General features: G+C 37.0%; 16 protein-coding genes and 2 long non-coding RNA genes across 30 annotated transcripts; 6 read left to right on the forward strand and 12 right to left on the reverse strand.

Annotated features, from left to right (window-relative positions):
* Positions 1-3,924: 3,924 nt before the first annotated feature.
* Positions 3,925-10,926, reverse strand: LOC145213506 (large ribosomal subunit protein eL34-like). 4 transcript variants are annotated; one of them, XM_080081810.1, is made up of 9 exons: positions 10,775-10,926; positions 8,717-9,806; positions 8,269-8,329; positions 7,754-7,914; positions 7,477-7,546; positions 7,173-7,321; positions 5,947-6,442; positions 5,592-5,829; positions 3,925-5,406 (listed from the first exon to the last, which is right to left on the reverse strand). In XM_080081810.1, the coding sequence occupies exons 1-2, from the start codon at positions 10,851-10,853 to the stop codon at positions 9,550-9,552; spliced, it is 336 nt and encodes a 111-aa protein (XP_079937936.1). In that variant the 5' UTR covers positions 10,854-10,926; the 3' UTR covers positions 3,925-5,406; positions 5,592-5,829; positions 5,947-6,442; positions 7,173-7,321; positions 7,477-7,546; positions 7,754-7,914; positions 8,269-8,329; positions 8,717-9,549. The 4 variants fall into 4 exon arrangements, with proteins under 4 accessions (XP_079937936.1, XP_079937935.1, XP_079937934.1 ...); XM_080081809.1 differs by having other exon boundaries at positions 5,947-6,554; XM_080081808.1 differs by having other exon boundaries at positions 5,947-7,321.
* An 883-nt stretch (positions 10,927-11,809) lies between these two features.
* Positions 11,810-20,147, forward strand: LOC145213687 (clathrin heavy chain linker domain-containing protein 1-like). The gene is made up of 12 exons (XM_080082048.1): positions 11,810-12,075; positions 12,279-12,482; positions 13,060-13,205; positions 13,647-13,774; positions 14,470-14,623; positions 15,106-15,188; positions 15,681-15,847; positions 16,457-16,585; positions 16,874-16,975; positions 17,217-17,374; positions 18,526-18,640; positions 19,696-20,147. Exons 1-12 carry the CDS (start codon positions 11,867-11,869, stop codon positions 20,042-20,044), a joined length of 1,944 nt encoding a protein of 647 aa, XP_079938174.1. The 5' UTR covers positions 11,810-11,866; the 3' UTR covers positions 20,045-20,147.
* A 398-nt stretch (positions 20,148-20,545) lies between these two features.
* Positions 20,546-27,683, reverse strand: LOC145213686 (WD repeat-containing protein 43-like). Its single transcript, XM_080082047.1, has 16 exons — positions 27,613-27,683; positions 27,150-27,371; positions 26,802-26,936; positions 26,463-26,584; positions 25,928-26,048; positions 25,226-25,371; positions 24,729-24,896; positions 24,367-24,532; positions 24,128-24,217; positions 23,404-23,529; positions 22,952-23,092; positions 22,474-22,592; positions 22,193-22,256; positions 21,728-21,911; positions 21,508-21,566; positions 20,546-20,922 (listed from the first exon to the last, which is right to left on the reverse strand). Exons 2-16 carry the CDS (start codon positions 27,333-27,335, stop codon positions 20,830-20,832), a joined length of 1,920 nt encoding a protein of 639 aa, XP_079938173.1. The 5' UTR covers positions 27,336-27,371; positions 27,613-27,683; the 3' UTR covers positions 20,546-20,829.
* A 487-nt stretch (positions 27,684-28,170) lies between these two features.
* On the forward strand, positions 28,171-29,754 carry LOC145214562 (mitochondrial import receptor subunit TOM20 homolog). The gene is made up of 4 exons (XM_080083115.1): positions 28,171-28,399; positions 28,751-28,800; positions 28,868-29,092; positions 29,422-29,754. The coding sequence occupies exons 1-4, from the start codon at positions 28,270-28,272 to the stop codon at positions 29,509-29,511; spliced, it is 495 nt and encodes a 164-aa protein (XP_079939241.1). The 5' UTR covers positions 28,171-28,269; the 3' UTR covers positions 29,512-29,754.
* A 29-nt stretch (positions 29,755-29,783) lies between these two features.
* Positions 29,784-32,230, reverse strand: LOC145214559 (endoplasmic reticulum membrane protein complex subunit 7-like). The gene is made up of 3 exons (XM_080083113.1): positions 32,026-32,230; positions 30,984-31,242; positions 29,784-30,308 (listed from the first exon to the last, which is right to left on the reverse strand). The coding sequence occupies exons 1-3, from the start codon at positions 32,175-32,177 to the stop codon at positions 30,081-30,083; spliced, it is 639 nt and encodes a 212-aa protein (XP_079939239.1). The 5' UTR covers positions 32,178-32,230; the 3' UTR covers positions 29,784-30,080.
* A 67-nt stretch (positions 32,231-32,297) lies between these two features.
* LOC145214561 (uncharacterized) lies at positions 32,298-34,649 on the reverse strand. The gene is made up of 4 exons (XM_080083114.1): positions 34,463-34,649; positions 33,447-33,557; positions 32,719-32,775; positions 32,298-32,655 (listed from the first exon to the last, which is right to left on the reverse strand). The coding sequence occupies exons 1-4, from the start codon at positions 34,543-34,545 to the stop codon at positions 32,376-32,378; spliced, it is 531 nt and encodes a 176-aa protein (XP_079939240.1). The 5' UTR covers positions 34,546-34,649; the 3' UTR covers positions 32,298-32,375.
* Positions 34,650-36,156: 1,507 nt separating this feature from the next.
* Positions 36,157-40,303, reverse strand: LOC145214377 (unconventional prefoldin RPB5 interactor 1-like). The gene is made up of 10 exons (XM_080082891.1): positions 40,185-40,303; positions 40,046-40,121; positions 39,835-39,913; positions 39,421-39,525; positions 39,029-39,184; positions 38,227-38,343; positions 37,889-37,959; positions 37,707-37,818; positions 36,543-36,629; positions 36,157-36,476 (listed from the first exon to the last, which is right to left on the reverse strand). Exons 2-10 carry the CDS (start codon positions 40,111-40,113, stop codon positions 36,360-36,362), a joined length of 912 nt encoding a protein of 303 aa, XP_079939017.1. The 5' UTR covers positions 40,114-40,121; positions 40,185-40,303; the 3' UTR covers positions 36,157-36,359.
* A 54-nt stretch (positions 40,304-40,357) lies between these two features.
* LOC145214374 (uncharacterized) lies at positions 40,358-44,477 on the forward strand. 2 transcript variants are annotated; one of them, XM_080082886.1, is made up of 7 exons: positions 40,358-40,482; positions 40,754-40,865; positions 41,246-41,316; positions 41,638-41,725; positions 42,068-42,157; positions 42,579-42,652; positions 43,210-44,477. In XM_080082886.1, the coding sequence occupies exons 2-7, from the start codon at positions 40,766-40,768 to the stop codon at positions 44,077-44,079; spliced, it is 1,293 nt and encodes a 430-aa protein (XP_079939012.1). In that variant the 5' UTR covers positions 40,358-40,482; positions 40,754-40,765; the 3' UTR covers positions 44,080-44,477. The 2 variants fall into 2 exon arrangements, with proteins under 2 accessions (XP_079939012.1, XP_079939014.1); XM_080082888.1 differs by having other exon boundaries at positions 40,766-40,865.
* Positions 44,478-44,870: 393 nt separating this feature from the next.
* Positions 44,871-46,444, reverse strand: LOC145214375 (28S rRNA (uridine-N(3))-methyltransferase-like). Its single transcript, XM_080082889.1, has 2 exons — positions 46,164-46,444; positions 44,871-45,899 (listed from the first exon to the last, which is right to left on the reverse strand). The coding sequence occupies exons 1-2, from the start codon at positions 46,422-46,424 to the stop codon at positions 45,099-45,101; spliced, it is 1,062 nt and encodes a 353-aa protein (XP_079939015.1). The 5' UTR covers positions 46,425-46,444; the 3' UTR covers positions 44,871-45,098.
* A 42-nt stretch (positions 46,445-46,486) lies between these two features.
* On the reverse strand, positions 46,487-48,892 carry LOC145214378 (uncharacterized). The gene is made up of 6 exons (XM_080082892.1): positions 48,760-48,892; positions 48,196-48,405; positions 47,735-47,920; positions 47,573-47,673; positions 47,172-47,306; positions 46,487-46,709 (listed from the first exon to the last, which is right to left on the reverse strand). The coding sequence occupies exons 2-6, from the start codon at positions 48,260-48,262 to the stop codon at positions 46,533-46,535; spliced, it is 666 nt and encodes a 221-aa protein (XP_079939018.1). The 5' UTR covers positions 48,263-48,405; positions 48,760-48,892; the 3' UTR covers positions 46,487-46,532.
* Positions 48,893-53,620: 4,728 nt separating this feature from the next.
* On the forward strand, positions 53,621-101,079 carry LOC145214381 (uncharacterized). 2 transcript variants are annotated; one of them, XR_013857040.1, is made up of 6 exons: positions 53,621-60,116; positions 60,350-60,501; positions 98,200-98,332; positions 99,721-99,853; positions 100,017-100,234; positions 100,458-101,077. It is a non-coding gene; the product is annotated as an uncharacterized LOC145214381 (long non-coding RNA). The 2 variants fall into 2 exon arrangements; XR_013857041.1 differs by lacking the exons at positions 53,621-60,116; positions 60,350-60,501 and adding an exon at positions 97,805-97,953 and having other exon boundaries at positions 100,458-101,079.
* LOC145215367 (uncharacterized) lies at positions 61,835-67,642 on the reverse strand (the record flags this gene model as incomplete). Its single annotated transcript, XM_080084055.1, has 7 exons — positions 61,835-62,853; positions 64,323-64,427; positions 65,028-65,117; positions 66,937-67,008; positions 67,068-67,247; positions 67,320-67,430; positions 67,516-67,642. Coding segments are annotated over 7 exons (1,446 nt in total), but the record flags the coding sequence as incomplete, so codon positions are not given.
* On the reverse strand, positions 67,685-68,814 carry LOC145215374 (ankyrin repeat and protein kinase domain-containing protein 1-like). Its single transcript, XM_080084071.1, has 2 exons — positions 68,629-68,814; positions 67,685-68,564 (listed from the first exon to the last, which is right to left on the reverse strand). Coding segments are annotated over exons 1-2 (882 nt in total). The 5' UTR covers positions 68,631-68,814.
* On the forward strand, positions 74,977-79,257 carry LOC145214379 (uncharacterized). 8 transcript variants are annotated; one of them, XR_013857039.1, is made up of 8 exons: positions 74,979-75,339; positions 75,495-75,627; positions 75,839-75,970; positions 76,474-76,941; positions 77,076-77,274; positions 77,992-78,127; positions 78,297-78,369; positions 78,739-79,257. It is a non-coding gene; the product is annotated as an uncharacterized LOC145214379 (long non-coding RNA). The 8 variants fall into 8 exon arrangements; XR_013857036.1 differs by having other exon boundaries at positions 74,980-75,339; positions 78,297-78,515; XR_013857034.1 differs by lacking the exon at positions 78,739-79,257 and having other exon boundaries at positions 74,981-75,339; positions 76,474-76,645; positions 76,805-76,941; positions 78,297-78,714.
* LOC145214376 (uncharacterized) lies at positions 79,843-84,220 on the reverse strand. The gene is made up of 7 exons (XM_080082890.1): positions 83,964-84,220; positions 83,741-83,890; positions 83,271-83,420; positions 83,041-83,141; positions 82,778-82,969; positions 82,224-82,456; positions 79,843-80,769 (listed from the first exon to the last, which is right to left on the reverse strand). Exons 1-7 carry the CDS (start codon positions 84,105-84,107, stop codon positions 80,708-80,710), a joined length of 1,032 nt encoding a protein of 343 aa, XP_079939016.1. The 5' UTR covers positions 84,108-84,220; the 3' UTR covers positions 79,843-80,707.
* Positions 84,276-90,095, reverse strand: LOC145214373 (uncharacterized). Its single transcript, XM_080082885.1, has 9 exons — positions 90,020-90,095; positions 89,727-89,805; positions 89,523-89,633; positions 89,330-89,422; positions 89,113-89,184; positions 88,800-88,874; positions 88,058-88,147; positions 87,644-87,682; positions 84,276-86,566 (listed from the first exon to the last, which is right to left on the reverse strand). Exons 1-9 carry the CDS (start codon positions 90,035-90,037, stop codon positions 85,743-85,745), a joined length of 1,401 nt encoding a protein of 466 aa, XP_079939011.1. The 5' UTR covers positions 90,038-90,095; the 3' UTR covers positions 84,276-85,742.
* On the forward strand, positions 91,516-94,180 carry LOC145215376 (uncharacterized). The gene is made up of 3 exons (XM_080084072.1): positions 91,516-91,621; positions 91,883-92,080; positions 92,235-94,180. Exons 1-3 carry the CDS (start codon positions 91,516-91,518, stop codon positions 93,995-93,997), a joined length of 2,067 nt encoding a protein of 688 aa, XP_079940198.1. The 3' UTR covers positions 93,998-94,180.
* A 29,252-nt stretch (positions 101,080-130,331) lies between the features above and the next one.
* Positions 130,332-133,858, reverse strand: LOC145215543 (receptor-interacting serine/threonine-protein kinase 1-like). Its single transcript, XM_080084246.1, has 5 exons — positions 133,721-133,858; positions 132,312-132,484; positions 130,583-131,448; positions 130,397-130,522; positions 130,332-130,342 (listed from the first exon to the last, which is right to left on the reverse strand). Exons 1-5 carry the CDS (start codon positions 133,856-133,858, stop codon positions 130,332-130,334), a joined length of 1,314 nt encoding a protein of 437 aa, XP_079940372.1.
* Between the last annotated feature and the right edge of the window lie 6,422 nt (positions 133,859-140,280).

The following is a 140,280-nucleotide window of genomic DNA, read 5'->3' on the forward strand; positions in this document are numbered from 1 at the left end:
AACATCTGCTACTCCAATGTCACGCAGGAATAAGCAACAACAAGACATACTTAGTTTTAGTTCCTAATGCTACCAAACAATAATTAAATTTGTGACTGTGAAGTTAAATGCCTTACTGAAATTCAGGCAATATCAAATGCAGAACAAACAACTGCAAGCAACAGGAATTTTGAAATGAAGACAAAAAAAGAGTGAAGACAATTTAAAGTGTGGATTTCTTAACACACCATATGGACAATATTTGCAACCAAGTGCAATCATGTGTATTGATATAATGGACATGTACTGTTTGTCTAAACAGTAGCTGCTAAATTGCTTCACACGAATGATTATTCTACAGACAAGATAGTAGTGACACCAAGCACATCCTATTGTTGACAAAGAACAGCTAGCTACTCAAAATGTTTCTGTAGATCTGATGTTCATGATGACTTTGAAAATAATTAATCTAGAGATGATGTTTTTACAAGTTAAACTACTAGGATGAAAAATCCTTTTTGCTGTTTCCATGATTCCTTCAAAGGCAAAACAGTTATTTTTAACACTGACAAAGATGCCAGTTTTGCTGAAGAACACCAATATATCCAAAAGACTTGCAGTGCTAGTACTAAATAGAAAAACAGTTTCTTAGTTATCATTTGGGATTAAGGAAGAAGCTATCAATTATCATGCCCAAACTATAACTTCATGATTCATTTTGGTTGGAAAAAGGAAGCACCAGATTTAATAGTATGGTTTAAATTTAAGTGGGAGTGTTGTAAATTTTAAAGCTTGAAGGCGGTTTGAACTTAAAAAAGGAATTAAAAGCTATTTGCCAGCAAGCAGCAATTATTGCAGTTAAGAAACTAAAATACAATTAAGAGTCTGTACACAAAAATTCAAGAAAGATGTTTAAATGAACAAGTTCTGAAACCAGTGTAATGTGGTTGTTAAATTTGTTACTTATGATACCAATAAAAAGCTGTATGGCTAGTTTTTTGTGTGTGACAATAATCTGTGAAGTGTCATTGAATATGCTGAAAACGCTGACTGTGACTAAATTTACTTAAATGAAACATGACAATTTTTGTTGTCGAACTGAAATTCCTGTTGTGTTTTACCGTATTTACAACCGCTTCGTTTCGAAGCTGTGCCAGGTATGTTTTTGTTTTTCACATTATTACTGAACGTTATTGTGTTTAGCCCGTCGCTGAGCAAGTAAACAAAATACACAAATGATGCCGTCTGCTGTTTACAATCGTGTACATTATTGCGTCACAATAAAATTACGTCACAATGGGCAGCACCCCCACAAATTTTAGGCACGAGCCGCCACTGGGTATCATAACTGACAAATTTAACAACCACTTTACATTTGTGTCAGAACTTGTTTATTTTAACATCTTTTTTTGAATTTTTGTGTACAGACTATTATTTGTCTTTCAGATTTTTAACTGCTATAATTGCTGCTTTATTTGCTGGCAAATAGCTTATAATTGCTTTTTTAAGTGCAAAACTCCTTGAAGCTTTAAAATTTACAACACTCTCACTTAAATTTAAACCATATTATTAAACCTTGTGCTTCCTTTTTACAACCAAAATGAATCATAAAGTTATAGTTTGGGCATGATAATTGATAGCTTCTTCCTTGATTCCAAATGACAACTGAGAAACTGTTTTTCTATTTAGTAGTACTAGCAATGCAGGTGCAAGTCTTTTGGAAATAATGGTGTTCCTAACAAAGGTTTGCATCCAAACTGTTTTGCCTTTGAAAGACTCATGGAAACAGCAAAAAGGATTTTTCATCCTAGTAATTTCACTTGTCAAAACATCATCTAGATTATTTTCAAAGTAATCATGAACATCAGATCTACAGAAACATTTTCATTTCAGTAACTAGTATTTCTTTGTCAACAATAGGATGTGCTTGGTGGTCACTACTATCTTGTCTGTAGAATGTTCATTCTTAAGACACACTTCCTGTGAAGCAATTTAGCAGCTACTGTTTAGACAAACAGTACATGTCCATTATATCAATACTCATCTTTTTCATCATGTCCACGTAAGGGAGTTTCAAAGTTTCCACAGAACAAAATGCAGTCTATTATTTTGGACAAAATTTCACGATTTTTTTCCACTTTTTTGTTGTGTTCAATAATTGAAATTCCATATACGCCTCACTAAGTTTTTCCTTAATATTTACAGTTCCCAAAAGTGAAAGTGAAACATCATTGTCCACATGCTTCTTTGACTTCTCATGTTTTTCTGCTTTCTCACCTATTTTGGCTACATTTGTAAAACCATCTTTTGTCCAGCATTTTTCATCACCTCCAAACAGCAAACATGGAAAACAGAACAGTGCATTTTTAACTTCACAACCACGAAGCCATTTTTTCTTTTGATACCATTCAGAATTAAAACTGCGTATATATTTCTTGTTGTGGCTCATTCCTGGCTGACAAAGTTGAATATCAGGCGTTGGACGCCCTTTTTTCTTTATACTTACCTTTTCAGCACTTGATAACTGCGAAATCTTAAGTTGCTGAACCTCACTTACAGTCACCGAATTAGAATCTTGAAAAGCCATGATTAACCTTTCAATAAAAAACTGTAAAAATGATTAAAAAAGAATAACTGTCGTACTGTACTCATTGTCGAACCTAATGGTACAGGTGATTTGCTTTGGCACACAATAAACGCGGAACAGACAACTACTTCCGGGTGCCCAGGTCATACGTGATTGGTGGAGCTGCGCGAGCCGCAGCACCCTGGCTCCTATTTCGAGGCGGGGTTGTGACAATTCAGTGACAGGCTGTCACCTATCGCCTGTCAATGACACCCTGTCACAGATTTACTGACACCCTGTCACAAATTTACTGACACCCTGTCACAAATTTACTGACACCCTGTCACAGATTTACTGACACCCTGTCACTGATTCACTGACGCCCTGTCACTGATTCACTGACGCCCTGTCACTGATTCACTGACGCCCTGTCACTGATTTATATTTTTTGAAAAAAAAGAGTATTTTTCCTTAGTCGTTTGAAGAGCCAGTTTGCAGAAAGGGGTTTGAAATAAAGATTGAAAGCAGATTTGATGCACTGTTGGAAAATAATGCTCAAGAATTAACATCTGAGTTCTCTAAAATCATGAATGCGACTGTGATGAAAACTTTGGAAAAGGCTGGAACCAGAAAGCAGCCTTGCTGGATAACACAGGAGATCTTGAATACATATGAGATAAGTGTGGCCCACGTGGACACAATCTTTGATAGTCATGATACCAAAAAAGGTAAACTAATACCTCAAATCAAGAGTGTCTTATCTGAAGAACAAACAAGGGAAGGACATGATGGTACAGTCTACAGTCTTGTGAACCACTGGTCTAACAGATTGAATACTAGGTGAAAAAAAGAGACCACCATCAAGAACTTGGTCACAGAGGCCCTGTGGAGCACCATGAAGAAACATGGTATCAGTCTCTTCCTGATCAAATCACTGTATAATATAAAGGTCATCAATGCTGTGTTAACCAATGGAAGTGCACTAAAATAGTTTAAGACTTTGGAGTATTTCAAGAGTGCATACTGTCGCCAATCTTGTTTAACATAGCTTTAATGGGTTAGCCATGTAACATGTCGCCATAGAACTCTTACATCACCATCATGCACAGGACCGACGAGGGAATAAGAAGACAAGGCAGGCCCAGAACGAACTGGCTTTGGCAATGTTCAGGGGTGGACAGGAAAATAGATCATGGAATACAACAGACTAGTAAAGAATCAAGATAGATGGGAGAAATTGCCCCAGGGGTCCCCGGACTACAGCAGTGACTTACTGTGTTAAATGACTCAAGTTTGTTTTAACTAGCTTTTGTTTTGAGTTTTCCAAAAATATTGGTGTTGGTACAAAAACTTTTACAGTAATTCTAAAGCATGACAAACTATTTCAGACAGCTTTTATTACTGAACAAAAAACAACGAATTTATGAATGCTTAAAGTGAAGACAAGGTGTGATAAAGAACTTAAAAAGCTAAGCAAGCACACGATATTCTCTAGCTTTCAGTATATAGATTAATACTCTCCTGTAACAATGCAATTGACACTTAAAATTCAAAAAAAAATACCCATCTTAGGGGGGATGCTACGTGCAAAATAATAAAAAATCAAACCACAATCACCCAATCAACACTTTTAAATTGTAACGCTGATAGGCGATTGTTTCCGGTGGTACTAAATACCGCATGTGACCGCATGGTACGCATGTTATAACATGGCAGGAAGTTGTAAAGGACTTGAATATGCCTTTACAAAAATATAGTTTTGCGAACTTTTGAAAGCGCTAACGGTTAGAGCTATTCTGGTTGGGTGAAGGTTTGTAATTAAAACAATGCTATAATCTGGTCTAATTTTCCCTTGTTGGGGCTTGTATTCTCACATTTCACATACCATGCAGTATTTTAAGCAGAATAACATACGGTAACATGCAGTATTTAGTACCACCCATTGTTTTAGGCTGTCAAAACTGCCAAAGCAACCAGCCCGGAGTGTGTCGGATTATAAGAAAGGTTTATAACTTGGGCTGCCAGTGGGTTAAATACTGGAGCTGTTATGGCACATTTACATGACCATATCTACCATCTGGCGTGGACAGACTTCAGTTAAGAAAACAACAAATAGAATAAACCAATACACACATCCATAACATCACAATTTATAAGCAAACAGGACATTGCCAAGACTAGAAAATATTTAATGGTCTTACCAATACATTTTCATACCAAATGAAACAAAGCTTTGCATTTATAAGAGCCATGGCATTTTAGCAGGCTAGTCTACAGCCATATTGAGAAGTTATATGTCAGGGATATCGCCATGAGGCGCTTTGTCCATGAAGCACAGTGTGAGGTACACTACCAACACGAGTGAGGCTATAAGTAAAATCTTAATAGTCTGTGTGGAATTGAACTAAAACTGGTAAAGTTTAGTGCCTTGTTTACATAAAACGATTTAAACTTGCCTTAATTATATTGTATATCTTATACTCAGGGTCGCCATCCTATTCTTATTTCGAAGACTTGACCTTATTTTGAAAGGCAAGGTCTTTAAAAAGTTTATTTTCCTTATTTCCAAGAAATGTCATTGATTTAGACTTGAGTCCTCAAGTCAAATCCCTACTACAAGTAAACCTGAGTTGTCCTGAATTTTCTGTATACAAACAGTTGCTCGAATAGATTGTTTCTGGCAAAAGACTAGCCTGCTAAAATGCCATGGCTCTTATTTCTATGGTGGACCTTCTTCCAGCGACTCATAACTTGCTTGATGGCGAAACTTGTGGATCTTCGTAGCACCCAGTGGTTTCATCCATTTCGATGTCACGAACGGCAAGTAAACATCGGCAGAACTTTTGCAAATGACCGAGCACCTAAAAAAATGAAATGTGGTATTCAATTTGGATAGAGTAAATACAGAACAGTCTGGAGATGGTGTTTTACTGAAATAAGACACCAGTATTGATTTTTTCCACATAATCAGACCTTGCACTGCCACACAACAGATAATGCTGGTAAAACACCTTAAACAGGATCAAGTGTAATTTCCCTTATTAACCTTGTATCAATCCCCTTCCTTTCTGTGTTTAATGGAAAATCAGCATTAACTTGTTGCAGATCTTTAATTCTGACAAGGTTTCAAGGTGGTCATCGAGTTTTCCAATGAAGTCTTCTTGTAGTTCTGTGTTTCACTGTAGTGTGACTGTAGCACATGGTTGTTCGTCATCACTCTGACAGTGTTGGTCCTTGTTACGAACATAGTTCTGCCAGTTTCTGTTTTTCTTTGTCGAACAAACCTACATAGTAAAGACAAAAAAAATAAAAATTATGTAATCTTATGAAAATTGGCAAATTTGGGCATCGAATTTTTGGAGTAACACAATTTTGTGCACTTTTACTGTGTGAAAAAGTACCTTGAATGCCAAATGGCAGTGAAAAGTCTATCATCTCTATCAAGTTGTTGCTGCTGTAATCTTCTCCTCATTTGAACATCTTCATCTGCACTTATTGTGGCTGTCCTCAGTGTGTGTCCACTACGAGTTGTGCCAGTAAAGTTTTGGTATCTAATTGCCTGGAGAAATGTTAAGAATTTCTGATTGAAGTTTTAATATTTACTATGGCACACAATACATAAACTGTTCAAATTTTACCTACTGCACAAAAGCAGCCTAAATTGTTTAACTTAATATTATTGAAATTTTACAAACAGAATTTATGAGCTAATACTTTTTGTCACATGATACAACATAAATTATTTTCCAGGCAATTTCCGACCAAGAAACCATGCCACAGAATTGTTTGGACTGACACAACTACAATTTAAAAAAGATAATAACGCAAATTTGCCTAACTGTAAAGTTTCACGTAGCACCTTGATGTTCCCCGATTTGTTGTCATTGAGAACATATTCTTCACAAGCATAGCAATATACATAGAGTTCATTGACATCAATCACTAATGGATGACCAGATTCCAAATAATGGTTTAATGCAGTGGTTCTTAACCGGTGGGAAATTTCCCACTAGTGGGAAATTTAATGTTTTTAGAGGGAAATTATGTGAGTTAGAAGTCACCAAACTTGGGCTTTTTTTATTAAATTAACCGTTGAAAGTTAATTTAATACAATATTTTCCGCAACAACATGTAAGATTAACTTCACCTAGTTTTGCAAGGCGCATAAAAATCCAACAATCGTTTGTTACGTCACAGACATTACTAAAAGTATCAATGACTTTGTTATTGTTCACGAATAAATGCATTTGGTCTGTTGATTGTGATGCGATAAATGACTATTGCAAGCACATGACATATAAATAAGATTGCAGTATACCTTTAAGGTCCCAACAAAATCACTTCACAAAATTTTTTTGATTAAAGAATAATTTTTTGTTAATGTTGGGCACAAAACATTATTATAAAAATAACAGAGGGGGAAATTCGAACTTGGTGATTTACTTTAATGGGAAACCACACCAAAAAGGTTAAGAACCACTGGTTTAATGCATGTTCATGGATATATCTGTAGGTTATATACCATTTTATAAATACTCAAATGGTCATCCACAACAGTCCACACATTATTTATTCATTTTTATAGACTGTAGAACATTTTGTTTTGTGTTTTGACCATGGTTCCTACCTTCCACAAGCAACATTAGGGTAGCTTAGACATGTCCAAACAGACTCAGTTGTAAGGCAAGTGTTGCAGAGCCATCTTTGTGGGTTGACAACTGAATGACGTTCACCAATAGTCATGCGCAGTATGTGCTTGCAATTGCAAATGCTTAACTAAAACAAAATTTGCACAACCCATTAGTGCATGCTTATAGTTAAATTTAGGATTTTGATAAAACTCATCACATGACAATATTTTACAGCAGAGCTAGTAAAACCATTGAAAAATGGACTTTAAATTTACTGAACCATTTAAACCTTCAACACACCTCATACTCTGTGGAGAGTCTAAAACACGTGCATCTTGTAAGATATTGACTTGCTTGCTGATACACCATCCTGAAATAACACATTTGGTAACAAATCACTGTGTGTAATAAAAACGTTTTTGTAGAATGAACAAAAAGAGCATTTTCTGACTCGGACTTGAAAATATTTCAACAAATAAGAGATTTTAAAGTAAAATACTGTTATACACAAGAATTATTGAATCAATAATACATTATTCACTACAGAACTACAATTATTGATTGCTCGAACACATACATGTGAAAGATCAGTAGAGCGTTTCTGCTTCTGGTCAGCTTTCATCAAAGCTTCTGGACTCTTCCTGCCCATGTTTCCAAATGAAATTTGCGAACTCAATGAATTTGATTGTTTACCAGGTAACAAGCTATTTAAATTACAGAACCTATGGAATTCCTAACCTAACAAACACATAAAACATCCATACCAATTTAAACACACTTAGAAATTTATCGCACAGAGCGAATATAATTGGCTAAGTTGGCCACAAAATAACTTTAAAATAATGAACCATATTAAACTTAATTTTGTTTTTTTAGCCATTTAACCCCTTTTAACAAACTCGAAACATGGTGATTCATTTGCAGTTGTTTTTTTCTTTATTTTGTCGAAACACAGTATTTTTTAAAATCTCTGGTTATATAATGTATAAAGTTAAATCTCCAAGTAGACATTGACAATTACAAATATGTGCACACAATTCAAAGGTGCAATTAAATACAACACCACAAACACCAATAACAACAACCAAATACTTGTGTTAATCTTGGTTATCTTTAAATCTTGGGTTTCCAATCGTTAAATGTTTGTGGCTGTCTGCAAAAAAAAATAAAACAAAAAACATCAACAATTTTTTGTGTAAATATGGCAGAATCAGTTTAAATGGGTAAAAAACATTACCACTCGTAACATTGTCCTGATCTAGGAAATTCTAGATGCACTATTTTTTTGAGCAGCTTTAAACGTGTTGGTCTTCATGTGTACAAAACATTTTTTTGTTTGGAAACTCAGATAATCTCCTCTTTTTGCACATAACATTACATATTGTTAAATATTCAGATATGACAATGTGGCACAAAACAGAGGTTAGACATGTTTACATAATAAAAAAAAACTACTTAAAACAAATTGATTGACCTTTTTCGCCCTGTTAGAGCTCATCAGACTGCCTGGCAGGCAATGAAAGTTCAAAAACACACTTACCTTTGCTGCTTGCAGAATTTAAAGATTTTACCAAAAAGTCATGAGGTACATTTTTGCACGAAATTTAGATTTAAAACCTTTGCTGCTTGCAATTTTTAAAGAAAACCCTTACAAGCAAAGACCTAATAAATTCGCTTGTGTTCATACTATCGCAAGCAAGAACGCAAGAACGCCCTGTCACCGATTTTGCCCTGTCACTGATTTTGCCCTGTCACTGATTTAATGGCGCCCTGTCACTGATTTAGTGACACCCCAGCCCTGTCATTGACGCCTGTCACTAACAGTGACAAGTGTCACGAAAAAGTCACAACCCCTGTTGCCTATTTCGCCCAGCATGAAGCTTTTCAAAGTGCGCATGCGCAGAACCGCAAAACGTCATGAAACGTCACGAAACGTCAGAAAACTGGAGCTGCAGTTCCAGCATAGATATACATTAGTGTTTCCAAAAAAAAATTTTTTTAATGAAAAAAAAGGTGATTAGGGCGGAAATTATGCTTATTATATATTGATAAGGAATAAAAAAATAAAAATAATGAAAGTTATTGGTAATATTATGGTAGGTTTATTAAGTAAAAATATCTAGGGGGTGCTGCAGCTCCGCAGCACCCTAGCACGAGCCGCCCCTGTTTAGGAATGACAAGCCACCAATGCACAACCTTTAAAAGCACTGGCATTTGACTGTAGTTCTGGTGCCACTGAAATTTGTTTCAAAAAGGCTTTGTACACTGCTGTTTTTTCTGACCATTTCAACTGAATACCACTACCCTGCAAATCCTGATTAATCAGATTCACAAATATCACACACATATCTTATGTATGTAAGGGCAACTCATTTATTTCTTGGACTGGGCTTTGAGTACTTTCACCACAATCTTCTGCTCTTCGACGAGGAACGCTCGGATGATTCTGCTCCTCACAGCTCCGGAGGAGAGGCATCCTCCATAAGCTCGAGTAACTCGCTTCTGTCGTTTCGACATTGACATCAGCTCCTTGGGTCGGGCCGGTTTAATTCCAAACAGCTTTTTTTTGGTGTCGCCACATTTTGGGATTGACCCAATCTTCTTGGTGTGAAGGTAAACAAGTCGCCCACCTGAAATATAGAAACAATAGAGAATGAATCATTTTGTACAGGATAAAATGAAAAAGTTGAATGTTTGTTTTAATATAAACAGGTTTAAGTTTAACGTAATACTTCCAGCCGCAAATGCTAAAATTGCAATCGACATGTCAGGTTTAAAGTTGTGGTGTTAAGATTTTTACTGTTGCTATTACTGAAAACATCAACATGGGTTTTAATTATGATGACACAAAAGTGAACGTAATTACATCCAGAAAATTATCAAATTGCCCCTTTGGAGGTAACTAACCATAGCTAAGGAACCACAGGCTAAAATAAGTTTGAATCTTTAAAAATCATGTAAGTTGCGTAAAACTAAAACTTGTTTAAAATGTTTTCATCTACAAACTTAATCTTTTAAAGGTATGACCATGAATAAACTACACAAATCATAATTACAACATGCCAAAAACCTAAAAATACAGAAACATATTGATAATTTAGTTAACCGTATTTTTTGATTTAAATTACATCTCATAAGCAAATATGGTTACAACCTAAAAAAAACAATAACACTTTAATAATGAACAGAATTCCAGAATGAAGCTGTAATATTTATAAACTGGTACTTATTTTTTATGTCATTTTTGCACCAAGCGAATAAACTATTAGCTAATTTACAGGTTGTATAACAAGCACAAGTATTGTAAAACAAAACAATTAGAAGTAAACACCGCTGACAACTGCAAGATAAAATATTTCATAAAAGAGTGTGAAGTTGTAGGACATATAACATCAATATAAAACAGGCGTTTGAGATAAAACAAGCGTTTGGATTTAAGTTTAGTATCAAATTAATTAGTGCCCTTACACAGTTTAAAAATAGTAAGATTAATATAAAAAGTGTGTGTTTTTTTGGAAAAATTAACACGGCAAATAGAAGCTTTTCGGAACAGGTTTTTGGCTTAAAACTTTAGCAAAGGTATAATTCGGAAACCTACCTGGAGTTTTTGAAATCCTTCGCCTGTTTGAAGGCGTGTTGTAGGACAAACTGCGTCTGTAAGTTAAACGTTGAACCATCGTGCTACTTCAACAACTCGCCGCAACGAAAAGGAATGGCCGATACAAAACTGGATGAGACGTAGAAAAGCCGTGGTGTTTTTTTTTCAAGAAAAGTATTTTTTAAAGTAAATTTCATCTATAGTGCTCAATTCCTAATCCTAATTTTAAAATGTTGTTTTTACAAGAATGTAATACATTATTTACAGAAAAATTTGCAAAGTAAAGACAAAACTACAAACGGGTAAAGCAGAATAATACCTGAAGATTTCGGTAATATAAAGAAATATATCATCTAAAAGTAGTTTCAGTATAAATTTTAAACATAAATTCAAAAGATTTTTATTACATGAGGCTTAATTAAATTCTTTCATAGACATCAAATTAAAATATTCATATTTTAGTCTGCGCATGCACAATAGGTGGCAGTGTTGAGCAGAGTAGCTTAGCAACATTTAAAGCTGTGGAAAATTTTTTCACAAAAATGAAAATACTTCAGAATTAATCTAAAATGAAACAAGTCCATTACGAAACAAAACGTCCACTAATAGTGCCTAATGCGAAGATAGCAGTGAATGATTTTCTTTGCATTTTAGGCTTTTAACATTCGTTGGCATTGTGAGAGAAATTAATTAATGGCCATTAGTTTTGCAAATTTTGTCGTAACATCTTGAATATTTACAAGTTGTGTATTAAATGTTTGCATTAATTGATAAAATTGCTGTTGTAGAAGTCGATGATGCTCTTTTAAAGATGTTTTTAGCGGTATATAAGCTATTGCTGCCAGGCATAGTATCAAGTTTAAAGAGCTTCTTCTTGCCAGAGATTCTTCTTGTCTTCTTCTTCTTCTTTTTGATGTTTTTAGCAGTTCAATAAACTTTGTTGAAAAATGAATATTTATGTCAATAACTTAATTATTTACAAAATTTGTGGTGTAAGTATTATTTTAAATCATATAAATTGCTGATGTAAAAGTTGACTTTGACAATGTTTGTTTAAGATGTTTTTAACAGTGCTATACACTTTGTTATAAAATGGATGAGTCGACTGAGAGTTTGTTGGAAAAAATTACTCCCGAAGCTTTGGCAAGTCGGGCTTTTACAACTAGAAGAAAACTTCCCCCAATTCTCTCTGAAAAAGATAAAGTTGTGCTTCAAGAAGTTCGACAATTAATCGACGGCGAAAAGAAGAAAATAGGCAGCAGCGATTATGAAGTTTCTTCACAAAAATTTGCCATCTACAGGTTGGTCCATTAAAATTTTTTTTTCACCAAAGCGAAGTTTTTTGAAGTACTTTTTGCTCTTTTTTTAATGAGTTGAGATGATTGAGTTGTTTATTTTGCTTGGTCAAACAGTAATAGTGTTAGTTTCATAAAGTTTATTTATTTTACACAATGTTTTAAGTTGTTACAAATTAATGTAATTATAACAAAGGTGTTTCACACAGGGAAGCATTTGATCTGATAATAAATCATGTGACTGTCTACAAAGACATCATGTCCGACATAAAGCGTGAATACGAGGATTGCATGACAGCAATTACAAATGGTCATAATGAGTCGGCGTTTCTACAAAGCAAGATTAAATCATTATCGTGCCTCCCAGTGACTATTGCTGGATACAGGAAGCGAAAGGAGGAGCTTGAACACAAGTAAGAAAAGAATCTAATTTATCCGGAGTAAAACATGTGGTGTTGTTTTACTTTTGTGCCAACAGCGCATCTCTTGTTAATACAATCAATTTTACTGGAGTAAAATAGGTGTTGATTTGTTTTGCCAAGTCTTGAGCATCTCTTGTTATTTTTTGGGGCCCAGTCCATATACCATCACAAATTTATTATGTAACATTAATTTTTTATTTAAATCATTCAATGTAGAAAAAATGTGACATTTGCACGTACAAATATCCAAGTATTCTCAGGCAACCAAACACAGTTTTTATAATAATGGGTTTTGTTTTTGTTAACAATAGTTAAATAAGTTTCACAACCCTCGTGCAGTTAAATAGAATATGTGATTACTGGTATGCAACCAACCAGATTCATCAGTGTGGGCTTAAAAATTATAATGAACTGATTTTATATCACTTAGTAAAACAACCAATAATGCTGCTTTTGACCAAAAGAAATAGTTGAGTAAAAATGACATGTTTTACAAAAGTCCTCAACCATAAGAAGGCATTGAAAATGACATGTTTTGTATAAATTCCTTTACAACTGTGTTTAATAGGTTGGAAATTTTAACTGATGAGAACAAAACTTTAGAAGAAAAACTTGCAAAGTTAAAAAAAATTAAAGAGGAAAATGATGAAAATGAAGAAAGTTCACAAAAACTGGAAAGTCCAATACATGTTGAAGAAAAACGCCCAATACCTGGTAAGTAAGGGGGAAAATGTGGTAAATATACACATGATATATGTTCCGTATAACTTCTGTATATGCATTGCTTCTGTATATACGCTGGTTTTCTGTGCTAAGAATAACCTAGTGGTATTTGAAGGCCTGTAAGGTGGTACAAAAACTTAGCTAACTAGAGTCAAATCAAAGTAATATAAATAGCATTCACCTGCGATTGTGTATCATGTATTCATGTATCATAATTACCTTAGGTTGCCACCATTGATTGCAACCGATAAAATGTAGCCGTATTCTTGATACAAGTGCAAACGGAGCCTGTACAGTATATCCAAGTTGTACATTAGTAGAAAAGTTTTGAAATCACTGGTATCACTGGTAAATGTGCATGAATGAGACAACTTGAGCTGGATTTGGTAAAGTTTTATGAAGCATCACTAACCTTTCATTGTTGTTTTGCAGGATTGTCTGTTGAACAATGGACTGACGAAAAAATATTAAAACAAGCTGTTTCCCAACTCAATAAAGGGATTCAAGAATTTCTTCATCAACAAAAAACTTCTTATGTTCCAATCAGTAAAAAAATTGAGGCAAGTAATACAAATGTATTTGTAAAACTAATCTCCAAGCTGTATAATAGATTAATAGTCCATGATAAGTTGATGTATTTTATACTCAAGTGGTCCCACATTCGGAAAAGATTATGTCATTTAATTTTGGGGGTAATGGAACTTTTTGCTCATAAAGCCTCCCAACATTTCATTGCCCCTCACAGACATGCATTGACTATGCTGCTGCATCATGCTATGGCTGGGCTTGGGCATTGAGCACAAAAATATGCATTTACATTTAAACAATTTACATTTGTTGACTAAAACCCCACATGTCTTGTTTATATGTAAACTGAAACAGTTTGTTTTAGGTAAGAAATACTGTTATAACCACCATAATCTGTTTTAGCTGACATGCTTTAGCAAACTGAACACAAGAATATGCCATTATAGTTGCTGTTCAAAGAGGGAGGGATCATGTATTGTTTGTAAGCTACAGTGTGTTCAACCATGATCCACCAATTGTGCCCTTCACTATTTTGCAATCCATATTGTTTAAAGTTGCACAGCTATTTCCAGCTTGGTGATTGTTTTAGTGCAATTCTGTCGCTATGTTTTCTTTCACCAAGCGAAATAAACTCAACTCATTTTTTTCTTAGTTTTCTATCTAATACTGGTTTGATCCTATGCTATAGTCATGAAAAAATGGTTTAAACTTTTCCAAACTCTTTCAGACAGAGAAACTGTTAGAAGAAAGGATGCTTGCGAAACAACTTGCGACAGAGGAGGGAAAGATGTTGAGACGTAAAAACCTTAGACTTCGACTCGCTATTGATGCACTGAACACATACAAGAAAAAATGCAGAGATGATCCAGAATTCAACCAGGGTCAGTTGCACGCTTTGCTTGGTTTGACTAAATCCGCAATTTATTTCCATCTTTCTGGAAGTGTTTTACCACTGATGACTTTATTTGTGTAGTATTTTGTTGTTTCCATGAGTTTTTTGCCTTTTTCGAACTTGTAGTTTGTTTAATTGACATCACAACAATGGTTTTGATGCCAAGCTCCCTACCACAATGCAGTTATGTTAAATTCTTTCGAAGTTTTATAGAAAACTATTGACACTTAATTGGGATTCGAACCCACAACCTTGTGAACTTGAGGCAGCGACACTAACCACTCAACCATCTGGGTAACAAATGTTAACAAAAACACGGTAAATAACTGTCAGGTTTTAACTGTCAAGCTATAACCATTACCATTAAATCATGTCAAAATTTAATTCAAAAAACTAATTCATGTGCAAATCATGACAAAATAACAGAGAATATTGAACATTTAGTAAGGTTTCAATGTGATGTACTTTCAGATATCAAGGAATTTATGAGACAGGCATTCGAGAGAAACAATTCTTTGCAACGACAAGTTTCGTTGTTAAGTGAAAGTGGTCAGGTAGGAAATCTGGTGAAAATGTTGTTCTATTCCAGTTCCCAAATGCGCTGCATAAAAAGTTTGATAACCACCAGTATTTAGTGCATGCTTCAAGATGTGCTTTGTGCATAATTACTTAATACTGCAATCGATCTGTATTTATTAGTACAATTGTAATTTCTTAAAAACCTGCGTCTATTTATATGTTTTTAGAAAAGTAACGTATTACCAAAGTTGTGTTCTATGTTATCAGCGAATAGACCAGAAAAGAAACGTTTTACATTTGTGTTAAATGGAGCTATTTGGTCACGTCTAGAAAAAATAAAAAAATGTGTTAACCATATTATTTAATAGTCATGTTTTTATTAATTTGTGTTTATAATGTTGCAAAACATAGATGGCTGTATAAAATTTCTGCATATCATGGTAAAGAAAATAAACGCAAAGCCTTAAACCCTGGTGTTCTGAATTGTGACAGAACTCCAAATATTTCTGTTACAATTTCAATTTTAGTTTTCAGCCGAAGAGGACGACCCTTCGAAAGAAAAAGAGGCGGAGATGATTCTAGAATACATGGACAAGTTCAACGAACTCTTCACTGACCGGGAATATTCGAAAGCCGCGATTCACGCCGCAAACAGTCCAAGAGGAGTTCTGAGAAACCACGAGACGCTGAACAGGTTCCTGTTTGTTTAAATCTAAATTTTATTCATAAATTCTTAAACTGTGTCCTGCGAAATATTGGGTACAACTCTGTTTAAGATTTGATAAAGAAAGGCATTTCTGTTTTCTGGTACGCCAGGTTATTTGAAGGCGTTATAGCGAATCAAGCCGGTTTCCCAAGCATTCCTATGTAGCAAAGCGTAGGCTAGAAAAATCTAGCCTGCGGTGGGATTCGAACCCACGACATTCGGGACTCGCGCTCTACCAACTGAGCCTTGCCACATTGTGAATGCTTGGTGACCGACTTATTTCGCTATCACGCCTTTAATAGGCCTGGCGTGCTAAGATCTATGAATGAATATGCCGTGATCGCTGGTCTGCATCGACGCTTCAGGGCTGATCCCAGTTATGCATCATGAATAAATTTATCATAGTATTTTATTTTATTATCGCTTTGACAAGTTGTGAGTTCCTGGCGCGATTGGAATCCACAACCTTGTGAGTTGTTTAATTCCGAGAATGAAAGGTTTTGACCAAAACACCCCGAAAAAATGTCACGATTTGAAAAAACTTTGGACCAAAATCCGTTTCTTTGTATTTGGTGAAATTTTCTTGAACTTGTTCAGATTCAAAGAAGTTTCTGACGATTACTCCGGAACACCGAGTCCACTTCTCATGTATTCCGAAGCTCTTATGCATTCCTCTAACGCTCAGGATAATGTTATAGACGGGGAAACTTCTGTGATTTGTTGCAGGTACAAAAACATGACAGTTAAACTCCCGTCGTTTAATCTACACAAGTTGTGAGTATGTTAATTTAATTATTTACCTGTGGCTTCTGTTTTTAAAAAATATTCAAATTTGTTAATTGAGTTCTTTGTCGAAAACGCTTACATTATGTATTTGTGTTTTATGTAAATCTAGAAGATTCTATTTAAATAGGACAGAAACCGACAATATTTTCTAATTGGGCGAAAGTTAAAAAAGATTTGTCTGTCGCGCTGCTCGAAAGGTTTCGATCAAATTAATATTTTTGTTTTCAGGTGCGCTTTAAATGAAAACCGACCCGATCTTGTGGAGCACTGGGTTTCTAAGGATTGTTTGACGTCATCTGAGGAAATTGGAGACGTGCTTGTTATGTACAGGTACATGTGGTTCTGTTACACGCTCGGTACATGTGGTTCTGTTTCACGTTAGGTACATGTGGTTCTGTTACATGCTCGGTACATGTGGTTCTGTTTCACGTTAGGTACATGTGGTTCTGTTACATGCTCGTATCAGATACAGTAATTGACATTATGTAATCTGTCGAGTGTAAAGAATTGGCAGCGGTGGGATTCGAACCCATGCCATCGAAATGATATTATGATTACATTTGTTTTGCAGCAAGAAGAATCCTCAGCACCGATCATTGTGCCTCTCTATCGCCCTCAAGTTGTACACCGACCTCTCCTGCCATCTAGCGGTCTGCACAACTTACTTCAAACTCAACCACTTGGGGTCGCTCGTGGAATACGCCAAAAACACTGCCAAGTTTATCAAAAGTATGTGAGCGGAAGGAATTTAGATTTATATACCGGGGTGTAAACTTCGTGCAGTAGTGCAAGGGAAAATATTCTAAATTTGCGCTATGGTTGACTGCACGAAGCTCGTTAGGAAACCCGCTTTAAGCTTGAAAAGTCGTGCATGTAACAAGCGCTGTGGTTGACTGCACGAAGCTCGTTTGGAAACCCGCTTAAAGCTTGCAAAGTCATGCATGTAACAAGCGGTGTGGTTGACTGCACGAAGCTCGTTAGGAAACCTGCTTTGAGCTTGCAAAGTCGTTCATGTAACAAGCGCTATGGTTGACTGCACGAAGCTCGTTAGGAAACCTGCTTTAGGCGTGCAAAGTCGTGCATGCAACAAGCGCTATGGTTGACTGCACGAAGCTCGTTAGGAAACCCGCTTAAAGCTTGCAAAGTCATGCATGTAACAAGCGGTGTGGTTGACTGCACGAAGCTCGTTAGGAAACCTGCTTTGAGCTTGCAAAGTCGTGCATGCAACAAGCGCTGTGGTTGACTGCACGAAGCTCGTTTGGAAACCCGCTTAAAGCTTGCAAAGTCATGCATGTAACAAGCGGTGTGGTTGACTGCACGAAGCTCGTTAGGAAACCTGCTTTGAGCTTGCAAAGTCGTTCATGTAACAAGCGCTATGGTTGACTGCACGAAGCTCGTTAGGAAACCTGCTTTAGGCGTGCAAAGTCGTGCATGCAACAAGCGCTATGGTTGACTGCACGAAGCTCGTTAGGAAACCTGCTTTAGGCGTGCAAAGTCGTGCATGCAACAAGCGCTATGGTTGACTGCACGAAGCTCGTTAGGAAACCTGCTTTAGGCGTGCAAAGTCGTGCATGCAACAAGCGCTATGGTTGACTGCACGAAGCTCGTTAGGAAACCTGCTTTAGGCGTGCAAAGTCGTGCATGCAACAAGCGCTATGGTTGACTGCACGAAGCTCGTTAGGAAACCTGCTTTAGGCGTGCAAAGTCGTGCATGCAACAAGCGCTATGGTTGACTGCACGAAGCTCGTTAGGAAACCTGCTTTAGGCGTGCAAAGTCGTGCATGCAACAAGCGCTATGGTTGACTGCACGAAGCTCGTTGGGAATCCCGCTTTAAGCGTGCATGTAACAAGCGACGTGACAAACTTTTTATTTCTTTCAGACGATTACATCTGGCTTCTGTCAACTTGTCCCGACCCAAGCCTGGTTTGGAGTTTGTGTCGTCAAATATCCAATGAGCAGGAGCACGAATATACGAACCAACCACTTCCTCTCAGGTTAAATCTGAAATATATATATTGTTTGAAATCTCTAGTCATTTTAAAATTTAAAGCAATGTCCGAATTCATTACCTGTTAGTTAAAAAACATTTGTTTGGATCTCAATTCTCCTGATAGCACGATGATCCGCAATAAGCTGCTAAGTTTTTTAAATCAATTATAACAAGCAATCCGCTAGCTTAAATAAACTACTTCTTATCGTTGTAATTTGACGGTGTTGTAAACAGAAGTGGAAATATTTCAAGCTATATGTCACACAACTATTTTCTAAAATCTAAATCGACTCCGTGGTACTAAACCAGCGGTTCCCAAACTTTTCCAAAAATTTTGCCTGGTGGACCCTTTGCAATTATTTTGATATTTCGCGGCCCTATAAAAATCAAAACATGCTATAGGAAAAATGAACCATTGTTTCTTATAGTACACTAGTGCAGTCACGATTCTTTTTAATGTAACAACTTTCTAACTTAGTGGTTTTGAAACTTTTTCATTGTTTTTTTCAAAACGGTCACTTTGCCATTATATCGAGGACTCGCGGACCTTAAGCCTGAAGGTGTATTTTAGCAATACGAAAGTTGATTTACAGAATTTTAGCTTATTAGGTATGCAAAATTACACATAACAACCATCCAAAGACGGTTTGTGACATCACAGACAAGACAGAAAACATTACGATAGTGCGCAAACAATTGCATTCTTGATAGTTGTATAAAGGCTATCTATTGTATAGTAATGGAGGCAGTGGATCTCTAATTGTACTTTGATTTAAACCTATTCAGTGACACAAATTGACGCCAAATAAGATTATAGAGGCACGTCAACCTTTTCGCGGACCCCGCAAAATTGCTTCACGGACCCCTAAAGGTCCGCGGACCCCAGTTTGGGAACCGCTGTACTAAACTATCAAAACCTCTGTTCAAAACTTTAATACAAGCTGCATAATTTTGGTTAAGTAATTTAGTCATAAAGTTTATAAGGTGTTGGTGAGATTCGAACCAACGACTTCTCGACTGTCTTTTTCAAAATTAAACCTTTTATGTTAATCACATTAGATTTGACGAAGCTATCATGGCCATGCTCTCAAACGAGAAAGGTCAACGAGTCGCCCATGACCTTCTTGATGACCTCTACGCGGGAAGTTTGGTGGTCGATGAGGACGAGGTCGTTTCAAGGTCAAACTCTGAGGATTCGTTGCACTACATCGTCTACCACGAGGCGGATGGCGCGCAAAGTCACGAGGATGACTGTGATTGGTCGAGGATCGCCGAGTTCTGCGCCAATCACAATCTCGGAGATGTTGCCATAGAAATCAAGGCAGCAATCGTTGTGAAAATGTCGGTGACGCGAGCTCTGGACTTGATCGCTCAACATGAGAAGGAACAATTCGATTATTACACCTAGCATTGCAGTGAATCGGTTGTTTTATTATTTTTACCTAAATACAAAATGTTTCGTTAATTTAAACGTTATTTGTTCGCGAATACAAAAACACTTTTACACTGAACTTGACCTGTGAGGTTTGGCTGCCCTTTGTACATACAGAAGCCCAAGAAATCAACAGCTGTGGTTTGCTACACTTCACCCAGCTCTTAACCTTCCAGTGTATTTCCTTAATATACAACGCTCAACCATTTTTTATGAATATAACCACTGGACTTTCTAAGCCAGTGATTTTCAACCGGGGATCCGCGGAACATCAATACTCAGGTGTTCCGCAAGATTATTTAATGCATGAAGTGTTCGGCTCCAAAAAGGTTGAAAAATACTGTTCTTCTCGGCCCAACTCAGCTGGCATATACTTGCACCTTGGTACCGCTCCAAGCTGGTAAAATGGCAACAATGCGAGCGGCTGGTTTCACCAAATCCCACTTTTTTGCCAAATATAAAAAATTGAAGCAATAATTTCCGGCACCTCGAGTTGTTTTATTCCAGCGTCACAAGATAGAGCTAGAGAGTTAAAGATCACATGATGTAAACGTGAAAGTGACGTCACATACGAGCATAAACCCACACTATGACGTCACCATCACGTGACCGAAAAATAGCAACGAATCCGATGAGAGGAAAGCAAAACACCCGACGCGGAGTGACTCGGGACCGGGAAAATATTAAATCCGGTAAAAAACGCGCGCGCACAGTGGCGGGCTTCCCCCCACAAAACGCGAAAGTTCTCAGCGGCGATGACGTCATCCGTCCTCGTCCATTAAAATTTGAAAATCGTCATCGGTGTTGTCATGGTGACCCGGCTTCCTCTCGTCATCGCTAAATTCCTCCCAATCCTGAAACGAGTCGAAAGTGGATGAGAAACGTGAGGAAGATCAAATTGTTGTTGCACAAATGCCACAAATTAACTGCAACACCGGCCAACTTGTTTGCAAAATTTCAAATGACAAGGACTTTAACCAGTGGTGGGATTCGGTCGGTTTGCACCGGTTCTATAGAACAGTCTCATGAAATTTTATGAGATCAGGCAACCGGTTAGCATTACTGGTTACAGTCAAAAGACGTTTTGTAACAGAACCGGCTGAAAAATAGGACTTTTGTGATAGAACTGGCTGACAAAAAATTAGAATCCCACCACTGGTTTAAAGCCGCCAGGCTGCGATTCAATGTGAGAGTTAAACGGAATTTTCAAGCAACGGGTGTAAAGTTTAAATTCTCACTTTTTTGCAAATTGAACAAGTTTTTCAGCGAAATTTTACGCCTCACAAACAAAAAAAACAAATATTTTGTCCAATATTAAGCTTAACTATTTAACTTTTTTTTGTTAAATATGCTATGAGGTGTAAGCGAAGCGGATCCGATGAAACAGCAACGTAACGCACAGGATAAATCCGACAACATTTGTTGTAAGATAAACTCACGTCTAGATCGCTTTCGATCATTCCTTCCATCATATTCTCATCCTGCTCATCTGAAGAATCTACAAACAATACGTCAATATATTGTTTGTATATATTACATCTGTTAGTTGTTGTTAAATTATGAAAGGCAACAATATAAAGTCAATCAGAAATTGCAAAACAACGTTTGGTAAACACTGCCTCATAGAAATAATTGCAATCATCCAGAAAAACAACGCACCTTCTTCCAACACATAAAGTGCTTTTTCATCTGAACTGGAGGTGACTTGCTCGCTTTTCCTGGAGACAACTTGACTCATAATAAGGTCAAGTTTACCTTCAAGTTTCGACAAACGACCTTGAGTTTGAGTTCTAACACGCATGAGTTGGTGAAGCTCGTTGAGTAAAGATGAGATGCCAGGTAACTGGAATAAGTGAAAAATTTAAATGTTGTTCAATTATTTTAAGAAACGGTCCAATTCTAAAGTTGTACCCCATGCAGATGCTGCGCATGTAGCAAGATAATTTAAATAAAAAGTGACATTGTCTTATTGCCTTGGTTCTCAACCAGGGCATTTAAGTAAAATCATGTGAGTGGTGAAAAACTTAAAGAAAAAAATATTAGATTACAGTTGTGAAAAACAAGTCTCTCTTAAAAATTTTAAACCTTTAAAAAGTCTTTAAGCCAGCAAAGTTTGCCACTTACTGTCATAAGATACGAGGCATGGTGACTTAATGCTGTTCGCAACCATTTGATGAAAATCAAACATCTGTAAATGATAAAAAATACAAGATGAAAAGTCTTGCATGCCAAAAATTGAAGTGCCGCAATGTGGCTTCACAAGCTAATTTCGGCCAGTCTCTTGTCACCGGTTGCATTGATGAGGCATTATGAGTTGAAAACATAGTACGCTGTCTGCAGCTTACTTGGTATTGTAATGCATTTTACAAAAACACTTTTTACTTAATTTAAACAATTTAACCTACTTGTCCGGGCTTCCATGAAGACGCTCTGTTAGTTCATTGAGCAGAGGAATTATGTACGAAATTGGCAGTTGTTCGATTGTGTTTTTGATCAATGAATCACTGTTATGCTGAAGGACTTGCTGAAATACAACAACAAAGTGAAGATTGCTGGTCGGCTTTAGGACCGATCCCAGCAATGAATATGTGTAAATCACAGCCTTTTTGATTTTGGCTAGATAACAGCATACTCTAAAATTACATAAAACTAGTCAAATAAACAAACAATTTATCAAACAAAAATCTTTGGAAGAAGTGTTTAATTCAATTTAACACCACTCACAGACCTAACAGAATTATGAAATATTTCCATGATTTAAACCTGCAAGTTTTGTTTCAATTAAACCATGTTTATTTTCCCACTGACAAAAGTTTTCCCTTTGAAACAATACATAGAAACAATACAATCATAGTGCTCAACATCATTCAACATACAACTTACATTAATGACGTCGCGGTCATTACTCTGCAGACCTTGTGACAACAAAACAGCAAACGAATCAGCACATGGTGTCGCTGTGGAGTCATCTGCATTTTCTGATTTGTCCATGCTTAATGCATTCATTCTCTCCTCCATTGTAAGCTAAAATTTAGTGGGTTTATATTCGTGTTTTCAACTTTATCAGGTCTCAAACGTGTTTTTATGTAAGTACGAGCATTTCTGAATCTTGTAAACTGGTGCAAGTTTTAAAAAATCTTTGCAGGTCACAACATTTAATAGGATTAAACTTCTAGTTTTGCTCTGAGAGCATAATTTTTCATATCTATGTCATGATTATGAATTATCATTTATTTATCATTAATAATATTTTTTATTGTAATATATTAATTATCTTTTTACAAAAACTCAAGTTTTCCATTTCCAGACTGAGAAGGAAATTCAGTGAAACAAACCTGGGATTCCCCGATGGAAAGTTGCTTTTTCCTCTTTCGTTTCTGATCTTTGTTTGTACCAATATGGTCTGCTGCTCCGGGAACAATTGATGACACATCTTCTTTCCTTCGTGATGGAACTTTCAACTGAAACATCAAACTGAGGTTGAAAAAAAATAACAAAATTTAATCTGCACATGCTCCAGAAGTGCACGTTTTTCTGGCATCTAATCCAGGGGTCACCAAACTTTTTTCACTGCTGGCCAGATAAGTTTAATTATGAATCGCGCGGGCCACATAGTTTTCATGCCCCAGTGCCGTCTTTCCAAACTTAGCCTGCTGGGCCATTTTTACAGAGGGGATTCTACTATTGATTCTACATATCGCGGCAGGAAAACTTTCGTAAGGAGTAGATTAACTTTATAATTTTACAAAGTTATCAACACGATTTGGCAATGCTAAAAATGTGGCCGTGGGCCTGATGAAATAACCGCGAGGGCCGGATCCAGGGCGCGCGCCATAGTTTGGTGACCCCTGATCTAACGCATTTAAAAACATGGTCATTTTTGTTCTTGGCTACTATTCAGAATACTAGTTACATATGTTAGCAGGGCATGAATTTGCAAATTAAAAACAGCGATGCTCGGTACCAAGTATTTAAGTTCTGGCTCGGCCCATTCCTGCTTTAGGTCAGAAATCATGGGTTCAATATTAATTGAAAGAATTTGCAGTTTTACAAGTTTACCTTTAATTTGTCTTCTTCCACAGAAATTACAATCTTTGTCGGGTCTTTTCTTATGAGGACAATGTCTGATGTGGAATGTTCCGATAATTTCTGCAAAACATTGAATATTGTAAAACACAAACAGTTTTGGGCCAAAAAACCGAACAAATATTGTTGATTAAAGTTTTTCTTCACAAACATAACAAAATATTCTCTGGTTTACTAATAGCACCTTAACAGCCTTTTTATGCAAGTCTTACAATTTTTTCGAAAGCCAGTTTTAATGTTGATCCGTAGGCGACGTTCACGACCAATCCATTGTTATGTGAAGTTTCGTCAAACGATGCACTGATGACATCTAGTGGTTCAGCTTCTTCCGTACAGACTCGAATCGTGGCATTTGCTTGCAATGGTTTTTCGATGGGTCTAATACAAAAAATATTTAACATTGCAAGATGTCACTTGAAATTTTACAGTTATTCCACAATTTTCTTAGCTCAAATCCACATTGTGGATCTTTTGCACTTTTTAGTTTTATGACTTAATTTAAATCATTGGAATTTGAAATACAAATGCGTTAAGAAAACGCCCTAACACGAGTCGTACAGATTTCGCTGCTCACCCATTCAGGAGATGTGAAAATATGGCAACCGTTCTTTCCTGGGTGACTGATAGAACATGAACGGGGTCGTTTGCTGATTTCGGGGATAAAACAGCAACTGAGGTTGGCTCAGAGCCCAGGTAGAATGAACACAGAGAAGTTTTCTTGTGTTTACTTTTTCTAATTTGCCTAAATATAAAAATTTTGCGTTGTTGTGTTGATCAACTTTAATCTGGGGTAATAATCTTGAAACTTCCTTATAGGCTGTAAGAAAACTTTTACATAATTCTTGGGGCCGCACTGCAGAAACTTTTTATCTTGTGATAACATGACAACGAAATTACTGCATAATGGACTTCTAAATGGAGTATTCAGTTTATGTTAGTAACTACATAAAAATGAGTTAAAAATAACCCACTAACAAAAACAAAAAAGCAAATGAAAAAGATAGCTATGGCAAGTAAGTATGTTATAGTGACAAACCTAAACTGCAATAACATATATTAACAATTTCTTACCAAGCACTTAGTGAACGATCGTCCAATCCTGCTGAAATAAAATAAAGCCCATCAGCTCCATCAAGCGGTGAATCTGTGCTAGCGACTTCTTTGTACTGATCAACGAATGCAAGCGATATAACTGGGCTTGCATGGCCAGAAAATTTCTGAGCAAAAATAAAAGAAAGGTTTGTTTTTTTATCAGAAAGAATCTTTGGACTTTTGTATGGTTTTGCACGGTAACATAAAACTGGTGCTATATAAAAGCTTTGTTTGTTTTCCTATTAAAAGGCACTAGATCAGTGGTTCTCAAACCAGTGCACCCAAAAAAGGTAGCCCAGTTTAACCAAAGATAACACGTAAGTTAATCTACGCCAGGGGTTCCCAACCTTTTTACGATCTCGTACCACTTGGATGCTCTGTACTGCCACGCGTCCCCATTCTTGCAGAACAACTAATTTGAAAGAATCATCTTTTATTCAGATGAATAACATTGGCCTACTGAAATAACACTAAAGCACCACAAGTTGTGAATCCACGCGTACCACAGGTTGGGAACCTCTGATCTACGCAATCATTAATAAACTGTAATTTCTATTATTTTTAAACTTCATATTCAGGCACTCAAACATTTTGGTAATTTTTAATGGTGCCGCTTGAAAAAAACCTTTCTCAATACTATAACATATTCAAACTGCAGGACAGGCAACATAATCTCCCTACCCTTATAAGTTCTTTTTTGTTTAAATCCCACAGCTTAATCAATCTTCCAGCTGACAGAAGAGTTTGTGAGTTTGATCCGATCGCGACACTGAAAACCTCCTGCTTGTCTGCTTTCCATTTTCTGGTGAATAAAGTTAAATAAAGTTAACAATGGAATCCCATACAACACCATCACAGTGACATTTTTTGCAATGAAACATCTTTGCCAGATTTATTTATTTCAATAGCCGAATTTTATTTACACATTGGCATTTTAACAAGTTGTCTCTGTGATACTTCTTGAAGTTTGATGTCTTTAATGCAAGATTGTATGTCAGTGAAATCTGATAAAATTGTGGCACTATTTATCAGGTTTTTCCAAACTTCACTTAGCAATTCGAAACTATAATCTTTGCCAGATTTGTTGATTTCAACAGCCTAACTTATTTTACTCCTTTTTTACATTTTAATAATCTGATAATATTGTGTTATTATCTGCAGTCTTTTTCGCAGATGTCCCAGCCTTCACTTTGCAAGCATTGAAACTACAACTCACGATTTATGCTGGGGAGATGAGAGATCCCATTCCACAATATGTTGGTCGTTGGAACAACTATAAATTATCGAACCGTCTCCGCTCCAACAAACGTCATTGACCCGATCCACGTGGCCACCACTCTGACACAGAAATTTTAGAGTTATATACACCACATGGAAACAAAACAACTTATAGCAGATTGGTAAACTGTAATTGCGGAAGATCTATTTCGACAGTATTTACAATTTTAGAAAGATGCATGAGTTTATTTTAGTCGAATTTTTTTTACAAAACTATCAGATTCATTCGGGACCAAGTTTATCTGGTCAATGAGACAAAAAAAATTAGAAGTTTTACTTTTTTTGCTGTTATTTCTCCAGAAATGCTGTTGAACACTAAAACATCTCCAACTGCGGTTCCAAGGGCGACATATTCAAACGGACGAACTTCTGACAATGTTTTTAATTTCTTCCTCTTTCTTTTTTCTTCATTCTGTTGAAATTTAATGTCATTGTTTAATCACAAAACCAACAAAGGCCTTGCAAATATCAATGGGTTTTTTATGTTACGATTGATTCTGCCACCACAAAAATCCGTCTTCTATGCTGGTATTTATGTTAAACTAAGGTGGACAAAGGGTTGTTTCCGGAAGTCCAAATAAAGTTAAAAGCACATCACAAATTTTTTAGAGTTAAAAATTTAAACCTGTTTTTGATGCTGTCGTATTTTCCACGACAAACAAGTGAAGGTTGCTGTCAGGTGACTTGCAGGGGTAAATTGTTGCTTCTCGATGCCTTCCTTTGAATCCCAAACATGAAGGACGCCATCCGGTGAGCAAAGAGCAAGTTTATCATTCGAAGAAAATGAGACACAATTCCTTTCGGTTGTCATTCTTTACATTGTGAATAAAACTTTCATCAAAAAGATCTGGAACGCATAAACAGGGTTCAAGACAAACTTATTTACTTACAACTTGCCTGTTAAGTTTAGGTAAACGAAGAAGTTGTTTGTTTGGTGTTGCCTCTAAACTTAAAAGCTGAACTTATTTTCATTTTTATAGAACACAAAAGCACTAGAACAGCCAGTTTCATAGTTGTACGAAATAATAAACCAAGCTTATACTAGACAACCACACATAAACATGTGTGAAGCGATATTTTTAACAAACCTTTCAATCGCTGCTTTTAGTGCAAAAACTCTCTGGAAACTCTCTCATCTAAATGCACGTGTATTGAAATTGAGAAGAATGCAATATTTCCCAAGCGCCAGGGTGATTTAAGCTTTTCGTAAATTTGTCTAAATTAAAATCTTTTTTAAGTCGACTATTTGAAAATTTTTGCTAAATACTACTTGAAATGATATATTTCAATTTATAAAAATTGAAGTTCTTACAAGAATTGAACTTTTGTGCCTAAAGTCAACCAGTCGATTGAAAAATTAATTTATAAACAAACAGTCAAATTATGAATGTCATAATATTCCATTCTGTTGATTTATCAACTGCTTGTTGTGCCTTTAAAAAATGGGAACATAAAATAGATTTTGTGACATTGTAAAAAAAATGGAAACTTCACTGCCGCCCACTAGCGGATCCAAATAAGCCATGTGATGTTGTTTTTTGTTGCTTGTTCATGATATTAATTAATTTCATTTTGTCTTGTACTGCTGTAAAATATTGTTCTTTAGAGAATGGTGATATGTTTTAAACTTGGGTATGAAAATGCAGATAAGTTGAATAAACCTTGCAACGTTAGATAAATAGGGTTTTCACATAATATCCTTATAAGGATAGTTGTGCATTGTACTTTGCAGCAGCCCTGTAACAATGATAGACATGAATAAAAACACAGTATTAGCGATTGCCGGTGTATGCGGGACAGCATTTGTTGGATATTGTATTTATTTCGATCGAAAAAGACGAAGTGATCCAGATTTCAGAAGAAAACTCAAAGAAAGTGAGTAATTATTATTTGTTTCTCTTACTGCGTTGTTCTTATTTGCTTCCATAAACATTTAGTATTGTTGAGGCCGTACATCATTTTAAGCATTATAAACTTGCTACAACCATCACAAACTTAACTGACACTCTATCACTAATGATGGCATGAGCAGTTGAATAATAAAACATGCTGCTTTTAAGTCTATTTGGGCTGTCATTTTTTTAAAGTTTTTAAACAAATCTGTGTATAGTGTTCCAAACTTGTTTGGTTCCGCGAACATTCACATTAAAGTTGTACTAATATAATTTGATTTATTTGTTAAAATTTTCCAAAACATTTTTTGGTGTTAAACATCTTTTTTCATAGGAAGACAAAAGCAACAGAAAACAAACACGTCGTCTGGAGCAAGTGCACCAGTGAGTATTTCAAAGCTTTCAAAAATTTAGTTTTACCTAGTTTTCATGACCCTTAAACTTTTTTCAGCTTCCCGATCTGCGAGATGTGGAAGCTGTCCAAAAGTTTTTCATCGAAGAAGTTCAAAAAGGAGAAGAATTACTGGGTCAGGGAAATTACCAGGAAGCCGTGGAACACTTAACCAACGCCGTGGCAGTTTGTGGTCAACCTCAGCAATTGCTTCAAATTCTTCAGCAAACTTTGCCACAACCTGTGTTCGCGATGCTACTTGAAAGATTACCTTCCATAAGCCAGGTTGGTTTGATGGTGTTTGTGTTTATATTGGTTCCTAGTGTTTGACATTGCCTATTTGTAATAGCAGTTTCATGTAGAAAGTGGTAATATCAGAAACATTAATACTTTTAAAATAAACAAGTTGCTCTCTGCTGCTCTGCTCGTTAGTTGCTAAGGTTATAGTGTGTAAGTAAGATCTGTACACATTCCTTCTCTAATTAATTGCACACTGAATTGCAATGATATTAAAAGGTTATGACCTGAATCAACTATACTGCACAAAAACTGTACGGTATATATAGCAAATGTTAAGTATGGAAATCCTAGAATGTTTAATATTTCTATTTTAGAGGCTTTCCGGTGCAAACCCAGCAGCTCAAGCAAAGAAGGACGAAGCACCAAGTGGCGCCACAATAACAGATGTTGATGATCTTGAATGAACACTTTTTATTTTTTCTGTACATCTGTTTTATCCGACTGCAAAGTGCAAGTCAATTGACATTAGCTTCAGGACAAAGAGAACATAATAGCTCATTGCAAAACATTTGCAACAGACATTTTTTCACTCAAATTGTTATTTTACATTTATGAGTCTCCTTTGAAAAGACATACACTTTGTAAATTTGAACAAAATTTTGCGTGTTCATTCAATGGCTTTAATAAATAAGAATTCCATTGTTTCATATCTGCAGCTTAATGTCCAACACAAAAACACCGTTTACTATTTATTTCAAATCAAAAACGAAAATATTAACAACATTGTGGTTAAAGTTTGAGCGGCAATGTATTTTTTGATCTGAGAATTGCGAGAAGTTATGATTTCCATTCAAATAAAACAGTTACCTAAAAAAGTTGGGAAATGGGACAAAAAATGCAGAAACAGAAGCAAGGTTCGAAGCATCTGTGAAATAAATAATATTAGTGGTAAATGTTGCAGACCCCATCAGAAATCACGTTCAACAAAAAACACTTTGGTTTATTTTTATTGTTCGAGGAAGCCGACACCAAACTATTTCTGTTTCTTGGACTTTATTGATTTAGTGGAACTGGCTGATTTTTTTGATGGTCCACTTTTGAAAAAGTTAGTGACAGCTTCAGACAAGTCCGGCATCTGGCTTTGACCAGGGTTGAACATTTTCATTGATTCTTCCATCTCCTTTCTCACTTCTGGATCAGAAGTGTTCATCATTTTGGGAAGAACAACCAGAATCAGCATCGGCAAGACCATCATTAAAACCTGGACACAAATTTAATGTAATCAATAGGCATCCAAGAGATATTATAGATGCGAGCTTCTTTATAGAAGGTTAAGATCAGTGATTCTCACCCACGGCTCCCAACCACTTATTTTGCGGCCCTTACCAGATCTTAGAAAATCAATGCAGCCTATTTAAACAATATTCAACCCAATCAATCTATTACCGAGAAATGTTATGCACAAAGGTAATTGTTAATTGTAATGTGTCTCATAAGTCAGAATCAGTGAGATTTCTGCAGCTATTCTGATTCTTGTTGTTTGGTATAAATCCTGCATTCTTTTTTGCATCTCCTTGTCGACTTGAAAAACTACCTTTTGGCCCTGACCATGAAAAAGTTTGAGAATACTGGTTTACTCAATATATAATTGGAATGCTTTTGTGGAGCCATTTTTTAAACAATGAGAGTGGGAAGAGGGCTTTTAGGGTCAACACGTTTTTACTTTATTGTAGCTGAATAACAGTAGATTTTCTAATCCCCCCAAAAACAAAATAGGCATTTAACCAGCATTATATCATCCAAAAAAACCTAACCCTTGGTAAAATTTGTTTAATGTTTCTAAAGGTTTTTACAGTAAAAGTTTATGATTGGTCTGGTATTAGACATGATATATAACAGTTGAATTAAATTATTATAACAGTTATAACATCGTTACCATTGGGTTTTTCAGCATGTCAAAAATACTGAATTTCTCCCGTTCCTGGAAGTATTTGGTTAAACCAATCGGCTTTAAATCCACCGGATATTTCAGCAACGAAACTGCGCTTGGTTTCACGAGGTTCAATTTTCTGGCACGAACATTTCCCTTTGTTGACAATTCAACCCGGATTGGTTCGAAGAAGTAAACTGGTGAAACAACTTCGAGAACATATGACCCAGATGGGATGTTGTGTACAACAAATGAGCCATCATTTCTGTGAAATACAATACACTGGATAAAAAATTTGTTGAGAACTTAAAAAAAAACAGCCCAATAGCAATAGGTTCTAATTTTGTTGACAAACTCTCACCCCAAAAGGACTAGACTTTCTTTACATCTACAGTTGGTACACTATTTAGGGCATAAGGCAGGGGTTCTTAACCTGGGGTACGTGTACCCTTTGGGGGTATGAAGCACCAAAGCAGGGGGTACGACATGCAGGGTGAAATGATATGCTATTTAGGCATACTTGTGAAGAATGTGTAACAAGTTACTTTGTTATGAACCGTATCCAGAACGGTTTAGTTTTGTAGTACTTACAATATTGTTTTCATGCATGCATTTAACACCCAAGTTATACATACACTGAGTTTAATTGTTACAATTTTATTTACTTCCGTTGGCCATTTTAGACAGGGGTTACTGGAAAATGTTAGCTCAAAAGGTTGAGAAACACTGCCATAAGGCATAAAGTATATATTCTGTAGAACTTTAAATAATTTATAAACCACAGTTTAGAGTTCGCCAACATGTATACATATATGCTCATATGTGCTTGTGACAAACAAGATAAACTTTTGATTGCAACATACTGTATCGTGAGATTGATTTAGGTAACAAAAAAAGTCAAAATCTGGTTTTAGCTTTATCACACACACTCGAGTTTGTGATTGCATTTGCAGTTTGTTCAAACATTTATTTAGTGGAACAGGTGTCAATATGTCACAAAATTTTATAGCGTAACAGTGCTTGAAAAACACTGGTGTAGTTAACTTACTTAATAAAGCCTCTATACGTCCCGTCATCTACCAAAACTCTTGTCTCCTCCAGCGCTTTTCCACTTGGTATAGAAACCTTTCCTTCTATTTTAAATGCGGTACATAAAGACACGCACAACAACAATAACAAACAATCAATTCTTCTGTACATTTTTGTTGTTCTTATTTCGTCAAATAATTTTTCCTTCAGTGTTCACTGAGGCGTGTTAACACTTTGCCACTCGGAGCGCAAAAGAGCAAGTTTTCAAGCCTTTCATAGAAATATAATTTATTTGCAAAAAAGTATCAGAAGATATGTAATGTGTTGAAAAATAATACACAAATGCATATTTCAGATAAAGACTATTCTTCAGTTTGAGGTTAAGCTGTAATTTTCGAGTTTTTGTTTAGCTTCGTCCGATAAAACTACGTCATTATTTCCGTTGTTTCCCCTAAAGTTAATTGTTTGCGTTCCAACAACAGACGCTTCTGTTTCGTAACAATCAGTTTCGAGCTGTGAACGATCGTCGTTTTCGAACCACTCATGGTCGTTGGCGCCAAAAAAGGCCACGTGTATTTTGAAGGTCGTTGAGGTCACGTCGCTTGTCGCAAATCCGGCCAGCAGTGGTTGCGGGTATTTTAGGGGTCGACTGCAAAAACGCGTAGGTTCAATTAAGGTTTGTGACGTCACAATACGAGTACGACGTATTTACCTTTGTTTTAGGTCACTTGCAGTCAACAGAGGTTGAATCAAGTCGTTCTCTAATTGTCTGTTCAAGAAAGAACAAAATATGTCCAGTTTGTGTTTTTATACTCAGTAGCCGCAACAACACTAATATATGCAAATTTTTGCGACATGTCTTTGCGCGTCACACTGAATAACAACCGATTAAAATGTTTGTTGCATTTTCTCGTATTTGCAATGAAGCGTTATTTGCAATTTTTAGCGTGGTTAAAAAATATTTTTCATATTTCCTGCTGTGTTATGTTTTTTTTTCATAAAACACACTGAATTTTTCTGTAAAATTACCAAAACAATGCTTAAAAACTTGACTTAGGTTGCACAAAGACTTTTTCCAATAGTAAAATAACTAAAATCAATTGCATTTCATAACTTGTTACAAAAGTTTGCAAGAACTGCTAAATTAAACAAGTCGAGCTATAGAATAAAGTCATATTTGTGTTTCAAAAGTATTTCTTCTGAACGTGCTATTATCTCGAAATATTCGATTGTGCGAGTTCAAACACAATGCGGACCAGAGTTGCAAGTCGGGCCGGGCTTTTTGGGCCGGGTTCGGGTTCGTGCGGGGTTCGGGCTTACACTTTCGGGTTCGGGCCGGGTTCGGGCTCAAATTTCGGGCCCGCTTGCAACTCTAATGCGGACAAACTAAAATTTGTCTAGAGAAATAATATACTATTTGGAGGCACATGTAAGCCTTACTTTGGTAAAATGCGCTGAGTAAAGGTGGTCATGCAGTTGTACAAGACAGTGTCCTTCACGTGACCTTGAAGGTCGTTGTCACGCCAACGCAGTTGCACTGGAGTAAACCGCCTATAGAAATTAACAAAAAGTTTAAATAACTAGACACAGGTTTCAGCGATTCACCCTATATGTACAATTGCTAATTTTTTGGTGTTTTTAAATCGTCACTTCAAATACCTACCACAGTATGCCAAGCCTATTGACGGCGTTATACCGAAACTGCTGGTCACCAAACATTCACCACCATATGGCAAGGCGTAGGCTAGAAAAATCTGGCCTGCGGTGGGATTCGAACCCACGACAGGAGTCTTTCTGGGACTCGCGCTTTTTTAACTGAGCTACACAAGCTCATTGGTGAAAGTAGCGACATGTTAATTTAAATAGCCATGTTTGTCAAGCTTGGCGCTTTGTATGTAATTTTTTTTCATATTTTGGTTCCAATTTACGGTAGAAAAAAGGCAATGAAAAATGACCAGAATTTGTCCTCGCGAAGGGGTTCGAAGCGGGAAAAAAGAAACTAAAAATCGAATAATAATCTCTCAGATAAAAACGAAAAAAGAATTGGCTTTAGCTCAAATACTTGGGCTGATCTGTTTCTTATTATGGCACGATTTGGTTGCAGCGATTAAAATAACTACTTGACTAATAAGCCAATATATGTGAGTGAAACGTAGCGATTTTAGTAAACATAGTATAATTATACGCTTAAGCGTCTTGTATGGGATGTCGAAACATCGATTAATTATTTATAATTCAAACTGGTGGAAGAGCAATACTCGTTTATACATTATATTGCAATAAGCAAAATCTTACTTATAATGGTTTTAACTATATTTTGTTTATCTAGTTAAGTTTGCTGTAAACTAAATAACGATTAAAACCTCAAATAAGTTTAAAGAAGGGTCGTTGTATTTTGCCGAATACTTAGACTTGTTTATCATAGATTAAAATAATTTTATGTGATACCAACCCACCTGTAGCTACATCTTTGCCAATACGCGTCAGTTGACTTAAATCTTCTTGCAAGTTGAAACCACGAAGCAGTTTTCACGTTCATCTCAGCAGCAAATCAATACAATCCTTCAGCTCAAATGTAACAAGTGTTCGTTTTGTACAATTCGCGCATTATGTACGCGTAGTTCGCATAACGGTTACGTCAAAGTTGCTGCGTAGGCCGGTAGTTCGTATTAATAACACATATTTAGCATTATGACTGATGCGTCACCACATACGTAATCGGCAAAGTGAAAAAGACCGCGTCACTTGTGGGTTAAAGGTGTCATTGGTGCATTAGTTGTTCGCAGGTCAGTCTGCCCCAATTTTGGTGGTTTCACTTAATTTAGAGCTACCATATGTGAGTGGAACAATTTGAGGACAACTTTTTGTTTCACTCGAACCCAGGACACTCCCGGGGACGAATCCCGATCAAGTTTTTTTTTGATATCTGTACATGGGTCAGGCGCGCAAGGCCATTTGGCCTTTGTTATTTTGTCACCAAATACATTTCTCTAAACCACACTGGCGCCATATTTCATTTCATGAAACCGTGTATCAAAAACCGCACCCTGTTCGCCGAAATAAGGAAAAATCGTACAAATTGCTTTCAATCATTACTTTTTTCAAACTGCTCGTCTGACGAATCTACCCCCAGCACGTAAAGTGCTTTCTCGTCTGAACTGGAGGTGACTTGTCCGCTTTTCCTGGAGACGACTTGACTCATAATAAGGTGAAGTTTACCCTCAAGTTTCGACAAACGACCTTGAGTCTGAGATCGAACACTCATAAGTTGGTAAACACTGCCTCATAGAAATCATTGCAAACATCCCGAAAAACAACAAACCTTCTTCCAACACATAAAGTGCTTTCTCGTCTGAACTGGATGTGACTTGCTCGCTTTTCCTGGAGACGACTTGACTCATAATAAGGTGCAAGTTTCGACAAACGACCTTGAGTTTGAGCACTCATCAGTTGGTGAAGTTCGTTGAGTAAAGAAAATATGTCAGGTAATGATAAAAGGTGCGATGTTACCTGGACATATTCGTCTACTATTTTGTTTGCAGGCAAGCTTTAACGTATGCAAGTCATACTCCGGTTTATTGTTAGTGTTGCAAGTCGTATTATAACTGTTTTGTAGTGGTTGTTGTCAGATCAATTCCTATCTTCCTGTTCTTGTGCATTTGCGACTTGTGTTAATACGTTTTCATTCACCATGCGATATCAACTGGAATCAACCCTTGCGTGGACTAGCAGCCGTACCGTGATCGTTATCAAACACAGTTAATACGGTGAAAATGATTGTAGTTTTTAAAATGTTTTGTTGTCAGCACAGAGTTGTAAACGGACCCGAATCCTGGTCCGAACCCGAAACGTTTTTTCAAAGCCAGTTTTGACCCGAAAGTTTGATTGACAGGCCTATAATAAAGAAGACATGCATAATGGACAATGGCTTGAACAAGTCGGTTTAAGGCTGTTGCACGTTATAGGTAAAGTCCAGCAAGTAGCTACATAGCTAGGTAATCCATATTTAAAAAAATTGCATAAATAAAGTCAGGCCCCGAATCAATCCAGTTTGTTAAAAATCCAAAGCCCGAATCCGGCAGACTTACCCTGTATTAAACTGAATGATTCGGGGTACATTACTCAACAGTGGCTACATGTCACAAAAATATACATTTATTCATTTATTTTCCGTCATATGTGCATTTCAGTTTGCTGTAAACAAATATGAAAATGATTCAGTGATCACATTCACACGAATGGCGCTAACCCGGTCAAAGAGTCACTTGCACGTTTAAAACAATAAACACAAACATCACATCTATTGTGATATGTGACGTAATAACCTGTTGGTTATGACGTCACATTCGCGGGTCATCTGGTTCGGTCCGATTTAAACTTGGACATTTTTCGGGGTTTATCTCTAGTGTTGCTCTGTTTCGCTATCCAGGACGGTTTGTGTTCAACAACCACTTGTGACAATGGAGTGTTCTGAAACCATAATCACCATTGTTCATGTTAAACTCGGCCTAATTTAATTAAAAATCAACACCTTACCTTAGCTTCAGTAGCTGATATTGAGCTTTCTTTGTTATTTTGTTGGCTTTTTCCTATATCTCCAGGAGTCATTTCGTTCGAGTTGCACTAAATATTAGAAATTTGCTTTAAAGGCAAACAATAACTAGAAGGGTGGCTTAGCACATATTGCCCTTGCACATACACTATAGCATATTTTGAAACATTAATATATTTCCTACACTTATTTATATTGGGTCCTATATTAGCCATCGTCTTTTATAACCTTGGTTGTTTCTGCAAGCAAAAACTCATGGGTCCCCACGCATGCAAAGTTGTTGATAATGCATTTCAATAGATAAAAATGAGTAAGTAGGATAACTAATTGAGGTTCAATACACACAAACTTAAAAGAAGGAAACCACAATGACTCAATCAATAGTACTGCAAAATTTCAGTCCAATCTGCCAACGTTTAAAATTTCAACCACTAGAGGTGTTTTGATCAACAACTGTTAATGTTTCTGACGTCAAAGGGCTGTTTACAACCCCCGAACTGCAATGGCGCAATGGCGCAATAACGATAATTGGCATACTTTACAAGCTATCCAAATTTTAGTCAATTCTGACATTGTTTACAAACTCACCCCTTTTAGGGGGCTAGTGGGGAAATACTAGGGTTATCCGGACAAACAAAGTGGGATGCACATCTACATAACTACATCTACCGTCTGTGTAAATTTCAGCTAAATCCATCAAACATTTGATAGAAAAACGAGTCGGACAAACTTCGGGGGGAAATACCCATTTTAGGAGGCTAGCGGGGTAAATACTGGAGTTATCAACAAAAACAAAGTGGGATGCACATCTACATAACTACATCTACCATCTGTGTAAATTTCAGCCAAATCCATCAAACATTTAATGGAAAAACGAGTAGAACAAACTTTGGGGAGAAGAAAAATGAAAGAAAAAAAAGAAAAAAACAAAAAACATTTTGAGTAAAATCAATATGTGTCCCCTTCAGGGAAGGGGACCCATAAATATCCTTAAACTACCCTTACAAGAGCTTGGTTACAAAAATTAAAAGTGAAAAAAGCTTTTTTTCACCAGCAATCAGAAGTAAATCAAAACAAATAAGGCCCGTTTCCTGCTTTGAGCAGCAACTAAATATAACTTATGTAAAACTTAACATTAACCTTCCTACCTGATCGGAAACAGGTGAATGTTTAAATCTGATATTCAAGGGAGTTCCGCTGCTTATTTCTTCTGACCATGAAACATTCTTGTCTTTTGTTGATTTTGAGACTGTGGTCGTCCTGTTCAAAAAGTAATTTTGCCTTAGGAAATATCGATTTTCGTTATTTGGCTTTAACATGAAAAATCTACTTGAAATCTGTTTCATCTCCTTCCAGTTTTTCCAGTTCTTCTAATCTTTTCATTAAATCTTCATTTCGCCGCTAAAAATAAAAACAAGGCACTGATAGTAGTTTAAAAAACTCTGACTATTTTTTATGAATATCATAAAATTGGTTTCATAATGTTGTGATGCCCGATTTAAAATAGTTCAGTATAGAAAATACATTGAGCTCTGCATGCATATTTTGTGTTGTCAATAAAAGAAGTTGTTTAATTTTATCAACTGCTAAAGATTATTGTTGTGCAATGACATTATTGATGGTCTGCCAACTATAAACCTGTGAGTGTTACATAACATGAAGGTTCACCTCTAGGAGTTTTGGGGTTTCCGTAACAACAGTAGTTTTCACATTCCTCTGTTCGCCTTCCTTTACTCTGCTGACTCTTTTACGTCGACTTGGGTGAAGATAATCTGCAGGAACTTTCTGTTGAGATTGTAAAATTTAGACACCCCAAGGCAAAAGAAAATGAATCTTTTTAAATCAGAAATTTTCTTATTTGCAACACATCAGAGAATTAGTTTTTCATGAAAGAACATTTTTTTCCAGTACCACCAAGTGAGTCAATATCCATTTATGGGGCTGTTATAAGCTGAGTAATGGCATAAGTCACTTAGGCACTGATAATGCCTAATTTTCCAGGTAGACTCTGTTGACAGACTATAAAGAGGCTGACTCTATTTCAGTTAACATGGGCAATATTTGTGCTGACGGAGAGGTCAACTAAGTGACAGCTATTAGATTGGCGGGCAGGGAAAAGGCCGAGAGTGGGATAAACTCTCAGATGGCACAACTGGTCAGTGATTGGCAAGAAAAGCACTTGCTTTGCATCTGCTTGACATCAGATCTAATTGTGACCAAATGATTTTAATGCCACTAGTGCAATTTTTAAACTATAACAACCCCTGGGTTGACAAGCTTTCAAACCTTATGCACCAGCTTAGTTGTTGTGTCAAAATGATAATGGCTTTGCATGCCAACATTACTTTGTGCATAATTTGTGCCAGGTGATTTTAATATTTAGAAAGCAGACATACTAATATTTGTAATCAGGGTTTGCCAACCCCTGATCTACAGCTTCTCTGTGTAAGGTTTAATTTCAAAATATTACCTCTTTAATTTCAACCACATTTTGTGAACCTTGTTTTCCGTCCGACAAAACTTCATGGGAGAATTCCGTCTTCTTTTCCAGGTTTGATAAAGTTTTACCGAGATCTTCAATATTTTTGTTGATCGCTTGCATTCGATGGTTGATAATCTTTTGGCCCTAAAATATTTTTAATATAATCAAAAAAACCGCTGGGTCTCTAGGTTTTAGAAATTGGTTTCACACTGCTTTGTAAATACTTAGTAAAAGTTTTTAATGCAACAAGAAGCACCCGCTATATTTAAATAGCATTTAAGCTTAGGAAATTAGTTCCTTAATTTTGCAAACAATCTTGATATAATGCATATGGACACAATCATTGTACAATATTTTATCACCTAATAATGTTATTATACCTGACTGCAAGTTACATCAGCAAACCATGAATCCCCGAGATGAACCAGAAGCTCATTAGTGTGAACTAACTGCCCTGGAATAAATGCAAGAGGACCAAATGGAACCTAACAAAGATTTGTTTTTAATCAATACATGGTTTGTTTCTTTGACATGAACAGTCTACAGAAAACTTTTACATAAACAACAGTGGAAAAAGAAATTAAATCTTTGATTAGCAAATAAATTTGTCACTATCACAGGTTAGAGACCTATCAGTTAGAAATAAAGTATTAAACAATTAATTATCACTGTTTTGTGGTAAATATACTCAAAAAAGGATTATAAATTTTTTTAACTAGAAAACACAAACAATTGCTGAACATTTTTAAATTTGGTTGAGTGTTCTAAACAAAAAAAAACACTCCAGAATATACCATAATTTTGTGGGTCATTTTGTCGGGCAGAGTTTTCAATCGATCACTCAGAGTTTTGTAATCATTTTCAACCTTTCTCCTTCAAAAAATCACACATATTGATTAATAAACAGACACAGAAACTTTGCAAACATTATATGCTATGATTAATTTCTAAATGCAATCTTTCATTGCAACAAATAATCTAAATCTACATAAAATGTTTACAAACCAGTGATGAATTTGATGTTTCACTTCATTTTGAGCTTGGGCGTTAGCTGCGTTCAAACGATCCACCATTTCAGAAACTGTTTTTTAAATCGCAATAAATTACTTGTATAATTACTTATTTACTTGCATGAAGAAATAACCTGTCAAATTGTTTGTGAAACAAGCATTTCACTAATTCTTTTCTTACACGCACTTATAACAGATCCTTCATTACAGTTTTATTTGAATTTGCCTCACAAAAAACGTCCAACAAAAAGATCCAAAAAACATGTGTCCCGTAAAAAATCTCTGAGGGAAATCCCCTACTTTTGTGATAGAATGTACAAATCACTCAAGCGTGTCGATGCTCGCGCGATTATTTAAGTTTCTATTGTTAGGTCGCAATATCTTTTTGTTGTTTTTGGACGCGATGCAACAAAGAGGCACGCATTTTTGAAGGTAAGTTACATTTTTGCCTTGACTTTATTTAGCCTCAATGCAATGGCTGGTGTTATCTTGACAATGTTAAGTCTCAAACTCATTGCATTTTGACACCTGCAGGTGAATCACATGTGATTTAGGATAAACAGTAAAAAAAAGTCAGCTACTGTACATATATTTCCTCATATTTCTGTGTTTTATAACCTTAAGATTTTAATACTTTTTTAGGCTAAAACAATAATTTTCCACATAAATCATTAATTGCATTTTCGATCAATTGTGGTATAAGGCTTGGCTTTAGATGCACACGATGGATGACGTTTCATCTCAGTCGATGTCCGAAGCTGAAGTTTACTGGAATTGTGATTCACCGACTCCAACTGCTTGGAGGCGGCACCAAGGTTAGTTAGAGTTGAGCCAAAATTTAAAAGTCAAGCCAATGTTTTATTTGCATTGTCACTTTATCCAATTGTCATTGATAAACAGTTTCATAAAAACAACATATACACCGAAAAAACCCATTGGTTATCAAGTCAAGTGTCCCATTATTTGAATGATGCTTGTAGTATTCTGCAGTAGGATCGCAAGAGCGGCATTTTAACCCGTATGTTAAAAAACTTGACTGCGTAATAGAGCACATTTTTGTCGGCTTTTAAAAGTCAGACAACAACCAATGTAAAGGAAATTTTAAAAATAAGGATGTGAAACTTATTTTTGGTAGTTTGTAATTGCCCTGGTTTAATGTTCTCAGATTTTCTTTATTTTTATCTGTTTTTTCTAGCACCATGCTCCAACGAGCCTCATAGGCGAGGTATTTCACAAGATGTTAAACATATTCAGCATGTGAACAAGGTACACAAATTTTTTACTGTTTTAATTAATCTTTAAATGACTTGTGGTGTTTTGTTTACGATGACATTTTTACTACAGCAAAGAATAAGCTAAAGGTTGCAAATCAAACAATGAGGATTGAATAAAACAAAACAATTAATTTGTTGGTAATTAATTTTTGTTCCACAGAGAAAATAGGGCAAGTTTGAAACATTGTTGGATAAAGAACTTGCTTGTTTGTTAAATAGTAAACCTTTCATTTGCGTTGGAAAACACCATCACGTACATATGCGAGGCAGAACTAGCAAGCACAGTTAATAAGTTTGCTTAAATTTGTTGCAGAAAGTAAAAACAAGTTTGTTTGAAGTTGACAAGAAAAGTTTCGACATTGCAAGAAAGTTGATAAATGAACTCGGAAAACAAAACAATGGTATTTATTTTCTATTTATGAAATTGCTGATTCTAGCAATGTTTTTTTTGTAAACTGTGCTGTACAATAAAATGTGACTTGTTCACAAAATTACCTGCATAATCTATGTTACACTTAAAAGCGGCAAGTAAAGTATTGTGCTTTAATTCTTCGTATCATGGACATGGACAGTTTATCTGTTGTTCTGATTGTGAAGTGTTGGCTTCAGACAAAGCAAAAGTAACATAAAATTTGGTAAATGGTAAATAATTAGGCATATTCAATAACTTCCAGACCCTAGTGGTGGTAGGAAATATTGAACATTACCATTACTTGAATGTATTAAAACAGGTTTTATTTCAGAAATAGACAGTTCACTTGATTCGATATTTGAGAGATCGGGGAACGGTGAACAACTTGGGTCTACAGCAAGCAATGATGTCAAACAAACAGGTATGTGACAGTTTTGGATGTAAATCAGTTTGGCAGACCAACACAGTGAGACGGCCCATCCAGTTTAAGTTGCCTTTGAATTCATTTTCAAATGTTGGCCATGATTATCCGAAGCTGTTTTACTTTTCAATAAGATGACACAGTTTAAAATTTTATCGTATTGATGGCGAATATAATGGCTCAAGTATGGGGAAAAAGCGACACACTCTTTAATTCTAACACTTTGGCAAAGCTATTGTATCATTTTATTAAACGCGCCATAACGAATCAGCCGGTCACGAAGCATTCACCACCATTTGGCAAAACACAGGCTAGAAAAATCTAGCCTAAGGAGAGATTCGAACTTATGACAGGAGTCTTTTCAGGACTTGCGTTCTACAAAAATGAGAGCCAATAATGTTCATAAGTTTGTTATTTTTAGGTGAAGAAGACATTTGGGCAGATGAATTTATGACCGACGAATGTTTGATGCAAAAACTATACGAAATTCAAAAGGTGGGTTTCATTTTTATTCTAAACTTTTTTAAAACTAATTTAAGGGTATGGTGCTTGATTGTTTACATTAGTGCGTGTTTTTGTAAAAGTTACAAATCCATGTTTAGGTTAAGACATATTTTAATTAAGCATGGGAGCTTAATAGTATTCCAATATTTATACAATATTATAATAATGTACAAGTTTCAATGAAAGCCTTTCATACACTTTAGCAGAGGTATTATGTTTACCAACTAAACAAAACTGTGCATTCTGGGTATGGTCCCATAGAAATCACTTATAAAAAACTCCAGACGAAATAAGTTTGACATCATCACTTTGGTTTCCTTCGAGTTTAGTCCAACAACTTAATTCACTTGTTTCTCAATCTTAATCCTCATTTTTTTTGTAGTTTCGGATTCTTTTACAGAAAAGTATTTCTTTGTAGAGATACAAACAGTTCTCTAACATTTTTGATGTTGTATAAATTGGTAAATTGCATTTGAGGTCATAATAAATCTTGTTCTCTCCCAAAACTTTTGTTTTAATGTCTTATATTTTTTACCCTAATTTTTTAGGCTGTTCCATCTGTTTCAACGAGCACCCCACTTCGCCCTACAACAGCGGACAAACAGAAAATAATATCGAGCAATGGAAACTTCAGCACACCGGATGATTGCCTCGAGTTCTTCATGTCAGCAGAAATGAAGGGTGAAAAATCGAAAACAGCTTCACCCGTCTTGAAAAGCAAAATGCAAAAGAAACACAGCGAAATCGCAAATTTCAGCATTACTGATGACATTTTATCACAACTTATAATGGACGACAGCTGGGTGGAATCTTGCAGCAAAACAAAAACTACGACACAAGCGAAGAACAACTCAAATGGAAAAACAGAAAAATCTAATTTTAGAAGTGAAAAATTTTCAGCAAAACAGGATGAAAATAAAAGAACCCAAAATATGGTGAAAGCTGGAACACATACAATGTCGAAAACTGTTGCAAATCAGAACAAACCATCGGGAAAGACTTTTTCAAACAAAGGAGCAACATTGCATTCTAACAAGAGTGGAGCTATGCGTCCAAACCATTCAACCAATATTTACACAGCGAATGTCCTTAAAAACATAAACTCCAAACAAATACCTCAGAAAATAATCCCTCAAAAACCCAACCAGTTTCAGAGCAGAAATTCAATGGTGAAAAACAAAAAGATTGAATCAACCACAAACTCAGCGATTGTAAAAAGAAATGAAACATTAGAAAATCTTTTTGGTGACGACGATGAAGATTTACTTTTACAAGCCGTTGTTTTGTCAGAATCACAAAAATCTTCAGACAAACAAATTTCACCGACAGCTGTTAAACCAAAGAAATGTTCGGCTGATGAAATTGAAAGGAAAAAACAAGAAGCCATTAAACGTCGGCTACAACGAACTCGAAAGTGAATACTTACTCCCTTCTTTAAAAAAAATACCAACCCTTAGTAACACCTAGTGCAAAAGTTTACTCCAATCAAGTCTTTTACAAGCAAATTTCTTTGTCTTTTCTAGTTATTCTCAAATTTGGTTTTATCAGCTAAGAAATTTTTCTGGTCAATAGCAAATTCTAGAATTTATCACACGAAAAAGTTGGATAAAATATTAACCTGAATTATTTTGTGACAAAAGATTTAAAATTTATTAGAAAGATTGGAAACTTTTCACGATTTGTGAGGATGCTTTATTTGTGCATTTTCTGTCTTTTTCTTCCTTTAGCAGTTTCCTTTTTTATTCCTTATTATTGAGGTGAGCTTTATCACCTCTAGTGGCAGGTGCACCAGGATTAAATTCAAAATTCCAATGTTTGTATCTGCTGGGTTCAGGTGGCTTTAATTATCACTGGTGATTTGGTACAAAGTTGAAAAATGCTGGGCACAACTGGTGTGCATGGTCAAATTAGTTTAGAATGAAGTTTAAAAAAACAAACTTTTTAAAAATGTAGATTCCACAACAAGCTTTAATGTAGCATTTCTAAACAGCAATCTTGCAATAACCTTGCTTCTGTAAATGCAGCATCTGTAAAGAGCTAAAAAATTGGTTCTACCCAAACAAGTTTTTGTGAGACTCTCTTTGTATTGTTAAGTTTAACATAATTGTGTCGAGCCAGTGGTCTAGTGGGGTTTTAAACCCTTTTAGCACAGCAGGAACTGCATTGATGCAGTTTCATGTCTAACAAGAAAGGAAAATATACAACATGGTCCTAAACCGCAGTTTATTACACTTGGTGAAACAAAATGTAGCAGCTGATTTGCGCTAAAATATTCATCTTTAGGGTAAGGTTGTCATACTGAGACTAGGGGAAATTTATGGGTAACTTTTCACATCAATATGCGCCCTAAATTTTGGTTATTTTAGTTGCAACCTGGGGGAAAATGAAACACTCTGTTTAACTTATTTCATCAACAAACTCATTATTTTGCATGTGTTTATTTGAACACGACTGGTCGAAGTGCGGACAATGACACAAGTATCGCTTCCTCGGTTCGAATCGTCCTGCTTCCCTGAATAGGGCAAGTGTTGAGGTAATAATCAAACAAATGGCGAGGTTCGCTGATCCCGATAAGCTCCTCATCATTATCGAGGCCAGCTTCAAGGCCTTTTACTCCACCAAAGACTATCAACAAATGTTTGAAGCCCTCCAACTGAAAATCATCCACAGGATCCCCCTTTTCTGAAGTCCCTATTGTGACATCATACTTGCCAGAGTCTCTGAAAGGACATTGTGTGAGCACGTGACTTAAACTGCTTGCAAGTCTGATTGTGTAGCCCCAGTATAAAGCCCCGTGGGTCCGTGGCGTTTCAGGGGGTACAACTCGCCCCTCAAAGTATTTTTTATGCTTTTCTGTCTCGGGCAGCATCTTAACAGTCACCCTCACATTCGGTTGCAACACTTTGTCGATTTGGACAAGTTTCACCGTCCCACAATTCACAAACGATCCCTTCCCTGATTTGATTGGTCGGTCGAGGACAACGCCCTCTCTGTATGGCGAATCAGCATCCTCCCTCATATGATGGGGGCAGTCCAGGGGATTAAGTATCCCAGCATACTGAAGGTCTGGATGTTTTGGGAAGAAGGATTTTCTGAGATATTGTGGACATTCCAGGTATTGCAGGATTCGTGCAAGTTGGATATTTGGATTTCCCTTCTTTCCGACCCCGGAAAATTCTCCCTCTGTGGTTTTGTCGGAATTGTTTGCTGACTCATCAAAAATAACAATCTCATCAACCTGAAATAGGAAAGTTATTTATTTTCTTTCAATGAGATATTAAAGTAGGTTTACATATATATGATATAGTGTAGTTGTATCCAGTGGTGGGATTCAGCTGGTTTGCATTGGTTCTATAGAACCGTCTCAAGAAATTTTATGTGATCAGCGAACCGGTTAGCATTACTGGTTACTGCCAATGGACTTTTTGTAACAGAACCGGCTGGAAACTATGACTTTTGTGATAGAACCAGCTGACATAAAACAGTCTTTTCGCTTACTTACCTGAAATATGACGCAGGCTCTTGCAATTTGTCCAGCAAGGTAAGTTCTAAGCTCCGGGGATTGAGCGTTATCCAAAATTGATCCTGGTAAAGCGACACTGATTGTGAAATTTCTCCCCTCTGTTGACTTTTCATTCACAGCAGGTTCTACTTTCTTTTTTCCAACGACAGATTTTTCAAGTTTTTTAATTTTCCTTTTGTCCTTTAAAAGTTTTTTTTCAGCTTTTCGTTTCAAATGTTCAGTCTTTTTACTTTTCTCCATTATTTGTTATTCACAAATTTATCATCTGTACTTTATGCAATTCCTAAACAACCTACTTAAAGTCTGGAAAAAACAAAACAAAAATAGAATTATTCAAAACAACAACAATCAATCTTTGACATCAGTAACATAAAATCTTTTGGGCAGAATCGAGTATTTAAATGTTGACCACAATGCTTCCCCAGCTTTTTCTTGCACAACTTTGTCGGATATAACACTTCCCTGTTCTGTTATCATCTCCGAAGCTAAAACATCTCGAAAAAATTCAGAGATCAACTTCTGCACCTAAATAAACAAATCAAATATCATGTTTTGGCACCAGTACAGACAAATCAAAAGTCTACGGAATTTATACAAATTCATGGGAAAAAATCACAAAATAATTTTGCTATTAGATCACAAAGATGGCCGAGTGGTTAGCACAACTCCCTTTTGTTCACAAGGTTGTGAGTTCTAATCCCATCTTGGTCACTTGTGTTTCTCTGAGCAGAAAACTTGCTTCAGATTTCGTTAAACCAATTGAAGACACCAACTTCATTAATAAAAAAAACGACACAATAGATTTGTAAGCATGACACATTAAGGCGCTGCCCACCCACCAAGAAGAGAAAAGAAACAAACAAAAAAATATACAAAAGTGTTTTTCAATTAGCCAAACAACGCAGTTACCTGGGACATTTTCCAAACTTGCAACATTTTTAATTCAGTATGTGATAACACTGTATTACTGTAGCAATTTTGTCTTACTTCTGGGGTGTGAGTGATGTCTTTAATCAACAGTTGTAGCGAAGATTTAACACTTTCGTCATGAAGCAGTTTTTCAACCTGACCTTCAACAATGTTTCTTGTGTCATCAGCTTTCAAAATTGTGAGGAGTATTTCCTTCACAAAATACAGTTTATTTTCTCAAGCTTAAATTTTCTGGCGTTTTTAATACTGTTCTTCACTAGAAGCATACAATTATGGGAAATAATTTCCTTCACAAAAAATACACAGTGAAGTTATTTGTTTAAGGCTAATAATTTCTTGCATATTTAATGTTGTAATTTACTGGAAGCATACAATTATTTAAAAATTTTAAGATTTGCAGTTCACAAGTATTTGAGCTTTTGGAAATTATTTTTAAATCAAAAATTGTTTCAACAAACTTTTAATCTGCTTGAAACTTCATTTATAACGTTTTTATCCAGAATGACACCGAGCAACAAATTTGTAGCAGCTTGTTTGGTTTCATCGCTCGATAAAACATCTGCACAAAAAAAAAAAACTTTTAAATGTTTAACAAAAATTTCTAATATTTGCAAATTTACCCAAAACAAACTCGCTTGATTGTTTGCGTAAAATTGGGTCATGGAGCAAATTGTGGACAAGATCCTTTGAAAGTTGTTCGGTTTTGCTTAAAAGATGTTCATTTTCTAAAGATCGCTTAGCAACTGTTGAAACTTCTTCAGCCATGATGTCACGCATTTCATCTTTGAAGAAATAAGCATACCCACCTGTACAATAGGTTTTTTTGAGTTTAACTGTTTATATGTTGTTTCTCTTTGATGGTTTTAGGATAAATAACATTGTCTTATGCTGTTGTTGTTCTTATATTGGTCACAAAGTGAGATATGTAGTAAATTAGTAGCATGAAAACATAAAAATGATTTTCACATTACAAATTAGGGATATAATTCACAACTCCCTAAATTTGAAAGATTTGTCGAATCGGAATAAAACATGGGTATCCCTTTAATAAAAGTTTCATTCTCACTAGGAAGTAGTTTACCTGCCATGATAACAAAACCGAATGATGCAAACAATAATTTCCCTCTCCAAGTATACATTCGCCTCATCTCATCCAGTTTTCTCAAAGCAGAATCAAAAATCTTGTTTTGCTCGACAACTTTTTGCTGTTTTGAATCTGGGGACTTTGCGTTGTTTGAAGAAAATCTTGTTTGTTGCAAGTTAAATCGCGAAGGAAAATTGATTTTCTTCGCTGAAATCACAAGGAAAACATGTTTTACTGATTCAAACATTGTGCAGAAATGTTTCTATTTGTAATAGACTCTGCTTTAACAAAAATACAGTTTGCAGTTATGTTGAAATTGAGTTTCCGAGAAAAGTTTGATGACAAAGTGCATAGACTTGCAGGAAGATCAAATTTAAAACTTTTTCATGAAACATGAACATTATTTCTGTTTTTTAACAAGATATGTTATTATTTGACTTAATCCAACTGGCGTCGGTTTAACAATCTTACGAACCAAACTTTTCCCAAGCTTTCATATCTTTTGTGAAATCATAAAAATTACTTCTAATATAAATGATTTTGAAGAAATTACAAAATTACTTTGCACTTCTACATTTCCAGCTCTAATGCACGTTGCTTGCTGGGGATTTCCCGCAATGACCACTGATAAACTTCAAGCCGTAGAAAACATATCATCTACTGGAAGATAGAGTTTATTTCGTTTCGTGAATACAATTCCACAAAAACAATCATCGAGCCGGAAATAGCTGCGCAACATGGGTGTACTTTCGGCCCAAATTTTTTTTAATTATGTGGCAAAAATTTTTTTTTGTTTTTTCCTGTCCATATTTTGTCCAGGACTGTTTCTCTGTCTGGTTTGTCAGGTGTGTATGTTTACCAAGTTGTTGGAATTGCCGCAATAAGGCACTGGTAGTTTGCATGGTTTTGATTGTTGTTTATCAATTGGTAATTTTCGCAAACGCTTTCGAAGCTGCGATAGTCTAAATTGTTGTCTATAATTTGTTGGTACTTTAGCATACAAGCGTTTATAAAACTTTCAAAGGCGATGGGTTTTCGTTTGAATATTACTTTGTTGTTTAACCAGATACCGTAGTTATAAACTGTGTTCTGCTTCCAAAATTGGGTTACACATTCTTTCCATAGATCAATCGATGACCAGAATGTCGAGAGGGGAGTTAGTTTAGTGACCTCTTTGTGCGAGAGTTTTAAATTGGTGGCTGCAATGCAGATCATGGCGTTTAGTGAAGTAATACTAGTTTCAATTGTTTTCCAATAAGAATCATAGTCAGCATCAAACAGTTTCCGTATCCAGGAGAAACGAAGTGATTTTGCATAGGCTTCTAGGTCTATCATTTCCACGCCACCGTCCTCTATTCTACAATACAATATTTTCCTGCCGACTCTCTCCCAGTTGGAGCCCCAAAGAAAAGTAAAAAGTTTTCGTTTAATTTCTTTCAGAAATTTTTGCGGTATACTAATGGGCAAAACGCTCAGTTTGTACAGCAGTTTGGGTATCGCAAGGGTTTTGATAATGATCACTCGTCCTAATAACGAGAGTGATCTTGCTAGCCATGGTTTTGTTACAGCTTCAATTTCCTTTCCTATAGATTCAAAGTTGAGTGAAAACAGATTGGTTTTGTTTCTAATCACTGGAATTTTTACGCCTAGATATTTTATGAACGTATTTGGCCATGAAAGACCTTCCGAAGAAAGGTGGTGATTGGCGTTAGGTTGTCTTTCGCCTATATACATGGCGCATGATTTCGCAAGATTAATGTTACAGCCAGTGTGTTTGCCAAATTCCTTTGCTTCTGCAAAAGCTGCACGAAAGCTTTTTTCTGAACCGTCTAGAAAGAGTAAGCTATGACAAACAACGAAGGGGACAGCGGATCCCCTTGTCGAACGCCTCTTTCTATCCTAAAAGGGGTAGACATGTGGTTGTTATTAATGATCAAGCATTGTGAGTTAACATAGAATGTTTTAATCCATCTGCACATATCTTTTCCAAATCCAAATTTGGAACAAGATATGTTAACAAAGTTCCAATCCACTGAATCAAAGGCTTTACATATGTCTAAAAACAGTAGGGCCCCATGCAATCCTTGCTCAGAAATATGATCCCAAATGTTGAAAAGCGTTCTTATATTATCTCCTATGTATCTACCTTTTACAAACCCCGACTGTTCAGGTGCTATAATCGTGGGTAGTACTTTTTTTAAGCGACTGTTGATGGCTTTAGAAGCTATTTAATAATCTGCGTTCAATAGGGTAATAGGACGATAGTTTTCGGCGTATAAAAGGTCTTTTTCTGGTTTGGGGATTAAAGTTACGACCCCCCAAGTCATTTGCCCAGAAAAGGCACCTGTTTCAAACGCATGGTTAAATGCATTAACCAACGGACATTTTATATCTTTCCAAAATACTTTGTAAAACTCCGCCGGAAAGCCGTCTAGTCCCGGGGATTTGTTGTTTTTCATTGTCTTCAATGCTTCATAGCATTGCTCAACAGTCAGTTTCCCTTCACACGCGTTCGCGTTTTCCTTGTCTAATCTTGGACACCCTACACTGTTTACGTAGTCGTTCATTTCATCATTTTTAGTGCGGCACGGGTTTTTACTTGCCCTATACAGCGTTTCAAAATGGTCTTTTAGAACTTGTAGAATAGTCTTTTGGTCTGTTTCTATTTTGGAGTTTGAGTTTAATCTAGTAATGGCCTTTTTCTCCATTCTTCGTTTCTCCAGATTTAGGAAGTGTGAGTTGTTTTTGCCACCATATTCTGCCCACCGCGCCCTACTTCTTATATTGCGCTTTTGCGGTATCTTTCAATAATATTGTCGTATTGTTGTTGGGTTATTGCGATTTCGCTCGTCGTGCGTTCGTCATGGGGTTGGGGTGATTTTTGCATTTCTGAAAGTTTATTTTCTAGCTCTGTTTGTTGGGCTTTCAATTTTTTTCCCATTTCGCAAGCGTATTTGATAATAGATCCCCTTAGGTTGCATTTTAGTGTTTCCCAGAGGACTTGGGGAGATACAGACCCATTATCGTTATTTTTCATAAATTCGGCGATCCATGTTTTAGTTATTATGGGTCCCCTTCCCTGAAGGGGACACATATTGTTTTTGTCTATATTTTTTTTTCTTTTTTTCTTTTTTCTTTTTTCTTTTTTCTTTTTTCTTTTTTTCTTTCTAACGCAGATTTGTTCCCACGTTTTGGTCACGAAAGAATGGTTCAAACTTTTTCAAATTTACACACATTACAGATATTGGTCTAAAGATGGTCCATGTAAATTTTGACCCCGTTTGATCCCTTGGTTCACCCACAGCCCCCCAAAACGTGAAATTTTTAGCGCGGCTATTGTTCCCACGTTTTGGTCAAGAAAGAATGGTTCAAACTTTTTCAAATTTACACACATTACAGATATTGGTCTACAGATGGTCCATGTAAATTTTGACCCCGTATGACCCAGAGGTTCACCCACAGGCCCCCGAAACATAAATGTGTCTAACGCTCGTTTGGTCAAGAAAGACACTGTAGGCAGAAGTACCAAGAGAGTAACTCACTGGTTTACGATAGCGGGAGGGCTCAGCTTGACGTCGGACAGACGTTTTACGAGACGTCGTTTCAGTGATTAGAAATCAGCTGTTTTGCACAGCAATGTTATGTCATTTTATTAAGTTATCACTCACATTTTTAGTTTTGGCGAAGGTTTCACACCTATGACGTGATTTAAGCCTAATAAGCGTACTTCGGTTTTGTATATGTCAAGAAAAACTTTGTTAATAAAAGTTAAGATGAAAAAATTAACTTGACTTTTTTGCCAAATAAGTTTTTTTTTAAAATGCTCGCTGTCAGGTTGGCCGCCGCATGATCACGGGTTACTTAAGGTCAACTAGTCGGTATTACAAACACAGCACAAAACTTTCTTCATAACGTAGCGTTTTTTTGACAATCAATTAAGGAGTCAATACTCAAGGCATGTATAAATTAGGCTTAACAGTATTGTTAAACACGAATGACGGCGTGCTATTGAAAACGGTGTCAAAGGTCAAACAGTCGTTTGGCGTGTGCACCATGAGAGGTTACTACTGGTCAATGGTACTCGTTTTGCGAAACAAAGTTAAATGAAAAACGATTTGTTATGTATACACTTGTAGCAAATTGCTTTTTAATTTAAAGTGTCTGTAACACAACTGTTACAGCTTTCTAAAAAAAATTGTGTTCAAAACCCGACCTTGGAGGACTATATCTGGGTCAAAGCAAGAGATTAAATTAAAGTATTTGTTACGTTTTTTTTTAATTTTGTAATTACATGATAATAATAGTGCAAAAAGAATACGAAGAATTTTTTTTATTGTTGGGTTAATGCTTTCTAAAAATTTGTCCTTAAGAATGTAAAAATCACCGCAACATTTGTTTACCGTAAATCCGCACAAACGCGCGTGTGGGGACCCATCAGTTTTTGTTTACAAAAACAATCCTATGTGTAGATCAAATGATGTGTATAGTTAATTGGTAAATATCGTATAGAATATATAAAATGGAAGTATATCAGAAAGCCACTCTTCTAGTTATGGGTCCCCTTCCCTGAAGGGGACACATATTGTTTTTGTCTATATATTTTTTTTCTTTTTTTCTTTTTTCTTTTTTTCTTTCTAACGCGGATTTGTTCCCACGTTTTGGTCAAGAAAGAATGGTTCAAACTTTTTCAAATTTACACACGTCACAGATATTGGTGTAAAGATGGTCCATGTGAATTTTGACCCCATTTGATCCCTCGGTTCACCCACAGCCCCCCAAAACGTAAAAATTTTAACGCGGATTTGTTCCCACGGTTTGATCAAGAAAGAATGGTTTAAACTTTTTCATATTTACACTTATTATAGATATTGGTCTAAAGATGGTCCATGTGAATTTTGACCCCATTTGATCCCTCAGTTCACCCACAGCCCCCCAAAACGTGAATTTTTTAACGCAGATTTGTTCCCACGTTTTGGTCAAGAAAGAATGGTTCAAACTTTTTCAAATTTACACTTATTATAGATATTGTTCAAAAGATGGTCCATGTGAATTTTGACCCCGTTTGACCCCTCGGTTCACCCACAGCCCCCCAAAACGTGAAATTTTTAAAACGGCTATACTTGCTATAGCAGATGATTCTGGAGTTTCATACTTTTTGATTGGTACATTGCAGCGTATTTTAAACTATTTTGTAACTCGAAGTTGTATATATCCATTTTCACCCCTTTACCCCCAAATATTTGTTTGTTTGTTCACATGTTATTGAGGCCAGAAATACAAGACTTAACCTGCTGAAATTTTTAACAGCTGTGGATAGGGTGCTCCTTGTTGGCTGGTAAAAATTTCAGTGCTATCGGCTCAGTAATAGTAAAAATATGTTTTACATGTTGTCTTCTGTCATATTTGTGCTCGCTCATTGCACAGCTGACGCAATGAGAGTGATTGACGATAGTGGCACATGGAAAAATGCCTCTGCTTCACGCATGAACGCAGTCGTCACTTGACCATTTTCTCACTGGTTGGAATTAAGATGATACGGTGTTAGTGATATTGCGCTGTAAACGTTAACGCTGCGGGGTCACAGCAGGGACAAGCGATGCGTATGACGTCATGACCGTATTTGCCTGTCGCTCAGTGCACAGCTGACGCTATGGGAGTGATTGACCATAGTGGCGCATAGAAAAAAAATGCCCCTGCTTCACGCATGAACGCAGTCGCTACGTGACCATTTTCTCAGTCAGACAGAAGTCTCAACTCTCAAGGGAGTAATTCACTTGTTTACGATTAAGGCGGGTGAATGCAGCAGGAGTGCTCAGCTTGACGTCCGGACCGACGTTTTATGAGGCAGTCGTGTCGGTGATTAGAAATCAGCTGTTTTTGCGCAGCTATGCTACGTTGTTTTATTAAGTTATCAAGCACATTTTAAGTTTTGGAAAATTGTGTTTAAAAACTGACCTTGAACGACAATATCAAGGTCAAAGCATGAGAATAAATTGAAACTATTTTTCCTGTTCCTATTTACTGTTTTTTTTGTAATTATATCATAATAATGATGCAAAAACATTACAGACAAAACTTTTTGGGTTAAGGCTAAAGTTGGTTAAGCTTGTCCTTAAGAATCTAAAAATAACCAGGATGTTTGTTTACCATAAATCCGCACAAACGCGCGTGTGGGGACCCATTCGTTTTTGCTTGCAAAAACAATCATATGTGTAGATCAAATGATGTGTATGGTAAATTGGTAAATATCTAACAGTGATTGTGCCCTATTTTTACTGTTACCAAATCGCGTATGCATATGTGTGGGGACCCATTAGATTATGCTTGCAGAAACAATTAGGTTATAAACTGCCAGGAAAAAGATAGGGACCCAATGAAATGTAGTTGCCAAATATATATCCAGTATAAATATAGTAAATGAAATATGTGATACATCATTAAATATGATGTAGTATATATAACCCGGCAATATATAGGAAAACCACTATTCTAGTTATGGGTCCCCTTCCCTGAAGGGGACACATATTGTTTTTGTCCGTATTTTTTTTTTCTTTTTTCTTTTTTTCTTTTTTTCCGTCTAACGCGGATTTGTTCCCACGTTTTGGTCAAGAAAGAATGGTTCAAACTTTTTCAAATTTACACACATTACAGATATTGGTCTAAAGATGGTCCATGTGAATTTTGACCCCGTTTGATCCCTCGGTTCACCCACAGCCCCCCAAAACGTGAAATTTTTAGCGCGGCTATTGTTCCCACGTTTTGGTCAAGAAAGAATGGTTCAAACTTTTTCAAATTTACACACATTACAGATATTGGTCTAAAGATGGTCCATGTGAATTTTGACCCCGTATGACCCAGAGGTTCACCCACAGGACCCCGAAACGTAAATGTGTCTAACGCTCGTTTGGTCAAGAAAGACACTGTAGGCAGAAGTACCAAGAGAGTAACTCACTGGTTTACGATAGCGGGAGGGCTCAGCTTGACGTCGGACAGATGTTTTACGAGACGTCGTTTCAGTGATTAGCAATCAGCTGTTTTGCACAGCAATGCTATTTTGTTTTATTAAGTTATCACTCACATTTTTAGTTTTGGCGAAGGTTTTACACCTATGACGTGATTTAAACCTTATAACCATGCTTCGGTTTTGTACATGTCAAGAAAAACTTTGTTAATAAAAGTTAAGATGAAAAAATGAACTTGACTTTTTTGCCAAATAACTGTTTTTTTAAATGCTCGTTGTCAGGTTGGCCGCCGCATGATCACGGGTTACTTAAGGTCAACTAGTCGGTATTACAAACACAGCTCAGAACTTTCTTCATAACGTAGCGTTTTTTTGACAATCAATTTAGGAGTCAATACTCAAGGCATGTATAAATTAGGCTTAACAGTATTGTTGAACACGAATGACGGCGAGCTATTGAAAACGGTGTCAAAAGGTCAAACAGTCGTTTGGCGTGTGCACCCTGAGAGGTTACTACAGGTCAATGGTACTTGTTTTGCGAAACAAAGTTAAATGAAAAACAATTTGTTATGTATACACTTGTAGCAAATTGCTTTTTAATTTAAAGTGTCTGCAAAACAACTGTTACAGCTTTCTAAAAAAAAATGTGACCCGACCTTGGAGGACTATATCTGGGTCAAAGCAAGAGATTAGATTTAAGTCTTTGTTACGTTTTTTTAATGTTTTTGTAATTACATGACAATAATAGTGCAAAAAGAATACGAACATTTTTTTTTATTGTTGGGTTAATGCTTTTTAAAAATTTGTCCTTAAGAATCTAAAAATCACCGCAACATTTGTTTACTGTAAATCCGCACAAACGCGCGTGTGGGGACCCATTAGTTTTTGTTTACAAAAACAATCATATGTGTAGATCAAATGATATGTATAGTAAATTGGTAAATATCGTATAGAATATATGAAATGGAAGTATATCAGAAAGCCACTCTTCTAGTTCACATATTGTTTTTGTCCGTATTTTTTTTTTCTTTTTTTCTTTTTTTCTTTTTTTCCGTCTAACGCGGATTTGTTCCCACGTTTTGGTCAAGAAAGAATGGTTCAAACTTTTTCAAATTTACACACATTACAGATATTGGTGTAAAGATGGTCCATGTGAATTTTGACCCCGTTTGATCTCTCGGTTCACCCACAGGCCCCCGAAACGTAAAATTTTAACGCTGGTTTGTAATGCTCGTGTGGTAAAGAAGGAGTGCTTCAAATTTATTCAAATTTGGACATATGTTAGTTATTAATCCAAACTTGATCCTCCAGAAGTTTAACCCCGAATCACCCAGCGATTAACCCACAGGCCCCCGAAACGTAAAATTTTTAACGCTGGTTTTTATCGCTCGTGTGGTAAAGAAGGAGTGCTTCAAATTTATTCAAATTTGGACATATGTTAGTTATCAATCTGAACTTGATCCTCTAGAAGTTTGACCCCGAATTACCCAGCGATTCACCCACAGGCCCCCGAAACGTAAATGTGTCTAACGCTCGTTTGGTCAAGAAAGACACTGTAGGCAGAAGTACCAAGAGAGTAACTCACTGGTTTACGATAGCGGGAGGGCTCAGCTTGACGTCGGACAGACGTTTTACGAGACGTCGTTTCAGTAATTAGAAATCAGCTGTTTTGCACAGCAATGCTATGTCGTTTTATTAAGTTATCACTCACATTTTTGGTTTTGGCGAAGGTTTTACACCTATGACGTGATTTAAACCTAATAAGCGTGCTTCGGTTTTGTATATGTCAAGAAAAACTTTGTTAATCAAAGTAAACATGAAAAAATTAACTTGACTTTTTTGCAAAATAAATGTTGTTTTAAATGCTCGTTGTCAGGTTGGCCGCCGCATGATCACGGGTTACTTAAGGTCAACTAGTAGGTATTACAAACACAGTTCAGAACTTTCTTTCGTCATAAGGTAGCGTTTTTTTTACAATCAATTTAGGAGTCAATGCTCAAGGCATGTATAAATTAGGTCAAACGGTGTTGTTGAACACTCAGGACGGCGTGCTTTTGAAAACGGTGTCAAAAGGTCAAACAGTCGTTTGGCGTGTGCACCCTGAGAGGTTACTACAGGTCAATGGTACTCGTTTTGCGAAACAAAGTTAAATGAAAAGTTATGTATACACTTGTAGCAAATTGCTTTTTAATTTAAAGTATCTGTAACACAACTGTTACAGCTTTCTAAAAAAATTGTGTTCAAAACCCGACCTTGGACGACAATATCTGGGTCAAAGCAAGAGATTAAATTAAAGTATTTGTTACGTTTTTTTAATGTTTTTGTAATAAAATGACAATAATAGTGCAAAAAGGATACGAAGAATTTTTTTTTATTGTTGGGTTAATGCTTTCTAAAAATTTGTCCTTAAGAATCTAAAAGTCACCGCAACATTTGTTTACCGTAAATCCGCACAAACACGCGTGTGGGGACCCATTTGTTTTTGTGTACAAAAACAATCATACGTGTAGATCAAATGATGTGTATAGTAAATTGGTAAATATCATATAGAATATATAAAATGGAAGTATATCAGAAAGCCACTCTTCTAGTTTTTACAAATTTTGCGTCATCCAACAAGGACGTGTTCATCTTCCAATACCCTCTTCCCCTAGGTATTTTATCCAGATTAATTACGAGTTTGACGATGGAATGGTCTGATTGTGTGCCTGGTTCTATCTGAATTTGGGTGGTCCTGTTCAAAAGTGTATTTGTGACGAGTATAAAGTCTATGCGACTTGCTGTGTGTGGGTGTTTTTGTGTGCGAGTGTATTGTTTTAGAGTCGGATTTTTGATGCGAAACACGTCATATAACTCAAATCTTTCCATCGCTTGTAAAATTGCATTTTTCGCGCAGCGGTTGCTATGCGTAGTTTTTCCTCCGGTTTTATCTACTTCATCATTAAGTACGCAGTTGAAGTCCCCGGCTAAAATAAATTCATCTGTTCCGCTTTCGGCGCGTTGCTCCTCCAAGCGGCTAAACAGGTTGTCGTAAAAATGCGGGCTGTCTTTGTTAGGTCCGTAAACATTACATAGTGTTAAACGCTGGTCAGATATTTCAAGGTCTATGATAACAAAGCGCCCAAGATTGTCAACTATCACTTTGTGTTTTAAGTACGTTAGATTCTTGGAGAACAATACCGCCACTCCTTTGCTTTTTGTTGTGCCGTGCGAGGCTATAATTTCCCCACCCCATTCTAATTCCCATTGTTTGAGGCAGGATGCGGATGTGTGCGTTTCTTGTAGACAAATTATATCAATTTTTTTCTGACGCAGAAAATAAAACACACTTCTTCGCTTCTTGGGGTTTTGCAACTCAGCAACGTTGTAAGTTATGATAGAAAGCGGCATTTAAACGCGTTCTACACCTATTTCGATGTCAAATTCATATACAAAAAGGCGACACGAAGTTAAAATGCCTTCGTGCATCACCCTGTTGTGTGCCTTCTGTCGCTTTTATTTCTTATAACCTGATGATGACAATAGTACTTGTCGAAACGTCGTCATGTTCTACGCAAATGTACTGGCTTTGATTTTTTTACTCAGATTATTCAAAACCGTGAATAGAGTACCTAATTTTTGAAATATCATCGTCCACTTGTATTTGTGTTCTTGAAGACCTTCACACATTTGCGGGAATTACAGACCCCCAAATTTGTGTTCTTACAGTGGCCAGTTTTTAAATGCTTTCCTACAATTGGGAATAAAATTTGGTGCAAATAAAATCAGAAATCATCTTGCTCTTGGTAGTGAGGAATGGAAAAAACAATGACCGTAAATAAATAATATATTAAAGCTTATTTTAACTCAAACATTTATTAGTCATAAAAAGTTGTTATGTGAAACAATAATTGTGTGAATGCGCGTTGTTACGTTGTATGATTGTGACAGTATAGTGTACTATTTAATTTGAAGCTTGGTTCGCGCTTGCGCCCATCTGATTGGCTGTTGCTTCCTAAATGAAGTCCCACGTACATTTAAACCCCACCACTGTTTTGTTTTTATACATAGTGGTTTATTTCAATTATACATGACAAAAAACGTTTCTCCACAAGCAAAGATTGCCGTGCGGCTTGGTACGCAGCAAACATTATCACTATGTACAATGGATTTTACACTTTTCAAATTTTTGCTGGAAGAATATTGCGGCTTTAAAGTCCACTGCAACTTGACGAATTATAATATGACGTGCACTGCACAGCTTTTAGGCATTCATATTTACATACTTACATGAAAATATTTACATGAAAATAGTTTCAGTTTCGGCATTCCTTGAAACATTTTTTCACTATCGGAAAAAATGGGGTCGCATGATTTAATGATTTAATTTTCTTTTAAATTGGGGTCGCCTTGAAAAAAGGTTGAAGACCTCTGCCTTAAAGCAACAATAAGCAGTTCGACTTCGTAAATTAAATCCGATACTCATTTCATTATGGGGCGCCGTTGTCGAATAAATTAAGTTGCAGCAAGTTAGCTTAGTTGCGACACAAAATAGCTAAGTTACTGATAGGATTCAAAAAAGTAATATTTTTCAGCCGGTTCCGTTACAAAAAGTCCATTGACAGTAATCAGTAATGCTAACCGGTTCGCTGATCTCATAAAATTTCGTGAGACGGTTCTATAGAACCGGTGCGAACCGGCTGAAGCCTACCACTGGCTAACATTCAACGAAACATAGCTAACTTGCAGCAACTTAGCGTTGCAAGTTAGCTAACTTGCGGCAACTTAGTTAACTTGCAACGGCGCCTAATATTCCATTAACCAATTCCGTGGTTTAACAGTTCCCTCATCCGATATTTGTAACTTGCAGGTAAAGAATTTTCGTCGAGAAAAATTGTTTATTCGAAGCGTCTGACTTAAATACAGACAATTTAAACTGAACAATGCCAATCAGTCTTGGAATTGTTGATATTTACAGGTAAAACTTTATATTTAAAGTTTAATCTCCCGTTTAAGGATAATTGATTGGTTGAGTCGATGGTGATGTCACAAATATTTGTGTGGTATTGTGATGTCATAAACAAAATGCATACAACATGCGTTAAGCATATAAGTAAAATTAATGTGTTTATTTCCTTAGTCTGACACCAAACATCCCTTACATGATTTATTTTAAAAACAGTTATTTCATCACGTTATTTTTTTAATCAGGAAATAAATCAATTGAAGTTAAACCAAACTGGAGAAGCCAACAATTCATGATTACAACCATCAGAAGGAGGAAGTTTCAAAACGATCTACTGCGATCAATGCAGAAATTTTGTGATGTATAATCATTTTACACTTTGTTATGAGAAACAGAAGTAAGTTGTAATGGATATCCATGTATTATTGTGCTGTATATATTAACACATAGGTTTGTGAACAATATCGATGCAAACAAGCAAGTCAATCTGTGTTTGTGACAAAAACTTCCACAATTAGGTTGCTTACATTATATCAGAAATTGTTAAAAACAAACAAGTTGCCCATTTAAACCAGGATAATCATTACACAAGGATGAATTTGCTCATCTTAAACACTTAATGGTTAGAAATTGCATGTCTATGATTTTTCCCGGCATGTCTAAAATATACAGGTTTGCTTGGATCACTTGGTGCATTATTACCACCTCTTGGTGCTTGGTTATCACTTGGTGTATCTTAAAATCACTTCAAAATATTTTTATGTTGCTCAGTGCATATTTGCATGGCTTAGTGCATTTTTACATAAACACTGCTGTAGTAACAGGCATTTAAATCAACAAAGATATATCTCAAGCGATATATGGTGCACCAAGTTATCATGTATATTTTAAACGCACCCATCTTTTCTCTTGGTTTATCATCAAATTTCTTTTTGTGCATAACAGTGGTTGGAAGCTATGTGTCCTCAGCAATAAAAACAAACAGAATTAGATGAGGCTTCATTTAAAGTGGAAAAGTTTTTATTGAAACAAGTGAGAAAAGTTTCCAGAAGCAATTTCATAAAACCAGGTTTGTTGTGCTTATTCTTGTGATATAAAAATCACATTATTTAATTTCCTTTCCTGTTTTTAACTTGAATGACAAGACATAAGGTAATATTTTCTGAGGAACATTTTTAAGTGTGAGTGTGACAACAGTATTTATTAAAACTACCAAATAATTTGTGTGGAAGTATTGGCTGGTTATTTTATGTTCCAGGAATATTATTAACAGTTCGGAATCAACATAAACTTATCACAATGATCGTTTGTTCTTTTGCATAATCACCTGCATTCGCAAGATTTTAAGTACAAATTTACTTTTGCAGGGTTCATAGAGAAATTGGTAATAAATGTGATTATATCCGAGCTTCTGACAATTTTCGAGCATTGCAGTTTACTTGTGGAAACTTGTTGGTTTGAAAATATACAGATGGTTGTGTTTGGTCGGTGCAACTTTGCAAGGTTTGTTTTTTCTCAAAATTTAACATATTTGCTACAATTATGGCACTAATTTAAAATTCAAAACATATATATATATGTATATATATATGTCTAAAACTAGTTTCAAAGCATTTTAACCTCATTAAACTTATTCTCCATTTTTTACTGTCACAAATGCCTCATTATTCTTTAAAACCTAAACTTTCTCACTGCAAATAAACTCTGCAATTTCAACTAATTTTTTGTTTTTCAGATTTTCTTCTGGAAGTTGTTGTTTGAGACAAGTATTCGAAAAGTTTGTGAAAACCAGGAATTACAAAATTTCATCAACATTTTAATCAGCAGTAAGTTTTCTTTTTACATGTGTACAAATAATCGTCACTAAAATACAGAGATTGTGCACAAAACCAAAAAAACACAAAAAAAGTTTATTTACAACGAAAATGTGAATTTGTTTTACAATAATTTTGTCACTGACAAAACTTTTTGTTTTGCAGCAAACTTAATCACTTGTTCAACTTTGCTTTGTTTCTTTGCAAATTCTCCTCACTTCTTGCAATGTCTTCTCCTCGTCCTTCCTCAGTTAAATCCTCCACTGTTTTGAAAACTTCGATTGCTTTTGTAAAATATCCAACTGCTTCTTTGAATTGTGAAGTTTTCTCGCAAACAAAACCAAGATTGCTCAACAAAGAGCCATAGATTCCATACTTTGAACTTTCATTCCCGAACTTTGTTTCCATAAGTTCAAGTCCAAGTTTTAATGTTGTTTCACTTGATGCCGAATCCCCGATGTAATTTTGAATCACTTCAATGCAATACAAACACCAAACCTCTTCTAAACATCGAATTTCTTCGTTTATTTGAAGGTCGCGGATTTGCTGAGTCATGTCACGCATCAGTGGGATCACGTGTGAATGCACGATTTCTGTGTTTCTTAATTTTGTTAAAAAATCAGAATTTTTCGTCAAAAGTTCGATTGTTTGTTCAATTTCCTTTGCACAATCCGCTACACTTCTCGCTACAGCGAGGTCGGGATTTTTCTTAACAAAGAAATCTGCAGCAATGCTAAAAAACAAAATGGCTTCCAAATATTTTCCCCCATTTCGACGTTTTGTGGCTTCGGCTTCCAAGTCTTCTGCGGTAACCGCTAGTTGACTTTCAAACAATCTTGAAAGTTGTTGTTTTGTCGTTTTTGCTTCGTCATACTTTTTTGTTTTTAATAAATCAACATATTTTTGGACGAGTTGATTGAAGTCGTCACTTTCATCTAATAACAAATCAAAGCGTTGAAATTAAACTAAAAAATCTCAGTAAATTCCGATAGGTTGCGTAAAGTGACGAATAATTAGTTTAGATGTCAAACAGGTGTGGGGTTGACCAACGATGTTTTGTATTCATTTGGTGTTACAAATACAGACCAATATGTTTTTTGTGAAAACCAATCAGAAACCATGAGCCATATGTTTTTTAAGTGTAATCATGTGCAGAGTAATTGGGAAGAGGTCTTTGCATGGATCTCGGCGAATTGTTTCCTCCTTGATGCCAGGGCTTCTCAAACTGTGAGTCGCGACCCCAATTGGGGTCGCGTAATATAATTTTGGGGTCGCGAAACATTATGGGTTATTCTGTCAGTCACAATAAATGGTATACGTGCGTACTTTTGTTGTTTAAACATCATTTCTGTGTATTCAAACTGCTCTAAACACATTTTGTAGAACTTAAAAGAGTATTACCAGCCTGGTAGCCACATGCGCCTGACTTTTTTATGCCTATTGTGTGCAAACAATGCGAAAAAGCAGATATAAACTTATGTATATATATATATAATATAAGTATTTCTTTACATCATATCCGTCAAGGGGTCGCGTAGAAATTTCTGTTTTAAAATGGGGTCGCAGAGCAAGAAAGTTTGAGTAGCCCTGCTGTATACGTTAACGAATCTAAATTATTGAACTGTTTACTATTTCTTTGTAATTTATCGTTGTAAGTAGGCGAAAATACTTCCTATAAAATTTCCTTGTTTCAGGACACAGTGAAATCTGTATCAATTCTGAACATATAGCGGCTTTAAACTCCCGACGTATAAAGCAAAATGGACCGCTAATAAATATTACCCTGATCGGGAAAAAAACAACAACAACAAACAAATAGGAAAACTAAACGCTGCTTTCCCATATATTTACAAATTCAAGATACTACATTTTACGTAATGATTAACCACATACACCATTTGAGATACATGTATTGGATTTAAATTTGTCAACTAATTTTAAGTGTGTCCCTATCTTTACACCAGGGAATCACTATTCTATTTTTTTAGGTATTCGAATTTTTGCAAACTTTATCATTTGACGAGTTTATTTCTTGTGTAAGAAACATGCAACCCTATATCGGAGCTGTAAACACATGGACTGGCTGTCGTCGAAAACATGCAACCACTAAATTCCTTCATATCGCAGCAGAGTAGCAATACCAACTTGTTTGTGAAAATAAGACAGAAAGCTTGGCTTATATGTGCGCACATTATGGCACCTGCACATTTTGGCGCACGTACGTTTTGCAAATATTTGCCATAATGTTTGTTTGCAAAGAATACTTGTTTGTCTAGTTGCGATGAAAAATTTAACAAAGCTGCAAAGGTGTTGCGTTACTAAGTGCTATTGTTTAACTTTGAATTTCTCTCTTTAAATTATTTTAAATTTTATTTAAAGATTATTAATTTTTTTTAAATGTTACCAATTGATTTATTTGTAGTTTGCTGTGGTGAGCTGCTGGAATGGGAACTTTCCTCTGTAGATTCGGTGGAGCTTTGGACTTTGGTACTTGCAGGACTGCCGGAATCTAAACGCAAACGGTGCATCCAAAATATACAGGATCGCTTGGATCACTTGGATCGCTTAGTGCACCGCTTGGATCGCTTGGTGCACCTTTATACAACTGGGTGCACCTTTATACAACTGGGTGCACCTTTATATCGCTTGGTGCAACTTTATATAACTAGGAGTGCCTTATAAATGTACACCAAGTTGTATAAAGGTGCACCAAGCGACCCAAGCGATGCACTAAGCGATCCAATTGATCCAAGCGATCCTGTATATTTTAGATACACCCAAACGCAAAGGTGACCTTAGAATGCAACATGTTGGTGTTTTTATTCCGTTCGTTGGCGCAAACACAGTCGCGTTATATACTTATAACACGTGTTAAGTTCACGTTTTATAGGGTCCTGTGGATGATTCGCTCGGTCAATTGATAAATACCCAACTTCTGTATAAATTTTAATACTTTTGAAGCACTCTTTCTTGACCGAACGCGCGGAACAAACCAGAGCTAGATAGAAAAAAGCCAGAAGCTTTGCAGTTTGCGCAAAGTTGAGTCGTTACCTTTACAACAATGGATTTTAAATGTAAAGTTATGCGTGTTTGTTTGTGATTGGTTTACCTGCAGGTTGCTGTGGCGATGTGCTGCTTGAATGAGCGATTTCCTCTCGTGGTGCGGTGGGGCGTTTCTCATCACCTTGTCTGATTGGAGCTAAACGAAAAAGACATTTACAAAGTGACTTCTTCAACAAAAATTTGCTAAAGACGAACAATGTAATTGTCAAAATCATGAGAACAACTTACAGCCAGTTTCATAGCAAATCATAAGAAACAATTTATATTCGTATTACGCAAGATAAGTTGACCTGCAGTAAAATATTGCAGCCCGATGGAGTGATGTGACGTATCGGCAGTCGCAACCGGCAGAGTCAAGTTTACTGGTTTAAACAAGTTTTAGACAATCGAATTGTGGGTGACCTTAAAAGTTAATTACATTTCAATAAAGTCAATGGAACTTTGCAGAAGTTTTAAGGGTTGTTGCATAGTAACAATACTTAGGTCATGCATTTCGGAACTTTTATGTGAAAACCTGGAATAAATCCGCCAAATTTATAATGAATGGTGATTACGAACCAGCTAGCTATAGATAATGTTTTTTCCACCAGCTTTTCGCAGTTCCAGGCTGGTTTCTTAGACAGAGCGTATGTAACCACATAAGCCTTTCTTATTCGCAAACACTTCAACAAAACTGCACTTCGTTTTCCATGTACATGATATTTAGGCGTTTATACTGAAGGATCAGCGTAATACAACGCGAGCTTTTCTAAAGGGAGGTGCCACGTCTAAAACAGGTTTGTAGTTTAGGCCTACCATATTTCCATCAGCAAAAAGAAGGACACATTTTTTGAAAGAACATAAAAAGCTACTTTTAAAGCCCCCCAAAAAATAAAAGTATAAGTAAACGTTTTTTTTTGCAGTCAATTAGTGCAAAATAGTGTAGATAAAGTTGCACACTAAACATACGTTTGTATTGTCACGAAACTGCTGTGTAAAGTCCAAACATATTTCTTTAAAGATAAGCAAAATAAGTATTTTTCACTTTTTTAAAAGCATAACAGTTTGATCTATATTTAGTAAATCAGAACTTTAAAAAGGAGAACATTTGGGCACTTTGTATTGTCCTCGGAGGACAACTTGGTTTTTGTTAAAAGAGGACATGTCCTTCAAAAAGAGGACGTATGGTAGGTTATTGTAGTTAAAACATTAAACTCAAAAGGTTCGTTGTAAAATATCATTAATAAGTTATGACAATCACTTTAAATTTTGGGGTAGAAAATTAGTGGTAATTGAAATATTGTTGGTGTATCACACCCTATGTTGAGTGTTTCTGATGTGGCGTGGATTTTTACCAACATTACTTGTTAAAACTCATCCTTTAAAAGTTTTGTTTTTCCACCCATAAATATATTCAACCCCTGTTAGGGTGAAGGTTTGCGCTTTATTGTATTGGCGCTGAGCTACCTTCAATACCCGCCTTGTGTTACCCAAAAGACCAACAGGTATGAAAAAGCAATGAATATGACTTACAGACTAAAAAAGTTAAAATTCCGTAGTGTAGCGATGTGCTTTGATACTTTCCGCAAAGGTAGTTTGTGCAAATACTTGTCATTCCGAAATCTCACAGTAATTTTGGTTTGCAAGAGTTTTTGTTGTTTTCCACAGTTTTTCACAACGGAGTTTCGAAATGTTTTTTGTCACAACTCAGAGTCAGAAGAAAGTCGAAGCTTTTTTAAGGTTCAGAGTTTTGTTGTTTAAGACCAACATTATTCCATTTAAAATTATCGATGATTTTTAAAGGCTCACAGAAGAGATAAGCCCTTTCTCTTGCTCCAAAATATTTGAAAGGAAACAACTGCTTCATCAATACGAACACCGCGCAACCTATGCAGCCCGAAACCGCCACGTTTTGGTCTTATTTTTACAGCATAGGTTTCAAATTATTATTACTTATTTATTTGTGATTGGTTTACCTGCAGGTTGCTGTGGTGATGTGCTGGAATGGGGAATTTCTTCGACCAAGGTTCTTACAGGTCTTGTTTGATCTAAACACAACAAAAACTTTAAAATCGTTTTTTTGGTAAACTTTGAAAACTTTTCTTACCAAGGTGCTGCGAACTGGTACTGGCGGGAATTTCACCTTGTTGAGAAGAAGGTAATACTTGCTCTTGAGCGCCCCCTGTTGGTTGACGCGCTTGTTGTTGTGGTGATTTGCTGGAATGGGAACTTTCCTCTGTAGATTCGATGGAGCGTTGGACTACGGTACTTGCAGGATTGCTGGAATCTAAACACAAAGGTGAACTCAGAACATGTTGTTGGCGCAAACACAGTCGATTAGGTTTTCAGTTTCTTATACCCGGGTGCTGATGTTGGGGGGTTTCCCTTGAAACTTCCACAGTTGATGTTTTCGGTTGTGTGATTTCTATGGATGTATTGGCCTCCCTACTCTCTGTTCCTGCGATGGAATCTAAAATTTATCACAAAATTATCGGAAACAATGTAACTGTCAACATTATGAAATCACTACAAGTTCAAGCCAATGTATTCCATACCCGGCTGCTGTGACCTGCTACTGGTGGGAATTTCCCCTTGTTGAGACGAACCGTGCTCTTGTGCGTCCCCTGCCGGTTTGGTAGGTCGTTCCACTGTGCGACTAGATGTAGTGGACGGCACTGGAAAGTAAAACAGTTTGTTTTCAAAGAATAATTTTGTTTGTGGTGTTTAATATGAAGGTTTACTTTCAAAATGTCCAGTTCTTGGTGAGAAATAATAAAGCGGGACACGTTGACTTTCGTTGGTGGATGGTTGGTTGACAACCATTTCCTTGGCAACACTTGCTACTTGAGAAAGTAGGTTTTCGGGGTTTTGCTTTTCCAACAGATTTTTCAATTCTTCACTGATTTCAGTCATTGTGGGACGTTTTGTGGGATCTTGATCCCAGCATCGCTTCATCAGTAGTTGGAGTTGCTCTGCGATTTCTCTGTCTTCACCGACCAAAGTTTGTATCCAATCCTGTATTTCCTGACAGTCCGGTCTTTTACCTCTCTTGATTTCCTCCAATAACTCCCTTCGCTCTTCTTCTGCCAGACGTGGATAAGGAGTTTTACGAGCAAGTACGAAATAAACTATCATTGCGAAAGCGTACACGTCGTGCTCCTTCCTGGGTTTCATGGTAAGGTTCTTCAGTTTTTCAGGAGCGGTGTAGTAGGGAGTGAATTGGAGCCTTTCTTTTTTGGTTCGTGCCAAGGGATTCACAGTTACCGAAGTACTGTAAGTTGCCATTTCGGCGGAGCCAAAGTCGCCAACCTTGCATTGAAGCTTTTCAGTGAGCATAATATTTCCAGGTTTTAAGTCCTGATGAATTAAACGTTTGCCGGGCAAATTGTGACAGAAAGCCATTGCTGATGTTATTTCGTGTAAAATGCGAACGCGCACAGCAAGGCCCAGTTCTTTGGATGTATCCATTAGTAAAGTTTCTAAATCTCCACCCTTGCAGTATTCCATCACGATTCCCATTGCAAAAGACCATTGGACGTAACCGAAAATTCGAACGACATTTTTATGATCTGCTTTCAGTAAGTGTTCCATTTCCTCTTGAAACCTTAAGAATATTTCGATAATTATAGCTATTGTAGTTTTTGTATGTAACAATTGACAAATCCTACATTTTCACAACCAGTGACTTTTTGTGTTTTGCACCAGCGACTTTAAATATTTTGATGGCAACTTCTTTCTTTAACCCATTGTGGTATCCAAAGATAACATCCCCGAAACCTCCTGAACCGGCCTCAAACTTCTCAAGGTCACATGTGATGTCGCCACAGTCCAATTTTCGTAGCTTTACGAAAACAAAACAACTGATTAATCTCCCATGTTTTCATTTACTCACGCAAAGCAACACGTGCTCGCAACAATTTTTAACCTATGCGACAGCGCATTTGCATGCAATAAAGCTTGCTTAAATGTCCAAGAATAAGAGAAACATTTTGGCGCTAGCTTAGTGTGAATTAAAACATCGCAAAGCCATTAATCAAGAAAATTTTCCATCCCAACTATTTGTCGCTACATACAAGTATGGAAATACCCTCATAATGATGTAAGTAGCCGCCCATGTTTACATGATATTGATTTAATGAATCACGAAATCATGTGAGGAAATCACCAATCAATCAGCTTTATATTAGCAGTGGGTCTGTGGTATATCATTCCACATAAATTGTCAGTTTTACAGAGAACCTGTTAAAAAACACTTGGAGCCAAAAAGCTGTTTTGAAATGAACTGCCACTGGTAAAATGTATTTTTTTGTCTCACGCCTTTCTGCTTTTTGTTGTTAGTTAGTTTCTTGGATATAAGGCACACTTGGTAAACCTCATCAGCAGTGAAAGCAAATAAAAACTCCCCCTATGCAACATTAAATGTTCTGTTTTCTTCAGACACTGATTTTAATTTTTTGTTTAACACTTAATGTTAGACAAATATGAACAAAACAGGTATTGTTGCTTAACTGTTTGTCCTAATTCATATTATTATGCTTTGTTCATCGGGTTGTGTGGCAAAGGTCAACACGGCAGTACAGTTCTATCTTTGACATGATATAGATTGAGTGCATTAGACCAATTTTCTCTGGTGTATCGTTTTTTTTTTCAACGTTGTTAAAAGTAATATGGTCCTGGCCTCTGTGTTCTGTGTGTCTTTTTTTGACAGCGCGACTAAACTGACGCCACTCTCGTATTAAGTCCTATTTTCAAGCAAAGAAAAATGCTTTTCGTGCTTTGTTTTCCTACCGTCATGTACAAAATTTTCATATAATTGTTTTCTTAAATCAAATTCATTTTCAGCATACTCTCTACTTTTTTCCTGAATCACATATACACACTCTTTTCGTTTTATTTTAATTACATTCGCTTACTGCAACCATTTTTTCTTTACATGTCGTTTTGTTGTAGTTCGTAGCTTTTGTTTTACGTACTTAAACATTGTGCTTCTTTTTTGTTCATTTCATACAATTTCGGGTCACGCAAGTTTTTTTTATATTCCTTGTGAATCTGTGTGTACAAACGTGTGCGTGCGTGTGTATGTGTAAATTTTGGTGTAAGAAGGAGTAGCTGACACGGTGACCACAGAGTCTTTCGCTACCCCGCACATTTCTCTTTTTCATTTTTTTTTTCGTTTTTCGGATATTTCGTACTAAATAAAGTTACTTACTTACTTACTTACCAAAAAACCTTTAAAGTAAACTTATTAGCCCTGAAGGTTGCACAACAGCAACGGGCCATTAATGGGTTTGTTATGGTTGAAGAATAATTGTATGCATATTATTATGTCCGAAAAATGGTAGTAACACAACTAAAGTTGTAAATTATCACAGTTTTACTTACTTCGTTTGTTGAAGCCATTGTAAAAGTAATTGCATGAAATGCTACTGAGTATTTTATCTACTTATTGCGCTATTGCTTTGCTGCAAACAACAAGAAACAGATTTTAATAAATCTTTAGGCTAATTTTCTTCTGCACAAAGTTCTGCCTGATAAGCTGTTCGTGTCGCCGACATTTGTTTGGCACCACTGGTGGAATATAACTTTTTTAAGTTACTCAATAAACCTTAAATTCTCACAGAACAACCGATTTTTGCTGGACAACATGACGTCGTAACATGAGACATCGTGGATTGTAACTGATTGTTCAAATAAAACTAACGCGGACAAATGAGCAGTTTATGGCTGTTGAGTCGAACTAACAACAGTGATCAGGAGAATAAATAGTCACGCAATTCGTCGTCAAACAACTAAAATGGGCGTGTAACTGACGTTATAATTTTTTTATTTCGTTTCAATATGTTAACGAAGGGATTGGGTAAAAAAACGTTGAACGTCGTTGTTACAAAACAGTGTGTCAACAGGTTTTGTCACAGGGGAAAGAACGTTTTGCCAAATATTGACGTTCTCGCACTTGACTGGCAGCAGAAGGTTGTAGCGATATTCTCAGAAACTACATTTCAACATTTTCCGCATTTTACTGTCACTGATTCCCAACTTGGCTACGTGTAAATGTTTCAAACATTTTTACAAAACAGCAAACTATATTTCATAACTTAAAGCAAGATTACCTTTTCCGCTTTCAAGTGGTAAACAGAAAATACGCCAATTCTGTCTAGTGCCGGTAGACTATACGTTTCCATCAATCGCAATTGGGAAACAAAACCGGCAGAATATTTTCAGTAGAAGGCAGAAAAATCCTCTTTCCATTACGTGCTGTCGCCCATTCAAACCAAACCTACCTCGCAAGTGACAAACGTATATTGGAACTTTGTCTAGTGTCAAAACCCCAAATTCGCTACAGAAACCGTCAGCGCATGTTAACACCAGTGCTTTAGATGGGTACCGGCCTTGTATTGTTGTTGTAACAGATTTTAGAACGAATGTTGTAAATGACTTTTATTTAGTGTGGGGTAGAAGTTGTGTATTGTGGTTAGCAAGAGGAGCTGTTCGCGTTTCACCGATAAAATGGACAAACTGCGCATCGCCTAGTTGCAATTGGTCTGTTATTATGAGGCAGTGGCAGTGTCTGGCAAACTGTGGTCGGCAACCGCCGGGCCGCGAGAAGTTCGTTACAGGGCCATACAGTTTTTAGGTTAAATGATTTGAAACATTTTCTCCGTGCATCCCGAGGATGATAAACTAATATAAGTATTGTTAACTAGCTCAAATTGCATTTCTTATCTTTTCCAAGGATATAACAACACAATTGGACCAATCACTAACAAAAGGTTTCCCTCACACTTGTGATGTTCGTACATCTATCTGTTAACAGTTGTTTAAAATATCATCACAGTAAGAAACTTCTGACCTAAACCGCCTGCAGACAAAACTATCTCTTGTATAAACTGGAAATTTTTTTATCCTTTGTTACTGCAGACATGACTTCACAAACTGACTCACAACGAATGACTCCACCAAGCGCCCGGGCTGATACGAGGGGTGTCTTTTAACGACAGTGGGGACTTTCAATGTGCCCAACCCTTTGCGGTATACACCACAAAACTGCTTATGCGTATTATGTTTTACTCTCACTACTACTTTATATTTTTATGTTTTCCGTTGTTTGTTGCAACGCGAAGCCAGTTTTAACCAACGCTTAATACGTACTCGGTTAAATAAAGATACACATCACCAACCACCACAAACACACGGTCCTCGCCGATGCCACCAGATAAAGTTTATGAGAGCAAACAGTTTGTGTACTTTCGTGATTGTCGCGCAGGCAGTTCTGGTAAAAAAGTCACGTGGCAAAGTTTGGGTAAATAAAGGCATTTTTTCTCCACAAGTCATTAGAGTTTTGAAATATGAGCAAATACTTTTACCACAGTTAATATAGTTGTTAAAAACATTTTCTAATTTAAAAAAGGTAAATTTTCCTTTTAAAGATAAAGTTTTAATGTGATGGAGTTTACAATATCACATTTTTGTCATGTTTTTTTTACAGTTTTCCACCAAAGATCTACTCGACTTGAAACATTTCGGTTCTGTTTCTGTCCCAGTTGTAAGGATCGAGTGTAACGATCTTTATCGAACAGCATGTTAGTTTTGTTTGCTAAACGCTTCACAATTACTGCAAACAAAGTTCTTGCAAATATGTTCGTATAATTAAAAAAAATCTTACAAATTCAAAGTTATTTGGTCGTGTTGTGAACAGCAGAAATATTTTCTGAACTTTGTAGCATTTTCCGCTTATCCAAAGTGCAGCGTCATTATTTGACGTTTACTTCATGTGCAGTGTTGTGATTGGTTATTTGATTTGCACAATAAGGGCGCTTCACAGGTAACGCCCAGGTAATGACCACTTAATCACAAGCAACCAAACGGCATCAAACGCCAAGTCACGTTACAGCGTTTAAAACTTCAAACTGCTGCACGAAAGAAATAGAAGAAAAACAACCACATTAAAGATGATAGTTAGTTTGGCCCGGATGGAATTGACGTGAATTGTTTGATTAACGATTCTACTCAAACGCAAGAATATTTATCCACCAGACGATGCTCAAGAGCTAGAATCTCCGCTGAAGTTTGCTTTGGACGGTCGTAATCGTCTGCAGCAATTCGCTTTGCCATCGCATGTTCGTATGTCCGCTAGATGTCAGGTGTGAATCGGTGTGAATCGGTGCATTCGTCAGTCTGTTTTTATTGGGGTTAATCTATTTTGCACCTCAACAATATATCTTTATGCATCGATACTTTGTACAAAAACTTCAGTACATCTTACAAGTTAGTTTTATTTGTTTAAAAATCACATAATGTGTGTTTTGGCTCTGTTAAAAGTGTTTTTGCTACAATAAGTTTATTGAGAATGGCGTGACGCGTAATGCAGGCAGCGGTCAGGGCTTATTGTAGATGTTCCTGGTTTGGTCTAACTGCCCGGCGACAACCACATCCGAAAACGCGATGGTTTTGTAATTGATCAGTTTACATTGTGAAATATACGGAAGGTGATGTGATGTTCAAGTGTGCGTAAAAATGTTTTCAAGTTTCTATCGGTGATGCCGTAACTGTCTTAGTTTCTGTGATGTTCTCATCTCTTTATGCCCCAATCACCTTATTACTTTGCCTTCCAGTTAATCCAGACCTGACTTGTCATTCCTGCAGTTGACTGATAAAAGACAAGTGAACACCCGACACAACACAACATTTTTTCAAAATCAAATATCCTGAAACACGAGTTTTATAGCAAATATGTAACATATTATGGGGCACAGTATATTACCATCAAACTTGTCTATGACGGGAAGAGTTGTGGGCGGTTCCTGTTGTAAATTATCGAGCTGTGATTTGATATTGTTGTGTACACGACTGATGCGAAAACAAATCGTGTACATTTCAATCACTGGACTCTATTGTACTGAATTAATTTTGAAACTGGATACAAAAATGGTACGTAACGGTACAGAAACACTACACTAGTGCCACAGAATGGGGAAATGTCTGCAAAAACCTCGCGGTTGAAAATACGCCAATGTGAGAATATGTACATAAATATGACAGAATTTTAAAAGACGCAGCAGCCGCACCCTTAAAACTACGTTTACAAATAACACGTGACAAAGAAGTCGGAAATCTTGTTGGAGAAGCAAGCGGAGCGTACGGCAATGCGACTGAGTGTGACAACATGGGTGGATAACAGCCGGTTATAAAATGGAGGTAGATAAACAACGACCACCAAAAAGAAACCCTGCCTAACATCGTGAGAGGTTTAATGACATTAATGAAACTCGTCTTGTGACTATTGATTCCATATTGCTCTTATTTGCTGTTCATGACTGCATGGTAATGTGAGTTGGATGTGATAGAGTAAAGTTCTACAATATAACATGCTACACTAATCCTTTGATTAAATGCTTAACAATTTAACACGAATCTCGATCAGGTTTTTTTCATGTCTGTATATGGCTCAGGAGCGATTCTAAAATTGTCGCTTTCTTTTGTCTTTTACGCCATCAAGTGACAACTCTTGCGAAAACTGGTGGCGCGATTTCTGGACTTATGAGCGTCTCTCGTGGCTGCGGGAGGTTTAAAGAAGTGGGACAGCCGTACACGGTCAAAATCAATGGTAACCTTCATACTTTTACTTGTATAAATACCGTATTGGTGATAACTTGAACGTGAAGTTAAAATAAATTTGTTTTTACTCTTTGACACACTTTACTTGAAAATTTGCCTCACAATTACCACAACTAAATCAAAATTCTAACCCTTTCCAACCTTGCCAAAACATGAACATTCGACAACATAATTTTCATTTTCATCTATACAAACACTTTACAATTTGGTAGAGCTACTAACACTGAGTTTCACCTTTGGCTCGACCTGGGAACTTCTGGTAGGTGGCGCAAAAGAGTATAGGCGTTTATGGTGCTGTTACAGCAATTTGGGTTTGTGGTAAGAATAATTGCTGAGTCAGCACCGCAAACGCCTATGCTCTTTTGCGCCACCTACCAGAAGTTCCCAGGTCGAGCCAAAGGTGAAACTCAGTGTTAGTAGCTCTACCTTACAATTTAGTTTATCACGACTTTTTACGTGTCTTTATCGTTTCCCTCATCCAATCTTTGTCAAGTTTGAGAAATATTTGTAGCGAAGAAGGCAAAAATAATTTGTGTGGTTTCACTGAAATTGTCAAAAAGTAGGGAAAAGAATTTCAAAATTTTGAGCAATTTATTTGTTTACAAACAATCGGAAATTAATCAACACTGAATTTTTCAAACCATCCCACAAAATCAAGACAAATACTAAATCCCATGATTGAATGTATAATTTACGGTGTCACTGTGATGTCACAGACAAAATGCATGCAATGTGCGTGACTGTGCACTGTGTTGCAAATTAAGGTAAGTTTTTCGTATTTCCGGCTTCCACCCGCTTTGTATTTATAGTACTTTCTGGATGTTTCAGTTAGTACGGGAATGAATTACGAAATGTAAATTGTGGAACAAAATATATGTATTGTATTGTTTGTTTACAATATTATTTAATTCTTTTCAAGGGAAGAAATAAGTTGAAGTTGATCTAAAATGGAGAAGCCACAATTTATGAATACAACCAGCTGAAGGAGGAAGCTGCAAAAATGATTTAAATCGATCAATACAGCAATTTTGACACTTTGTTGTGAAACAAAAGTAAGTTGTGATGGATGCCTATGTATTGTTATACTGTATATTAATACATGGATTTGTAAACAATAACGATGCAAACAAGGCAATAATTTTCATTATAGAGTTAGCTTATTGTACTTTACACCAAAAAAGTGAAAATATTCCCTTGATACTTGAAAATGTCAAGTTGTTGGTTTTCAATGTTTTTTCATCAAATTTATTTTGCTTGATACAGTGACATGATCCACCAACAGCAAACACAAAATTGAATTAGATGAAGCTTTATTTAAATGGGAAAAGTTTTTATTGAAATAAGTGAGAAAATTTCCATGTGCAAGAAGAGTGAAAAGCAGATGATTTAAACCAGGTTTGTGTGGATCGTTCTTACAAACAAATGATATATTATTATGCGTCCCCTTCCTAAGGTTACATATTGTTTTTGTCTGTTTTTTTATGTCTGACACTGGTTTGTTCCACATGTTTGGTCAAGAAAGATTTACACACATGTCAGTTAAGTTTAATCCTCCGGAAGTTTGACTTAGAATGACCCAGCGGTTCACCCACAGCCCCCCAAAATGTGAATTTTTATAAATTTTATCTTTACTAACTAGTACATGATCCAGGAGTTTTACACTGTATTGGTTGGTGCACTGTAAAGTGTTCTACAGTATTTTTTAACTTTTAGTTTAGTTTGTCCCTTTTCACCCCTTATCTCCAAAAATACAAGCCCTACTCTGCTAGAGTTTTAAATGGTTGTTTGTAGTGGGTTCCAAAATTTCATTTTTACCTCAAAAAGGACAAACGGTTATCTATACAGTCCTTATCTTTACATAAAGTAAATGTGTGTTAAATGTTGACTATACATTACAGCTATTCTGTAGCACAGAAGTCCCAAGGACACTCGCGGTTCCATGCAGAGCAGGAGGTCTCAGCTGTTTTTGCCTGCAATGCTGCCTGTTTTATTATGTTAGCAAGCACTTTTTTAGTTTAAGCGAAGGTTTTATACCTTAGACGTGATTAAACTCGATAACTGCTACTTCAGGTAAATATATGACAGGGTAAAAGTTGGTAATTAATGTAACTGTAAAAAAAGTAGATGTCCCTGTAAGCCGCGATGAACGAAGAGTTACTGAAGGTCAACTTGTAGGTATTGCAAAACATAGTTTAAAATGTCACAATGTAGCTTTTTTATTTTTGACAGATGAACTCGAGAAACAATACTGGAGTAATTTTAAGTTCGGCAAAGCACTTTTGTTCAACACTTAGGACTGTGTACTATTGAAAAAGTGACAAAAGTTAATTGCAAATTTGACTGCTGCACACCATAGGCTACTAAAGGTCAATGGTAAACATTTTGTAATGTAAAGTTAAATGAACAACAGTTTGTTACTGATACCGTTGCTGCAAAATTGCTCCATGACTTTTAGTATCTGTAGTGGGTTTTTAGGAAAACTTTTACTGTTTTGAAACAGGCCATGGACGAAATATCACAATGAAATGAAATAATAATGGAAAAAGAGAGGAACATGAAGAAACCTTTTCAAGTTTTGATTGATCCTTTGTATTGGATTTCCTTAAGAATGAAAATGTAATTGCACCTTCTTCGTACGATAACCAATTCATAGAAACATGTGTGTGGGAACCTGTTCGTTTGCTTGCAAAAACAATCAGGTGTGTACGTCAGGGTTTGACAAACTTTTATGCGATGCATTCCAATTTACTTGTTCTTTCCATGTGTTGATGACCTCACACGCCAACTTTTTTTTAAATAATAGTGGTTGTGCCAGCAGATATCAGTAATAAAGAGAAAGCAGAGTGTTTTGTGCATGAAAGGCTGTATTTTAAGACAATGGCACGATTAAAACCTATGAACAAGCAATGTAACATGTTAAATTGTTACTGCAATATAAACACGCAATTCAGTTGGCGTGCCATGAAAAACCAGCTTGCGTGCCAACATTGGCATACATGCCAGGGGTTGCCGACCCCTGGTGTAGGTCAATTGGTGTGTATAGTAGATCAATTGGTGGGTATAGCAAATAAGTTAAATATGACATGTAACATATAAAATGGGAATTATATAGGAAAGCCACCTTTTGTAATTTTATCTTCCAGAAATATTATTAACACAGTAACATTACAAACATGTACCTTTCTAAGCTGCCAATGCTTTTTATTATTTTATAAACACTTGCAAGATTACAAAGTTTTTACTTAGTTAAACAATTTTTAAATATTACAATGCTAATGTTAGTGACAAAAACTTTCATAAACTAATCACAAATGATTTTATCAACTGTTCTTTTGCATGTCACTTGTTTGCTTTGTTTTAACTGAGATTGTTGCAGGACTGGAACCAAGATTTTACTTTCAAATTTACTTTTGTAGAGTTCACGGAGAATTTGGTGATAAATGTGATTATATCCGAGCTTCTGACAATTATCGAGAGTTGCAGTTTACTTGTGGAAACTTGTTGGTTTGAAAATGTACAGATGGTTGAGTTTGGTCGGTGCAGCTTTGCAAGGTTTGTTGTTTTCTTTTTGAAATTTGTGCCATGATGAACTTATTTTCCATTTTTGCACCAAAACTATTTTACTGTGTCAAACGCATTTTTTGTAAATTTGTGCAATATTTTTAATATTTGTTAAATCTACAACTTTTTACTGCATTATGACTATTTTTTCTTTTTTTAGATTTCAGTTTGTGACAAGTATCCTGAATAGTTTGTGAAAAACAAGGAATTTTGAAATTTCATCAACATTTTCAGTGGGTTATATTTCTCCATATAGTAGCAAAAGTTGCTCGGTTCTGCTCAAAAGATGTTCATTGTCTAGAGATCGCTTAGCAATTGTTGAAACTTCTTCGGCCATGATGTCACGCATTTCGTGTTGAAGCAATATGCATATCCTCCTGTACAATAAGTTTTATTCGAGTTTGACTGTTAATATGTTGTTTCTCTTTGGTGGTTGTAAAATATTTAACATTGTTCTCTATGCATAACAGCTGTTGTTGTTTTTATATCAGTCCCAATGGGAAATATGTTGTAAATTCAGTAAAGTCTTTGTCTAACTTTTGTAAAGCTACACAATATACTAGTTTTTCGTTAATGAACTTGTAATGTCGCAAACATTTTAGACACTGGAGTGAGCCAGAGAGCCTGAAACATTACAATGCTGTCTGTGGAAGTTGCTTTGGGTCACTGGAGTTTAATGTGCTGGATGTAAAAGCAGAAAAACAAATTGATTCCTTACTCCCTGAAAACCTTTTTTGCCTCTTTTCACTGAACTTTAATTTGGTATTGCACTATACCAGGGGTACACAACCTTGTCGCAGAAACAAGCAAGGATATTGTCACTTACTTACGCTGCCGGCTAATTTGGTATGCAGTGATTCTAGGACAGGCCCCCAGGGTGCACAACCTGCGGCCGAATAGACGGTTTTGTGCGGCCGTGAACATGTTTATTAAAATATATGCACTGGCGGCCATGACGTAAAACACTCTTTTGCTAAACATTTTGACTTTCAAACTGCTTTAAATAGATTTTGTAAGACTGTAAAGAATATTACCAGCCTAGTAACCCTGTGCGCCACACTTTATATACGCCTATTGTGTGCAAACAATGCGAATAAACACTTACCTCTTGCGTCACAATATAGATTATGATGTCATAAATAGCTCAATTGGTGGATCAAGTTTCAAATTATCCTGTTTTTTGGACGCCATTAGATGGTTTATGTGTGTGGGACTAGCCCCATTTTCACATAATTAACTTAAAAACAAGCAGATAATTGGCGGCCGTCCGTGGAATAAGGATCTGCGATGCGGCCATCGCACCGAAAAGGTTGTGCACCCCTGGTCTCGGAACTCGTTTGGCGCGACCTGTGCCTGTAGTGAACAGGGTAAATGTTTTTGATTGAATCATGAGTTATCACCTTCCCACACGAAAACCGAAACTGTGTTTGGCACAGTTAACCAGCGGTTAATCTCACGCTTAGCTTCGTTTGATAACTCTAACAACGATCCCTGGCTGGGGCAACTGAGCCACTTGTCTGAGTGCCTTTCACGTTAGGATCTTAATGCAAGATCAATCTAGGCGCCTTAGAACGTGCTATAATTGTGGCGGTTCTCCTGCGAATTATGTCTTAAAAAAGGGATTTTTGCATTGCACTGATAAAAACGCAGAGAGCGTTTCTTTTCTTTCTCTGTATTTTTGAATAAACCTTTTTGATGGCAAAGGATTAAAACCAGCTTTCTAATCAAATATTGGAGAAGTAGAAGGACGAAAAAGTCGAAACTAAATTATTTGTAGTGACGCAAAATCGTAGTTTAAGTGAACCATTTTCGCTTTAAGTTATAGAATTTGTTTCATGGCAAATTTGCATATGTTTGAAGTTAAAGTGCCCAAACCGAGCTGCTATGCTTTTCCACAGGTACGACGAGCTGGTCCTACTTAAAATTGTCCAGGAAGCGATATCACATAATGGTGAAATTAAGTTCAACGAATGAACAAACACTATTTGTTGTACAGAACATTCTAGAATAGCAAGACGACTCAAAACTTTTTATACATCGAACGAAATGGAAATGGTATATCTTTGAAAACATATTATGACAAGTTAAACACATTTCCCGTCGTTGTATGAAGTGAACGCTCTTGCACACGAAAATACAAACGTTAATATGAACGTTATGCACAATAATATGATAGCTGGTACATTCGCCATAAGCTAAAGTTCCAATTGGCCAACAAACTTTTATCAAAAACGATTTATGTCGCCTCAGCTATTCACGTAAACAAAAACCATTTGTCGTCAGTTTCTGTAACGATGCCAATAGGCGAAATATAGCCTATATTTTTTCTATGGCAGTTTATCAACTGATTCTGTTTCTTTGGAAACCTGTTTCCACATTTAGAGTTGTATTTGGATAAAAACCGTGATTGACGATAAGGTGCTCAATCAACGGTTTCCTGGGTTATTAGAAGAGAGTTGTCTTACATAAGTCGGTTGGAGAGAAGAAATGGGGAAAACGTTGAACTCTGTGAGACAGGTGATAAAGTATTTCATTTTTTGCATCAAATATCCTGGGTGAAAGACTTCTCTTCTAAAAATGCAACACCCCGCCTCGCGCATCAATGTTTGCAACTTGGTTCGGAGCAGGTGGAGCTAGAAAACAAAAGTTGGGTGTAATTGGAGGAAAAGTGGGAATACAACGGAATTTTTCCAGCCTAAACTAGATGTCCAAGCCATTCGTTATGTTGTAGGCTACATCAACTCAACAAGCTTAAAGCAGATCGGACAGAATTAACATCAAGGCATCGAAAAAATATAGCTGTGAGCAAGATGATTTCAAAGTGGCCAAACAAAACCTTTAATTTTTTTGTGTCTTTAAGCAATATAAGTTTTACACTAAAACGATACACTATTGGTAACAGTATTATACCGATAAGCTGCAGACAGTGCACGCTGTTTCAACCCCAAGGTCACGACCAGAGTGAAGCTAGACAGCAATCGCTATTGCGCTAAAACTAAAAAAGATATCAACCCAAACAATATTCAATGTGCGCTGGCCCTAAACTTAATCGCTACTCCATGAAATTTACAAATGTTGTTCTCTACATTCATACCTTTAAAATGAGCCATCACTGTTTTCGTGCTGACTCCCTGTTGCTAAATGCTCGAGTGATGGCTCATTTTAAAGGTATGATTGTAGAGAACAACATTTGTAAATTTCATGGAGTAGCGATTAAGTTTAGGGCCAGCGCACATTGAATACTGTTTGGGTTGATTTCGGACATTATTTATGAATTATCAATCGCAAATTTGGTACAGTTAACCTGTTGCTAGAAGCTCGAGTGATGGCTCATTTTAAAGGTATGAATGTAGTTAACAACAGTTGTAAATTTCATGGAGTAGCGATGAGATTTAGGGCCAGAGCTGATTGAATATTGTTTGGATGGAATTATTTCGGTTTTGGGATGTCGGTTATGAATATTCGATAGCGTTTTAGTGCCGCGTGCCTGTTGCTAGAAGCTCGGGTAATGGCTCATTTAAAAGATATGGGTGTAAAGAATAACATTTGTAAATTTCAATGAACTGCGTTAAATTTTAGGGCCAGCGCACATTGGATATTGTTGGGGGTGAATATGGCATATTATTATTAATAATTCGACTTGACTCCCCGTTGCTAGATCATTGTGTTTGGGCTTATTTTGAAGCATACGCTTAGAAAAAGGCTTTGCAAGACATTTTATGAAGTACCCCTAGCGTTATGACGTTCATATCGATGAATATTATTTTCAACATACGCGTATTAATAACTGAAAATTAATTTTTTCGAAAGTTTGTGCGCTGAAACGCTCTAAAGGCGTAGAATATTGTGTCAAAATTTCAGTACTGTATCTTTTTTAGTTTTAGCGCAATAGCAATAGCTCACTGGCTTCACACAGGTAAGGTCACGCCAGTGCAGCTAATGACAAGGTATAGGCCGTACAGGCTCTAGTTTGTTGGGATTAAAAGAAGATATTATATAGCTTTTCGTAAAACTTTCCTATATTGATTTTATCATGGTTAACTGACCATGCTTAGAATCTTGAAATAAAGCCAATTTTTTTACTCACTTAAATGACGTTTCTCCAAGAAAACAGACTTGACGATATCCGGTTGATTTGAATTGATAAAACTGATTTCCAGTTTCACCTCCTTGCTTCTGTCTTTCCAGTTTTCGTTTTCCGGTCTTGTCAGGCGAAACTGCCATGAATCTCTGATGCCCTCCAGTGTAGCAATATGTTCCACAGGGTTTGTTATCGTGTTTTCAGCACTTACATTGATTTCGACATCTTGTCTTTGATTTCTGCATTAAGAAAATTTACAAGGCAAATGATTAACGACGTTGGTTCATTTTAGTTCAATTTTATTTCAGGTTCATTTTAGTTCAATTTATCAGAGTTAAACCAATATTCTTCATACTCTGATAAAACAGTAAAAGTTATTACTAGATGGCGACACATGCAACGAGCAATGCACGTGCAAGGCTTATTCGGGGTTTAATATTATTAACATCATCGGGGTAGTTTTATATTTCACTACAACAACCGAACTTTCGCCAAACTACATAATCCAGGCCAATGTAAAATACTTTCAACGCAGTGTAGTGTTTGTCTCAATTACTAACCTCAGCGAAATAATTTTGTCGTAAACCCAGTTGAGGGGCTTCACATCTTTCGCTGACTCAATGTTGTCACAAATAAAAACTGTTGCGACAATTTCGGATACGATCTCTTCCTCGTAAGAAGGAACTGCCAAGATGAATGCCGTCTCTTTCATCAAACCAACAAACTTTCCAACAGTGCAGATCACATCATAACTTTAAACAAAATGTTTCAATTAGTAATGTAAACATCCATGTATTGTAGTAACCAGTGTGTAATGCCATACATGCTAAAGTGTTCGGTTTGGAAGGTGAACGATCGCGTTGTTTGGTCCATCAAGCATTGTGTCAAAACTTCCCAGGCGGAATTGTTTGTTTTGTAGCGAATCTGTATCAAAAAGGATGAAAACCTGAATTGTTCCATAACTTGAATTATAATTATTGTATAAGTTGTTGAATATAGGTAAAGTGTTTACACATGACATAAATTATTTACTGACTAACGCACTTCACTTACTCTGACAGAAACAGGAGATTCTTCGAAATTCCGGTAACAGGTAGGGAGTGTGATTTCTATGGGTTTCCTAAACTTTAAACCTTCTGGTTCACATTTCAACATCGGAGTGAGTCGGCGGACAAAGTCGTCTTCTCTGTCGGCTGATAAAATCTGTAAAAATAAAAGCAATTGTTTTCTTGCTTTTTTACTTCAGCAACGAAGTTGTGAAAGTAAATGTAATTTAACATCTGTCCATGGAAATCAATGCATTGCAATAATGTATAGATAAACTGATAACTTTTCCAAAACCAAAAATACATATCAGTCACGTGTGTGAATTCGTATCAGTTTGAACCACTTTTTTGGACATAAACTTTTCAACAAGTCCACGTTTGTAAGTAAAAGTAGTGAAAACAAAAGTGTGTCCCTCTTTTGTAAAATAAAACGTAGGATTTTACAAATACTTTTCATAAAGAAGTTTCAAACAACACCTTTGGGTTATTGTATCCATAATATGAAGTGATTATGATTATAACTTCGTCATGACAGGCATCATTCGGAATTGTAACTTGACAACCACCCGCTGTTAACGTTCCTCCTTTTGAACTGATGATTTGTGAATCAGTGTGAACAAAATCTTTCTGTTTGCGAACGTGTAAAAAAGATTGAAATAGTTTTACCAGTTTGCATAAGGTATTAGTATACACAACTGACTTGTTCAGGTTCCACTTTTAGGTGGGTTAATGAGGTAGAGAGCTGGTCTTTTTTCTGTGGATGTTGAGATACTGCCGCAGGAAAATGCACATTATGCCATTCACTGAAGTGGAAAGTATCGTCAGATTGAGATGGTATGGACATATTGTGGCCAATGAACGGGGCAGATTTGAATTGTCCGACATTTTCCTGTTTTAACAAACATGGACAATGAAATTAGAAAGTAGGTCAGCGGAATAAAAAGCTTAACCCTTTTTTGCCATTCATATTTGATTTTGTTTTGACTACGGTCTAATTTGAAAAATAATACATGTCGCTTTTTACCTATATTTTAGCCGTTTTTTCTTCATTAAACTTACGATGGTCTGTTTTAAATTTACATCGATTTTTTAAACGCATTTAATAAAATTGGGAATATTTTTTATTTTCTAATAGAAATGGCCCCAATGTCTTTAGGGTTAGTGGATAACCATAAGTGTGGGCATGTTTTAAATCAGTGAACAAAATCTTTTTATTTTTTACTAGTGCACATGAAGCATTAAGGTACCTGCAGCTAACAAGGCCCATTAAAAAACTATTGCGTATAACTGAAAAACCATTCAACCGTTCCAGGCCAAATTCGGCAAGATTGTTGCAGAGGTTGATATTAAACATCCATTAGATTTTGAGGACGTTTGCATGTTTTGTTTTTGTAGGATAACAGTTTTAAAAAAATTAAAACTTGGGCCTTAATACAAACCTATGCTGTTAATAAAGCCCAACATTTTCATGTTTTTAAAAAGAGTCTAGAAACCAATCAGACTCATTTATACTTTGCTTCGGTCAAATAAAAGTTTAAACAAGCAACGTTATTGACTCATATTACACATATACTGTTAACTAAGACATATAACTGTTAATCTGAAGGTACTAAAAAAAGAATAAACGACCCCTTGACATTTGATAACCAAAAATACTAAATGAAAGATTACTTCCACAAACATCTTATTCGGACTTTTTATCTCCCTAAGAAAGCATAAAAGCAAATTTTGTGCATATCAGTCGCCTTTAGTATAAAAGACACTTGAGAAAATAACAAATTATCGTTGGGCCTTATTGCAAGCAATGGCTGACAAACAAAACCGTAATAAAATTTATTTCAAGTAATTCTTTTTTCCAGATCGGATAATGCTCCAATTAAACTAAAATGACCCCATTACTAATATATCTTAATAAGTTTTCATTTCGACAACACAACCTTTTCATTTTTGTTACCAATTTTAACAAAAAATAATAAAAAGTTGAAAATAAACCCTTCTTAATTTGGATTGGTTATGATAACAATTACATATAACTTGCAGGTCCAAAACTTTGTAAATCATTTTAAGTAAATACATATTTTAAAATTACATCAAAACGGAAGCATTTTTTCTGGCACATAAAAAAATATTAGCAGTGGGCCTTATTACCTTCCGGGCCTATATACCTTCAGGTACCTTAGTATGCAAAACTGCCTTTTTCAGGATCCGTTTCAGAAAAATGGAAAAAAAGTGGTAAAAAGGCCTATCAACTTTTATTACAAAATTAATCAGAGAATACTGTTACTTGCAAGGCATTAATTTGGTTTTAATTTTCGATGAGGCTATTTATCTATCTATGATATCTATAGTTTTTAGCAGCTAGTTATATTGATTACAATAGTACGTTCAAAATTTTACAGCTTATTTAGATAACTATATTTGTCGAACTTTGTTATTTCCTCGTAAAGATGATCCAGGTGTCTTTAGGGTTAGTGGCAGCCTACGAAAAAGCGTGGCATGTTTTATCGCTGCAAGTTATACGCACGTTTGCCTTTGGATCTTCGTTGTGATGTCTGGAAAGATTTCCTTTGTTTATTTTCAAACCCATCTCACTAACTGCAATAAATTCTCCTCGTTGTTCGTCAGTTAAATCTTCTGCTGTTTTGTAAACATCGATTGCTTTTGTGTAATATTCGAATGCTTCTTTGAATCGTGAAGTTTCCTCGCAAATACCCCCAAGATTGTTCAACAAGCCACCGTAGATCTGATACTTTGAACTTTTATTCCCCAACTTTGTTTCCATAAGTTCAAGTCCAAGTTTTATTGTTGTTTTCCTCGATGCCAAATCCCTGATGTAAAGTTGACTCAGTTCAATGTAATGCAAACACACAACCTCCTTTTCACATCGTATTTCTTCGTTTATTTGAAGGTCACGGATTTGCTGAATCATGTCACGCATTAGTGGGATCACGTGATCGCGCACGATTTTTCTGTTTCTTGAAAATAAATCAGAATGTTCCATCAAAAGTTCGATAGTTTGTTTAATTTCCCACGCACAATCCGCTACACTACTCGCAACAGCGGAGTCGGGATTTTTCTTCATAAAGAAATCTGCGGCAATGCTGGCAAACAAAATGGCTTCCAAATACTTGCCGTCATTTCGATTTTTTGTGGCTTCGGCTTTTAAGTCTTCTGCAGTGACCACTAGTTGACTTTCAAATAACTTTGAAAGTTGTTGTTTTGTCGTTTTTGCTTCGTCATACTTGTTTGTTTTCAACAACTCAACATATACTCGAACGCATTCACTAAATTCGTCACTTTTATCTAAATAAAAAAAGAAAAGTTTTGACAAAAAAAATCTGATTTTGACATTGCTTCAAGTACATTTAAATAAACTTTTTTCACAAGAATGGTGGCCTAACTTTACATTTGCATTATTTTTGTACTACATATTCTTTATACACCAATTTCAATACTTAAAGGAGATCTACATTTGTTACTTAATTGTTAATGAATCCCCATCTTAACGTTGCATTTAACAACACGATGTTGCAAGCAGAAACTTAATGGGTCCCAATACGTACAAATTGGTAAGTGTTATAGTAGAATGTGACCACTTTTGTGTGCTTTGAAAACAAGAAATGCATTCCACAAATTCAGCCAAAGCTCTGGAATTTCACTTATTTAAAAAAAAGTTAAAATAGAGGAAAAAATGAATAAAAATGCATCAATTTTTTATTGTGGGCTTTCTACATTGATACCCCTGTCAGAAAAACTAAATAGCATTACAAACACTATCTGAGTCGAGACTGATGGTACATTCTTAACTGTATTTCGCAATGTGCCGCTGTGGACCTACAATAACCTACAGCTCCGCTGTAGCCAAGTGGGTAGTCATCTAACCTCGACCTTGTAGCGCGGTCAGGAATACTTAAAATTAATTTGCAATGCATTAAACAACAAAGTTTAAAACTCCAGGGTCAGTACTTTAGTACGATTATCTAGCCTTTTTGAAAATTCTACGTTTTTGGAGCCTGTGGCCACTTGCCAGGGTGGCGATTTTGTTGCCTGATCCGTTGGACAACAAATTACTTGTTTTAAATTGTGCCTGCACGCTTTTAGGCAGGTTGTCACAAGACCATGCATGGTTCATTTTGCATGTACGAGTCTTTGCAAGCAGGTAATGTACAGAAAAATCAGACTAGTTTTTAGATTACTTTGAGTTTTTACCAACCGATTTGTAAATCGTTTTGTAAAGCGATTGGTCAAGAACTAGAAGGAAATTAAAAAAATATCTTTTTGACCAAACGGTGAAGCAAATCAGCATCGGACAAAAACAACAAGTCCTTTTCACGTAAGCCGTAAGAGAACCCATCAAAGGAGAACACCAACAACGTTTACCTATTTCAGTTGAAGGTGCACTTCTCGTTTCATAGATACCTAAACACACGATAGTTTATTTTGTAAAAAGTAACAGACATTAGTCAACCAACCTCATGTTTTTATTATTGAGTAAGCACAGTAAAAGGTGACATTTACTATGTTACCACTTCACATGCAACATGGTCCAATTTAGGATCGGTATACAATATATTACATTTTTTATGAGTTTGTACATATCTCAGTAAGTGGAGAATACAATGCTTAAAATGGGTTATATTGAAAATTAATTAGTTTTAACTTCCACTCTTGTGTGAAATAGTTGCTCATATTTGTTTGCCCATCAAAAGACGTCTATTAATTTTATTTATCAGTGCACAAAATAAAAACGTAATATTTAAATAAATATTACGTGTTTGTTTGTAATTGGTTTACCTGCAGGTTGCTGTAGTGATGTGCTACTGGAATGGGCGATTCCCTCTCGTGGTGTGGTGGGGCGTTTCTCATCACCGTGTCTGATTGGATCTAAGTAACGATATAATGTAAACAAAAATGAATAAAACAGACATTTCCTAAGTGACTCTTTCAAAGGAGATTTGCTAAAGACCAACAACGTAACTGCTAAAATTACGAAGGCAACTTAAAGACAACTTCATAACAAAACAAATCATAACAAACAATTTATAATCGCACTACGCAAGACGTGTAAGTTGACTTGTAGTAGCCTCTTGCAATTCAATAACAGTGATATATTTCAAATCTTTTTAGATGCGTTTTTTTGTTTCGTTTTTTTTTTAATTTTAGCAATCGGGTGACGTCAAACTGCTTCTGGCCATCTCCCAAAGCGCTTAAACACGGGTGTATAATTATCCAATACCACGTGTGCAGTACCAGATGACAGGTCGGGTAGCTGATCAGAGGCGCAAAAATCTTGACACGAAAACGGACATGCATTAATGGTGGCACGTGGTTCGCATCAACTAAACCATGATATACGGTTGCCATGGCACCCTCCAAAAACAAAATGGCGACTTGCAAAGCATTGCACTTCAGATGCCAGCGGTCGCCAACGGCAGTTTTGTCAAAAAATGTTGCTGCCCTCAATGAGTGGTGTGACGTAAATCAAGTCATGAAATGGGACCACTTAATTAGAAATTCACAAAAATCAACAACTTACTGACATCACCGGCATTCTGGTAAAAAATGCTTTTATAGTAGACGTTTCCAGCTGATTGGTTCTTGACAGAAGGCCCTGCATAACAAACATAGGTACAAAGTCAACCTTGATCTACGAAAGGTTCAGAACCACTGATCTAATGTACCGAATGGCGCATTTTTACAGTAATGACGAGATGCCATCAAACAATTATTTGCAAAACATTTGTTTATATTCATAAATTATTTTTGTGCGCTGAACAAAACGCATTACTTCATTAAATGCAATCAAAAATTATATAAAAAAAAACTAGAAACATCGCAAACTGATTTACCTGCAGGTTTCTGTGGTGATGTGCTGGAATGGGGAATTTCTTTGGTCAGGGTTCTTGCAGGTCTTGTTTGATCTAAACACAACGAAAAACTTCAAAAACGTTTTTGTTCAACTTCGGAAACTTTTCACACCAAGGTGCTGCGATCTGCTACTGGTGGGAATTTCCCCGGGTTGAGAAGGAGGTAATACTTGCTCTTGAGCGCCCCCTGTTGGTTTACCTGCAGTTTGCTGTGGTGATTTGCTGGAATTGGAACTTTCCTCTGTAGATTCGGTGGAGCGTTGGACTCCGGTACTTGCAGTACAACCGGAATCTAAACAAAAAGGTGACCTTAGAATGCGCTTAAAACATGTTTGTGTTTATATTCCACTAGTTGGCGCAAACACAGTCGATTAGGTTTCAATTTCTTATACCCGGGTGCTGAGTTTGGTGGGTTTCTATTGAAACTTCCACAGTTGATGTTTTCGGTTGTGTGATTTCTATGGATGTATTGGCCTCCTTACTCTCTGTTCCTTCGATGAAGTCTAAAAATTTAACACAAGATTATCGGTCACAATGCAACTATCAACATTTTGTGGATATCTATACAGGTTCAAACAGGTCTATGTATCTCATACCCGGCTGCTGTAACCTGCTACTGATTTCACTTTGCTGAGAAGGAACAGTCTGCATGTCACCACTGTCCAAATCCTGTAACTTCAAAGAAACAAAACAAATTATAATTCTCTCTTGTTTTCAATTGCAAACAGCCATTCATAAATACTTGTTAACCCTGAAGGTTCTTGATAAACAGCAACAAACCCATATGTGAGTATGTTATATGTGAATGATAATTCTTTGCATTTTATTACAATGTTCGCAAAATAGTAGTAACACAACAAATCTGGTAAACTGTCACAGTTTTACTTACTTCGTTTGTTGAAGCCATTGTAAAAGTAATTACATGAAATGCTGCTAAATATTTTCTCTACTTTTTTGCGCTATTGCTTTGCTGCAAACAACAAAAAACAGGTGTTAATAAATCTTGAAGAAAATTTCTACTTACACAACGCTCTGCCTGACAAACTAATGTTCGTGTTGCCGAGTAAAAGGGCTGCGGTGCCAGCCATAAAGCAAATATTAACTTTCCACCAAACTGGCAGCGAAGGTGCAACAAATAATCCAACTTTTTTACGAATGTTAAACAATTATTCGCAGCCAAAACTTTTGTACATTTTTTCGGAATTGCTGCGCCATGTTGGAATGTTATTTTTAAAGTTACTCAATGAACCTTAAAATTTCCACAGAACGACATTTTTTTGCTGGACAATATGACGTCGTTATATGAGATATCGTGGATTGTAACTAATTGATCAAACAAATCAGCAGTTCAAGACTGTTGCGTCAAAAAATCAACAGAGATTTGGAAATTTTAAATCCGCAATTCAACGTCAACAACTGAGGAGGCGTGTAACATCGTTTCAAATTGTTTATTTCGTCTAAATATGTTAACGAAGGAATTGGGTAAAATCTTAAGTTAAACGTTATTAATACAAAACGTTACTTAGTAATGTGTGCAAACAGGTTTGTCTCAAGAGAAAGAACGTTTTGACAAATATTGACTTTCTAGCACTTGACTGGCAGCAGACCGTTGCTACCTTAAATTCATCAATGGCATTTCCACGTTTAACCCATTTAATGGCACTGTTTTGAAACTTGGCAACGTGGAAAATGTTTCAAACATTTTTACCAAACAGTAAAGTGAATGTTATAACCTAAAGCAAGATTACCTTTTCCGCCATTTTTTGCAAATGGGAAACAATGCGACAAAACTATCATGGGCGCCGGCAGGCAATTTTGCAACAGGGGGCGAAAAGAGCAATCGCTCCTCTTGCCATTACGCCCATTTAAATCAAACTAACCTCGCAAGTGACATACGTATATTGGAACTTTGTTTAGTGTTTAAACTTAAATTCGCGACAGATGCTATTAGCGCATGTTAACACCAGTGCTAGACAACCTGTTATGGTTCCGCCAACTATTCTGCCGTCGTTTGGTAAAACCTAGTAAGCGACATATTTTTCAAAATGCGTTTTGTTAGTGGAATGTGTACCGCATGTTGGTTAGTTTTCTGTGTTAAAATTTGGATTTTAAAAGATGTCTAGTTATCGACATATTTACAGTTAAAAAAACCTAGTAAGTGAAACACAACGCTAAACGTATTTGGAAAAACCTAGTGTTGGTGTTTGACCAATCATGACGGTCGAGTTCGTCACGTGACAATTTTTTTCTCACAGCCTCGTGTTGTCGCGTGGTGTACTCAGCTGGTGGCATTCTGTTTTAGTTTTGGTTGCTGTTAAGTAAAAACGGTAGATAGTTAGTTTGTTTAGCTGTAATTATACCATCCAGATTCAGTGTTTGTTTGGTATGGCTACCACACGTGGAAAACTAATCTTGGCCCTTTCAAAGAAAAAAACAAAGAAGGAAGAAGCTCCAGTTTCCAGGAATTTTGAAAAAGATACTTGTTTGCCAGGTTAGACTTCTAAAGACATTAGGATAGCAATTTAGTTGAGTTTAGAAACACGTTGGCAATGTCCAAGATTATAAAACAGTTAGAAATGTTATAGTTCATGATGGTAGAACATGTCAATTTTAGCATCATCATTTAGAAAAAACAACAACACAATAATTTGGCTCCAGTTTTAAACTCTTATAAAATTATGATACTAGTTTTTGTGTTAGAATTAAAACTTCAGGTATAAATCATAACGTGAGTAATGTTTGTCATTTGCAGTCTTATCTGACATAGCTGTTGAGCATCATTCAAACTCATCAACTGAAAGTGATTCAGAATTATGTCAGCTCCAAGACGAAAGTTCTTGGTCAGGTGGAACTGTGCCACTAGACCAAGATTTAGATAGTTTAACCACAGAAAGTCCAGATATTAGAATTTCATCTTGGCTTGAAAATTCACATGCTCAACCTATTACAGGTATTTTCTTCCTTGCAATTTGCACAATGTTAAATTTATTTTGTTAAAAGTTAATGATGATTTTTTACAGATAAATGTTTATTACCAGATAAAGATAATTATTTAAGTTTGCTTATCTAAATCTATTCCAATGTTTTTAATATCATGTGATAAGTTCTTGTGTCTAAACATAAATGCAAAGTCGATAAATTGTGTGTGTTTTTAGGTGAATGTGATAATGTTCCAGGAGATGAAAACACTTGTGTTCCCAAGCGTCGCCGTTCACAACATGAACGTTCACAATTTAACATTAGGAAATATAAGTTACTTTCACCTTGCAAAGGTTCTTGTGCAAAAAAGTGTTCCACTCTATTTGATGATGTCAGAAGGGAGGCGATTCGACAGGAATTTTGGTCGCGGGACTTTGCAGGAAGAAGGGAATTCATGAAGGGTACTATTCATAAAACTGCAATTAGGCGAAAGCGAAAGGGCGAAGCAAAGAAATCCTGCAATTTGTTGTATCAACTGCCTGGTTGCTCTGGTGCTAAGCTCACAGTATGCAAAGTGTTTTACATGGCAACCTTGGGGATGAAAACTGATGGCTTTATAACTGAATATACTAAATGGTGCAGATCCGACCCATTATCTTCTCCTGAAGAAAAGAGAGGGAAATTTAGTAAAAGTGACAAAAGTGAAGAAGATAAAATTAAGCGACATATATACTCCTTCAACCCCCAGGTTTCACACTACAACATAAATCATGCTCCAAACAGAAAGTATTTAGATCCACAACTTTCCATTAGGTACATGTGGAAAGAGTATCTCGCTTGTCCTGACACATCCCATGTATCGTATTCTGTTTACCAAAAGATCTTTCATTCGCTAAACATTGGATTTAGTCGACCATCTCAGGATGAATGTGACACATGTAGTTTTTATGATGCACATGTGCATGAAACAAATATTGATGAGACCCAGTGTGACTTGTGTACCTCTGCTAAACAACATCTGGAAAATGCTAAACTTGCTAGAGATCACTACTCAAATGATAGAGACAACCCGTCATCTGCCGGACACATTGTTATGGCTGCTGACATGCAAAAAATTATTATGTTACCTAAAATGAGCCTTAAATCACAATTTTTTGTCAGTAGATTAACAGTATTCAATGAAACTTTCTGCGATTTAAAAGGCCATAATGATATCTGTATACTGTGGCATGAAGCTGTAACAGGACGCTGTGCATCAGATGTGGCATCAGCCTTTTACAAGATAACTTGTCTTCTGTCTAGTTTTACCTCATTTACATTTTGGTCTGACAACTGCTGTGCTCAAAACAAGAATTGGACTTTAATAAGTGCCATGTGGTTAGCTGTCAATAAAGAAGGTGGACCAGACATGGTGGAAATCAAGTATCTTGAGAAAGGTCATACTTTCATGCGACCTGACTCTGTTCATGGCCTTATTGGTGCAAAGATGAAAAAAATGGATTTACATGATTGGAATGACTTTGAATGTTTGGTTCACAATTCTGCCAAGCAAGTGCGTCCTGTTTCGTTGTCCCACACTGACATGTTTACTTTTTCTGACTTACATCAAAAATCTTATCCATCTCTTCCAAAGCTTGGGCAACTGAAAGTAATTCAGCTGCGCCGTGGATCAAGAAAGCTTTTTTTCAAATACAAGCATGGATCTGATTTTCAAGAAACACAGTTTTTGCCCAAAAAAATTCAACAGGCTAATGTGGATGAGATATTTCCTTCTTGTCTTTGTACACCCCGAGGTATAAACAAACACAAGAAAACTCAAATCACCAAGCAGTTGTTACCACATATGTCCCCAAGAAAAGCTCGATTTTGGTCTACTATGCCTGTATGTGATGATCCTGATCTCTGTCTTGGCAGAGATCCCAATGAAATTAAAAGTAATTTAAACTAAACATATGATTATGGGTCCCCTTGTTTTAAGGGAACATATATTGTTTTTTTCCAGATTTTTAACTGTCTTTTGATAATTTGTTCCACCACTTGGTCATGAAAAAGTGCTTTAAACATATTCAGATTTACACACATCTTCGTTAGTATAGTAGTTAACAGCTATATATAATTACTGAAGTACATAATCCAGGAGTTTCATACTTTGTTGGTTGGTGCATTGTAGATGATTTTGTATCTTTTAGTTAGATTAACCCCTTACCTTAACGCCAAAGTATTTGTTTTTAGGTTACCAGTCCTTAGGGTAAGAAATAAATCCCTATAATGTGCTGAAATTTTAAACAGTTGTTTATAGGGTGTTACTTGTTTGTTATTTACAATTTTAGCCTGATTCGCATAGTTCTCACAGGAAATAAACTAGACATCCCTGATAGCTGCGATAAATGGTTATTAAACGGTCATTGTCAAGTTTGGTTTTTATTGGTCCTCAGCACTAGCTACTATTGCTAATAAAATGTTTTCAGACAGAACATTTCAGTCTTCAGTATTCTTAAAACAGCTTGGAAAATGGTGACTTAAATTTAATAACAAAGTTTATGAAAAAAAAATAAAAGCTTTTGTTTGATTTGTGAGGAAGGTAAACCAAAAAAATCTATGTATTGTTCTGGGCTAGGGATGGTTTCTGGGCTGACCTGAGCGTTAAGTTTGCATATTCATGCCCTGCTAACATATGTAACTAGTGTTCCAACGGGTGTCTATGAACAAAACCGAATAGTTTTTTTAAATATACTCTGATGGTGGAAAAACGCGTACTTATGGGCAGTGTTTTTCGGTCCCCCACATTTCTCCAGCGGTTTCCCAAAATTCCAAAATGGCTATTTTTTGGTATTTAAATGAAACACTTGCGGTCTCTTAAAACTACTTGGCGGTCACCCAAACCAAACCTTAAATAAAACCTGCTTATGGGCATGTACAGCTTAATATAACACCGCCGGTGACGTAAGAGGCCTTGTAGAGCTGAAACAGGGATTTTTTGTGACGTCATAATGCACCAAGCGTGCTCGGCCAAGCAACGAGCATTAAAATGAGATGCTCGGAGCCAGATAAAACAGAACACTTGCAGTTTCGGCACATCCCTATTCTGAGCCTAGACTTTTCCAAATTTTTTTTTAGTTGGTTTTGCATTTCTTATCAGGTAAAACCTAGTATATCGTTTTTTCATGGATAATAAACAAACTAACAATATGTCGTGAACCGTAGGTATGCCAAAAATTTTTTACTGCAACATGTTTGTGAAAAACACCAAACAAGTTAGCAATAATTTCTTTTTTGGATGCTAACCAACGCCAAACGCGTTTTGTGCTTTTTCTCGAAAACTTGAAAAATACACTTACTAGGTTTTACCAAAAGACGGCAGTATTAATACAAGAAAGAAACAAATTGAGGTTTGCATTGCTTTAACGCAGTGGTTCTCAAACTTTTTTGACCGCGACCCAAATCTGGGCCGTATGAACATCTCACGACACAAGCCTCAAACATCAAAAGTGTATTAACGAGACGGACTACAATTTCGAGCCCATCCTTAAACGCTAATTGTTACATCTCCCGTTAAGTTGCCCGGATGCAAGATTAACTTGTCCTGTTATTTCCCGTGCTATGACGTTACAATCGCCATGTGCGTAACAGTAAAATTGGAAGGCTATTGTCCGTATGTTGTAATGATTGGTTCATTTTGACCCATGTTTGGGTCGCGACCCATACTTTGAGAACCACTGCTTTAACGAGATATTTGTGTTTGTTTAGATGGGTATACTGGCCTTGCAGTTGTCTGAATGTTGTAATTTCATTAGGTGCGGGGTAAAAATAGTGCATTATGGTTAGCAAGAGGTAAGCTATTTGCGTTTCACCGATAAAATGGACAAACTGCGTGTCGCCTAGATGCGACCTTTATCAAACAATATGTGAAGTTTTGTTTGCCAAACACTTCACAATTATGACAAACAAGCTCAAAGTTTGTTCGCAAGTTTAAGCAAAGGTTACAGAAATTGCCGCATAGCCTAATTTGGTCACGTTTTAAACAACAGCAAACTTTTCTGAACTTTGCAACCGTTTTCGATAAACCAGATTCAAGCGACAAACCCAGTTTGCGTGTGACGTCACGTCTGTGTAACGCAGTGGTCTTTTGGTTGTGGTATTGTTATAACTATGTCTCACGTACTATCAACTGGACTACTTACATTCAAATACGAAAACACTATTGAAACTGTTATTATGAACTTGGTTCTGTGAAATATATGTGATGCTCTCATGTCTTTGTGTCCAAACAACCCTATTACCTTGCCTTCCAGTTAATCCATCCCTGGCTTGCCATTCCTGCAGTTGATTGACACATTACAAGCGAACACCGACACAACAAAACAGTTTTTGTACAAGGTAGAGCCTGTGTAGCATATATCAATATGGTAACATGTTATGCGGGACGGTATATTACCACTGAACTTATCTATGACGGACAGAGTTGTAGGCGGTTCCTGTTCTGAATTACCGCGTTTTTATTGGATATTGTTTTTTACACGACTGATGCGGAAACAAATCGTGTATATTTCTATACCTGGGCTCTATTGTACTGTATTAATTTTGAAACTGGATACAAAAATGGTACGTAACGGTACAGAAACACTACACTAGTGCCACAGAATGGCGCAGCAGCCGCACCCTTAAAACTACGTTTGCAAATAACACGTGACAAAGACGTAGGAAATCTCGCTGGAGAAGCAAGCGGCGCGTAGGGCAATGCGACTGGGTGTGACAACATGGGTGGATAACAGCCGGTTATAAAATGGAGGTAGATAAACAACGACCACAAAAAGAAACCCTGCCTAACATCGTGAGAGGTTTAATGACATTAAACAAACTCGTCTTGTTACTATTGATTCCATATTGCTCTTAGTTGCTGTTCATGACTGCATGGAAATGTCAGTTGGATGTGATAGAGTGAAGTTCTACAATCTAACATGCTACGCTTAATCCTTTGAGTAAACCCCTAACACTTTAACATGAATCCCGATCAGGTTTTTTTCATGTCTGTATATGGCTCAGGAGCGATTCTAAAATTGTCGCTTTCTTTTGTCTTTTACGCCATCAAGTGACGATTGGGAAAACTGGTGGCGCGATTTATGGACTTATGAGCGTGAACGAGAACTTAAAATAAATTTGTTTTTACTCTTTGACACACTTTACTTGAAAATTTGCCACACAATTACCACCACCCATTCAAAATCCAAACCCTTCCCAACCTTGCCAAAACGACAACATTCGACAACATAATTTTTATTCTCATCTATATAAACACGACACATATGGCATAAAACTGCTTCAATGTACAATTCCGGTTGAAATGGCTGCTGTGTGTGATTTTATTATTTCCCTCATCCAGTCTTTGCTGAATTAAACAAACATTTGTAGAGAAGAAGGCAAAAAAGTTTGTGTGGTTGCACTAAAATTGTCGAAAAGTAGGGAAATAATTATTTCTAACTTCAGAGCAATTTATTTGTTTTCGAGCAATAGGAAATTTACAACTGAACATTTTAATCATGTAAAAATCAAGACAAATACTAAATCCCATGATTGAATGTATAAATTACGGTGTCACTGTGATGTCACAGACAAAACGCATGCAATTTGCGACTGTGTACTGCGTTGCAAATTAAGGTAAGTTTTTTTATTTTGCCGCCTGCCTTTGAAGCTCAATCTTGCGTCACATTTCCATTACATGAAATACTATTTAATTCTTCTTCAAGGGAAGAAATAAGTTGAAGTTGATCTAAACTGGAAAAGCCACAGCTTGTGATTACAACCAGGAGCAGCTGAAAGTGGAAGTTGCAAAACGGTCTGCTGCGAACAATACAGAGATTCTGTGATGTATTTTACAACACTTTGTTATGAGAAACACATTATAAAGTAAGTTGTAATGGATATCCATGTATTATTGTGCTGTATATATTAACACATAGGTATGTAAACACTAAACAATAACGATGCAAACAAGCAAGTGAACCTGTATTTAAGGAAGGCAATAATTTTCATTATAGAGTTAGCTTATTGTACTTTACACCAAAAAAGGTGAAAATATTCCCTTGATGCTTGGAAAAGTCAAGTTGTTGGTTTTCAATGTTTTTTTAATCCAATTTATTTTGCTTGATACAGTGACATGGTCCACCAACAGCAAACAAAAATGGAATTAGATGAGGCTTCATTTTAAATGGGAAAAGTTTTCATTGAAATAAGTGAGAAATCTTTCCATGTGCAAGAAGAGTAAAAAGCAGATGATTTAAACCGGGTTTGTTGTTATTATTCTTGTAAAAACGATATACTATTATAGGTATCCTTCCTAAGGGGTTACATATTGCTTATGTCTGTTTTTTGTTATGTCTAACACTGGTTTGTTCCACACGTTTGGTCAAGAAAGATTTACACACATGTCAGTTAAACTAGATCTACCCGAAGTTTGAGTTAGAATGACCCAGAGTTCACACACCGGCCCCCAAAATATGAAATTTTATAAACAGCTCTCCTAACTAAAGTACATGATCCAGGAGTTTCATGCTTTGTTGGTTGGTGCATTGTAAAGTATTCTACAGTATTTTTTAACTTTTAGTTAAGTTCATCCATTTTTTCACCCCTTAAATCCAAAAATACAAGCCCTACTGTGCTGGAAGTTTAAACTGTTGTTTGTTGTGTGTTCCTTGTTAGCAATTACTTTTTTAGCTTAATTAGGCCGACCTAAATAAGTGAATGTGTGGTAAATGTTGACTAAATCTGACAGCTATGCTATAGCACAGAAGTCACTTTGGCTGTTTAAAGCAAAGCAGGAGGTTTCTGATTGACGAATAAACAGACATTTTACTAGTTGGCATTTTCGGTATTTAGAAATGAGCTGTTTTTGCCAGCAATGCTGCATGTTTTATTACATAATTACTTTTTTAGTTTGAGCGAAGGTTTTACACCTTTGACATGATTAAACTCGATAACTGACATGTCATTCCTGTTGGTAATTAATTAATTAACATGACGTCTTCATTAGCTGTGTTAAAATTGTCTTTAAACTATCATTGTCAGCTTGGTCCCTGCGTAACACGGATTTACTGTAAAGGTCCACTTGTAGGAATCACAAACTACTGTTGAGAACGTTTTTTTTGTCACAACATAGCTTTTTTGCTTTTGACAGATAAACTTGAGAAACAATACCTGAGTAATGTTTAACTGATGCAAAACGGTATTGTGTAACACTAAGTACTGTGTCAAAAGGTTATTAAACGGTCAAATAGCTGCCGCACAGCGGGGACTATTGTAGGTCAATGGTAAACATTTTCTGATACAAATTTAAGTAAAAAACATTTTTTTTTATGTATATAGTTGTTGCAAAATCGCTATAGAAAAGCCACCCTTTCTAGTTTCTTTCATAAATATGATTAACACAGTAATGTTATAAATGTTTAACTTTCTCCACTTCCAATGCTTTTTAATATTTTATAAACACAAGCTTATGTAGTTGGGTACTGACTTGGTTTGGTGAATTTTGAATTGTTACAATACTAATGTTAGTGACAAACATTTCTCAAATGATTTTACCAATTGTTTTTTTACATGTCACTTGTTTACTTTGTTTTGTTTGAAGATTGTTAAAGGAGTAGGAACCAAGATTTTAATTTCAAATGTACTTTGCAGGGTCCACTGAGAAATTGGTAATAAATGTGATTATATCCGAGCTGCTGACAATTATCGGGAATTGCAGTTTACTTGAAACTTGTTGGTTTGAAAATGTACAGATGGTTGTGTTTGTTCGGTGCAGCTTTGCAAGGTTTGTTGTTTTCTTCTTGACATTTGTGGCAAGATATTCTCCATTTTTGCACCGAAACTCTTTTACTGTGAAAAACGCATTTTTTGTAAATTTGTGGAATATTTTTAATATTTGTTAAATCTACAACTTTTTGTTGCATTATGACTAATTTTTTGTTGTTTAGATTTCAGTTTGTGACAAGTATCCTGAATAGTTTGTGAAAAACAAGGAATTTTGAAATTTCATCAACATTTTCAGTGGGTTATATTTCTCCACAGAAGCAAAAGTTGCTCGGTTCTGCTCAAAAGATGTTCATTGTCTAGAGATCGCTTAGCAACTGTTGAAACTACTTCGGCCATGATGTCACGCATTTCATCTTTAAAGAAATCAGCATATTTTCCTGTACAATAAGTTTTATCCGAGTTTGACTGTCAATATGTTGTTTCTCTTTGGTGTTTGTAAAATATTTAACATTGTTCTCTATGCATAACAGCTGTTGTTGTTTTTATATCAGTCCCAATGGGAAATATGTAGTAAATTTAGTAAAGTGTTTGTCTAACTTTTGAAAAGTTACACAAAATACTAGTTTTTCGTTAATGAACTTGTAATGTTGCAAACATTTTAGACACTGGAGTGAGCCAGAGAGCCTGAAACATTACAATGCTGTCTGTGGAAGTTGCTTTGGGTCACTGGAGTTTAATGTGCTGGATGTAAAAGCAGAAAAACAAATTGATTCCTAACTACCTGAAAACCTTTTTTGCCTCTTCACTGAACTTTAATTTGGTATTGCACTATACCAGGGGTACACAAACTTGTCGCAGAAACAAGCAAGGATATTGTCACGGCTTTACTCTGCCGGCTAATTTGGTATGCAGTGATTCTAGGACAGGCCCCCAGGGTGCACAACCTGCGGCCGAATAGACGGTTTTGTGCGGCCGTGAACATGTTTATTAAAATATATGCACTGGCGGCCATGACGTAAAACACTCTTTTGCTAAACATTTTGACTTTCAAACTGCTTTAAATAGATTTTGTAAGACTGTAAAGAATATTACCAGCCTAGTAACCCTGTGCGTCACACTTTATATACGCCTATTATGTGCAAACAATGCAAATAAACAGTTACCTCTTGCGTCACAATATAGATTATGACGTCATAAATAGCTCAGACTGGTCGTCATATTGTTTAGCTCAATCTGTGAATCAAGTTTGAAATTATCCGGGCTTTTTCGACGCCATTAGATGGTTTATGTATGTGGGACTAGCCCTATTTTCAAATAATCAATTTAAAAACAAGCAGGTAATTGGCGGCCGTCGGTGAAATTAGGATCTGCGATGCGGCCATCGCACCGAAAAGGTTGTGCACTCCTGATCTAGGAGCTCATTTGGCGCGATCTGTGTCTCCAATGAACTGGGCAAATGTTTTTGATTGAAACTTGCGTTGTCACCTTACCACACGAAAACCGAGGCTGTGTTGGGCACAATTACTATGCAGAATGCAGTGGGTCTATATGAACTCGTTTGGCGCGATCTATGCCTTTAGTGAACCGGGTAAATGTGTTTGATTGAATCTTGAGTTGTCACCGTCCCACTCGAAAACCGAAACTGCGTTTGACACAGTTAACCAGCGTTTGATCTCACGCTTACCTTCGTTTGATAGCTCTAAGCAACGATCCCAGGCTGGGGCAACTGAGTTCCCTGCATGAGCGCCTTCCACGTTAGGTTATGAAGGACTGATGAATCTATAGGCGCCTTAAAACGTGCTGAAATTCCGACAGTTCTCTTGCGAATTATATCTTAATTCCTGATTTTTGCATTGCACTTAATTAATACCTGATAAAAACACACAGAGCGTTTCTTTTCTTTTTCTATATTCTTGAGTAAAAGTTTCAATGGCGAACGATTAAAATCAGCCTCCACATCCAATATTGGAGAAAGAACGAAAAAGTCGAAAACAAGTTATATATAGTAGCGCAAAATTTTAGTTTTACTGAGAACCTTTTTCTTTTTAAGTTAAAAAATTTTCTTTTTGACAAATTTGCAAATTTCTAGAGTCATAGCGCCCTCTAACCGAGCTGCTATGCTTTTTCTCAGTTACGATGAGCTGATCCTACTTAAAATTATCCAGGAAGCGATATCACATAATGGCGAAATTACGTTGAATGAATGAACAAAGACCATATGTTGTACAGAACATTCTATAATAACAAGATGACTCAAAATTTTATAGGCTTTGAACGAAACGGAAATGTTATATCTCTGAAAACTTATTGTGACAAGTTAAACACATTTCCCATCGTTGTATGAACACTCTTGCACACGAAAATGCAAACTTTAATGTAAGCGTTATGCACAATAATATGATACATTCGCTGCTACATTTGTCTTAAACAAAAGTTCCAATTGGCCAACAAACTTTTATCAAGAACGATTTATGTCCCCTCAGCTATTCACACAAACAAAAACCTTTTGCGTTGTCGTCATTTCTGTACCGATGCCAATAGGCGAAATATATATTTTTTCTTTAGCACTTTATCGACTGATACTGTTTCTTCGGAAACCTGTTTCCATATTTAGAGTTGTATTTGGAAAAGAACAGTGATCGCAGATAACATATCGCTCAATCAACTGTTTCTTACTTTATTAAGAGAGAGTTGTCTTACATAAGTCTGTTGGAGAGAAGAAATTGGGAAAAGGTTGAACTCTGTAAGACAGGTGATAAATATATTTTATCTTTTGCATCAAATATCCTGGGGTGAAGACAGTACACTTCTAAAAATGTAACGCCCCGCCTCGCGCATCGATGGTTGTAACTTGGCTCGGAGCAGGTGGAGCTGGAAAACAAAAGTTGGGTGCAACTTCGGGAAAAAATGCGAATACAGCGGTTTTTGTGGGTTGCAGTCTAGACTAGATGCCCAAGCCATACGTTATGTTGTACATTAACTGACCAAGTCAAGAATGATGATTTGAGGCCAAATTTGTTACTCACTTAAATGACGTCTCTCCAAGAAAACAGTCTTAACGATATTCGGTTGATTTGAATTGATAAAACTGATTTCCAGTTTAATCTCCTTAATCCCGTGTTTCCAGTTTTCGCCGTCCGGTCTTGTCAGGCAGAACTGCCAGGAGTCTCTGATGCCCTCCAGTGTAGCAACACGTTCACCGGGATTTGCTATTGTGTTTTCAGCACTTACTTTAATTTGGACATCTTGTCTTTGGTTTCTGTAGTAAGAAAATTAACAAGGCAAATGATTAACGACGTTGGTTCATTTTAGTTCAATTTATCAGAGTTAAACTAATACCCCTCTTACTCTGATGAAACAGTGAAAAGTTATCACTAGATGGCGACACATGCAACGAGCAATGCACGTGCAAGGCTTATTCGGGGTTTAATATTATTAACATCATCGGGGTACTTTTATATTTGACTACAACAACCAAACTTTCGCCAAACTACCTAAACCAGGCCAATGTAAAATACTTTCAACGCAGTATAGTGTTTGTTTTAAGTACTAACCTCAGCGAAATAATTTTGTCGAAAACCCAGTTGAGGGGCTTCACATCTTTCGTTGACTCAATGTTGTCACAAATAAAAACTGTTGCGACAATTTCTGATACGATGTCTTGCTCGTAAGAAGGAACTGCCAAGATGAATGCTGTCTCTTTCATCAAACCAATAAACTTTCCAACAGTGCAGATCACATCATAGCTTCGTACAAAGTGTTTCAATTAATAATGTAAACGTCCATGTATCATACTGAACAGTGTGTTACGCCATACAAGCTGAAGTGCTCGGTTTGGAAGGAGAACGATCGCGTTGTTTGGTCCATTAAGCATTGTGTCATGACCTCCCATTTGAAATCGGTTGTTTTGTGACGAATCTTCACCAAAAAAAGAAAAGAACATGAATGAATTGTTCCATAAGTTGAATTACAATTATTGTTACAATCTGTGGAATAAGTGTTTAACATGACATAACTTTCTTACTGACTAACGCAATTCACTTACTGTGACAGAAACAGGAGATTCTTCGAAATTCCGATAACAGGTAGGGAGTGTGATTTCTATGGGTTTGTTAAACTTGAAACCTTCTGGTTCACATTTCAACGTCGGAGTGAGTCGGCGGACAGAGTCATCTCTTCTAGTCATCTCTGATGCAATCTTAAAAAATAAAAGCAACACTTAACATCTGTCCATGGAAATCAATCCATTGCAATAATCTATAGATAGACAGATAACTTTTCCAAAACCACAAATATATATCCGTCACATACGTGAATTCGTATAAGTTTGAACCACTGTTTTGGACATTAACTTTTTAACAAGTCCACGTTTGTAAGTAAAAGTAGTGAAAACAAAAGTGTGTCCCTCTTTTGTAAAATAAAACGTAAGATTTTACAAATACTTTTCGTAAAGAAGTTTCAAACAACACCTTTGGGTTATTGTATCCATAATATGAAGTGATTGTGATTATAACTTCGTCATGGCAGGCATCATTCGGAATTGTAACTTGACATCCACCCGCTGTCAACGTTCCTCCTTTTGAACCGATGCTTTGTGAATCAGTGTGAACAAAATGTCTCTGTTTGCAAACGGATAAAAAAGATTAAAATAGTTTTACCAGTTTAGATAAAGTATTAGTATGCACAACCGACTTGTTCAGGTTCCACTTTTAGGTGGGTTAATGAGGAGGGGCGCTGGTCTTTTTTCTGCGGATGGTGAGATACTGCCGCAGGGAAATGTTTAGGCCATTCACTCAAGTGAAAAGTATCTTCAGATTGAGATGGTATTGACATATTGCGGCCAATGAACGTGGCAGATTTCATTGGTCCGATATTTTCCTGTTTAAACAAACGTAAACAATGGAATTAGAAAGGATTCAGCAGAAAAAATGAGCTTTACCTATTTTTGTCATTCATATTTGATTTTGTTTTGACTACGATGGTCTAATTTGAAAATAGAGCATGTCGCATTTTCCGTATATTTCGGCCGTTTTTTCATCATTAAACTTACGATGGTCTGTTTTAAATTTACATCGATTTTATTAAAAGCTTTTAATAAAATTGGCGAATCTTTTTATTTTCTATTAGAGATGGTCCTAAAGTGTTTAGGGTTAGTGGATAACCAAAAGTGTGGGCGTGTTTTAAATCATACGCACTTTACGCACAAGCTTTGCTTCGTTGATTTGCAAATTCCTCACACTCTTTGCAATTGACTTTCCTCGTTGTTCCTCTGTCAAATCCTCCGTTGTTTTGTAAACTTCGATTGCTTTTGTGAAATATTCGACTGCTTTTTTGAATCGTGATGTTTCATCGCAAACAAAACCAATATTGTTCAACAAAGCACCGTAGACTGAATACTTTAAACTTTCATTCCCGAACTTTGTTTCCATAAGTTCAAGTCCAAGTTTTATTGTTGTTTCTCTCGATGCCAAATCCCCGATGTAATGTTGACTCAGTTCAATGTTATGCAAACACCAAGCCTCCTGTTCACATCGAATTTCTTCGTTTATTTGAAGGTCGCGGATTTGCTGAATCATGTCACGCATCAGTGGGATCACGTGATTGCGCACGATGTCTCTGTTTTTTGATAAATCAGAAGAGTTTTCCATCAAAAGTTCGATTGTTTTTTTAGTTTCCCTCGCACACACTACTATACTTCTCGCTACAGCGGATTCGTAATTTTTCTCCACATAGAAATCTGCGGCAATGCTGAAGAACAAAATGGCTTCCAAATATTTGCCGTCATCTCGACGTTTTGTGGCTTTGGCTTCCAAATCTGCTGGAATGACCGCTAGTTGACTTTTAAATAACCTTGAAAGTTGTTGTTTTGTCGTTTTTGCTTCGTCATACTTTTTTGTCTTCAATAAATGAACATATTTTCGGACGCATTGGTTAAAGTCGTAACTTTTATCTGAAAACAAATCAAAGCGTTGTTTTAATAAAAAGTAAACAATAAACTAAAAATAAAAAAATCATCAGTAATTCCGATAGGTGGCGCAAAGTGCTAAATTATTACGTAAAGTGACAAGCAGGGGTAGGGTGAGGGCAGGAACTTGGCCGAATGGCCTGGCGCTCCTGACCCACATACAGACGTAAAAACCCCTGATCGGGATTCGTCCCCTGGAGATTCCTGGGTTCGAACCCCGCGAAATAAAGGGGGGTAGGGTGAGGAACTTCTCATCCCAAACCAAAAAGCCCTAACCGTCAGAATTTCTTCAGTTATTTTTTTAGACATTTCTTTATTGTTATTATCTGGTATTTTTTTTTCTTAAATTTAACTGCCACTGTTACACAAATATTACGTCACACATGCTATGTGGCGCCCCCAGTGTTTGTTTCGTAACGGCGGTACTCGACGTGGCAGGAGTTTGCACGTGTAGTCGTGATTTTGTGCTTGTGCAAGACAGATGTGATTTTCCTGTCGGGATTTTACATGCTGGTTTTTATAGTGCCAATAAAGATTGCAACAACCGATAACTGCAGGTCTATACCGAACAGAAAAAGGCGTGTTACACAACAACTTAACGTTATTTAATGGTGAAAGTAACAGCCAAAATATACTTAAAAAGTGACATGCTTTATTGTTCAAACGTTTGGGCAAATGCTTAAGCCACCATCAGTAATATGAAGGGTTTACATGGCTATTCTTGTCCAATAAACATTTTGTTGCGTCACAATGCTATTACTATTGTAGTTGATAAAACAATTTGATGTTTTTATGCAAAAAAAGCTGCTTTCCCATGTACTTACAATTTAAACAAACTACATCTTAAATAATGATCAACCAAATACCCCATTTGCGATACATGAATTAGATTAAAATTTCTCAACTGATTTTAAATGCGTCCCTATCTTTACACCAGGGAGTCGAACCGCTTGTCATATGGTTTAGGTTCGATTCGGGTTTAATGTCTATTGTTTTTTAGGTATTCGGGTTTTTAAAACTTCATCGTTTTACGGGTTTATTTCCTGTGTAAAAAACGGGCAACCTTATACCGGAGGTATAAATAAATGGAGTTGCAGTTGCTATAAACATGCAACCACATAATCTATTGTAGGCTTAAAATAAAACCCTCGCAGCCTAACTATTGGAAAAGTTGTGTGGTTGCACGTGTGCTTATGCCGGGGGATCTTTCCCTAAAGCATAAAATGTTACGTTTCACACACATTTGGAACTGAAAAAGAAATTACTAGCCCGATTGGGGCTGAAAAATGAACCACAATAAGCATTAAATCTAACAATTATATAAATTAGTCCAATTCTTTGCGATGTTGCCAAAATGTGCTTTTAAACGTGACAACCTGACGAAAATCCGCTAAAAGGAAAAAGAGTGGAATTGAAAGTGAAAAATAATTTCTGGCCGCCGCTACTTTATAGCTGATATTGATTTTGGCTCGCTGCATGCAAAGTGCTGCCTAACCCCGCTCTAACGAAATGCCTGAAATGTGACAACCCCCCCGACAAAAAGTCCTATTTTATTCGAAAGAAGAAAAAAATGACAGTTTAAATAAATAATATCAGATGTTTTACTTAAACGTGAGGATTAGCACTGGATTTTGGGATGAATGGCACTGGAATGCTTTTGTAAAAGAAGTTTGGTAAACCAGATACTTAAAAAAATTGAGTCGTCAGATTCACAATTGTTTTTAAATGATTATTACGTGTTTGTTTGTGATTGGTTTACCTGCAGGTTGCTGTGGTGATTTGTTGCTGGAATGAGCGATTTTCTCTCGTTGTGCAGTGGGGCGTTTCTCATCACCGTGTCCAACTGGAACTAAACAATAGTAAAAAAGACATTTCTAAAGTAACTCTTTCAATAGAGATACCCGGCGGCTGTGCCCTAATAATGTTGGGACTTCCTTTTATTGATAAGGAGAGGAAATACTTCATTCGCTTGTTTTTGTTTATCAACCAACTTTTCAATCATATCAATTTATAATCGCACAACGCAAGACGTGTAAGTTGACCTGTAGTAACCTCTTAGACATACAGAAGCAATTGAATTACAGTGATATTTACAAATCGTTTTAGATTCGTTCTTTTGTTTCGTTTTGTTTTTTAATTTCAGCAATCGTGTGACGTCAAACTGCTTCTGGCCATTTTACAGTGCGCTTAAACACGGGTGTATAATTAATCCAGTTCAATGGACAGGGCGCGTAGCTGATCAGAGGCGCAAAAGTTTTGATACGAAATCCGGGTGATAGAAAGCAGCGGACATGCATGACTGGTGGCACGTGATTCGCATAAACTGAACCATACGGTTGCCATGATACACTCCAAAAACAAAAGGGCGGTTTGCGTAGCGCTAAGCTCGAGTGGAAACGGCAGTTTTGCAAAAAAATAGGTCTTCTGAATCATAATTTAAACAATGGTAAAAGTTTACTGGTTGCAAACAAGTTTGCAGACACAGAGTTGAGTCGGGCCGATTTCTGGTTGGGTTCTTTTGGGGTTCTAGCCGGGTTGAGGCCTGTGTTTCTGAAAAAAACTGACTTGATTTGGGCCTAACTTTACACTCTGTGTCAGTATTTTTTGGAATAAATTTACCTAGCTGAGTGGCCAGTTGCTGGACCTGACCTAATGTCAAACAGCCGGAAAACACCTTGTTCAGGACCAATTGTCCATTGTGTTTGTTGTCTTGGTCTTTCCTGAGGCTTTAATGTGCTTCTCAAAAACGATTTGGGTTCGGGCCGGATTTCTGGCTTGTACTTTCAGAATCGGGTCGGGTTCGGGCTCCGATCTCAAGCCCGTTTACAACTCTGTGCGGACAGCCGAATTTTGACTGACCTTTAGGGTTTAGTGCATTTGAATATGGTCGCTTAAAAGTTCAAAAAATTTCAAGGTTTTTTTTGTGGAATTTTTATGTGAATGGTGATTATGAACTAGCTAGCTGTGGATAGTTCGGGTTTGTCCACCAACTTTCCGCAGTTCCAGGCTGGTTTATTCGAAAGAGCGTAGTTATAACCACATAAGTCGTTCTGATTTGAAATGCTGTTACGTATCCGCCCTGTTATGTGCATAAATTTGTGCTAAAGATAGATTGGACATTTGACTATTGATGGCGCCGAAGTGCTCATGTTTTTTTTTTATAAAGCTGCTGACTGACGTTTGCTTAGTCCTACGGGAGTAGGACGAATTCAGGTTGGGGGGAGTGTAGCGAAATTTTATTTGCTTGTTGATTTTTGTCACCGTCACTTATTGTTTTCGTTCTTTTTCGTTGTGGCACCTTAATTACGTTTTTGTGTTGTGGCACCCTCGCTGCTTTCCCTTAGGGGTGATTGGTTTGCAAGGCGTTGATTGCGCCGGAATGTGCCTTCCTGTTCCGCATGCCTCAAATAGCGCGTCGCTAGTCGCAGATATGGCTTTTCTCTGGGCGCCGTAAAACGTGGTCGTGTTGGTGTTGGGTTGCCACGTGCCCGGTGTAATGAATTTACAGTACAAATGAGAACTTACTGATGTTACCGGTAGTCAGGTAAAAATTGCTGTTTTCAAAAAAAAATTGGCCCTCAACAGAAGACCCTGCATAACAAACATGTCCACAATGGCAAGATATCGGAACTTTGGTTGTACAATTGAAATCCAATATGGGTGATAACAAAAGTATAGTATACATTTGTAAAAGTCTTAGTTTTAAATTAAAAAGAAGAAAACTAACGATAAAAAAGAAGAAAACTAAATGACTAACGACTTGTTAACAAATTAATATTTTGCATAATTATTACCTGTTGTTTCACTTGGATCAGACTTTTTGGTTGCCATGGCAAAGTCAATTTGTTAATTCTTAAATATGTTTTCTACTTTCTACACTGTAACAACTGAAAAAGTATTTTGCTGCTTATTACTTTTGTTGCTATTTACTAAATTTCTTTTGTGCAAGTTATTTGTAACGTTTTTTACAAAAAATTATCAAGAATGCGAAAAACAGTTTTTAATTTGTCTTATAAATCTACAGTTTCCGAATTACAGCGAAACCAGGGTTGACTTGTCAAACTAAGGTTGGTCTGACAACGCAACTGGTACGTTTAAAACTCGACCTTCTCACAACACCTGAACAAAAGCTTCGTCGCTGTTTCTGGTTGCAAATCCAAGTTGGCTCGTGAATACTCTTTAATTTTAACTCAGTTCGTTCGTGTTTTAGAGCCATAAAGTATACTAAAAGCGACCTACATCTATCGCGTTAGCTGTCGTCCCCAAGCAAATGAGTATCATGTTCGCTTGTCATTTTAGGATCTCTTATCTGAACAAACTGAAACTATGCATGCTGTTTCTGGTTGCAAATCCAAGTTGGCTCGTGAAAACCGTTGAATTTTAACTCAGTTCGATCGTGTTTTAGAGCCATTAAAGCATGGTAAGAGCGACCTACTTTTATCGCGTTAGTGGTCGTGCCCACGAAAATAACCATCATGTTCGCTTGTCATTTCGGTTTTGCTTAACTGAACAATCTGAAACTTTGCATGCTGTTTCAGGTTGCCAATCCAAGTTGGCTCGTGAAAACCGTTTAATTTTAACTCAATTCATTCGTGTTTAAGAGCCATTATAGTATACTTACAGCGACCTACATCTATCGCGTTAGCGGTCGTCCCCACGCAAATAAGTATCATGTTCGCTTGTCATTTCAGGATCTCTTATCTGAACAAACTGAAACTTTGTATGCTGTTTCTGGTTGGGATTCCAAGTTGGCTCGTGAAAACCGTTTATTTTTGAACTTGTTCGTTCGTGTTTTAGAGCCATTAAAGCATAGTAAGAGCGACCTACATATATCGCGTTAGTGGTCGTGCCCACGAAAATAACCATCATGTTCGCTTGTCATTTCGGTTTTGCTTAACTGAACAAACTGAAACTTTGCATGCTGTTTCTGGTTGCCAATCCAAGTTGGCTCGTGAAAACCGTTTAATTTCAAACTTGTTTGTTCGTGTTTTAGAGCCATTAAAGCATAGTAAGAGCGACCTACATATATTGCGTTAGCGGTCGTCCCCACGCAAATAACTATCATGTTCGCTTGTCATTTCAGGATCTCTTAACTGAACAAACTGAAACTTTGCATGCTGTTTCTGGTTGCGATTCCAAGTTGGCTCGTGAAAACCGTTTAATTTTAAACTTGTTCGTTCGTGTTTTAGAGCCATTAAAGCAGGGGTGTCCAACCTTTTTGGCCAAAGGGCCACATGCGGTTTGCGAATGATTGCGCGGGCTACTTGAGTGTTACTGTTAATTTGGAATCTTAGAAATACCTGTCTTATAATTTCTTATAAAAATCCTCACACCGAAATTCTAATCTTGGAAATGTGTATTATCCTCGTTTGCAGTTATAACAACAATAAACACACCAAGATAAAGTTAAGTCAACAAAGGTTTTCCCACAAGTCGATATTTCAATGTAAAGTTTGGCCCTGTTTTTCTCTAATATGTTTGGCAATATTCGGTGAGATGGACGATGGAGAAATGTAGAGCGATTTTTCCATATGGCTGTCAGAAATTACTGATCTTACAGGGGATTTTAGGTCACATGCCAACCTTTCTTGGAAAGTTCTGTTAGCGTTACTTGCTTATTGTTTTCTGTTTGGCATAATCTATATCACTGCAGAGTTCGGAAGATGTTTTACTGCTAAATGCGTTTTGCGCGAGTCTCTGATACCAGATGAATTTCAATAAACCAAGAAACATTACTGATTCTCTTGAAGCACCAGGCAGATTATGACGTGACAAATACTAGTTGGCTCGTGGAAACTGTTTAACTTTATTTCAGTTTGTTTGTGATTAAAGGCCAATAACGGAAGCCACAAACATTTTTAAAGCCTATTTCAAGATCACGAAATACCTAGTCAATAATATCAATAAATCTTGGCACCAAATGTTACTCCAAAACTTACTTAAAACTGAAGTATTTGTAGATTCATGAATCGGTATTGTAAAGGTTGAAAAAAAAAGAAAACTTGTAGTCCGTAGGGTTTTTGGTACTCCAGTGTGTGCAACATTTTCTTTGTTCACTGACCGTTGTTTATTCCCGCGCTTATGACGTAACAGTCAATTGCTATGATAGTGGCACGATGCTTTGTAGTCAGTGGCTGTGGTTAGAAGTTTAGAAAATTCAATAAGCATGTTGCACTAATATCAACTGAATTACTATAACACGCACCATTTTTTGGATTTTTCACGTCTAACCTACCAACAAAGTATTTGTACTTTGATTTTGATTATAAGCAAGCAGCTTTCCACTTGAATTACGGTGAATCTTTCAGAAATCGCTTCGCTTGATGTACAAGTGTTACTTCAAACAGATTGATTGCCTTTTGTTCTTCGAATATTGTTAGCATTTTCTACAAAAATTGTTTATGTTCTTCTTCAATTCTATTAAACAGACAATTGTTCTGTTCAAATTATTTATTTTAACGCTTTGATCTCCGTTTGTTTTACTACTGGATATTGTCAGCTGTATTGTAAAGATTGTTTATGTTCTTATTAAAATTTTCTTGAAACCGTTTTGAGGGCAAAATCGATTCTTGAAACGGATTTCGAAACAAATTTTGTTTGTTGAAACAGTTTAGAAACAAATTTGTTTCTTGAAACGGTTTTGAAAACAAATTTGTTTCTTGAAACGGTTTTCGAAACGATTTTTTCGATCACAGCCATTTATTACTATGTCTGCCGTACCGTGTGGTAAGAATGTTATCACTGATCTGTTTTCCACATAAATGAAATAATTACACTTTACAGTCGCATCAACCAACTCGACAATATCGAAATTGGCAGATAATTATGTTACAATTTCCGTTTTGCCCACAAATGTTTTATTACTTAACTAATTTCTTGGTGAAACGTAAATCAACTTGCATTTCGTTTTTAAACCTAACATGAAAACGAATTTTCGTTTTGAAAACGTTGATGGAAACGAAATTTTATTTCGAAACCAAAATTTCGTTTCTATAGTTCCCTTTCACGACACAGGATCAGATTCGTTTAGAATACAAGATCTTACATTATCTGTTGGCGTAAATAGTGCAAGATTCACGTTATCGCGATAAACAATTACTATTTTGTCTTACTTCACTGTGAAACCCTCGATGTTTTGCTGATTTTGTGTGTGGTGAGAATGTTATCACTAAAATTAACTGTTTTCTGCATAAATGACAACTTTACAGTGCAGTGTCGCATCAAACAACTCGAAAATATCGAAATTGGCAGATAATTTAGTTACAATTTCATTTATTCCCACAAATGTTTTATTACTTAACTAATTTCTTGGTGGAACCTAAACCAACTTGTATTTCGTTTTGAAACCTAACATGAAAACGAAATTTCGTTTTGAAAACGTTATTCGAAACGAAATTTTATTTCGAAATCAAAATTTTCCTTTCTAATTTCCTTTTGCGGCACACGGTCAAATTCCTTTTTAAACAAGTTCTTTTATCATGTTTTGGCGTAAATAGTGCAAGATTCACTTTATCTCGATAATCAATCACGATTTTGCTTTACTTCAATGTAAACCCCCGAAGGTTTGCTTATTTAGCGTGTGGTAAGAATGTTATTACTGAACTGATCTGTTTTCTACACAAATAAAATCATTACACTTTGCAGTCGCATAAAACAACTCGACAATATCGAAATTGGCAGATAATTATGTTACAATTTCCGTTTTGCCCACAAATGTTTTATTACTTAACTAATTTCTTGGTGAAACGTAAATCAACTTGCATTTCGTTTTCAAACCTAACATGAAAACGAATTTTCGTTTTGAAAACGTTGATGGAAACGAAATTTTATTTCGAAACCAAAATTTCGTTTCTATAGTTCCCTTTCACGACACAGGATCAGATTCGTTTAGAATACAAGATCTTACATTATCTGTTGGCGTAAATAGTGCAAGATTCACGTTATCGCGATAAACAATTACTATTTTGTCTTACTTTACTGTGAAACCCTCGATGTTTTGCTGATTTTGTGTGTGGTGAGAATGTTATCACTAAAATTAACTGTTTTCTGTATAAATGACAACTTTACAGGGCAGTGTCGCATCAAACAACTCGAAAATATCGAAATTGGCAGATAATTTATTTACAATTTCATTTATTCCCACAAATATTTTATTACTTAACTAATTTCTTGGTGGAACCTAAACCAACTTGTATTTCGTTTTCAAACCTAACATGAAAACGAAATTTCGTTTTGAAAACGTTATTCGAAACGAAATTTTATTTCGAAATCAAAATTTTCCTTTCTAATTTCCTTTTGCGGCACACGGTCAAATTCCTTTTTAAACAAGTTCTTTTATCATGTTTTGGCGTAAATAGTGCAAAATTCACGTTATCGCGATAATCAATCACGATTTTGCTTTACTTCAATGTAAACCCTCGAAGGTTTGCTTATTTAGCGTGAGGTAAGAATGCTATTACTGAACTGATCTGTTTTCTGCACAAATAAAATCATTACACTTTGCAGTCGCATAAAACAACTCGACAATATCGAAATTGGCAGATAATTATGTTACAATTTCCGTTTTGCCCACAAATGTTTTATTACTTAACTAATTTCTTGACGGAACCTAAACCAACTTGTATTTCGTTTTCAAACCTAACATGAAAACGAAATTTCGTTTTCAAAACGTTGATGGAAACGAAATTTTATTTCGAAACCAAAATTTCGTTTCTATAGTTCCCTTTCACGACACAGGATCAGATTTGTTTAGAATACAAGATCTTACATTATCTTTTGGCGTAAATAGTGCAAGATTCATGTTATCGCGATAAACAATTACTATTTTGTCTTACTTCACTGTGAACCCTCGATGTTTTGCTGATTTTGTGTGTGGTGAGAATGTTATCACTAAAATTAACTGTTTTCTGCATAAATGACAACTTTACAGTGCAGTGTCGCATCAAACAACTCGAAAATATCGAAATTGGCAGATAATTAAGTTACAATTTCATTTATTCCCGCAAATGTTGTAATATTTTACTAATTTCTTGGTGGAACTCAATACCATCGCTTCTTTCGTTTTTAAATCTAACACAAAATAAAATTTCGTTTCGCAAACGTTATTCAGACGAACTTTGATTTGAAAATATCAACTCCTTTTCTTAGCTCAAGTATACCATCAAGTGGCCAAATATTTGCCAAAAAATTTTGTTTCCTAGTATTATGTTTTTTTCCCAAAAATTTCGTTTTGAATTTCGTTTCGAAACGAAAAAGTGTCGTACGAAACGAAATTTCGTTTTTCAAAACGAAAGTGAAAACGAAATGAAAAAACTCCATACAAAAACATAGGCTGAATATGCCCAGACGGGGTGAAGTTACCAACGCTAGAAGTGAATGGGAAATTTAAAATAAAACAACGCTCTTGTGTCACATTGAATCCCAGCAATGTGTTTAATGAAATGTTTCAGTTACGCGAAAGTTATTTCCTGTGTTTTTTGAGGGGCTCTGGATCTCCAAGCTAACCAACAAAAAAGCCTGATGTCTGCAAACACTCTATCCCCTCCCCTCCCCTTTAAGTTCGATGGTCAAACTGAGTTTTGGGCGTCACAGTTTATAAACCGGGTACACCCGCAAGATATGACCCCTCGAAGCACAACATGCAAAATCTAAAACGCGAAATTGCAAATTTAAACCGTTACCACTTGGAACGTGAAATCTATGTTAACTGAAACAAAAATACTCTCCCATCACTCACTTCCTGATGATATCGTGGAAAGTGTGAATGACTCCGTGGAGGAGTTTGTAGCGGTCCCATGCAATAATTTAGAACAGCGGTTCCCAAACTGGGGTCCGCGGTCCTTTAGGGGTCCGTGAGGCAATTTTTGGGGGACCGCTAAGCAGTTGAAGTAATTCTATAATCTTATTTGGCGTCAGTTTGTGCAACTAAATAAGTTTAAATCAAAGTAGAATTGAGATTCGACTGTCTCCAGTGCTAAACAATGGCCTTTATTGAATGACAACTATCAAAAATGCAATTGTTCGCGCAGAATCGTAATGTTTTTGTCCTGTTTGTGATGTCACATGCTGTCTTTGGATGATTGTTATGCGCAATTTTGCATAACTAGCTAAAATCCTGCAGTCAACTTTCGTTTTTATGAAATACACATTGAGGCTTAGGGACCGCGAACCCTCGAAATAATGGCAAAGGGACCGTTTTGAAAAATATATGAAAAAGTTTGGGAACCACTGATTTAGAACGTATACGTTCTATAGCGCAGACTTATGTATATACCAAGGCCGTAGCTTAGCTGTGGACGAGCTGAAAAACGTCACACAATACGCATCGCGCTCAATAAATTGCGCCGAATTCATCCTGACCAATGAATGTCTACTTGACCGCTCACATCGGTGGGAAAATCCCCTCACACATGTCTATATAACCGCGATTTTGGTAAAAAATGCCGTTTTTATGTTAACGTTTGGGTAGCAAAAGAAAGAGCAAACCTGCGTCAGTTTAGATTAGGCTCGAAAATTAACAAACTGTTCGAATTGAACTAAAATAGCTGGTACTCTTCGCGACGCTGGTCAGCAAAGATGTATGTATATAGCATCTTCGGTTAACCACGGCAACTATAGTCGACCAGGCCGCTCCGGCGGTTAACCAATACGAGATAAATGTACAAAATAAACATATACCCAGAAAATAGACTAGGGGAAACGAGTTAAGCATCGCGACCATATGGCGGATCGGGAAAGCGGCGATCGAAAAAGTTACGCGAATTTATCATCCTCATAACTAAAAGAGAGAAAAGTCATAGCATGTTTAACGATGTCTGTATGATTTACGTATCTGATGTAGTTTCATTACCTCTGCCGTTTCCTGTATTTAAAACGGACAAAATGATACACGTGATAAATGCGTGGCTGTGCGGGAATTTTTCCATCGTAGAGTGCTTCAGGATTACGCAACGCAATTCTACATTATGCAAAACTATTACTCAATAATCCAATCATGTAAGTATATATGCATGTGTTTGAAAAGTCTGGAAGGCCCGACAATAATGTATCCGCGCCAAATCCCGATACTGCATACTATGTGTGGTATCGGTACTCGTCCGATACTTCAGAACAAATACCGATTCCTCTACAAACGGGGAAAAAGTGCTTTAGTCGTTTTGACAAAGTCGCCAGTGCATCACAATTTCTCCGTCTTGTTACGACGTTTGCTGTTTGTCTCTGTCAACATACAAAACGTGCCGAAACAACGAAGCGCCGAATCAGCAGTTTTAGCCAAGATTCCGTTTTTTAGTAATTAGGTAAAAACAGGTGTAAAAACTGACGCTTAATACATGAAATTAAAATGAGTTACTTGTTCAATTTAGCCTGCTCCGCATTATTAAGGAACTGCACTTCAACTGAGGTAACCTTGGATCAAGTTTAGGCGTTACAGTGCTTTATAAATGGGCGGCACTAAACACTGCCTTAGATTGGTAATACAAACCTGCACAACAACATCTAAAATTGGTAACCAAGGATTCTTCAATGTTGGCCACAGGAGGTTATAAACAATCATAGTTTGAAATTTTTGATTACATATTTGTTTGTTGTACGAGTTGGACAAGCCCCGAGCAGAAATTAACAAGATTTTTAAAACATGTGGTCACTACACTATAGCGGGCATAATGTAGATGTTATACCGAATCAAGCCGTATCTTCGGGCATTCAGATATATTGGAAGGCAAATAGAATAAAAATGGAACATGTGGCGGTATTTGAGTCAATGACGGGAGTCTTTCCGGGACTCGCGCTCTACCAACCGAGCTACACAGGCTAGTGGTGAACCGAGCCGGTCGAAGTCGAATCACAAGCACTGTTGCCTGCCTCGTATGCTGCATACACCAGTTTCGCAGTAGGTTTGACCAGTAATCGGCTGAGATGAACATAAATACATCACAGGGATCAGCCGTGAAACATTAAGGCAGAACAGCAATCACGGCATGCTCAAATCACATAACCCTTCATAACACGGGTAGATGCGGCGCGTTCAGTCCTTATCCACTAATTGTGCCCTCCACTGGTTTGCGCTGCATAACGTTTTGACGTTGCGCAGCTATTTCCGGCTTGGTGATTGTTTTAGTGCTATTGTGTCGCTATGTTTTCTTCCACCAAGCGAAATAAAATTAAATCAACTGAAGTATCAATCATTGTACGTTAGGTCTATTAAACGCGTCGATTGCGTTTGTTTAAGCCAGGGGTGGGGAACCTACTTAGTACTGCGGGCCGCATGAATTGCACAACATTTTCGGGCGGGCCAATTTTTTTTTTTTAAATTCCGTGTAAAAATTCTCAAAGCACACAAGTGGTTTTATATTTCATCGCTCCAGATTTGATTTTTTTTGCTGTTACTTGTTTGCAACAAACAAGGCATACAGGTTCATCACTTAATTCGACTAAAATCTGTCCATTCTTTCTGGAACACCCTAGCTCCATTTAAAACTAACACCACATGGCAAATGATTTGTTACTGCAAGGAGAGACAATCGAGTGACTGTTACGTCACAAATACAGCAAGTGGTTGAATGTGTGGCAATTTTAATAAGTTTGGCGTCAAATGTAGAAATGTCGAAGTCTTTTCAAGTACTAAATATTTGTACATAAACATTTTGTTATTGTTTTTTTATGCTACGTTTTTATGCTAGTGACGCGGGCCACATTAAAAAGGCAAGCGGGCCGCAGGTTCCCCACCCCTGGTTTAAGCCATAGTAAAACCAATTACAATTTCAGGAAATATTTTCTAAACTGTTTTGCTTATAGATTTACAGCAAATAATAAGAAACATAATTTGTTGCATATTTTACCAATTATTTTTCTGGTATCCAATAAATCAATAAATGTTTAATGTACCGATTTTGTATCAACAACCAACAAATTCCGATTCACAAACAGTTGCTATTCTATCAACTTCGGATCTTTGTTGTTTCTGAATTACAGCGCAACCAGAGGTGACTTGTCAAACTAAGGTTGGACTGACAACGCAACTGATACGTTTGGAACTCAACCTTGTCACAACACCTAAATAAAAGCTTCATTGCGTTTCTGCCCAGACGGCGAATTGAAGTCACCAGATCGCGCGACCGTAGAATGTTTAGAGAAAAAACATTTCACGCTAAACTGAAAGACAAATTCACGGGCTAAGTCTGTGCGAAAACACGAACGCTATTTTTGAGTCTGACTTACCCTTGCATTGCAAGTTTTAAACTTTAATTACAACAATTTTTATTCCTAACCACAATATTGCTGCCACGTCTTATTAAAAGTTTGACTCTCTCAATTCAAATAACCATTGAAATATTACAAAAATAAAATTTACCCCTAGTATATTTAACACACAATAATCCCACATACATAAACATTGGACAATATGATAAAAATTATTCAAACTGTGATTTAATTTGTTTTTCACAGGATTGCGGCCACATATTCCCACAGAAGTCAAACTTGTTTTAACCGTTTCCAAGGGTATAATAGTTTAGGTGCATTCAAGCTTTTAGGCAAGTCTCGTTACGTGATCGCACTGGAGCCGGTCACGGCGAGGGAAATATTTTTTCGACCACAAGAGGTGCCTCAAAAAGATTGATCAGTATTCTGAATATTCCGGATAACGCCCCAGGCTGCTGTAAGCGACGAAATCATACAGTCCCGAGCTGGACACACCTTCTCGGCTCAATTCGCCCCAGTATTTTTACTGAGACGAGTCCGAGAAACGCTGGCAGCAAACCCACAAGGCATTTGGAAATATATTTGAAGCCAAGTGGAAGCAATTTCAACCGATAGAAGGCCGGGAAGTGGTCACGCACATCAATTACAGTCTGCGTCAGCTGGGCCGTGCTTGTGCTACTCCTGTCGTGCAGACACGCAACGATCGCGTGGAAACCATTAATCGCCACAATCGTTGCCTCAGTTATACCGTTGTTAGGTTGTATCAGAAAGTGTTTGCGTGGCTAATTCACCCTCTAGTGCAGTGGTTCTTAACCTTTTTTCCTTGCTGCACCCCTTTCAAATCACCAACCAATTTTCGCACCCCCTTTCAAATCACTAACCAATGTTCGCTCCCCCCTTTGTAATTGCCTAAATAGAATAGACCTAACCAACGTTAATGATTCAGCTTCCCCGCACCCCCTAGGAACAGTTCTCGCACCCCTTGGGGGTGCGTGCACCCCAGGTTAAGAACCCCTGCTCTAGTGTCACAGGAAGATATTTCGCGCTACGAACAGCGCAAAGTCTGTGATAGTTGAATAATAATCTGCATATTATTACAATGTTTGCCAAAATGCTGGTGAAACAACTAAATTTGTAAGTATCAGTTTTATATTCTTCGGTCGTTGAAGCCATTGTAAAATCAATTACAATTTTACTGAATATTTGTTTTTCTTTCCTGCAAACAACAAAAACGTATTTCGAAGTTTTTCACAAAATTCTTTCACACAAACTGCTGCTTTAATGTTACCAAGTAAATCCACAAGTTTTGATGTAACGATTGTGAATCAACAACCAACAAATTTCGATTCGCAATCAGTTGTTTTCCAATCTACTTCCCCACTGTTTCAAAACTACAAGTGATTTGTAGAAATGGAAGATTTGACTGACAACGCATCTGACACTTTCAAAACTCGATCTTTTTTAACACTTTGTCTCACAATAAAGCTTCATTACGTTCATGCCAAGACGGCGGGTTAAAGTCACGGAGCGTAACACGGTAGCCTGAATCAAACGAACCTTTCACGCTAAAGTGAATAACAAAGTCAAATCAAAGAATGTAACAAGGCTCCGTGGGCGCGGCGAGTCCGCCGTCGAGCTGCTTGCCTTACAAAGGGCATTACGTATTCAGGCTTTGTCGCAAAAGAAATGTGTTAACCCTGTAAGCCACGGGTGTCCAAACTTTTTTTAATGGGGGCCAATTTTTACCAAGTGAAGACGCCCGCGGGCCAATGTTTTTTCAGAATTAGAACACAAATATGCGGGATTTAAGAAATTGTGGAATTTTGTTGCGTCAGCACGATGTGCGCTTTTTTACCGGGAAATACAGTTCCATGGAAGGCTTTTGCGTGAAGTCACCAAGTCCTAAAAACCCAATACGGACGATGGCGGGCCACACGCAAAACAATTTTAAAAAACAGCAGCTGGCCACTTGAAACGCCGCCGCGGGCCGCACTTTGGACACCCCTGCTGTAAGCGGAATTAAAACCTGAGGGATTATTTCTCGTACCTGATAAACGCCGTTCACCTAAGTTACGCGCATGATATCATAAGTAAAAGGGGAAAAGTCAATGCCAGTCCCCATGTCTGTATCAGGATTGTAAGTCTGGGCTTTTCGGGCCATGTTCGGGCTTAAGTTTCATAAAAAACGGGCTTGATTCGGGCCTGACTTAACACTCTGTGTCAGTGTTTTATATATATATATATATTTAACTAGATAATTAGCCAGTTGCTGGACCTGATCTGAAGTCAAATAACCTTGTTCAAGACCAGTTGTCTATTGTGTTTGTTGTCTTGGTCTTTTCCAGGGCTTTTATGTATACGCCTGTCAATCAAACTTTCGGGCCTAAACGGGCTTCTCTAAAACGATTTGGGTTTGGGTCGGGTTTCGGGCTCCAATTTCAGGCCCGTTTACAACTCTGGTCTGTATTAATTACGTATCTGATGTTGTTCTATTCAAACGGACAAAATGATATAGACGGTAAATGCGTGGCTGTACGGGGATTTTTACATCGTGGAGTGTTTCAGGGATTTCGCGAAGCAATTCTACATTTCGTACCTATATGCACACAATTACCTAACAATCCAATCGTGTAAGTACGCATGTGTCAAAAATCTGGAAAGCCATTGTTAGGGTTTGCCCGACAATACTGTATCGGCGCCGATACTCGATACTACATGCTATGTGTGGTATCGGTACTCGTCCGAAGCTTCAAGTATGAGAACATCTACCGATTCCTCTACAAACGGGAAGTGCTTTAGTCGTTTCTGCCACAATATTTTCAAAAATACACTTGACACTGACTTTTGACTAGTGTGCGCATCACGGCGTGTTGCCTCAATGGTCAAACTGAGTTTCAGCGTCACAGTTTATACCCGTAAGATGTGACTCGACCCCTGGAAGCAAAACCTGCAAAATCTAAAACGCGCTGATTTACGTGACATTACCGGTTCCCTCATCGGATATTTGTATTAAAAACTTTTTTGAGAAATTGTTCGAAGATTTAAAACGTTTTTTTGTCGCTGTTATAAAAATGTGAATAGGTTTAAAATGAGAGACCAGAAAAAAAGAACTTATACGTCGAAGTTCAAAGCAAGAAATCGTCTGTGTTTACATGAACTGAGGAAATTAAAATTAAATTTTCATGCCAAATAATAAATCCCATCATTGATTGTTTGACGTTTGTGATGTCAGAAGTATTATTATATCAATGTGATGTCACTGACAAAATGCAAATAATGTGCGTTATGAATTAAGGTCAGTTTTTCCTTTCTTTTTTTCTGGCCGTTTTTGGAACATATATAGCAGGTGTGGCCAACACGTCGATCGCGATCGACTGGTCGATCGCCTGCTTTTGACTGGTCGATCGCCACTAAATTCTCCACAACTTATCAAACGCTTATTAATTGAAAAACAAACTAAATAACATAAAACAGCACTTCTGACAGACACAACGCACAAATGTGCAATCGGACAATAATTATGTAATTGACACTTTCTTTGTTGCGTAACAATTGTTATTTTGGCACCAAATTGTGTCGTAACATCTACAATGCTTTGTCGTCACAACTTGAGTGTTTGCTTCAACGAAGCAGTTGCTATTGATTGGGGGGATTTAAAAGTTCCCACTGAATACTTTGATAAAAATATGTACGTATGCGACGTTTCATTGTTGTAAGAACTACGTGATGCTTGACAATAAAACTCATGACTATAAATAACTGTCAATCAAATCTCATGCTGATATTTTCATTATTGCTTTATGTTACTGGCAGCCTAAATCACGACTGATAAGTCGATCGCGTACAATTAGGAAAAATTTTGTCGATCTTAACGACTGGCAAGTTGGCCACCCCTGATATATAGCATGTCCGGTTAACCACGGCAACTATAGTCGACCTGCCTGCGACGGCGGTTAGCCAATAGGAGATAAGTGTACAAAATAAACATATAAACAGAAAAAGGAAACAAAATGAGGGAAACCATCGCGATCATATAGCGGATCAGGAAAGCGCCCGGTCATTCCGCGGAGAAGCGGCAACCGAACTCCCGCGAAAACCCTAACAACTCATAGGGGGCAAAGGGTAAGACAGAATAGTTCATCGGTTAAACAAACATAGATAGGACGGTGCCTTACTGTACGAGCACTAACGTTGGCGCTTACATTAATCATAATTAGTGTGGTTTTAGTATGGAGACCTGATACAGATTTAATGGTTTCTTTGCTTTTAATGTTATTTCTAAATTTTTTAACAAATTCTTTCCAACAAACTGTCGTTACATTAAAAAAATGGAAATGGAAGATTTGACTGAAAACACATCTGACACTTTCAAAAAACACGACCTTACTACAACATCTCGCCTCACATAAAGCTTCATCCCGTTCCTGCCCAGACGCACAACGGTGCAATGTTTGAAACAACGTTTCACGGTAAAATAGAGACAAAGTCAAAACAAAGAATATAACAAGGGCGCAATGAGTCCGCCGTCGAGCTGCTTGCCTCACAAAGAGCTTAACGTATTCTGGCGTTGTCGCAAAAACAATGTGTTTTCCCTGTTAGCGGAATTAAAACTTGAAGGAATAATTTCTCGTACCTGATGGGCGCCGTTCACCCAATTTACGCGGATGATATCATCCTCATAACTAAAAGAGAGAAAAGTCATGTCACAGTTTAACGTTGTCTGTCTGTATGATTTACGTATCTGATGTTGTTCCATTTCCTATGTCGTTTCCTGTACGTTTCCTGTACGTTTCCTGTGCGGGGATTTTTCCATCGTGGAGTGCTTCAGGAATTACGCAACGCAATTCTACATTATGCAAAACAATTACTCAACAATCCAATCATGTAAGTATAGGCATGTGTTAAAAAATCTGGAAGGCCCGACAATACTGTATCCGCGCCAAATCCCGATACTACATGCTATGCGTGGTATCGGTACTCGTCCGAAGCTTCAGAACAAATACCTATTCCTCTACAAACGGGGAAAAAGTGCTTTAGTCGTTTCTGCCACAATATTTCAAAAAAACATTTGACACTGACTTTTGACTAAGCCGCCAGTGCATCACAATTTCTCGATCTTGTTACGACGTTTGCTGTTTGTCTCTGACAAAATACAAAACGTCCGAATCAACGATTTGCCGAATCAGCAATTTTAGCCACTATTCCGTTTTGTAGTAATTAGGTATAAGGAGTAAAAATAGATGCTTAATACATGAAAGTGAACGCGACACTTGTTAAATATAGTCTACATAACATGGATCAGCCTTGAAGCAATTAATGCAGAACAGCAATCACGATCAAATCACGTAACGCTTCTATACACGGATAGATGCGGCGCGTTTTGGCATCGTCCACCAATTGTGCCATCCCCTGTTTTGCGCTCCATAACATTTCAACGTTGCGCAGCTATTTCCGACTTGGTGATTGTTTTAGTGCAATTGTGTCGGTTTGATCTCTTTCACCAAGCGAAATAAACACAACTTAACTCAAGTACAAATCATTGTACGTCAGGTCTATTAAACGCGTCAAACCAAATCAAATCAGTAAAAATATCACGACTGCGTTTGTTGAAGCCATACTAAAACCAACTGCAATTTCACTAAATATTTTCCTTACTTTTCTGTATTATAGATTTGCTGTAAACAATAAGAAACATAACATAATTAGCACCAATTTATATCCTCACAATTTTTTTCCATTAAACTGTTTCTGGTATCGAATTAATCAATAAATTTTTAATGTAACGATTTTAAATCAACAACCAACAAATTTCGATTCGCAAACAGTTGCTATTCTATCAACTTCGGATCTCTGTTGTTTCTGAATTAAAGCGAAACCAGAGGTGACTTGTCAAACTAATGTTGGTCCGACAACGCAACTGATATTTGAAACACGACCTGCTCACAACACCTGAACAAAAGCTTCATCGCGTTCGTGCGCAGACGGCGGGTTGAAGTTACCAACGGTAGAAGTGAATGGGAAATTCAAAATAAAACAACGCTCTTGTGCCGCATTGAATCCCAGCAATGTGTTTTACCTGTAAAAAGTTTAATCTAAATTCACAGCAGAGATATAAAAAGAATTCTCCTAACTGAGCGCCATTAACTTAAATGACCAAGATGCGCAAATGATATTACCCGATTTTTTGGGCTCTGAATCTCCAAGTTAACCCAACAAAAGGCCTGATGCATGCAAACACCCAACCCCTCCCCCTCTACCCAAATTCAATAGTCAAAGTGAGTTTTGGCCGTCACAGTTTGTAAATCGGGTACACTCGCAAGAAATGACCCCTGAAAGTAAAACCTGCAAAATCTAAAACGCGGAATTCCAAATTTAAACCGTTACCACTTGGAAGATGAAATCTATGTTAACTGAAACAAAATTGCTCTCCCATCATGCCTAAACAACATTCCTTTGCCACATATGTATCACCGATGATATCGTGGAAAGTGTGAATGACTCGGTGAGGAGTTTGTAGCGGTCCCATGCAGCCGCTCCGGCGGGTAATCAATACGAGATAAATGTACAAAATAAACATATACCCAGAAAATAGACTTGGGGAAACAACTTAAGCATCGCGACCATATGGCGGATCGGGAAAGCGGCGATCGAAAAAGTTACGCGGATTTATCATCCTCATAACTAAAAGAGAAAAAAGTCATAGCATGTTTAACGATGTCCGTATGATTTACGTATCTGATGTTGTTTCATTACCTCTGCCGTTTCCTGTTTTCAAAACGGACAAAATGATACACGCGAAAAATGCGTGGCTGTGTGGGGATTTTTCCATCGTGGAGTGCTTCAGGGATTACGCAACGCAATTCTACATTATGCAAAACTATTACTCAATAATCCAATCATGTAAGTATATATGCATGTGTTTGAAAAGTCTGGAAGGCCCGACAATAATGTATCCGCGCCAAATCCCGATACTGCATACTATGTGTGGTATCGGTACTCGTCCGATGCTTCAGAACAAATACCGATTCCTCTACAAACGGGGAAAAAGTGCTTTAGTCGTTTTGACAAAGTCGCCAGTGCATCACAATTTCTCCGTCTTGTTACGACGTTTGCTGTTTGTCACTGACAACATACAAAATGTACCGAAACAACGAAGCGCCGAATCAGCAGTTTTAGCCTAGATTCCGTTTTTTAGTAATTAGGTAAAAACAGGTGTAAAAACTGACGCTTAATACATGAAATTAAAATGATTTACTTGTCCAATTTAGCCTGCTCCGCATTATTAAGGAACTGCACTTCAACTGAGGTAACCTTGGATCAAGTTTAGGCGTTACAGTGCTTTATAAATGGGCGGCACTAAACACTGCCTTAGATTGGTAATACAAACCTGCACAACAAACATCTAAAATTGGTAACCAAGGATTCTTCAATGTTGGCCACAGGAATTTATAAACAATCATAGTTTGAAATTTTTGATTACATATTTGTTTGTTGTACGAGTTGGACAAGCCCCGAGCAGAAATTAACAAGATGTTTAAAACATGTAGTCACAACACTATAGCGGGCATAATGTAGGTATTATACCAACACAAGCCGTATCTCCGGACATTCCGATATATGGCAAGGCAAATAGGATAAAAATCTACCCTGCGGTGGGATTTGAGTCAATGACGGGAGTCTTTACGGGACTAGCGCTCTACCAACTGAGCAACACAGGATCAGTGGTGAGCCGATCCGGTCGAATCACAAGCACCGGGGCCTGCCTCGTATGCTGCACACTTGAGCTTCGTGATGAACATAAATTCTTAACACGGTGTAGCAGCAGCGCGTTCAGTCATGATCCACCAATTGTACCCTCCACTGTTTTGCGCTTCATAACGTTTTGAAAGCTTTTTTCAGTTGGTTATTGTTAGTGCAATTGTGTCGCTTTGATTTTATTCACCAATCGAAATAAACTCAACTCAACTCAACTCAACTTAACTTCACTTAAAAGTATAAATCATTGTACGCCAGGTCTATTAAACGCGTCAAACCAAATCAAATCAGTAAAAATATCACGACTGCGTTTGTTGAAGCCATAGCAAAACCAATTGCAATTTCACTAAATATTTTCCGTACTTTTGTGTATTATAGATTTGCTGTAAACAATACGAAACATACTTTGCTGCCTTTTTTACCATTTTACCTCATCACATTTTTTTCCATTAAACTCTATCTGGTATCCAGTTAATCAATACGTTTTTAATGTAACGATTTTAAATCAACAACCAACAAATTCCGATTTGCAAACAGTTGCTATTCTATCAACTTCGGATCTTTGTTGTTTCTAAACTACATCGCAACCAGAGGTGACTTGTTAAACTAAGGTTGGACTGACAACGCAACTGATATTTGAAACTCAGTCTTTTCACAACATCTGAACAAAAGCTTCTTCGCGTTCGTGTACAGACGGCGGGTTAAAGTCACCAACGGTAGAACGTAGAAAAGCGTTTATGCTGAAGTGAAAAGGCAAAGCCAAAGGAACAAAACGCTCTTATTTGTTTGTGTTTATCCACGGTGGGCAGGCAACGCTTGAATGTGTTATGCTCGCAATATTTCCACCGTCGAAAAAAACTTTTTCCCCTACTTGAACCATTTAACGAACTGTCCCAGTTACGCAAATGATATCAACCACATCGTCAGGTGAAATAAAATTAAAACAAGGGATGTAACTTGGTAACGCACAACAGAAAAAAGGCGACACAAAGTTACAAACTTTACTTGATATTTTTTGCTTGGACAGCGATTCATTGAAAAAGTTCCAAACAAACTGTTTGAAAATATAATTAAAAAATGTACTTCTCAATTTAGCTTTAGCTCTCGGGAACGACAAAAAACTAATTAAGCTTACAATTTAGTGGTTTTAAAAGAAAAACACGCAAAAAGTACAATCAGCAGGTCTATGCAAGCGTTAATGCCTTTTGTGACTAACAAACAAATGTTACAAAGCGTTCGTTTCGTTGAACCAGTTCAAGTACTGTCGTTTTACAGGCTACGCCACGTAACTTATCTCAAGCATATAAAACAGCGTTTTCGATATTGATAGCATGATTGCAGTGTTTAAGTAAAATACTAATGTCTCAATGTCAAGTACAAGGGTAAAAAAAGTATAAAATATAGGCGTTTAAGCTTATAGTCGAGACTTGCAACGTTAGGCAAGAATGAAGCTGGTGGGTGGGTCGCATTTCCTCATCGCAAAAACAAACTGTTTGAAAGTTGAACTGAAATCCACGAAAAACATATAACTCTTAATAAAGTCACAGTACAACAGCAGACCTTCAAAATACGTTGTTAAAATACTAAATCAGTACTCCAAGCGTTTTTGAGCGGCAAAAACGTTTGTTCTACACCAAACATTCCTTATACGAGCCCCAATCACGTTTCAATTCAACAAAGAAACATGACTAATTAAGCCACTGTCGAAATACTTTCCGTTTCAACCAGTTCTCGCTGAAGCCATTGTAAAATTAATTACAATTGTACTGAATAAATTTTCTTTCCTGCAAACATCAAAAAACGTTTTTCAAAGTTTTTTAACAGACTTAAGCAGTTTTAGCCTAGATTCCGTTTTGTAGTAATTAGGTAAAAACATGTGTAAAAACTGACGCTTAATACATGAAATTAAAATGATTTACTTGTCCAATTTAGCCTGCTCCGCATTATTAAGGAACTGCACTTCAACTGAGGTAACCTTGGATCAAGTTTAGGCGTTACAGTGCTTTATAAATGGGCGGCACTAAACACTGCCTTAGATTGGTAATACAAACCTGCACAACAACATCTAAAATTGGTAACCAAGAATTCTTCAATGTTGGCCACAGGAGGTTATGAACAATTATAGTTTGGAAATTTTGATTACATATTTGTTTGTTGTACGAGTTGGACAAGCCCCGAGCAGAAATAAACAAGATGTTTAAAACATGTAGTCACTACACTATAGGGGGCATAATGTAGGTATTATACCAACACAAGCCGTATCTCCGGACATTCCGATATATGGCAAGGCAAATAGGATAAAAATCTACCCTGCGGTGGGATTTGAGTCAATAACCGGAGTCTTTACGGGACTAGCGCTCTACCTACTGAGCTACACAGGATCAGTGGTGAGCCGATCCGGTCGAGTCACAAGCACCGGGGCCTGCCTCGTATGCTGCACACGTGAGCTTCGTAGTTGGTTTGACCAGTGATCGTTTAAGATGAACATAAATTCTTAACACGGGTAGATGTAGCGCGTTCAGTCATGATCCACCAATTGTACCCTCCACTGTTTTGCGCTTCATAACGTTTTAATAGCTTTTTCCGGCTTGGTGGTTGTTTAGTGCAATTGTGTCGCTTTGATTTTATTCACCATGATATTTAAACGGAAACAAACATTTGCTCCATCATTTAAAATACGAACACTGCGCCACTTTTTGTTCTTCTTTTTACAACACACGTTTTTAATTGTTATTACTTATTAATTCGTTGTTGGTTTACCTGCAGGTTGCTGTTGTGACTTGCTGGAATGGGAACTTTCCTCTGTAGGTTCGGTGGAGCGTTTAACTCCGGTACTTGCAGAATAACCGGAATCTAAACACAAAGGTGACCTTAGAATGCGCTTAAAACATGTTTGTGTTTATATTCCGCTAGTTGGCGCAAATACAGTCGATTAGGTTTTCAATTTCTTATACCCGGGTGCTGGGTCAGGAACTTGGCCGAACGGTCTGACGCGCCTGACCCATATACAGACATAAAAACCCTCATCGGGATTCGTCCCCGGGAGAGTCCTGGGTTCGACACCCGTTAAAAAAAAAAGAAAAATATACCCGGGTGCTGAGGTTGGGGGGTTTCCCTTGAAACTTCCACAGATGATGTTTTCGGTTGTGTGATTTCTATAGATGTATTGGCCTCCTTACTCTCTGTTCCTTCGATAGAATCTAAAAATGTAACACTAGATTATCGGTCACAATGAAACTATCAACATTATGTGGATAACTACTTGAGCGCTCCCTGTTGGTTCACGCGCGTGTTGCTGTGGTGATTTGCTGGAATGGGAACTTTCCTCTGTAGATTCGGTGGAGCGTTCAACTCCGGTACTTGCAGGATTGCTGGAATCTAAACACAGAGGCGCCCTTAGAATGCGCCTAAAACGTTGTTGTGTTTATATTCCACAACTTAGCGCAAACACAGTCGATTAGGTTTTCAATTTCTTATACCCGGGTGCTGAGGTTGGGGGGTTTCCCTTGAAACTTCCGCAGTTGATGTTTTCACTTGTGTGATTTCTATGGATGTATTGGCCTCCTTACTCTCTGTTCCTTCGATAGAATCTAAAAATGTAACACAAAATTATCGGTCACAATGCAACTGTCAACATTATGCGGATAACTACAAGTTCAAGTCAATGTATATATTTCTTACCCGGCTGCTGTGACCTGCTACTGGTGGAAATTTCCCCTTGTTGGAAAGGAGGAGATTGTATGTGCCCTTGCGCGCCCGCTGGTGGTTCGCTTGTTGTTTCCGTGGTGTCAACTGATGTGGAGGGAACTGAAAACACGATTGTTTGTTTTGTTTTTAAAAAGCTTGTTTTTTCGTTTAAAATTTTACCATGAAAATTTCTGGTCCGGGTTGAAAAATAGTGAAGAGGAACGCGTTGACCTTCGCTGACTTGCGGTTGCTCGTCCAAATCCATTTGAGTCAAAGTCGTCAAAACTTGAGAAAGTAGCTTGGTGGTTTTCTGTTTGTTTAAATGCGTTTTCAATTCGTCTTTTATCTCAGTCATTGTAGGACGTTTTGTGGGATCTTGATCCCAGCATCGCTTCATGAATAGTTGGAGTTGCTCTGCGATTTCTCTGTCTTCACCGACCAAAGTTTGTATATAATCCTGTACCTCCTGACAGTCTGGTCTTTTTCCTCTCTTGATTTGCTCCAATAACTCCCTTCGCTCTTTTTCTGCCAGACGAGGATAAGGAGCTTTACGAGCAAAAAGCCAGTAAAATACCATTCCGAAAGCGTACACGTCATGTTCCTTTTTGGCTTTCATGGTGAGGTCGTTCAATTTTTCAGGAGCGGTGTAGTAGGGAGTGTATTGGAGCCTTTCTTTCTTGGTTCGTGCCAAAGGATTCACAGTTGCCGAAGTACTGTGTGTTGCCAGTTCGGCTGCCCCGAAGTCAATTATTTTACCTTGGAGCTCTTCAGTTAGCATAATGTTTCCTGGTTTTAAATCTAGATGAATTAGACGTTTGTTGGGCAAATTGTGACAGAAAGCCATTGCTGATGCTGTTTGGTATAAAATGCGAACGCGCACAGCAAGGCCCAGTTCTTTGGATGTATCCATTAGTAAAGTTGCTAAATCTCCACCTTTGCAGTATTCCATCACAATTCCCATTGCAAAAGACCATTGGACGTAGCCGAAAATTCGAACGACATTTTCATGGTCTGCTTTCAGCAAGTGTTCCATTTCTTCCTTTATCCTAAAGAATATTTTAATAAATGTTGCTGTGGTAGTATTTTTATGTGGTAATCGTTCAGCGAGAATTTGCTTCTTTGTGTTTTCTTTCCCTGTTTCTAGTTATTAACTGAGATGTAACAAAGCGCCTGGCGTGATTCTTGGTTAAATCTTTAACGGAAAGGGGCAATTTGATACAGGTCAAAGTTTACATAAAACACAAGTTGTCCAGCCGATTGTTACCAAATAGAACCATATGGACGCCATTTTGTGTCCAAAATAATATAGCAAGTATATATATATATATATAGGGAAAAACACATATATGTTGATTTTTTCAAACGTGAAAGCTATAACCGCGAATTTGACTGGCTAAATTGTTAGAAACCAAAAGTTTCATTCAAATTCACAATACGTGTGTTTTCCTCTGTATATACCAATTGTATTATTTTGCACACAAAATGGCGTGCGTGGGGCTGTAAGGCGTAACGATCGGTTGGACAACTTGTTTTGTAAACATTTTACATTTTATTTCTGCAGCCTTTTTAGTAGTCGCTGTTTGAGGTTGAACTAATTTTGTTCAGAAAAATTTATGTTCTAACGTCTGTAGATGTGCGTGTAACTTGACCCGGACTCATAATAAGTTGGTACGTAAGGTCACATGTTTTTTTGCTTAAGTTTATCGGCCAGTTGGTGCGTATGTTACTAGCCGATTGTTACACTTATGTTCGCTTCAACAGAGAACCAATGCTATTGCGCAAAACAGGAGAAATGTACCATTCAAAAAAACATCAGTGTTAAATTCAAAGGCAATCCTTGTGCGATGGTCGGACAGATCCACAGATTATTAAATCAAAAACGGTTGCAACAGTAATTTTTAAGACTTACATTTTCACGGCCAGTGACTTTTCATGTGTTCCGCCAGCGACCTCGAAGACTTTGATGGCAACGTGCTGCTTTAACCCATTGTGGTATCCAAATAGAACATCCCCGAAACCTCCAGAACCAGCCACAAATTTGCGAAGGTCACACGTGATGTCACGACAGTCCAATTCTAGTAGCTGTTGAATAACAAGACATTGTAGATGTCATCCGATGGTTTAAATTGTCTTAGGTCATTACTCTAAAATCAATTTTTAATTCAAGAAAATATTTGAACTTTGCCACTAAAAAACGTTTAAACTTGTAAATCATCATGGCTTTACTCACTTCATTTGTTGATGCCATTGTAAAGTTAATTACAGTTTCCCTAATTTTTTTCTACTTTTCAGCGATATTGCTGCGAACAACAAAATACGGAATTTGTTACATGTTCCTGCACCTTTTTCCTTCACAAAATACTTGAATCTCCTGCTACCAATTGACACTGTGTAAGGCTTCAGTTATTGCTTAGCTTTTATAAACTTTCACTAAACTTGTCTAGAAAACGGATGTTGTTATTTGCTATTGCCGAACCGTTGTAAGCTAAGCTCTTTGGTGCCACTCTTTTTTGACAAAATGTAAACATGAAATACTGGTTACATACTAAACCTTCAAATACGTTTGGGACAATTTTTGCTCAGTGCACTTTGTGGAATGACATAACGTCGTTTTATCAGACATTGTGAGTTGTACCTGCTTTTTTTGCAAACAAAAGTAACGCTGGAAAATCAGCAACTTGAGGCTATCGCCTTAAACTGCAACGAAACAATGGAATAAAAAAATTACGATATAAAAAAAACGCGAGCGCAGTAGTATTACTTGACACACGACTTCGCAGCCCTGTTGGAAAGCGCTGCAATAATATACCCGATTTGTCCTGTTATTACGCATTGGAGTTTGAGCGCAAGAAAATTAAAGACCATTTTGAGAAAACAAGCGATGCTGTCTGGAGGCGCACAGAGACACACCTTTTGATAATCGAGACAGCGCAACATCATTTCAAACTTCTGGACACTTGAATAACCAAAGCTTATTGATTGAAATCAAGCTTACACTCGAAACTCGATCAAGTTAATCGTCGAGCTCCCTTCTCGGTTCCGCAAGTACTCGAACGTCTGGTTCTACGGAAAGTTATCGAAAGGCTTCCTGGGTGCGCGTGCGCGTGGCTCGTTTGTCGCAACAACAACTCGACAAAGATGTAGCGTAAGACAACCAATGAGCTCCCATAAAAGCCCAACGCGTTAAACAAAGACAAGACACAAAACCGACCGTCACACGCTACTGGTCACTTTTCGCGCATCCCCGAAAGCATTCTATTCAATAGAAGCCTGCTGCCCCTTATTTCTCGAAACGCAAGTTTAAGTCAATCGACTTACAAGCGGATCTCGTCTCGAATGAACACTTTGTTTGGCTCCACGTGGTGAAAACCCAGGTATTAAAACCACCCTTTCCTCCACCCTTTCACTTACCCACACCTTCCCAGCAACAGCCAGTTGGGTCTCTTTTAAGACCATGTCACTACGGTGACTTTGAAAATGGTTGCCCCCACCCTTGCCCCACTTTTTTGCCTGGTAACAACAAATAAAAGTTTTTCCTCATCCGTACTCCCACCGGTTTGCGTGCCCTAGTGGTCCAACTTCCCAACTCTCTCCTCCTGGCTATCTGCAGGAAGTGATTGCCCCCTTGCTCGGGCACCGATACTCCTGCCCTTCTTAGGGCCCCTGCAGGGACAAGAATTAGCCAGTTTGTACCCGACGTAACGTGCCATTCGTTGTGTAGAACTACGTCACAGATCGAGCAAGTTTCGACTATGTCGTCACTATGTCTGCTCTTCCACGCCGGGCTTCACCCGTGTTAAACGGGACACCGAGGTGCTGGCAAAGCTGCCGCAGGAATGATCCAGGGATTACAGATCCTGGAGGATATCGTAGAACGCCGAGTCTTTAAACAGATTTTACTTGCCCAAGCGCGAGATCGCGACGAAACTAGTTGAGAAGCTAAAACGACTCAACGCTGTTGAATTTGTAAGACTCCACGACCAGAAGTACACGAAAGTTGTCGTGAAGGAGATTCCTCCACGCTACTCAATGGACAAGATTCGGCAATATTATGTTGTTAAGCATGGTGCAGTGAAAAATCGGAGAATCTCAAGGACCGATGAGGCCTCCAGGACGGTCAGCGATCCTTCGAGATCAAGACCGCCGAGCTGAAGGCAAAAACCATCGGTCCTAGGATATGAGTAGGAATTACGAACCAGCCACCGCAATGCTTTGTGTGCCGCAAGTTCCGGCACATGCGACAAGGTCGCAGAGAGAATCTCCCATATCACGTCAGAGGCGTACACGTCAACCCAGCAAGACACAGAGTATGGCACCTCAGGTGCGTCCGACGCAATTCAACCGGTTCCTGAGGACAGCACCTCCGACTCAACATCCCTGAGACCAGAGGGACGCACTTCAGATGCGCCCGCCACTATACACGGAGCCACAGGGAGGCACCACGGGTGTGCCCGAACTATTGAGCGGAATCTTTTTATCACCTGCTTTGTATGTTCGCGATAGCTGTTTTGCGCTTTGATCTTTGCAGGATTTGACAGCATTTTTGCTGTGTCCCCTCCCCTTTTGTCCTGATATCCATTTTTGCGATACTAACCGCGTACCTACGTCACTCTCAACCCTCAGTCTCTTAGGTCTCCGGTTGGCCGGTTAAATGGCCGATCTCACAAGACCCAACAGGCTTAATTTTGTGTCTTTTTTGTTAGTGTTTTAATTTTTGCCGCCTTCTTGTCTCTGAATGGTCACAAATGTGAACATTTTATGCAGGACCCGACAGCTTCTATGCTGTGCGCCCTTCTGTCATTTGTGTGTATTTTGTCGTCGTTGTTTTTGCTTGCACTCTTTGGGGTGCGCCGAGATGTCCCCAAGGATATTAAGTCTGTGATTGGTCATAATTAGGTGAATCACTGGACAGTTTTGTTATGCTGTGTTTTAATTTGCTACTCGCATTTTTCGTTGTTGTTTAACTTGTTTGCGCTACTCCGCGCGGGCATAAATTAATGGCATACATTTGTTGCATCTGGCGAGAGTCACTACGAGCTTGGAACCAGTGTCAAATTACTGAATTTCTCCACCAGAAAGGAACGTCGTGGACTTTCAATCCCCTGCTGCGAACCACATGGGTGGTGCATGGTAACGGATGGTACGGTCTGTTCGCCGAATCCTGTCTTCAATTACGTCCTCCCAAGTGATGACCGACGAAGCTTTAGGTTTGATCACATTTCAGGAACCGCTTACCCTGAAGCATATTTTGCTAGTAAGAGGTTGCTCGAACATGTTACCAACAATTACCGATGAGAAGGATTGCTACACAAGATTGTTGTCGCCGAGTAGCTTAACAGCAGCCAGTAGGAAGGGGAACCTTAATGTTAATCTTTGATTGAAGGAACCGGCTCTGTGACCATGTGGTGGAGAAGATGTTGTTCCATTAGGCACGGCGTCCTAAACGTAAAGTGGCTCCCTTGCGACGGAGTTTAGCCGGCTGGATGCCTGCCAAGATGGGCCGAAGGTCGACTGGTGCGGGGCGCAGGCAACCATAGTGACGATACCTGCCAGTCTTGTGAAAAGAACTGCAACGCGTGATGTAAGTTTTTAGCGCGTCGTTTTAATGTGAAAAACAACAAAGTTGATAACATCATGCATCACAAAGTCTGGGAATAAAGACGCACAGGGAAAAACAGAGGCAATACCGATTTTCCGGTCCTTGCCAGACGAAAAAAAGATCGAAGCGGTAACTGTTTTATGGTTTTTAACCTACTGAGAAACTGGATTAACGACATCGGCTTTCCAAGGTCAAAAATTTGCTCCAAGTTGTAACCCGCGACAAACTAAAACCCAACAAGATTTGTAAACGTAAAACAGCTATTAAACTGTTTCTGAATTACAGCGCAGTCAGAGGTGACTTATCAAACTAAGGTTGGTCCGACAACGCAACTGTTACGTTTGAAACACGATCTTCTCACAACATCCGAACAAAAGCTTTAACGCGTTCGTGCCCCGACGGCGGGTTGAAGTTACCAGACCGTGCGTCTGTGTAATGTTTGTAGAAAAAACGTTTCACGCTGAAGTGAAAGACAAAGTCTAACTCACCCTTACATTGCAAGCTACCACTTTTCATTAAAACAAGCTTCATTCCCAAACACAGTGTTGCTACCACTTTTCATTGAAAGTTTGACAATTAAAATGACCGCTGAAAACAAACACACAAATTCTTTCCAACACACTGTTTCTTTTGATTTCGAAAATTCATTCGATTGTGAATCAATAACCAACAAATTTTGATTCCCAAAGCAGTTGTTTTCCAATCTACTTTGAATCCCCACTGTTTCTGAACTACAAGTGATTTGCAGAAAAGGAAAATTTGACCGACAACGCATCTGCAAACACGACCTTTCTACAACATCTCGCCTCACATAAAGCTTCATCGCGTTCAAGGTTAAAGTAACAGAGCGTACAACGGTGTTTAAACAAACATTTCACTCTGAAGTGAAAGACAAAGTCAAATCAAAGAATGTAACAAGGCTCCCTGGGCGCAATGAGTCCGCCGTCGAGCTGCTTACCTCACAAAGAGCTTCACGTATTCAGGCTTTGTCGCAAAAAGCAATGAGTTTTACCTGTGAGAGGAACTAAAACCTGAGGGTTTACATAATTTCTGATAACGATGTCTGTATTATTTACGTATGCTCCATTACCTCTGCCGTTTCGTGTAAGTATGTAAGTGTCAAAAAAATCTGAAAAGTCCCTACTAGGGTGGGCCCGACAATACTGTATAGGCGCCGATACCCAGTACTACATACTGCGCGTGGTATCGATAATCGTCCGAGGCTTCGGAACAAATACCGATACCTCTACAAACGGGAAAAAATGCTTTAGTCGTTTCTGCCACAATATTTTCAAAAAGGCATTTGAACCTGACTTTTGATTAAGTCGCCAGTGCATCACAATTTCTCGATCTTGTTACGACGTTTGCTGTTCGTCTCTGACAACGTACAAAACGTGCCGATATAACGAAGTGCCAAATCAGCAATTTTACGACAATTTCCTTTTTTAAATTAGGTATAAGGGGTAATTACATGAAAATTTTATTACTTGAAAGTTAAAGCGTTTCACTTAAATATAGCCTACTCCGCATTATTAAGGAATTGCACTTCAACTGAGGTCACCTTGAAGCAAGTTTAGGCAGTTACAGTGCTTTATAAATGGGCGGCACTAAACACTGCCTTGCATTAGTAAAGCAAACCTGCACAACAACATCAAAAATTGGTTCCAAACAACCAACATTGAATCTTTAATGTTGGCCACAGGAATATATAAACAATCATAGTTTGACATTTTTTGGTTAAGTAGATAATGCACATTCTTAAGTAGTCACTACAGCGGGCATAATATTGGCGTTATACCGAATCAAGCCGTATCCCCGGACATTTCCATACATGACAAGGCAAATAGGCTAAAAATTTAGCTGAACCCATGACAGGAGTGTTTTCCGGTACTCGCGCTCTACCAACTGAGCTACGCAGGCTCAGTGCTGGAGAATCCGCCGAAAGTCGAATCACACGCACCGTTGCCTGCCTCATATGCTGCACGTACCAGTTTCGCAATAGGTTTGTCCAATAATCAGTTGAGATGAACAAAACTTTATGACAGGAATCAGCCCTGGAGCGTCCCGTGGAGAAGAGATCACGACATACTCAAAACAGGTAACGCTTCATAACACGGGTGGCTGCAGCGCGTTCAACCATAACCCACCAAATGTACCCTTCACTGTTTTGCGCTTCATAACGTTTCAACGTTGCATAGCCTTTTCCGGCTTGCTTATTACACAGGGCAACAAAAAAATATTTTTTTACTGGTGTCAGTAATGTTTAAATTGATTTTGACTAATTTTAGTGCCCTGATTTCAAAAATGCAATCGGTTTATCTGTATCACGTCTAGTTTTCCTGTTATGGTACATCCACGTTTGAAAAACAATCTATATGTATACACTATAGTGAAACCGGTTTTGAGTATTTTATGTGGAATTACCGTTATTGCAAGAACAAAGTTTCGATTTAATTTTAAATGTAACAGGTAGACACTCCTAACAATCAAAATTCCACAAAAAAACAAAAAAAAAGGTTTCAAATTTGTAAGTTGTCAGGTATATCGGATATAGGCCTACCCTACACATGTACTTCTGTAACTTTTGGAAATGACTGGCAGCAATATCGTCCCGTTTAATTTACCAACAGTAATTAGCCAGGATCACATTATTCCCTCTTCCCCAACACGTTTCGTTTCACTGATATCCTGTTGGAACCTTTCAGCTTAATTCTCATCATTTTTATCCCCTACGTTTTAAGGGAAGTGTAGCTTTATACTCATTTTCGTTCCGAATTTTTCAGACCGCTTAATAACTTAGTTATGTACTCTTTCTAATAATTTCAGTCCCTTTCTACTGTTTTTGTCCATTACTGTAATATTCCAATCAACATTAGGTAAGTGGAGCCCATTGCTTGTCCTAAATCCCCAAAGTCACATCTAAGTGTGCAAGATATGAACATTTCATACAGATATTTTTTTTCTTTTTAGTTGTGTTCTATGGGTATTCACCAGTAATGTAGAATAAAACATCTTGGTAATTCCTGCAACACCTTATAGATGACCTAGCCACTATTAATTTTAGTTTTACCACCTTGCTTTACTTGTCTGAAATCACTCCATAAAACACATATAGTTTAAAGTTACCACTAGCCTACACCAACCATTTTTAGACAGAGCATAAGCATAGAACACATGTTTATGCTATAAAACCGACTGCACTGCAGAAAATTGATGTGTTTAATGTAACAAAACTTTAACAAACATATAAAAGCGTGATTTTAAAGTCATTGAACCAATATGGTCATAAATTTTGGTATTGTAAATAACTTAAAAAGTTGACCTGATTGAAGAAAACCGTAATGATTTTTGAAATCAGCACCCCAAAATTAGTCAATATCAGTTTTAACATTAAAGACACCAAAAATTGTGTTGGCCAGTGTTATGGGTCCCCTTCCCTGAAGGGGACACATATTATTTTTGTCCGTATTTTTTTTCTTTTTTTATTTTTTTCTTTTTTTATTTTTTCTTTTTTCTTTTTTCTTTTTTCTTTTTTCTTTTTTCTTTTTTCTTTTTTCTTTTTTCTTTTTTCTTTTTTCTTAAAGAGTGCTCCAAATTTATTCAAATTTACAGAGATGTTAGTTAATAATCCAAATTTGATCCTCCTGAAGTTTGACTCCGATTGACCTAGCGGTTCACCCACAGACCCCCAAAACGTATTTTTTTTAAAACGGCTGTACTGACTAAAGTACAGCATCTTGGAGTTTCATGCTTTGTTGTTTGGTGCAATGTAAGGTTTTTGAAAGAATTTTGTATCTTTTTTTCTTTCACCCATTTTTCACCCTTTAAACCCCGAAATATTCGGTTTTAGTTTTAGGCCAGAAATACAAGCCCTATGATGCAGCAATATTTAAAAAAAATTAACAATTGTTTAAGCAGGGTATTCTTTTAGTATTAAAAAATTTGCCAGTTACCTTTACAACCCATAATATGTGTACGCTATCAGTCAGATATAAGCCCCAAGGCAGGAATTCACCGGTTTACGATAAAGGCGGCAGAGCGGGAGTGCTCAGCTTGACGTCCGGACAGACGTTTTACGAGACAGTTGTTTGGGTGAATAGAAATCAGCTGTTTTTTTGTGGAGCAATGTCGTTTTATTTGAGTTATTACGCGCATTTTCAGTTTTGGCGAAGGTTTTACACCTAAGACGTTAATTAAACTCGATAAACGTACTTCGGTTTCGTTTATCTAAGGCAAAACGTCGTTGATCAACATAAATATGAAAAAAATGAACTTTTTC

The sequence above is a fragment of the Phallusia mammillata genome, chromosome 2 (genome assembly GCF_965637545.1).
Source record: "Phallusia mammillata chromosome 2, kaPhaMamm4.hap1.1, whole genome shotgun sequence".
Taxonomy (NCBI): domain Eukaryota; kingdom Metazoa; phylum Chordata; class Ascidiacea; order Phlebobranchia; family Ascidiidae; genus Phallusia; species Phallusia mammillata.

Coding starts and splice junctions, on each gene's coding strand:
- LOC145214377 (XM_080082891.1), bottom strand. CDS start 40,113: ATGGTGGATCGTTTGAACGCAGCTAACGCCCAAGCTCAAAATGAAGTG. Junction 36,630..37,706: donor ATTCACCTGTTTCCGATCAG/GTAGGAAGGTTA, acceptor TCTAATATTTAG/TGCAACTCGAACGAAATGAC. Junction 36,477..36,542: donor TATCAGCTACTGAAGCTAAG/GTAAGGTGTTGA, acceptor TTATGGTTTCAG/AACACTCCATTGTCACAAGT.
- LOC145214376 (XM_080082890.1), bottom strand. CDS start 84,107: ATGTCCATACCATCTCAATCTGACGATACTTTCCACTTCAGTGAATGG. Junction 83,891..83,963: donor TAAAAGTGGAACCTGAACAA/GTCAGTTGTGTA, acceptor GTTCGCAAACAG/AAAGATTTTGTTCACACTGA. Junction 83,421..83,740: donor ATGGATACAATAACCCAAAG/GTGTTGTTTGAA, acceptor TTATTTTTACAG/ATTTTATCAGCCGACAGAGA.
- LOC145214378 (XM_080082892.1), bottom strand. CDS start 48,262: ATGAGGCGAATGTATACTTGGAGAGGGAAATTATTGTTTGCATCATTC. Junction 47,307..47,572: donor AAGTTTCAAGCAGATTAAAA/GTTTGTTGAAAC, acceptor TATTTTGTGAAG/GAAATACTCCTCACAATTTT. Junction 46,710..47,171: donor ACATCACTCACACCCCAGAA/GTAAGACAAAAT, acceptor TTGTTTATTTAG/GTGCAGAAGTTGATCTCTGA.
- LOC145215543 (XM_080084246.1), bottom strand. CDS start 133,858: ATGGTCTTAAAAGAGACCCAACTGGCTGTTGCTGGGAAGGTGTGGGTA. Junction 131,449..132,311: donor AAGTCACTGGCCGTGAAAAT/GTAAGTCTTAAA, acceptor AATATTCTTTAG/GATAAAGGAAGAAATGGAAC. Junction 130,523..130,582: donor CCGGACCAGAAATTTTCATG/GTAAAATTTTAA, acceptor TCGTGTTTTCAG/TTCCCTCCACATCAGTTGAC.
- LOC145214561 (XM_080083114.1), bottom strand. CDS start 34,545: ATGAACGTGAAAACTGCTTCGTGGTTTCAACTTGCAAGAAGATTTAAG. Junction 33,558..34,462: donor TGGCAAAGATGTAGCTACAG/GTGGGTTGGTAT, acceptor TAATTTCTATAG/GCGGTTTACTCCAGTGCAAC. Junction 32,776..33,446: donor ACTCAGCGCATTTTACCAAA/GTAAGGCTTACA, acceptor TTTCTTGAACAG/ACAATTAGAGAACGACTTGA.
- LOC145213687 (XM_080082048.1), top strand. CDS start 11,867: ATGGATGAGTCGACTGAGAGTTTGTTGGAAAAAATTACTCCCGAAGCT. Junction 12,483..13,059: donor AAGGAGGAGCTTGAACACAA/GTAAGAAAAGAA, acceptor TGTGTTTAATAG/GTTGGAAATTTTAACTGATG. Junction 16,586..16,873: donor ACTTCTGTGATTTGTTGCAG/GTACAAAAACAT, acceptor TTTTGTTTTCAG/GTGCGCTTTAAATGAAAACC.
- LOC145215376 (XM_080084072.1), top strand. CDS start 91,516: ATGGCTACCACACGTGGAAAACTAATCTTGGCCCTTTCAAAGAAAAAA. Junction 91,622..91,882: donor AAAAGATACTTGTTTGCCAG/GTTAGACTTCTA, acceptor TGTCATTTGCAG/TCTTATCTGACATAGCTGTT. Junction 92,081..92,234: donor ACATGCTCAACCTATTACAG/GTATTTTCTTCC, acceptor TCATGTGATAAG/TTCTTGTGTCTAAACATAAA.
- LOC145214375 (XM_080082889.1), bottom strand. CDS start 46,424: ATGGAGAAAAGTAAAAAGACTGAACATTTGAAACGAAAAGCTGAAAAA. Junction 45,900..46,163: donor GAGCCTGCGTCATATTTCAG/GTAAGTAAGCGA, acceptor TTCCTATTTCAG/GTTGATGAGATTGTTATTTT.
- LOC145214562 (XM_080083115.1), top strand. CDS start 28,270: ATGATAGACATGAATAAAAACACAGTATTAGCGATTGCCGGTGTATGC. Junction 28,400..28,750: donor CAGAAGAAAACTCAAAGAAA/GTGAGTAATTAT, acceptor CTTTTTTCATAG/GAAGACAAAAGCAACAGAAA. Junction 28,801..28,867: donor CGTCTGGAGCAAGTGCACCA/GTGAGTATTTCA, acceptor AACTTTTTTCAG/CTTCCCGATCTGCGAGATGT.
- LOC145214373 (XM_080082885.1), bottom strand. Junction 89,185..89,329: donor ATCACCACAGCAAACTGCAG/GTAAACCAACAG, acceptor CGTTGTGTTTAG/ATCAAACAAGACCTGCAAGA. Junction 88,875..89,112: donor ATCACCACAGAAACCTGCAG/GTAAATCAGTTT, acceptor TTTGTTATGCAG/GGCCTTCTGTCAAGAACCAA.
- LOC145213506 (XM_080081811.1), bottom strand. CDS start 10,853: ATGGTTCAACGTTTAACTTACAGACGCAGTTTGTCCTACAACACGCCT. Junction 9,807..10,774: donor AAGGATTTCAAAAACTCCAG/GTAGGTTTCCGA, acceptor TCTATATTTCAG/GTGGGCGACTTGTTTACCTT.
- LOC145213686 (XM_080082047.1), bottom strand. CDS start 27,335: ATGACAACCGAAAGGAATTGTGTCTCATTTTCTTCGAATGATAAACTT. Junction 26,585..26,801: donor GAGAAATAACAGCAAAAAAA/GTAAAACTTCTA, acceptor TTTCTGTGTCAG/AGTGGTGGCCACGTGGATCG. Junction 24,897..25,225: donor GATCGTTCACTAAGTGCTTG/GTAAGAAATTGT, acceptor TTTTATATTTAG/GCAAATTAGAAAAAGTAAAC.
- LOC145214374 (XM_080082886.1), top strand. CDS start 40,766: ATGCACACGATGGATGACGTTTCATCTCAGTCGATGTCCGAAGCTGAA. Junction 41,726..42,067: donor ACTCGGAAAACAAAACAATG/GTATTTATTTTC, acceptor GTTTTATTTCAG/AAATAGACAGTTCACTTGAT. Junction 42,158..42,578: donor CAATGATGTCAAACAAACAG/GTATGTGACAGT, acceptor TGTTATTTTTAG/GTGAAGAAGACATTTGGGCA.
- LOC145214559 (XM_080083113.1), bottom strand. CDS start 32,177: ATGTACAGAAGAATTGATTGTTTGTTATTGTTGTTGTGCGTGTCTTTA. Junction 31,243..32,025: donor ACGTATAGAGGCTTTATTAA/GTAAGTTAACTA, acceptor TGTATTTCACAG/AAATGATGGCTCATTTGTTG. Junction 30,309..30,983: donor ACATGCTGAAAAACCCAATG/GTAACGATGTTA, acceptor ATTTGTGTCCAG/GTTTTAATGATGGTCTTGCC.